Here is a 144179-nt window from a genome sequence, read left to right on the forward strand (position 1 = left end):
ACAAAGTTCATTATGTCTTGTTTCTTCTGTGGAGTGATTTCACAGAGTTCACACATAATGTGACTTTTATGGGTAGATGAAAGTATCAAGCCATTGTTATATTGGGTCTTTGTTATTACTCACAGTCAGGGGTTATCTACCAGAAATAGATTTACAGCAGGTCATTTGAAGACATATTGAAATTTTGTAATTGGTTGAAGTAAAAAAATCGCTAAGTATCTATGGTGTGTTGATTCACCAACCTAAGAGTTCAATTTTCTTTTTTTTTTTTTGAAAATGAGCAGAGATTCTATTTCAATTCAATATGTTCTATTTCATAAACTTACAAGTTATATTTGCTAGAACATCATTATCAGTTAATCACGATTTAATTTAATCACGATTAATTTGAAATAAATATATATAATATATAAGACGAGAATTAAGTACAAATGATTTCTGTTCAGTTTTCTTTAAACTTCATATGCCCCATTATAAATAAATTTGTACACGAGACTTATGTCTCCATAGTTACGAGAGTTACGAAATTATACATAGGTGCTATCCCTGGGTTTAATGATTTCTGATAGCACTGACTCCAGAGTTCAGCAATACACAAACAAACAAACGCGAGACACGTGTTTCTAGTCACATATCCCCACCACACACACACGCACGCACATCCACCATCACACACCATTCATATCACTAATTCACGCGCACACATACCCTTACTTTACTATACAACAAAACATGGCACATACGTGTCACCTGTTAAATTGCTATCGAATGTTTCTGAAATAATTAGTCATCGAGTTTACATAAGGCTTACCTCTCTTTGCAGTAGCTTTTTACTGTACGATCAATATTAAAATGCACAGCCTGGTCATGTGCCGCTACTTATCGATATAAAATAAAATTAAAAAGACAAATTTTAACGTTGTTATGTATAACGGTTTTAACCGGTACAAAATGCATTTAAACACTTCTTTGTCATTTATGAAATGCCAATTTATGATAAAGTTGAGTTCGAAAGTTCAAATTGTGAAACGAATCTATAGAATTGTATTTTTGCTAAGTATCTGATTTATCATGATCATTACGTTTAAGTTTGTTTGACAATATATCCTAAGACTGCCATTCTTTCGGCAATAGACGACCTCTTTCCAATATCATTAGCAATAAAGACCATATTAAAAGTGAATAGTTGGGCAAAGTAATTCTGAAGTCGGTAAAAACGTAGTCAAGATATCAAATATATTATGAAATAGAAAAATAATTTTTTCTTTAAAATTCTATCGCTCTTCATGTGAAGAAATTAATGTCTATTGTAGGAATCATCCCACCTGGCTATGTTCATGTTCCACGCAGCCTCGCTTTCAAAACGTTGGGCAATTTGTTTCTACAACTGTGCTGAATTTACACAGGACTTTTCCATAGTCAAACTAGACAACTTAAGTAGAATTGACTTACGAAAGGTCAATTAACACAATTTCATGGACAATGTATACTGTGTTTTTTTTTGCCCGACTATTCACTTTTTATGTTAATCAATCATTGACTACATCTAAAATGATACGAGTTTCTGGATTTTCTAGAATTACTTATGTGAAGAAACGATTCCGAAAATGCCTGCATGCAGATATTGACGACTGGTTTTTCTACGGGAACTCTGGTTTTCCTCCACCACATGAACTGGGTTCGTCCTACATTTGCAAATAACCCCGGCTGTTAGCAGACCGTAAAAATAAAAATGTCGTTTATAAAATGGACAAAACCACTGATTGACCCTTAGCATCATATGCAAGAGGTTAATGTAAAGATAACATGATGTGAAAAGATCAAATTACATTATTGGGCTACTGTTAAGAAGGAAATGTTTCCATTCGAGACGTTCTGCTACCACTCAGCATGATCGATCATATCCGAGGTGTATATTTAGGGTCTTACACTAATTTAGTAGATACCTTATTATAGAATTTGGGAGTTTTGTAGGTTACTTAGAAGTATAAACGGACGTGTTACAGGTCATATGTGAAAACAAAAATCCGGATTGTAAAGATTGAGTATTATGCACATATCGATATTTTGCAAGCCTACTGTTATTTTGATTATCAGTGTAATTGAATTGGTGTTGATATATAATGAAATAAGTTGAGCCCGTTATAAGTTAGCCATAATGATTAGGTATTGACACCATTTTCATGTATTAATTTACTTCATTATATTATATAAGAACGTATTCTAAAAAAAATCGTCTCAGTTAAGCACCTTCAAGGTTCGAATACTTACAATCTCCTCATTAAAAATCCCCCTTCGTCAAGTTAAAAACATGATTGGGTCACCCTAAACCCTACGGTAGGTCTATAAGCCATTGATCTGGTATACAAGGATACGAGAAATGTATATCAGAATTTTATTATTGACAATTTCTCAATATTAACCCGTACATTTACGATAACACCTAGTGATATTGAATTATATATACGTGACAAGCAGTGTCAAGCTGTCTGTCTTATCGGTAACTCATGTAAACAATAGGGGACGTTCTGGGTCTTTGTTATTTGCTCACAGTCAGGGGTTATCTACCAGAAATAGATTTATAGCAGGTCTTTTGAGGTCATATTTGCAACTGGTCAAAGTCCAATATCCATGAAGTGTCTGTGGCGAATCGATGCACGTGAAAGGAAGCCAATATGTGTTTTCTCGTTATCTTGTTAACTATATTGTTAACATTAGATATATATCGTGGTATAACAAAATAAATTACCTCATATTGCCTGTTATGATCCCGTTGTAAAACCTTCTTCAGTAAGTCTTGACTGTATTGTGCAACCTCCTTTCGATAAGTATTTGCCCCAGGGTGAATTGAGAACTAAACATATTTGATAATATCAGACGGCCTTAATTTTCAAACAACATGATGTACTGCTTTCTAACTCAGTGATATTGGTAAGTACTAACATTATCATTTTTCCAAGTCTCCAAAAAATATGTCAATGTCGACTGCTCACGAGGGAGTAAGAAAAGGTCAAAAATAAAAAACTTTAAATTTAATATCGTTTGATGCGCCAGAAATTGTATGTTTTATAAAATCGTAAGGAACATGTTCGTTTTCCTGCTAAAAACTAATTAAAATGTTCCATCTACAACTATCTCAACATTCCAATGCCGGTCACTGATGCGTAACACTTTTTCACGTGAATTTAAAAAAATATATTTGGGAGATGAAAATCGTCCCAAACGTGGTGTTACTGACGTCTTCACCGAAGTGATAACCGCTGAAAATACGATGCCTAAAAAAAGCCATACAATCATATTTAAATCAAACATGAAGTCAACGCGAATGTGCGTTTCTTATCGGGATGTAGATACGAAGGCTGAGAGAAGGGCACACGAATACTGACCCAAAGCGACACGATGGCTTTGCGACGTCGTATTGTAAACCTCACGATCTCGTCTCGCAACCTCGCTGCCTCGCAGCCTGTCGGCCTCAGGTATTTTTACTTCCTCGAGTTAATAAATTACCGTATCCACCTTAAAACAGGTCGATATTTGCATATTCAATACACAACAGCCAATGATAAAGATGTCATTATCCTTTTATTTATTTGGAAAACATCATATTATTTACATGAAACAACGTTTGTAGATCGTTTGTTTTGGTCAGAATTACATTTTAATCTATTGACTGTCATTGGTTTTCAACATGGTAATATTAAACGATATCGAAGAATATCAGCGAGAGTAACCAATTCAAGATTTACAGGAAATGTGATTCAACAATTAATTTTCTTCAAATAAGATAATCGTCATGTCTTTTATATCAATTATGTAGTTTTCAAACTAACGAATGAACTGTCAGCTTCGTGGTAAGTCGATTCTGCCTTGCATATTTCATTTCTAGCCGATTGTGAAAGAATTGCCTTTGTAAATAATACTGTTCAAATAAAAGTACAACGTTTTCAAATTTTCCTTTAATTACAATTCATATTCATTATTTAAACGGCCATTCCTACTACGTTTCTCTCCGACCTACCAAAGCATGTGAATCGTCTTGTTACCTCACAACAGTTTAACATTAACTTTTAAGATGTAGAGATAATTTGTTTGAGGTGCAAATTGTAGTGTTTACAACTAAATTATTAACGTTGGCATGAAACAAGAACTTTATTTCATTAAAAAACAAATTACAGATTACTTATTGTCGTTCAGAAGCTTTAAAAAGCTATGTCTTTCAAACGCTTACCAGACTAATTATATGATATGGTGGATCGAAGTAGAAGAGAGGAATTTAAATAAAGGCTAATTTTCCAAGATGCTTGCGTTGAACAAGAAGTACACAAGGTTCTATCCTCTTGTTTAATCATCATCTTTTATAATACATGTACATAGTCGTTAAGTGGTTACTGTTATCGACAAAAATATGATAATCATGATTATATAAACTGTTATTTCTATTTATATCTTATTTTTTATAACAGTGTCTGTGATTAGATGAAACTTATTTCAGTTCTGGTATAATAAGGTAAGTCAATATTGACGAATTACTTCCCGTTTTTATATATCATTTTAACCGTTCGGTAGCTTCAAGTGATATTTATTTCTTCATACAGGTCTTGTCAAGATAAAATATTATAGTGATAACAAGACCCTACATTAAAATTGACCAGGTGACAGGGAATATTAGAATTTATTCGTAATGATTCAATCAATACGTTACCCGAATTCAAGAAATGCGGCTTCTTACGGTATAACTGATGTAAACAACGGAGGACGATCTTACACAGGCGAGTATTTATATTTACGTCTATTATACGGCATTACGGCACTTATTAGTTATAATTTTTTATACTCTTAGAAACTTTCTTCGATAGACAACTCAAACTCGTTTATAAATTTCAATTTTATAATATTTAATGGTACAACACATTCAACAACATCAACATTCACATCTATATCCTAAATCATATGACTAAACAAAATCCCTTCAAATTAACCTTCGCTACAACAACAAATTCCATCCGGAAGCTTTTGGAGATTATTGGCGATTGTTAGTGATTTAGCCCTATCACTTATAGTAATAAAGAATTGTGTTTAAAACTTATTTAAGACTATACGATTGCACCAATAATTATGATTATTGTATAGTTATCACTCGACAATATAAACTTCCTCAGAATGTAAACTTGTAAAAGTTGGAGATCATCCGTCTCGTGAGATGAGTAACATCACTTTTCTTGATTATTCTCGGGTTCCAACTCTAGATTGTACAGGCGATTGGCTTACACTTATTTAATACAAATAAAGTCAGAGAGTTCCGAAAGTAAAACATAATGGCGATCTCCTATAGACTGAAAATGTACAACAATAAATTACTAATGTATGGAATCTCATAGGCGCAAATACATTCAGTATTTATGGTAGAAAACAATGACATGACATCCAATCTTAGTGAAATCATCATTATACGTAAAGGATAATACATTTATGACTACAGCAATAAATCTAGCTTTCTGAACATCTTTCTTTCTATTATAGTTATATCGCATCACATCTTAACATCCTGAATGTACATAATTTTGCATGACTATTTGACTTAATTGTAATTTTCTGAATACTTAGAGTAACTTCAGAAGGCATTTATATTATACAAATACATGTACTATAACAAAATCCTACAGGTTAAACAATTAAACTGAACTTGATTATTTAGAAAAGGATCGTCGTTAGAATGAACTTTTTGCGAAATTCTAGTTCACCATATAATGCCTATCCAAACTATTATTATTTTTTTTATGTACTTTTATATTACATAACATGCTTAACTTCAAACCTGATCAATGGAATATTTTATACACGGCAATTTACTAAGCTTGTGAACGTTCTGTAGTTTCGTTTCCAAAAAAAAACAACCTTATAAGCGGTTGAATCTTTTGCCAGTCGCTATCACATTCATGCCAAAAAACCTAAACAACTTACAATCTAAAATGTAACATGTTTCTTAGACCACGGTCTGTCAAAGTAGCACGAATAGAAGTATCTTTGTTTCATGACAACGGGATACCCCGAGGGCAACAGTACAAAGATATGCGAAATTTACAAAAAAGGTTGTACCATGAGCAAACACTGGACAAAAGATCATTCAAAGGACATGTTTTATGTTTTCGTGGTTGTATTGTAGTAGCTTAATATCATTGTCATCCGATACTGTCCACAATGTACCCTTCGTCGTCCAATCCCATAGCGACCTGAGTGTAATGAACGGTTTCCGGTCCTGCGAGCAGGATGGGATTTCTTCGTTCTTACCAGGTGGAAATGGTGCCGCTTTTGTGGAATTGTAAGACCCTAGGAAATTCCCATCTCCACTAAAACAGCTTAATCCTCGCGTGGTTCTATTCTTTCCTCCTATGACGATTATTCCCAACGCTATCATACATCAAACAAATGACTTTTACAACTTGGTAAGTTATATTGCATTGATCAATGTTTCTTTTTTTTTCCCTTTTTTTTCTTTACCCCTAATTGCGTTAAACCTGCTTCCATCAATGTTTTCACACCTTCGTACAAACAATTCATTGAAATCAGAATCCATGACGAGAACATTGCCTTTGTTTGTAATCATTGCGACATTGCTAGTGATAGGACATTCTGTGATCCTTAATACATGTACTTCGGGAATGCCAAACCTGGATGTTGTTTTGTCTGAAAACGATACAGTATTTACCACCTTCTGCCCTCTGTGGTAAATTTGGAGGCTTTGTCAGACATGCCCACAATAATATGGTCACTGGCAGTCACGCATAAGCACTGAGGTTTGTTCTTGGTTCTAAATCTTTGAACTAGTCGTCCAGATACCATTTCCATGACTTTGTAGTTATTGTCGCAGACCCACAATCTATGTGTTGTGGGAGAAAGACTGATGTCATTGATCATTGCTTTGTGTTTTATCTCATGTATCAATGTGCCCCCCTGTGCCCTTTTTGTCCATGAAAGTTAATATATTTCCGGAGCTGGTCCAGGCCTGGCTACCAGTAATGGGGCATATAGAATCAATGTTACATGGAGATGTCCACATACCCAGTATTTTTCTTCTTTAGAGTTATTCCTTTGTCCATAACCTACGGCGATAGAATAAGGCTTCGGTGTCAATATCATCTATCGGCCCTTATTTGTTAAGGTTTGAACTTGAGTTACGATGTCAATGTCATCTGGTTGACACTTGTTTGTTAAGGTTTGAACTTGAGTTTCAGTGTCAATGTCATCTGGTTGACACTTGTTTGTTAAGGTTTTAACTTGAGTTTCAGTGTCAATGTCATCTGGTTGACCCTTGTCTGGTAAGGTTTGAAGCTGAGTTAAGATGTCAATGTCATCTGGTTGACCCTTGTCTGGTAAGGTTTGAAGCTGAGTTAAGATGTCAATGCCATCTGGTTGATACTTGTCTGTTAAGGTTGTAAAGGTATGATATCCAGTTTTTCGATGTCAACGACTCCAAGAGCCAGTTCTAGATAATGTTTAGGATATTTGTTTGGGCAAAAATGTGACATATTCCAAGTTATAATATACTGGAAGACATTTTTTCTCACATTCATTGTGACAGTCGTAGATTTCTATGTAAGAACCTTTCTGAAGTAGTGTCTTGCATCGCCGTAATTGAGTTTGGAGTTTCTTCTCGAATATCATGAGGTCCTCTTTATATGTCTCTAGGAGCTTGTCATTTTCCTCTTTAATCCGCTGATATAGCGATAGCGTATCTGATGTTATTCGGTCAAGTTCACGCTTAAGTGTTTCAGTTTGCTCTTTCAGCTCCTGAGAATGTTTCGCAAATGTACAGTCGTTGTCTTGCAGTTGTGCATCGGTATTAAGTATCGATTTTCTAATTTTTACCAGTTCATTTTTCTCTGTTTTCTCGATATAGTTTTTAATGTCTAGTTTCCTTTGAGGGATAATTTCACAAAGTTCACACATACTATGACCTTTATGAACTGATGAAAGACATTTTAAACATGCCAATTCATGACATTGTTCACAAAACAGTTGAAGTTGTCTCCCTTTGTGGTGATGACAGGTTGTGTCACCCTTTTTACGGGAAGGTTGTGTAGCCTTTGTTTTAAATCTGCTTTGCTTCTATGAATCTCAAGGAAACGTCTTGTTTGAATATTCGAAAATGGATTATTATCCATATTTCTATTTAATATAGAATCGAGTCACACTTAAGTTTTATGTCTTTGAGCTACAGCCATTCTTATTCACATTGTCCTCACTACAATTAGTAAAATACCAACCTTAATTGTATTACTGGACATCAGTTGTCTGGAATGACTCTTATTCGACATATCCCAGCTTCAAGAATAATAATGTCTTAGCAAACACTCCGTTATAGTGTCCTCACTAAATTTTAACCCGAATACACGTACCACTGCTACAAGTATCAAGCTGTCTTTCTTATCGGTAACTAATGTAAACAATCGAGGACGTTCCGGGTCTTTGTTATTACTCATAGTCAGGGGTTATCTGCCAGAAATAAATTTATAGCAGGTCATTTGAGGACTTATTGGAATTTTGTAATTGTTGGAAGTAAAAAAAATTGCTAAAGTATATGTGGTGCTCTGATTCACCAACCTAGAAGTTAAAATTTCTTTTGCAAATGAGCATATATTCTATTTATATATTCTATCTCATAAACTTAAAAGTTAATTTTGCTAATTTGCAAACCTGTCATTGAAAAATATATACGACGGGAATGAAGTACAAAGGATTCCTGTTGAGTTTGTCAGAGTCCAATATCGATAAAGTGTCTGTGGTGCACTGATGATGTATAGCGTACTAAAGCAGATGATTTCAACAACCTACCTTTCTTTTTTACAAACGAGCATATTTTCTTTTTCATAAACCTACAAGTTATGTCTGCTATTTTGCAAAGCCATCATTTATAATTTGCGTATTATCATTTTAACTTAATCACGTTATATCATTGTTTAGATAAAATTTTGCATGAGACATAGGTCCCCATAAAGTTACGAAATATTACATTGGTGTATCACATGGTTTAATTCCTCTGTTCATGGGTTATCCAAAGGGATATGCCCGCTAAGCATTTGGCCAGGGGTGAAAGTACTGATCCCACCATCTGCTTCGCCCAGTAATCTCAGCGATATACAGCAAACAAACGTGACGCATTAGTTTCTACCCACACATTCCCGACCACACACACACTCCCTATCACACACACATATCCTTACTTCGCTATGGCACATACGTATCTACCTGTTAAGTTGCTATCGAATATTTCTAATAATAAATCATCGAGTTTACATAAGACGTACCCCTCTTTCCATTACCTTTTTACTGTACGATCGATTTTATTATACACAACCTTGTTTTGCCCGATATCAAATAAAATGAAAAAGACATATTGTAACATATGAGGTTTTGAACGGTACACAATGCTTTTACAACGCGACTTGTCAGTTTCATGTGGATGGCCTTTCGCTTCTCTGTGAATCGTGAAATGTGAATAATTGTTTACGTTTGGTTAGAATTTTTTACTCTTGTGGAAAGAATCTGCAGAAATTTATTTTGCTCAGTATCTTTTTTTACTATGAGCATTGAGTTTGGGGTATTGAACAATATCTCATCAATTTACCATTCCGTCGACGACGCAAGATCCCTTTCCGATAGCATTAGCGTCAAGTTGAAACCACTCTCTGTTTAATGTATACACTGGTCTTAATTATACTTCATATGTTATATATTTTAAAACTTGATTCGTTACATTATTCCTTTTGTTAATCAATTATTGACTATATCTAAAATGATACAATTTTCTGGGTTCTCTTTAAGTTAGCGTAAATTACATTTGTTTGGACTTCCTTATGTTAGAAAATATTCCGACAATGCCTGCATGCATCTACTGACAACTGATTTTTTTTTCTACGAAAAATCCGGTTTCCCTACACCATCGGAACAGGGCACGTTCTACATTTGTAAATGACCCAGTCTGTTAACAGGGCGTAGCAATAAAAATGACGTTTACAAAATGGACAAAACCACTGATTGACCCTTAGCATCATATACATAATGATAAGTTTATGTCAAGATAACATGATGTGGGGAGATCAAATTCCATACGTGGGCATCTGTTAAAAAGGAGAGGTTTCCATTCGATACATTCTGCAGCCTCTTAGTGTTAGGGATAGTATTAAATGTATCAGATTTCTTCAGGGTTAGCTGCATATTGGGTTATATTCAAAACATTTGTACTAGCGCATTATGAGATGATTGTCTGCAAAGCTCTGACATCCATATAGACCATAGATGCCACGGGACGATAGTTTAATACTTTATATTTACATTATTAACTCATTTTGGGGGTTTTACATAACCCTTTTTTTTTAAGATAGACAAGAAAAACTGTTCATCAACGACGATTTAATCCACAAGATGGAACAGCCATTTTGACGGTGACCATGTCAACATTAGTGACGTCATAATGGTCACGTTTTGGGTGTCAGTTATGCCACCATAGATTTCACTCTGCATTGGTTAGATTATATAGTAAAAGTTGCAAGAGAATGTAAATATTGATTTATAAATTACATATAATTTTTTGTTACAAGAATAGCACTACAGTACTAATTTCCTCGGATATGCGACTTAAAAAAAATTCTTGAATTTTGAATAGTGAATCTTTTTGAAAAGCACACGTTCATACCTCAGATGTTAGTGGGGAAAGTCAAGCGTTAGACTCGTTCGACCAAACACATCATTACTTATCCATCTTTTGCTATTTCATTTATTTATTATTTTTCTTTGGTATAAACAATTGAGCAATGCTTACGATACATGGCTGGTGTTTTTTTTTCTTTCTTATCTTTGGTACTTTCACTAGCATTTATTTCCATCATACCTCTATATTATCGTCTAAAGCTGGGTTTGCATTGTTAGGAGATATCATACCATATATATATTGCGTTATACGTATAACAACTCATATCAGTATTTAATTTCCGGACTATTGTACAGCTTAGTTCTTGGTTCATGTGTCATATTTAAAGTATAGCAGCTGTCATGTGAAGATGTTGAAGTATATTTCTATATTGATAAATTTGCCTACCAATATCCAAACTAACAAAGATGATGGCATTCGTATCTTCTTTTCCATAGCTTTCATTGAACGCATTCCATAGTTTAAAGTACTACCTGTGCATATCTGGCTGACCAGAAATGTTCACCAATCAAAATAAATCCCTTGAAACACAATGGCTGAAATGTTTTATTATTTAAATTTTCATTTACAAATCCATTCGAAAGATATTTCGTATATAATTTGGTCTGGAAAATGATTGTATATACAAAATTAATTGTTTTTTTTCGGTAACAGTAAATATCTTTCAATAAGTATAATAATAACATTTCGCTATAATGCTATAATACTAAGGTTTTATAAACTTGTGTAACAGTTACGTCATATATATGACTATAAAATAGTTTGTTCTTTATCTTTCAACAGTCTTTTGAAAGCTGTTTTTGTTTCGTATTCACAACTGATTAATTATCGTATATTAGTGTCTATCCATTCACATCTCATCAATTTATACGAGGTGCTGTTATGTTTTTTTCGGAATTTTTCAAAGAAGTCACTTCAGAATTGAAATTTTAAAACAGATTTGTAGATAATTTGTATTTCTGAAAACCGACATATCTTCTAACAAGTTGCAATGTCCACATCCTTAATAGCCAGCGAATGGTGATATAGTCCACTATCATACTGACAGACAATTGATCTACACTAGAGCACAAGTTCTAAGTATATTGACGAAACTTGGCAAGGTTTAATTTGATGTTTCTCGAAGATATGGAATTTAAACAAATAGGCCGACACGTCCTTTAGATGAGACGAACACATCTATTATACATAAATTCTGTCTCTGACCACCTTTGAAAGGGGAGCGATCACGTGGTCTAAGTAGAGCAAATTATTTTGAAGATCTTAAATCTTTGAAGAAATAACACTGATCCTGCATTAAACACTACTTGATATATAGCAAACAAGGTGAGAGATACAAGCTCCCTGTGGCCCTTTGATCACTTGATGCTTCTTGCAGTAATACGATAGCTGGATAAATATCGAGTTCGCCACAATGCAGTAACTATTTTTAGTGCTGATCGGTTCGTAAATACCCGGCAGAAGAACCTGTCAGCAGAGATCCACGCAGCGTTACTTCGCGATGTCTGGGAATCTTACTTAAACAGTCTTCCTTTCATATGTATGCTACAATCACACAGCAGATCCCGTGAACTGCAAATAAGTTAGTTGAATACTTCAGTAGCTTTGGATGTTGGATATTTACTACATCTGAGTTTCTTATACACATAGCGGACAACAGATGGTGATGCGCGAACGGCGTCGAGAACATTTTAAAGCACTATTCAGCTCAACCTGGTTTAAGTCAACAATTTCACCTTAGTTCTTTCGTGCTCACAGTACAGTTTAGTCACATTGTATCATTTTGTTTTGTTGTTATATTGGAGTAACTGTACATTATATCCCCCGAAGACTGTCCACAAGATACTGTCACTACCTATACCTACTGCCTGGCACGCGCGGTCTTTGCCTGTGTGTATGGTCCTAATCACATTGCCACGTCCGTTAAGAAGAAGGATTTTGTGGCTGGATGCATCTCCAATGATGATGTTCCCTTTACTGTCGTAAACTACGCACGTCGGTTCAAATGCTCTGTTTTCCTTTTCTTTTCCTTGTTTATGTGTAGTGCGAATGTCGCCTTTGAATACAAAGAGTTGGCGGAAATTAGTATCCATGACAACTACATGTTGGTTTCCATCACCACCTTCTTTTTTATAATTGCAATCAATCACAGCGACATTGTTGGTGAGAGGACATTCTGCGATCCTGTATGGTGAACACACTAATGGCTTTTCAGTCGTTGCAGCCATTGTAGTGAGTGCCATTTTACCTCCCGTTGTGTATTTGGAGATGCTTTTGGACATACCAACAATGATATGATTATTGAGACTGGCACATATACATTGGATTGATGTCCGGGTTCCAAATCTGTGGACTAAAGATCCGGATACGAGCTCAAGAATATTGTTAGAATTGTCACATACCCACAATCTTTGTGTCGCTGGTGAGAAGCTGATGTATCGTATGTACACCTTGTGTTCTATTTCCTCTGACACTTTACACTTCTTTCCAAATAGTATCAAAGACGTATTGAACTTGGTCCAAGCCAGGCCACCACTGATGGGACATAGATTAGTAATGAACCATGGGGAATCCCAAGATGCCAACATCTTGGTATCTAACGATTGAAGATTGACTTCTGCCTCTTTCATCGTGTCTTCTGCCTCTCCTTTCTGTATTTGTGTGCGGGACTGTTTCTGGTCACTCGACGACGAGGCTGACCCATCCTCTTCTGACATGTGTTGACCCATGTGTTGACCATGTCCAGGAAGAATCAACTTCCCTAAAGCCAGTTCTAAGTAATGACGTGGGTTTGTGTTTGGTGTGAAGCTTATAGCACCCAAAGAAGGTTGTACCGGAAGATAGGAATTAATTTCACATTCCGTGTCGTAGATTTCTATAGGAGTTCCTTGTTGAAGTATTTCCTTACAATCGTATAACTGTAGTCTGAGATGTCTGTAGAACGTCTCCAAGTCCTGTTTATATTTCTGTATGAGCTTGGTATTGTCATCCTTCATTTTCTGATAAAGAGAAAGTGTCTCTGCTGTGAGCGTGTCAAGCTCTTGTTTTAATTTTTCAGTTTGAGTTTTCAGATCGTGAGACAGTTTCTCGAACACACTGTCGTTCTCCTGAAGGAGAGTATCAGTAGAGGCGATGTATGTCTGAAGCTGTACAAGTTCATTCTTTTCTGTTTTCCCAACAAAGTTCGTTATGTCTTGTTTCTTCTGTGGAGTGATTTCACAGAGTTCACACATAGTATGACTTCTATGGGTAGATGAAAGACATCGGAGACAAGCCAATTCCTGACATTGTTCACAAAATAACACGAGTTGTCTCCCTTTGTGGTGACGACAGGTTTTCTGTCCTTTTCTACGGGAAGGTATTTGACTAATTGGAACCGCCATTTCGATGACACGTCCGTTCAGAAATGGTAAACGTTCAATGCCTCATCGTGATCATTATAAAATATTTAGCATTCAGTCATAGACTTCATATCTTCATTAACTTCATGTTTCTCCCTAACAGTACATATAACACTGATTCTGTCGGACTCACTACATTCAGATTCGGAAGGTCTTCATCAAATACACATTTTCCCCTATAATAACATACCAAGATGTCACAATATGCGCCATTGTCCTTCCAGATCAGTAAACAGTTGTCAAATCTTGGTGCACATGCTCGGATTTTAATTTACTTCCTTCTTGTCCAGTTTTACCCACCAAAAACCAAGCACATAAAGTCTAAACTTTGAAGCCTTTTTGTTGTAGATACATTGTACATACGAATCGTGACGGACGCGTGGAATTCATAAGTTGCACACGAGCAGTAGTGTAGAAGAATCGTCCATTTTGATTTCGTCCATTCAATCTTTGAGGTCACTTTCATATGACAGTGTGTTGTTGTAAATGTTCAAATAATATTAACAGTCTACCTGATTGTAACTAATGTAAACAGACGTCACATCTGAGTACGCATGCTCCAATTTTATCGTATTCACTTCCTGCTTGTCGTAGGTTGCCGAGAGAAACTATAAATAGACAAACAGTGATAGAGCCGTCTGTGTATTATGTCATTGTGAATCACACATAAACGTATGTCTATTATTGTATAGGTTTTTAATTACCGTACATATATGGATTTACAATACACCTTTTGTTCGGCTTGTCGCGGACGTCAACTGTCGATATGTAAACGACGAAGTTTAAAAAAAAACGACAAAACAACGAATGTTTGAGAAAGATGAATTTAGCTTAGCTTAAAACATTATTACATAAAATAACCATGCATTCGAATTTTTCAGAAGAACGCAATGACAGACGTTTTACATGAAACACTAGACTTTGATCAATATAATGGCGATCCTTAAGCTTTGTGTCAATAGATTTGTTACCTGAATCGTTCCCTTACTATCGATTATGTATTTTGCAAAGGTTGTATAATACAAGACACGGGACCTAAAATACTCATGATCAGTTAATTAGAATATTTCGTGCAATTATATGTATACCCGGTTTGAACAAATATACGTACCTACATACCTTTCGGCCGCACGACACCATTATCTGTCTTAAAGTCTTTTGAGCTACACTATTGCAGATAATCGTCGGTATATGTAAGTGGTGATCAAAGAGGTTTAGCGTGTAGAGTGGGGCTTCCTATGGAGAGAGAACCGAGAAAAGCAGGGTTGATTTACGTTTGGGCCGAACACATGTGAAGAGGGGAGGGAGGGGGGAGGGGGGGAGGGGGGGGATGCGTGTTTAGAGCACAGCTTTTGATTCTACTGTTGCATTATTGAGAAGTTGAATTTTATTTGGGGAAATCGCTATATTTCATCGCTTTATCTCGTTAGAGAAACGACAACACGTCTTTCTTGTTTCAACTTTACATTTATTCTCCAAAACGTAGAGATGTAAAGTAAAGGGAAATACTCCTTATACAACAAAAAATATATAATTATCTCCCTTAGACCGTTCATGTACAATTGTACGTAACCTACATGCACCCACACAACGTACATTTGTAGATCCATCCTCGATACTCCAGTGGTTATAACGTCAGTGATAGTAACCCCTAGAGTATCGATGATGCCACATATCATATATACAATGTACACAATAGTACATAGTGATACGGTCGCCTTCGAAATTTCAGGGGACACAGTTTGGAAACGAAAGTCATAGGGAAGATCTAAAATTCAGTCATTTTACTCATGCGACAGCAGGTACAATTTTAACACCCAAACCGACAGGGCGGTGGTTAATTTGACGTCCTATTAACAGTCAGTATCACACTTAAATAGCACAGTATTAAACCACCGTGACCTGTATATTGACACCTCGCCTTGATCAACCAAAAAAAAAATCCGTTTTGGTATAAGATGGCATATATCCACGATGGACACATCGAAAAGTGTTTTGTCGTCACATATAAAATTATTCGAAAAGTGCAGTTTTGTCGTCAAGCACCTCGAATAGTCCGGAAAATATTTGATTATTATTAACATAAAAACACCACGAGATCCGAAAGATCTCTTATTAAAGCATTAAAAGTTTTAAATCTTATGAAGGCATTGTAGGAATAAATATGTATATTAAGAAAATGTAATTCTTTAAATTTCAAAAGAATTATCCGATGTATATGCTAATTACAAGAAGAACGATGGTCATAGAATTCACCCTGAAGAACTCGATATTTGGGTAATGAGATCACAGACGGAATATTAACTCGATGCTTCTTACAATAGAACGTCCTATGATCGTCGCTTTAAATTTCCTTGTAATTAATATAATAAAATTCTTTTGAATATTTTGCAAAGAAACTACATTAACTAATTTAAAATTTTAGAACCTGTGATTCGGTTTATATGGTATTATATTACCCTCAGTTCTTATTTAATTCTTTCAGAGCAGTATACCACCATATGGACCTCAGGAAAGGTCCATAATTGGAAATTATGTAAACTATAAAACTATTACGTATTTGTAAGCATTTAATTAATTTGTAGTGGCATTATGTAATACATGTATACTGAGTTAGTATAGCAGCATAACGTCTTGCATTACACAATTTCAGTGGCATTTTTTTTTTAAATGTGTCTTTGAATTAGTTTGGTAAATTCAATACAAAGAAAGAACACCAACTTGTATATCTATTGTCATAAACAGGTATTTTTATTATCATAAACAAAGTGAAAATATACATGCATAAATCGGTCAAACAAGCGCTCTTTGTAGTTACTAATAAAAACATAATGGCGTAGTTAACATAAATATGTACCGAGCCGTATGGACTTGTTTTCCTGAAATGTACAATGTTTTTTTGATATTTTGTCACAATTTACACGTTTACACAAACAATCAGGAGTCAACAGCAATCTATAAGGTTAGGCTCGATGTTTACACATTTTTCAGCAACGTAGCTTTGTTCAAATATATTTCAGAAGTGATTAATAGGCCTATAAAATATCACTGGAACATTACGTTTATTGACATTATATGACCACACTGTTATTGACATGAACATTAAGATTATTATATAAACTCATATTTCTACTAATGATTACCACATTTTAACCATTTCGAGATTTTCTTCGTTTGAGAATCCACAGATAAATAAACTTTTATCACTTATAGAGTAACATAAGTGCAAGTATATTCCAATATGGGTACAATATGATATTAAACCAAATTTACATCTGCACTGTGTTCTCCAGACAGTGTGGGGGTCATCGTAAGAAATGTTCTCATTTATACATTATGTTTACGTGGTGAATTGAAGAAGTTTTACTTTAGTAGAAGACGCAAACCATAAAATCTTCTCGTCATTTATCTTTACATTTATGTTTCCAACGGGTTCCATTGGATTTGGCAGCATATTGTCGTTATATATGACCCTTATGAAATTACCACATGCACTTAGGATTAGGACCCTGTTTCTGAATCCCTCTCCTATGATGATATTTCCTAGACTATCATACACAACACTCGTTGGTACAAATGACGAGTCTAACATACATGTTCCTGCATATGGACTTGGTTTGTCACCGCTATATACAAACAGTTCCTGGAATTATGTATCCAGGATAACGATCTTTTCGTTTATGAAATATTTAGAACTACGAACAATCAAGGCGATATTGTTAGTGCGAGGACACTCCGTGATCCTGTACGGGAAGCGTGCAGTATCGCCATGTTGTTCTACAGTGTCTGCAGCCTTTGCAGTGAGTACCAACCGACCTTCTGCGGAAAATTTGGAGATATCCATGGACATTCCTAACAAGATATGGTTACTTTTAGTAACACATATACATGTAGGCGCATCCTTGGTTCCAAACCTGCGTACAAGTGCCCCTGATATCATCTCAAGGATGTTGTTGTCTTCGTCACATGCCCATAATGTATGAGTTGTAGGTGATAGACAGATATCATTGATCGTAGCCTTATGTGTGATCTCTTGTATAACTGTACCCTTCTCGTCCAGAAGAATTAGCCTTTTGCCTGATTCATAGCTGATCCAAACCTTGCCATCATTAGTAGGACTTATGGAAGCAATGGAACCTGTAGACAACTTTTCCTTGGAAACGGGGCACTCCCACTCCTCCAACACCTCCGTTTCTTCGAGAAATCTGTTCCTGTACAATGTCGTCTTCCTTTGTATTTCTGGCTGGTGCTGGTGAGTAGAACACTGCAGCTGGTCATCTGCTGGCGTTAATGGTCGATCAGACATTGCTTGGACTTGACTTGTGGTGTTGACCTCACCAAAAGCCAGTTGTAGGTAATGGCGTGGATTTTCGCTCGGAGTGAAACCAATAGTACCTAATACGGGTTTGGCGGGGAGACACTTTGAGGAATCTGTTTCACATTCTGCATCGTAGATTTCTAAGTGAGAGCCTTGCTGGAGCAATGTCTTGCATGCTTGCATTTGTAGCTTGAGATGTTCGTCGTACATCTCCAAGTCCTGTTTATATTTTTGTATGAGCTTGACATTGTCTTGTTTCATTTCCTGATAAAGAGAAAGTGTATCTGCTGTGAGCGCGTCAAGCTCTTGTTTTAATTTTTCAGTTTGAGTTTTCAGATCGTGAGACAGTTTCTCGAATACACTGTCGTTCTCCTGAAGGAGAGTATCAGTAGAGGCGATGTATGTCTGAAGCTGTGCAAGTTCATTTTTTTCTGTTTTATCAACAAAGTTTGTTATGTCTTGTTTCTTCTTTGGAGTGAGTTCACAGAGTTCACACATAGTATGACTTCTATGGGTAGATGAAATACATCTGAGACAAGCCAATTCCTGACATTGTTCACAATATAATTCAAGTTGTCTATCTTTGTGGTGACGACAGGTTTTCTGTCCTTTTCTGCGGGAAGGTATTTGACTAATTGGAACCGCCATTTCGATGACACGTCCGTTCAGAAATGGTAAACGTTCAATGTCTCATCATTATAAAATATTTAGCAATCAGTCATATAATTCATATCTCCATTAACGTCATGTCTCTCCTAACGGTACATATAACACTGATTCTGTCGGACTCACTACATTCAGATTCGGAAGGTCTTCATCAAATACACATATTCCCCTATAATAACATACCAAGATGTCACGATATGCGCCATTGTCCTTCAGATCAGTAAACAGTTGTCAAATCTTGGTGCACATGCTCGGATTTTAATTTACTTCCTTCTTGTCCAGTTTTACCACCAAAAACCAAGCACATAAAGTCTAAACTTTGAAGCCTTTTTGTTGTAGATACATTGTACATACGAATCGTGACGGACGCGTGGACTTCATAAGTTGCACACGAGCAGTAGTGTAGAAGAATCGTCCATTTTGATTTCGTCCATTCAATCTAAGAGGTGACTTTCATATGACAGTGTGTTGTTGTAAATGTTCAAATAATATTAATAGTCTTACTCGTCCAGTCTACCTGGTTGTAACTAATGTAAACAGATGTCACATCTGAGTACGCATGCTCCAAGTTATCTTATTCACTTCCTCCTTGTCGTAGGTTGCCGAGATAAACTATAAATAGACTAACAGAGATAGAACTGGCTGTGTATTATGTCATTGTGAGTCACACATAAACGTATGTCTATTATTGTATAGGTTTTTAATTACCGTACTTATATGGATTTGCAATACACCTTTGTTCGGCTTGTCGCGGACGTCAATTAACTGTCGATATGTAAGCGATGAAGTTTTTTTTTTTTTTAAATCGACAAAAACGAATATTTGAAAAAGATGAATTAGCTTAGCTTAATACTTTAAACATTATTACAGAAAATAACCATGCATTCGAATTTTTAGAAGAACTCAATGACAGACGTATTTAATATAAAACACTTGACTTTGATCAAGATAATGTCGATCCCTTGTGTCTACAGACTTGTTACTGAATTTTTCGTTACGGTCGATTAGCATAATTGCATAAATGTATATGCAAAATACAAGACACAAGACACGATCTTTAATGAGAATAATTAGTATTATCGTCGGTATACAGGTGTAAGTGGTGATTCGACAAATCTTACCGACATTGCACAAGGTCCTGAAGGAGGTTTAGTGTGTAGTGAAGGCTTCAATGGAGAGAGAACCAGGATTGCTTTGTGTTCGGGGGACGAACATATTTGAAGGAGGAGTAGTGTTGTGTAGCAGCTTTTGTAATATTGCATGATTGAGAAGTTGAATTATATGGGAAACCGCTATATCTCGTCAGAGAAACGACAGCACGTCTTTCTTGTTCCAACATTTATTCTCCAAAACGTAGAGATTCAGTAAAGGGGAATAACCCTTATACAGCAAAAATATATAATTATCTCCCTTAGATCGTACAATACACATGTACAATTGTACGTTACCTACTTGCACCCATACATTGTACATTTGTATATCCATCCTCGATACTCCAGTGGTTATAACGTCAGTAATAGTAACCCTAGGCCTGGAGTATCGATGATACCATAGATCCATATACAATGTACACAATAGTACATAGTGATACGGTCGCCTTCGAGATTGTCTTTTACTATATAATTATCGTGTGTTATATATCTAGCTGACTATCACTGCGCCATTCTCGATTCTCCATGGGTTACTATCACTGACATTATATCCAACATCCTCGATCCTCCAGGGGTTACTATCACTGATATTATAGCCAACATCCTCGATACTCCAGGGGTTACTATCACTGACATTATATCCAACATCCTCGATCCTCCAGGGGTTACTATCACTGATATTATAGCCAACATCCTCGATACTCCAGGGGTTACTGTCACTGACGTTATATCCAACATCCTCGATACTCCAGGGGTTACTATCACTGACATTATAGCCAACATCCTCGATCCTCCAGGGGTTACTATCACTGACGTTATATCCAACATCCTCGATACTCCAGCGGTTACTATCACTGACGCTTTATCCACCATTGGACTATTTCATAGTAAAATAAACTAAAGGCAACACTGGAGAAAAAATCTGAACCAATCACAGGCATGCAAAGCTTTCTGTTGAAGACTACACGGAGAGCGACGCCCAACTTGGAGTATCGAGGATGAACTGAAGGCAGCTCAGGGAAAAAAAGACTTGGACCAATCACAGACCTACATAGCTTTCCTTTGAAGACTACAGAGAGAAAGAGAGAGAGGGGGGAGGAGGGGAGAGAGAGAGAGAGAGAGAGAGAGAGAGAGAGAGAGAGAGAGAGAGAGAGAGAGAGAGGGGGGGGGGGGAGACAGAGAGAGAGCGACGCCCAACTTCAAAGCCACACAATCAACCACAGTGTACCGTTATACGGCTCTTTTGATGTACATCCAGTTTTACTATGAGATAGTCCAGGGGTGTAGAGATCGTTAGTGATCGAACCCCCTCGAATATCGAGTATGGGGTGGATATAACGTCTGTGATAGTAACCATCGGAGTATCGAGGATGTAACTGCGTAGGCGGCCAAATCGCAAATTGAATGAATATTTGTTTCAGGTTGCATAACTCGATAAATTCCCCTATGCTATTGATGTTGTTTAAAGAAACTTTTTTTTTTGTTTTGTTTCGGAAACCAAGGACGATCATCTACGATCTGACCAAAACGTATAGTGGGCCTAAAAGCAAATAAAAGAAAGAGCGAAATACATTTATATATATAATTACATACAAGTTATGATAATTGATAATTTATTTATCGATACAGTACAGAACATATTGTAATATAAAAACAGAGATTTTCTTCGACAGACTCAAAGACAATCACAATATATCAAATATGGTACTAGTGTACTTTCAAATTAAAGAGACAATTCACTCAGGCAAATTCTTTTGCAAAACCAATAAGCAAAATATAGCATTAATGTATTGTTCTACATTTCTTATGAAACATATAACGTAAAACATTGACAAATTCCACGACATTGTTAAGTATTTTAATTAATATCGTTGAAATATCAAATCGTTGATCAATACGATTAAGCAGGTACAATATGAACTCTGTACCCATACCCGAGCCAAAGTCACGCACGTTAAACAAATGAACTACATAACCACTGAGAAGGTGATAAAATGATTTTTAGGCAAGACAATTCACCTAATGCGGTAAAACACACTACTGTCAGAGCGATTTGAGCAGTTCTAGCCAAAAGTTGCATTACTTTACGAGCAAGGGACAGGGTTCGGCATACAAGAAGTTCGACCACAGTGTGTAATGGCGGACAGCGAGCAAGTTTGAATATTTCACACACATGTCACCACCATAGGCGTTTCAGGCATATCACAGTAAAACTGACTGATCTAATTTCCATTAGAACTTGTTTTATCTGATATATATACAAATTTTAATGTTCTCTTAGACTGAATTGTCCCTTTAAACCTTCAAATTATTTCAGATCAATAATTAGGAAGGGGTTGCCTGCATGATTCTTCCTATGCTTATCTAGTATGTATTTAAGAACGTTTATATTTGCTGCTAAAACGACATTTTCAGACAGCTTGCTCCATACTTTTTCAATTATCAAGGTAAAATATTTCTTACGAATGTCCTACAAACTGTAGTGGAATGTTGCGGAAAAAACTTTTCAATGGATGTCCCCTCATTCCCTGTCTGTGCGATTAATTTCCATACATGTATTTGAATAAAGTTTGTTGCACTGTTATCATATACATGTGTACTATTAGTTGTTTTATCTCGATCATGACTCCTCTTACTCATCTATACACGTACATGTATGCGTGTAGCCAGAAACATATATACATAGAGATTGGCAACTTCGCCAATTTTACGATAGGCAGATGTACCTCTCTATGTCCCTAGGGGCTTTTAGATAAACTCTTAAATAGTTAGATACAGCAGAATAACTTTGATATGTTATAAAAGTTAAGTAATTTTCAGATGGTTTGAGTACGATTTTGGAAAGAAAAAACAATATTTTAACTAATATGTTAATAAAACAAAATGCACTTCCGGTTTTTAAATGCCTGATTTTCGAAAAACCAGGTAAAATTGCTCATTTTCATACTTTCAAAAATCATATTAAATAACATCAATTGGGAAAACGATTGATCACATCAAACCATGATATAATATTTAAACTTTGTGTTGATGCAAAAGTATCATGTTTAAAAGAATACACTTAAATGTAGTTAGCCAAGGGAAAATGCCTATAAACTGGAGGTCCCTCTGCCTGTCAACATAGACAAAGAAGGAGTTTCCAATCTCCATGTATATATGTTTCTGGTGTAGCTGAAAGTTTCCGTACCCGGATATGATAAATATCGGATCGCTTATGATCAGGTACAGTACTAGTATTACTATATACGTTACATTAATGTACACAATGTAGCTGTTTCGTTGTACTCCAATATTTTTACACGGTGCAGAGTATTGTCCCTCTTATATTTGTTTCTGTCATTTTCAATCCCCCATTTTTTTTTTTTTTTTTTTTGCTTTTCTGCTGAATTATTTTGTACATGTCATGCTTACGGGATATTGTTTATCGTTTTCTTTTAGTTCTCCTTTTTTATTTTTTTTTTCTCAGTCAATTTTTTCCCTTCGTAATATTAATTTGTTTCTCACTTTCTTCTGTTTGATTCAAACATTAATTAAAATTAACATTATCTGAATTATTTCTTTAATTGATAGTCTACATCTACACAAAGTTTTAAATAATAATAATAATAAATGTCATATCCTACATCAATGTATCCGGTTCTAATTATCCGTTTATTGGATTCTGTTATTATAGTAGCCTTACCGGAACATCGACGTCACAGAAACGCTTGGGAAATGGCCGGTGACCGCTGAAAGCTGCACTTTACATGTGTTTACATCGATTTGGAGAATGTATCTCACAAACTGCGGTTCTCAAAGCTTAAAACAATCACTCCTGGTTTTGACGGACTTACTAAGTCATCGGATATGCAGAACACCGTTATGTCGACGCACAACCAAACAGTTCTCAACGTCTTCAACAAACAACTGTCAAGTTTCCAGATTTGGGAACAGGAAAATCTTGACTTTCTGTAGGTTAAGAAATACTTCAGGGCTTCGAATAAGTTCATCAAGACATGAAACTATTTCAGTACACCATCCTGTACGAAACTACAATGAATTTCCTAATCCAGAAGAAAATGACAAGAAAAAACCGGTGGCATTTTCTACCCCAAGGGATCAGATAAAAGGAGGAAAGTACACCGATGATGTGAAGTTAATGCCATCTTTTCCAATTTATGTCTTTCCTAACCTCTCTGGTATTTACGAAAACATTATGGCTGGATCTAGGATTAAAAAAGTCGACAGTGATTTAACAGTACTAGATTTCATCATAGCTGCTAAAAAGGTGATTTTATTTTTTTTAAAAGCATGGTTAGATTCCTTAGCTTCATTTCTGTGCTTCTGTAGCGGGATTGGACTGGGTCGATCATCGGTGACCAGGTAGCTCCGCTGGTAGAGCACTTATATTTATCTAGTGTTCGGAGGGTCCCGGGTTCGAATCCCGGTCTGCCTGGCCGCTACATTTTCCCCTCTCCTGTTACGCTTCATTCTCTTGCTAACATAAATTTCCTTCAATCTGATTGATATACAGATCCTTATTCTTGCATCCTAGGATTAAGAGTCACATTCCGTTAAACCTGCGTATATCATTAGGTTTTTTTTTTTTTGGGGGGGGGGGGGGGGGGGGCAGTGGATATTCATGAGATCCCGATGAAAATGTACATGTATGTGTACGATTTCCTGGCATAGCCGGCACAATGTATTAGGTATGTGCTGCTGAAGTAACGTAGGCCAAATCTATTCTATGATTTCAAGTTTTTAAGAGTTAATAAATTGCGAGCTGACTATATATTATTAGACTTTTTGAAGACAAATATTATATGCAGGTTTAGCAAACTACTGTACACTATATATGTAGGTTCACATGTACCTCTGTTCAAATACATGTATATCCGCCATTTTATCAGCTAAAAGTGACAATTTGTCATATGTCATATGTTTATGCGGGGGGGGGGGGGGGGGGGGGACATGCAAAGTTGAACCACAGGAGTTTGACATTCTGTCAATAATATATAGTATACATATATATAGAAAATACCCCTATATACTATATATAAAATGTTGAGATTTTTTATATATATATTAATGCTGTATATTATTGACAGAATGTCAAACTCCTGTGGTTGAATTGAGTGAGGCTGGTCGGCGGTTTTTCATCTATACCTGGCAATACAACATTAAAACTAATCAACAAATCAACATCATTTTATTATGTAGCATGTATCTCAATCTACATGAAAATACAATTTTTGCAATTTGAGTCTGAATACCTAAGGCTGTGAAGGCACTGCCTGATGTGATTGTAAAGTCCATATATATATACATATATACTGTAAGTACTCTAGAATGTGATGTCTTATGGAATATTGTCAAATTCTCCATGAAACTCAGTGAGAATTAAACAATCTGTTAATTAGATTGAAATTTCTCCATTGTTTGTTTGATACTTTCACCGACCAGTTAGACAGTAAAGGCTTAAATTGATTCCTTTGAAGCAAACCATAGTTAAGATTTTCAACTTTATACTTCAGAGTGTGTTTAGAGTCAGCTGCATGGATGCTCTTCTTCGATCATCATCATCAAGTACTGGCGAATTACCCATAAATGACATATAAGAATTCTTAATTCATCAGACGATATAAATGTAGTTACCGTATTCAACCAGATAAGCACTCGGGTCCCTGTAAGCACCCCTCTCCCTTTTTGAGGCCTCAATTTCAACTGCCCAGGCATAAATAAAGAACAAAACTGTATAGATTTGCAATAATTTAGTCTGATTAGCATCTTTTAATTTTTTTCAATTTATTAATTTCCCTGGGCGCTTATTTGGTCGAATATGGCATCAATTTTAATGAACCAATTTTCTTAATTTATCTTTTTTTTCAGGCTATATTTGTGATTGCTAACCTATTATCCACTGGAAATGTTGATGAGGTCCAAAGTTTGACAACACCTAAGGTAGATACTGGTTGGTGTATTTTCTCCGGGCACTCCGGCTTTCCTCCTCCAACAAAACTGGCACGTCCTTACATAACCCTGGCTGTTTATAGAACGTTAAAACAATAAAACCAAACCATAACGTCATAAACGTGGTTTGTTAAACACATATTAGAAAATGTATCATAAAGGAACCTTGACAGTTATAAGAATTACTAAGTTTTAAGTTACAACCACAAATCTGTTGTAAGCATATTCGTTATCACTGCGTTTTATATATTAATTAATAGATTTAACTAAATGCCAGTTATTGAAGGGGAGATCATTACTCAAATCTTTTCTTTAATCAATGAATATATATATATCTATTTCAAATTTGCCACATCTCATTTTAAAAATTTTCGTGAGCAACAAAGTTTAAAGTGAACAGTCGGGCAAGGATATCTAAAGTCGGTAAAAATGGTGTGAATGTATCCAGTATAATTTCTTATAAAATGGAAAAATAAAATCTCTCGTCAAAATCTGTCTGCGTACGAAGAAATTAATTTAAAGTATGGGAATTCTAAAACGTCCTCCCGGCTCACTATGTCCGTGGTTACATTTCCACGCAGCCTCTGTTTCAATGCTTTCAACTTTTCTTAACTTTAATGGTCAGAACTGGGAAACTAAGCAGAACTTGACTGTTGTATTAATATGTGAGAACTTTTGGAAGGCCAATGAACGCATTTAGACTGATTTTCTTTGCCCGACTATTCACTTTAAGATATTTGTTTATATATGTTAATAAGTTTTTCTGTCTAGAATATACATGTAGATATAGATATAATATATTATATACATGTACATGTGTCTAGGTAGTAAGCAAGCCAGTATTAACTATTAATAGATATTAAATCATTCAGTCGATCACAACCGACGTCAGTCATGACTTTATTAAAGATGCTCCACCGCCGACAGAGCAAAAATGACATTCATCATTAGAACAATATTTGGTGTTTAATCTTGTAAATATATGTCTAATTAACACAAAAAATAATATAAGATAATTTATTTTGCCTTTGGTGCATGCACAATCAGTACTTCATTCCATATAGGATATAGTGCCACAGATTTTTTTCGGGATGCAATTAATTATTTTTTACATTTTCAACTTAAAGTAAAATTAGAAGCTCAAACTTTTCAATGGTGGCAATAGTGTAAAGTAAGTAACTTTTGTAACTGAAGAAAAAATATGAAATCGTCTGCTCCTGTTTTTGATAGTGAAAAAATACCATTTGTCAGCGGTGGAGCATCTTTAAGAGTTGCCTGGCACTGTAACAGATTAAAAAAAATTGGGCAAATAATGACAATGCAGTCACCAGTTCTGTTAATTTAATTCCGTCATTGATATTGTAGGCCTTCCAGCAAATCAAGGAGAACTATCCGAAAATCCCCCCAACCAATCTCCAAGCCCTGGGACAGGACGAGGAGATGATATTTATACCTCTTCGTCACATTCACCGTACACGACTTAGGCACAAAGGTAATGTTGGAAGATAATTATAAGTGAACTGTCGGGTTTGTCACAAAAATAGAGATGCATGGTGATCCTGGGAGTTTGACGAATATGGGCCTCATTTCAATGGCAAAGCCTCATTTCTGTTTCCAAGAATCCTAAATATGCAAAATACTTAATTTGTGATTATAATGTATTGCATTCCAAGGAATTTCTGTAGTGTAATATTATTTAGAAACTTAGAAACATTTGTTATTCGTAGTTGTTACTTTTCCTCTCTAAAACACGATTTGTCTTTTCCTTGTAGGAAAGAATCATCCAGAAATAGAAGAAAACGAGGCTACACTGGAACTTGTTGTTTTGTTTGATGGTTACAAGAAGAAAAGTACAGACGAAGTGCCAAAAGTATTCATTAATATGAAGGACAGAATTAGATTCTGCTGTACTGCAAGGTGACTTAATATCTCCTCATTTGTTTATGTTAAGATAGTTCTGTTGTACTTAAGGTGAATTTTCTCCACTTTTAATTATGCTTTGCTGGGTTATTTTGATTTATTTGGAACAACCGGTTTGACAGTTTGTCAAAGTAATTATTTCAAAATCCTGATGACCTGCAGCTTTTCGTGCAAGCCTATGAAGGCTTTGTAAATTAAGGCTTGTCTCATCATCGCTAGCCAAGGGCACAGTAGTCTACGATACTGAACCCTTAGCATATATCATGTAAAAAGTAAAGTTTCTACTTTCAAATTCTGATTGGATGCGGCTAGGTTCAGGCGACCAATGAAAACGCAGCTTTTATATCAACAAAACTGAATCGCAGTGATAGTAGTGACCTACATTTATAAATGGGGCGTACCATGGCTGTCAACAACAGCTCCTAGCGGAGTCATATTTACTATTTAGTCAATTATGAATTTTAAACCAGCGCTAAATGAAGTATATGGATACATTGCACTTCAAACAGATTGGGAAAGTAAATATGTGTGTGGTTTCTGTTTCTCAAAGTTAAACAAATTATGCAAAGATAAACTGCAACCTCCTGACAAAATTGGACAATGATTTTGAATCTGTCCCAAACAACATGTGCAGTTCAAAGGGCACTGCCATTCTTCAATCCATACATCAATGATACAAGCTTTTTCATTCGTTGCTTTTTATGTAAATGGAAGGGGAGCAACTGCGTGGTCCAGCAGGTGGCTCTGTGCGGAAAGACATATGCCAAGGGTTAGGTATTGTAGGCTACTGTACCCTTGGCTAACGAATATGGGCTTGTCTGAAAATTACATAAAATCATTGATCCTAAGCTTCTTTAATTCATAAATCAATAACTTGTTAGGTCCAACCAGTCAAACTATAAATCGAAAACAGCATTAGATTTAGCTGTACTTCAAGGTGAATTATCCCTTTTGTTTATGTTTAGATAGATTCAGCTGCATTAAAAGGTGAATTATCTCCCCTTTTGTTTATATTTAGTCAGATTCTGCTGAATTTCAGGGTGAATTATCTCCCCTTTTGTTTATGTTTAGTTAGATTCTGCTGAATTTCAGGGTGAATTATCTCCCCTCTTGTTTATGTTTAGTTAGATTCTGCTGAATTTCAGGGTGAATTATCTCCCCTCTTGTTTATGTTTAGTTAGATTCTGCTGAATTTCAGGGTGAATTATCTCCCCTCTTGTTTATGTTTAGTTAGATTCTGCTGAATTTCAGGGTGAATTATCTCCCCTCTTGTTTATGTTTAGTTAGATTCTGCTGAATTTCAGGGTGAATTATCTCCCCTTTTGTTTATGTTTAGTTAGATTCTGCTGAATTTCAGGGTGAATTATCTCCCCTCTTGTTTATGTTTAGTTAGATTCTGCTGAATTTCAGGGTGAATTATCTCCCCTTTTGTTTATGTTTAGTTAGATTCTGCTGAATTTCAGGGTGAATTATCTCCACTCTTGTTTATGTTTAGTTAGATTCTGCTGAATTTCAGAGTGAATTATCTCCCCTCTTGTTTATGTTTAGTTAGATTCTGCTGAATTTCAGGGTGAATTATCTCCCCTCTTGTTTATGTTTAGTTAGATTCTGCTGAATTTCAGTGTGAATTATCTCCCCTTTTGTGTATGTTTAGTTAGATTCTGCTGTACTTCAAGGTTAATTATCTCCCCTCTTGTTTATGTTTAGTTAGATTCTGCTGTACTTCAAGGTGAATTATCTCCCCTCTTGTTTATGTTTAGTTAGATTCTGCTGTACTTCAAGGTGAATTATCTCCCCTCTTGTTTATGTTAAGCCATATTCTGATGTACTGCAAGGTAATCTCCACTTTTGTTGATGTTTTGCAAAGGCCAGGATTAGATTCTGCTCTACTGCTTTTCATTATGCAACATTTTAAATGATTTTCCTAATTCTATATTCTACAGGTTTGAGCGAGTATACAACCTTATAGATGAAACAACTTGGGAAAGTTCTGCTCCCTGGAAAGTGTCTGGCATTTCCTACATAATCCGGGAAGATCTAGGAGAAGAAATAAAGGAATACATCATATAGGGAAAGTTATGGTTTACCAATTCGCAGTTATCTTTCTTCTGAAGTTGGTTTCAGTTAATGTATAATTGGTTATTTACTGCAGTCAAAATATTTGTAATTTTACTAAAAGAAGAGAAAATTAAAGATGCTTCACTGCTAACAAATGGTATTTTTCTCTACCAAAAAAAACCATGAACAGACAAATTAGTATTTTTCTTCAGTTAAAAAAGTTACTTACTTCACAACAATACAACCGTTGAAAAGTTTAAGCTTCCCATTTTACTTCAAGATAAGAATATTGAAATAATTATTTGCTTCCCGGAATAATTCTGTGGCTCTACATTTTGTATTTCCTATTTTGTGTCAGACATATGTTTACACAATTAAAGCCCAGTTATTGTTCAAAAGATGAGTATCATTTATGCTCTTTTGGCAGTAGAGCGTCTCTAAATATTAGCAAATTAAAAAAAAATGAGATCTTTCTTTAGGAACGTTATATGATTCAATCATTTCTTAATGTTTTATGGATAATTTTTTCCTGGTCAAAAAAACGTCCCAAGAAATAGCAAAATTAAAGTCGTTATGAAATAACTGGCAACACGTTATTATTATAAGTAGGTTCTGTGGTAGTTGTCTGCCCTTGAATGTTGTTTTGAGTACCAGGTAATCAAATATTCTGTTTCTGAGAGAAAAACTTTTGTGAATCCTACAAAGAGGAGATATTTTATCACAATGACAGATGATGGTGTGCAGGATAATACTAGACCTAGTACAGAACAGTCTACATTTTATCAAATTGTGTCAGGATCAGTTGTGATTGTATATCAGAAAGTGCTATTATTAAACACGTGTATAAATTTTAAAAGGTTTCATGTTTTCACTTTTGAAGTTGTTTACCTTAAGTCACAAGAGACAATATATAATTAATTTTTCTTCGTTTTCATACCAAAACTGACTTTCTGATTGGACAAATTTTTTTTGCATACCACTATGAAAAAAAATCCGAGAATGGCGCAAACCCCGACGTTATCGTGACGTCACAATAGAGACATTGACGTTGCGTATTGATTCGGAAAACAGAATCCCTGGAAAAACCACTATAATGTTACATTTAAACATACTTCATTTTATCAAATAGAGTATCAAATTAATTATAAGTATTGATGTCACTATTTTTTAATTTTATCGGGTTATTTATAAAAAAATTGTTTGCAAACTGTGTGAATCTGCATAGCGGATTCACACAGTTTGCAAACAATTTTTTTTTCATACCCCAATAAAATAAAAAAAATAGTGACATCAATGCTTAAATGAATAAATGTATAAACACATGTTACATTTTTGATTTCTTTACAAATAACATTGTACTTGTAAGTCATAGATACCAGATATATGGGCTTTCTATATACTAATGACATTCTGTCCTGCCAGGGTTACCTCCCTTCAGTCTGCCAGTAATGAGAAAATCCAATTGGAACTCCTCGGATGTAACTGTTGTACATTAACCAAGGAAGTAACACAAGAGCATTTATTTTGAAACTAATCTAAGGACTATTTTCAAAACAACTGCCTCAGAGGACACATTGTCAGTTCAATGATGCGACTATAGAAGTTCAACATTTCAATAACTATTTATTTTCTTATGCACAGTTAGGGTATATTTATGTTTACTGGCGAATCAAATGTTTTATTTTTCTTGCATATTCTAACACTAATATCACATCCACTGTTCTATTTTACATCTTAAAAGTTCCGATTAACTGAGAATCAAATGAAGGGAAGTAACTCTTGATAAATCAGAATGGTTCCATGCGATTTGATGCTAAAATTTGTTCAAACTAATTAATAATTTTGACAATTAGTGTCTTCCAACCCATGCATATTGAAGGTCGTAGCATGGGGTCAAATAGATTAAAATTCTTTAATGACTTCTTGTGAATAAGAGCTACCAAACTTGTTCAAATGAAAGCCTAGATACCCGATATTGGGCATGTGGCATGTACATGTAGGGATGAAGGGCTATCATATTTGGTCAAATGAATGACCTTGACCTTCATTCAAGGTCAAATAGGCTAAAATCTTTAAACATCTTGTGAATAACTAAGAGGCCTAGGGACCTGATATTTGGCCTGTTATATTCATGGAATAAAGGGCTACCAAGTTTGTTCAAATGAATAAACTTGACCTTCATTCAAGGTCACAGTGATCAAATAGGCTAAAATCTTAAAATTACTTTTTGTTAATAGCTAAAAGCCTAGAGACTGGATACTTGACTTGTAGCATGGTGGGGATCAAGGGACCTTCATTCATGGTCTAATTCATCAAATATGTTAGAACTTGAAGTTCTTCTATTAAAGGAGTTCTTTTTGTTTATTGTGGTGTATTGTGCCAATATCCATTAACCGTTATAGTCAATGGGCCTCTTGTTTCTATATTAAAACAGGAGCAGACGATTTAGTATTTTTCTTCAGTTACAAAAGTTTCTTAATTTACATCATTACCTCCATTGAATAGATTGAGCTTCTTATTTTACTTCAATATAAAATATTGATGATAATTAACTGCATCCCAAAAATGGCCTATGGCACTATACCCTATATGGAATACAATAATGATTGCACATGTACCAAAAGCAATACTAGTTACTGTATCTTATTTTTTGTATTTATTAGACATATATTTATGGGTAAACACAAGTTTTTGTACAAATGATGGGTATACTTTATGCTCTGTCGGCGTTGGAGCATCTATAAACAACTATAAAAGGTAATGATTTAGGAGAGAACCTTCAGGCAACCCATGGTTATCTGTATATTCTATATTAACCAAATTTGAGATCACATTCTGATATTCGCCTTTTAGATAAGACATGCGAGCCATCAGCATCATATGAATTAATGCACAATAAGTCAATAACATATTTTTAGTGTTTTCGCTAGTCTATTAAAATGCTGCATGAAAATATTATTTCATTAACTGATAATCAATATAAATGCGCTTACCTGATACCGATCAAGATATTTTCTGTCGCCAAAATGGTTTATATATGCCTCCGGTCTTTAGTACAATGAAGCAGTACAGGTATGTATTTTTTTTTCAAAATTCCTTGTAAAATAAAATATTTAAACCAAATCGGCTCGTGATTTTACTAGATCGCGATAAAGTTTCTTTAAAATATTTCTTTTAGTAGGTTTTCTGATGTTTGAGTGGTACATGTATGTCAGGATAATTGTCTCTGTTAGTACACACAGTGTAACTTCCCACATGGGATTCGAACTCCTGACCAAAAATTACAGGCTAGCGGGAGTAGGTAGTGGCATGTATTTCAGTGACCGTGGCCCCAAAAATGATGTTAAGAATTCCAATTTTGTTTTAAGATCTTAGAAAAGCACTTTACCTATTGACACATTGAACGAGTTGATGAAATAGATTAACATTCATGTACATTGAATTTCAATTCAAATTAAAACTAGGCTTGTAATTCCGGATCCGCTCTACTACGATGCTGTTTACGTTACGCTCCAATATAATTATCGCAGTGGAGCAAAATTGTAAGGCTTATTTTGATTAGATTGTTTGTATTTGAAATTTAAATCTGACCTGTTTTTATAGTGTTTTCATCTATTTGAATAACTTTCATAGTCTAATCAGCGAAAACTCTGTAGTCTCCGGTTATCTAGATTTCTGAGCTAATTGATCAATGCATTAATTCGCGAAAAAGAGAAAACGTGTTGAAAGGATGCACAATTATTGTTTATTAATACAAAAAAGAACAGTATGCATGCATGTCAACACAAAACGCATAATAAAATCTGTTAAACTATGACAAAATATACACAAAAAGCTTGTAAAGGGATTTCCGTTACTAAGCTATATTTCATTACAGGCAGTGACATTAATTTGGTGAGTTATAATATTCAATCCGGATCTTGGAGGATTTCCGACTTCATTTCTTCGTTGGGACAGTCCACTGCTGGTGGGAAGTTGTGGGTTTTAATGGTATCGTCCAAGAGGGTTCCAGGATAGCAATAACAGAATCTCACATCGAGGCCAGTGGAAGAACATTGGTAATAACAACTGTTTACGCAGGGATCGGGTACAAATGTAAATGGTGGGCAGACTTTAGGTCCTGAAAAATAATTGGGAGATGTTTGTAAATAAAAATGGTAATGAAAATGGTTGAAATTAATTAAGCATGGCCTCACCTAATATTGCCGACTGAACTAGTTGGAAGTTCATTATAATTTTATGTAAGCAGGTATTAAGTTTCAGCTTAGAGGTCCTATGCTCCACTTCCTCATGCCTTTCAGATCGGTTGTGTATAAATATGCATTAAATCTCGTTAATTTGAGAAATAAAAGATAAACTACCACTCTTAGTGACTATGGTGTGTTTCGGTCAGGGGACGGAACCCAAAACCTTCCTCACAGGGGCGAGCACTCAACAGAAGGCAAAAAGTGAGATGGTGCCATGGGAGACGTTAGGAAGAAGAAAGTAAGGTAGGCAGAAAGAAACAATAATATCTTAAAGATGCTCCACCGCTGACAAATGTACAATATTTTTTCACTATCGAAAACAGCAGCAGACGATTTAGTATTTTTCTTCAGTTATAAAAGTTACTTACTTTACACCATTAACACAATTGAAAAGCTTGAGCTTCTAATTTTACTTCAAGTTAAAAGTTAAGAATGAAGTACAGATTGTGCATGCACCATGTCGATACATGTAAACATGCCTCATTTTAAACTGGTCGCTATAGAAGTTACGATTATTGCCGAACGGAAGTCGGAAAGTTCATGACCCGTTTTCGGAAGAGTTCGTAAGGATGTTACGTAGTTACGGTGGTCACATGACCTTCTTGGCAACGACGTTACAATGTCGGCTAACTTCGGCTTGTGGGACCCATCTAGCGATGTTGAAGATTTATTTGATTTTATTCCGAGTCATAATCGCTCATCTTGACTTCGATTTAGTCCTGTCTCTGCCTGATTTACAACAGGATTTCTTTTCAACATTCTTCTTAATAATGAAAAAAAATAAGAAAGATACGGATATTGGGCCTTTACGTTTAGTCGTATATTGGGCCTTTACGTTTAGTCGTTTTTTACGATCATGCAATAAGGGCAGCGGGTACAATTCTAGTGCCCTATAGGGCCAGAATAAGGGGAGTGGGACGACTGGTTTGCTCGTTGTCAATATGATGTGACTGGATGTGGGTGTTGCTTGGTATCTTTAGAGACATGCTTCAGTAATAAAAATGGTAAACGATCCACTATACAAGAAGACACAACACAGATATACGATATTACGCAGTCTCCAAAACACAAAGCCGCCCTTCATACACACAACGTGCCGCATACATTGGAGACCATCCTTACATGACCTGTTGAATTGAATCAAACAAACAAACCTGTGTTATACATATATCAAATAAAAAGAAATAAAAGTTGACTTATGACAATTGAGGTCATTCTGTATAAGTTTTGGTAAGTTACAAACTTTGGCGAGGAATGAAAGATGACCTACGACAATTGACGTCATTTTGTTTAATTTTTGGGTAGTAATAAACTTTGACGGGGAATTAAAGATGAATAACGGTTATCGACGTCATTCTGTATTTTTTTGGTAGTTACAAACTTTAACGGGGACTGAAAGATGACCTACGACAATCGACGTCATTCTGTATAAATTTTGGGAAGTTACAAACTTTGACGGGATGAAAGATGACTTACGACAAGTGACGTCATTCTGTATAAGATTTGGTAGATACACGTGATAAAAAAGTGACTACTTCACTTGATGTCATTTGATTTTTTCGAGGTAGGGACAATATTTGAAGGCCATTAAAGTTGACTTACGACAATTGAGATCCTCTTGTATAAGTTCCGTGTAGTTACAATATATGATAAAGCTATTAAGTTGTGTTTTTTGTAGAGGGTACCGAAGGCTGTGTTATTGGATCCACGGTATGGTATTCCAGTGCGTTCTTTAAGACCCCCATGAGTGGATTGACACCATCTCCGCAGACATTTTTAAAATCATCCAGATCAAGAGCCCAAACCATAGAACCTGCTAGTTCCATCTCCTTAATGAATTTAGCCTAACAAGAAAAAAAAGGAAAAAAACAACTAACAAATGAATAGTGAAAAAATAACATACAGTTAAAATAAAATAAAAATCAACATGTCGAGGTTTTTTTTTTTATTTATCTTCATAATGATTATAGTACATGTAAGTATTGAATTGATAAAACCCAAACTTAAATTTATCCATTGCCGATACAACATTAACGATACTCATTATTTGACCAATAATGTGGTGTTCAAATGTATGTGTAAAATATTATATCAAATAATTTGCTTTCATTTTGGTGCATGCGCAATGAGTACTTCATTCCATATAGGGCATAGTGTCATAGACTTTTGTTCGGGACACAATTAATAAATTAATAATAAATAAAATCGAGTGTCACTTTCAATTTCAAAACCAACACAGTGTGCCGTTCCTTTAGATTCTTTCGAATTTATTAACCCATAAAAACAGCGATAGTAACTTCATGGAATAAGAAGCTAGGGTTGTCCAGGGGTGGACATACATACAGTGATAGTAACCCCTGGTATATCGAGGACTCTTTACCTTGCCAGTGAAGCTCTGAATGTCATCGTACCCTACCCATTGGTCCCCAGAGTAGGCGTACGGTACCTGATGTTCGTCATCCCAAACTCGCGTCCATCCCTGTTCCATATATTTGCATATCTATAAATAGACAAACAGATAAATGTAAATGAATAATAGATAAAATAAATAAATGATAATATATGGTAGTAAAAATGATAAATCAAAATAAATGAAAAAAATAAGTACATACTATTATATTATTTAATAAGCAAATTGATATATAGATAGGTAGATAAATACAGTATATAAATAAATAAATAAATAAATAAATAAATACACTGTATGTCATATCATGGTATCTAAATTCACTCATAGAATTGTTTTACATGACACATGTTCTGTTTTTTTTTCTCGAATTTTCAAACATAACTACATGTACGAAGCAAATTATCACCTAAACCTATTGGTCTACATCGTGAAAAAAAGGTAAAAACAATTGATAAAATTCATGTAATTGTCGCGAATCGTAATTGTTAACATTGATATAGCTGTATGATTAAGTAGTCCGGATGTGTTAGCTACAGTATACTTATCACCATGCCAGATATCTACGGTTTAAAAAATGCAACAAACAGCTACATGTGGATTACTTTTTTGGAATAGGTTTATTTAAGTTTGAAACGACAAATCTAATGCATTAGAATATACACAAAAATATAGATTGTTGAGATAGAAACCCATGACTTATTTATTTGACTTATATATCCAAGTTTACAGTCATCATTTAAATTGTTGGTCATAAATAATGAATGTAAATAAAAAATAGTATGTACCGCTTACCGCAAAAAGATTAAAAAAAATTCTTCAGCGATAAAACCAATATGGTTATTTCTTCAAATTATCGTCAGCAAAATATATAGCAAATATCGTGTAAATGATAAAATATATTTTGTCAAACAAACTTCATAGTAGGCGAGATATCCAGTGGCATTTGTATATGGTCCTTCAATTCCTGGTCCTATGGTAGGAGCGCCCAGACCAAAGTCCCAGCTGTTAGCTAGTGTAAATGTCCTCCCGTATAATGCTAGTCCCAGCACGAGCTTGTGAGGTGGAGCTCCCAGTGATATCCAGTACCGTACCGCAGCAGCCTAAACATGATTAAAAATTGATAAAGGGACAATTCAGTCTAAGTGTACATTAAAATTTGCACATATCTCGGAAACAAACCAGAAAAGAGATTAGTTGGTTTTACTGTGATATGCCAGAAAAGCCCACTGTAGTGAAATGTATGTGAAATGTTCAAACTCGCTGACTGTCCGCCATTACACATTATGGTCGGATGTTTTGTATGCCGAATCCGGGCCCTTGTCGGTGTAGTAAAGAAATTTGTGCCTAGAACTACTCAAATCGCTTTACAGTAGTGTGTTTACCTTATTAGATGCATGTTCTTGTCTAAAAATAATTTCATCGAGTCCTCAGTGGTTATGTATTGCATTTGTTTAACGTGCGTGACTTTGACTTGGGGTATGGGTTCAGCGTACATGATGTACCTGCTTAATCGTATTGATCAACGATTTGGAATTTAAACGGTATCAATCAAAACACTTAACAATGTCATTAAATTTGTCAATATTTTTTGTGATATGTTTCATAAGGAACGTAGAAAAATACATTTATGTCAAATTTTACTTCGTGGTTATGTAACAGAAATAGCCTCACTGCATTGTCCCTTTAAGTAAATCACTTTTAAAACATTACTTTTACAAAGTAAATGATCTTCTTGGTCGCCACACTAGTTACATATAAAACATTATTTCAGTTAATTAAATTAGACTTTTACTTGTGATCGTTGTAGATTTAGTAGTTAGAATCGTTAGTTTAAACTTACTCTATACATGTATTGCTATATTGTTATGTTTTATGATAATGTGACGTTCCAATGTGTTTGTTAGGTTGGTAAAAGGGCTAGCGTCTTTCGATTTAGGATTGATTTCTAAATTTCTCCATGTTGTTGGTCACGGTTACCTGGTGATCAACCGGGACGTACAGATTCACGTAATATTTTATCATATCACTATAAAATGCATTATCAAACTCATTTTACATTAACATTTTAAAGCTAAAAGCCATATCGGTCAAAGTATGTACATTGTACATTTAAAACGTCGGTAAACTGGAGGTGTGAAACAAGCCTCTAATTTATAATAGGCCCCTTCATAAAGTGATGAATACTTGTACTTTTTTTTAAATAATTTATTTTTGAAGTGAATGATTGAATGTGTTAAGTAGAAATGTTGCACATGTTAGTAAGATTTATTAAAAATGATCAGTATGCATTCAAAATTAAAGCACATAAGATATGTATAAAAAATACTATAACCCTTCTGCCGAAATCTTACTTAGTTAATTAAATTTATGTTTTATCGGTAAACTGTGATTCCCAAATAATAAAACAAACGTCTTATAGGTCTAAACAATTTAATGAATATTCATAAACGATACAGCGAGGCTTGAGTGGGGTGGTATCGATGGAGTATTTACAAACCTGATTCAGGAACCGGTGAAACCCTTGCTCATCACTTCTCGCGTAGAGTGGACTGCTGTGTCCTGTAGTGCTCTCCCACGACCCATGAAAGTCGTATGACATCAGATTTATGAAGTCAAGATCCCTGAAAAATTTGTCCCAAACCATTTGGATGATTTAATTTGTAATTATGTTAGTTGTGTGGCCTTTGTTAAATATATTATCTAAAGATACGATCAATGCGATGTAGTTTATAATGAGTTACATTATGTATGGGTATCGGTACCTTGAGCTAGAGAAATCCCAATGTGGCTATGGATCCGTGCTTCAAAGTCAATAGTCTGGATAACTCACAATCCGGAAGGAAATAACTTTGAACGAATTTATTTATTGACTTAGTACCGGAATTTATCAGTCCTGATCCATATGGTTTGGGTTGGAAACGCAAGTGTTCGGATTGTGTTGAGGATCGCTTTCATCGAACGCACCCATTTAAACAAAAAAATTTAATCTTGGTCGTGTCAATTTTAAAGCAAAGATATAGCAATATTTTCAAAGTAAAGAAACAAAAAGCATCTTTATCATTCATAGACTAACTCGTCCGGATTACGAATTTTCCAGACTGCTGAATCTTAGTCAATCTGTAACACTATGATAATCCGATTCATGTCATTTCCGTCTGGACTGAAATTTCCAGACTTTTCGCGTCCGGAGTATCGTGGATCCTCGGTATTAGAATTATACTAAAAAATTGAACTCCAATAAACGTTCCGTTTACTTACTTGGATATGAGATCTACTTGATAAGAATCATCAATAGTCCACTTTCCGGCCGACACTGCTGCCGAGAGAAGCAGAGGCCTTCGTGTTGTCCGGGTGCCTTCTTCCTGGAATCTGTGATGTAAAATCTTCAACAAACAACCCAAATAAAATCAGCAAAATTAGTAATTACAAAGACAATATTCTGTATTTGCATATTAAAGAGTAATTTGCCTTTACGGTAGGTACTGATTATGACGTCATGTGTTTGCGATCGTAACGTCATACATTCAGAATACGACGTGAATTGTGCTCATAAAATAATGACGTAACAATCGATACGTTACCACAAAGGAGATAACTCTTTGATAATTCGACACGATTAAAACATTCATTTGTGATATTGCATTTAAAGGCATTGGTTTATATCGAAATTAAACCCCGCTAATAGGTTCCGTTTATGAATCGCAAGATATGAACCTGTGAATTTAAAGCGTTATAGCATGATAGATTCCAATGACAGAGGACAGGGCGAAAAAATACGGTACTCTTCGGCACATTAATGATACATATGTTTATGTAACGCTCCATACAGAAAGCTAAAACATGGGTCAAATTCACATTTTTTTTCGGAATCAAGTTGTCCGTGAATGATTCGAAAAATAGTCTTCCTTGAATAAAGAAAACTGACCAATCGCCAGGCAGTACGTAGTCACGTCTCGTGCCCACAAGTGCATATGTACCTAATTATTCATTGATAGTAACAATACAAAATACAAAGTCACGTGCGGTATATATACAAATGTACCCGGACGGTTTGATTGACAGCTGTCGCCCGTCAAATACACAGTAACTTTCAATAAAATATTATTTTTAATTAATATTTAAACCAAATTTAGATTAGATATTTGTAGACAGACAACAAACTCGATAGCGTATTCTTCGATCGATATACCTGAACAAGTCTTGTAAATCTATATTTATCTCTCCAGCTATTGGCTCCAGATGAAGGGTATTCCCAGTCAAGGTCAAGACCATCCAGTCTGTATCTCCTGAGGAAGGAGATCGCGTTATCAGCGAACTCTTCAGTGTTCTGGTCTGTTGCTGCCATGGCTGAAAATCTTTCAACGCCATGGGACCAGCCCCCCACTGCTAAGATCACTTTCAGACTGGGGTTTATTGTCTTAAGATCTATAATTCTGCTGTATAAATCTGTAAATGAAACAGTATCAGACTTGAGTTTATTTATTAAAGTCTATAATGCTGCTGTATGGGTATGCAATATTTTGTATTTAAATGCTTTTGCTGTCAATCAGTACCGCATTTCATATAGGGTCTTGTGCTGTGGGTTTTATTCGAGGCGCAGTCTATTATTTCTACTACTTTTATGCTAAAGTGGCGTAGCACCTTTAACAATTCCGTCTTTGCATATTAAAGATTTACTTCCCTAAAGTTGCGGGTAGGTATCCCATTTAGACCGAATGAAACCCAAAATGTTGGCGATGCATGCAAAACAAATGTGAAAACCCACCGCGACCAGGATGGTTGCATTTCTACCACAATTATGAAGGAGTACTCCGTTCTGTCTATAAAATGAGTGCATAAACAAACGATTACAAAATGAAAAGGAGCTCATTTTAAAAGACAGATGATTCATTCTAGTAACACACTGTGACGTCATTATTTTGTGAGTGACAGTCAAGCCGTTTTCTCTGAAAAGTATGACAATCAATACCTACCCGCAAGGGCAGATAACTCTTTAATATGCAAATACGGAATTGATACAGCACTAAACCCTTTCACATACACAGTAATACATACCTATGTCATTGTATCCCTCTGTTGTCATGTTGTTACCGTCCAGTTGAGAGAAGGCGAATATGATGTGAGTACAGAGAAAAGGATCAATATCGCCTGCTGAGAACGCCATAGGGCTTATTCTATACTGGGCCCAGTTTGTGAAGTAACACACTCTCTTGTATTCTGACATCCCTGTAATTCAATTTTATCATGTATTAAATAATAAAAAATACATAGTATATGCTACACTTACATTCTTTTTATAGCATAGTTTTCTTTTAATTTTTTTTGTAAATTAAGCATTTGACTTATTTTCTTCAAATTTATTTCAAATTTTGACAAAGGATGGACTTGAATAGTTTATTTTTATTATGGAGATAAAACACTAAAATCGTGTGTATGATTAGAATACACTCTGACTTTTGAATTATAAGTCATTAACATAAAATATATATCATTCAATCTAAACCTATTAAATTCAAACTTTCCTAACGGGCTCTTTTAACTATAAAATCATTAAGCCATTGTTGCAGCCAATCAGAGACGGTGTTACTAAAACATAGACATAATTTATTAAACCAATAAAAATGCTTGTTACACACAACAATATTTAAACAATTGTCTCACATCCTGGCTAATCATATTTAGTCCTATATATCGAGACAATCATCCGGGGCGGTTGTAAAATAATGAACGTACACCAAAGTTATTTTTAATATATCTAGCATGTATTTCTACTAATATCATGTTCAAATGACGTAGCATGCCCGCATGTAGCTCACAAACAAAATCCAGAGAGACGCCCAAAAGCTTAACAACTGTTCACCACGGTACACCCTCAGACAATTCTCTTTTGAGTAGGTTGACCTTGTGACCTCTAGTAGTGACGTCAGTGTGATTCTAAATAACCTTGAACCACATTACGTAGACGACATTAAAATTGCATTGCTACCTTAGGTAGGTATAAGCACTATAAACATCAGCTACAATGTATGTCGTCTGCATCTTTTTACAATAGAGGTATTACTGTATCTTCAAACATAGCTGCGGTGTCACCCATTGTGATTCAAGTGCAATATCCAGCAGAAAACAATCACAGACTTCACTTGTCGCTGTCTAATATGTTACCTTACGGTACGGTATTAATGTATTATCAGCCTCTTTCGTGTGTGGATAGGAAAGGTATATATTCTACTCGATTGTCACATTTTGTGTTTTCAAGGAAGGAATATCTCCTTCTTCATATCCACATAAGAAATGGTATTTTTCTCTCATACGTTTTATTACAATTTTACAATGTTATGAAATGCTGTTATTTTGAAATAATTTCAACGGAAACCGCGACTACAAATCAATTCTCCATATATAAAAAAAAATGTTTGATATTTTGATGCAATTCCATTGTTTGTGTTCTTAATAGTAAAGCCAGCGTAGTTTCTGGTAATTATTGGTTCACATTTTACCAATATTTGTAATTTTGTTGACGCAGTGACATAACAGAATTGTATTGTATGGGCAGAAATACAACCTCAGACAACATGAGTGTATCTCATTTGATAAACCAGTTTTACACCCGTAGGTATGAGAGAAATATATTTCTGTCGGTATCAACCACGCAATATTAAAACTTTTGACGATTGAATCTACAAGCGACTGACGGTCATTCGGACAATACGTAATAGCATATTGTCTGTAGGGACATGTAAATATGTATTTATATCAGGTGGGTATACGTATGCCTTGTAGATGTTGTCAAATATGTCCGTTAAATGCAACGGCCGGGGCGTATCGTTCAACGTTAACGTTAGACATTGTGATACAAAATATGATATTTATATAAATATTAAGTAATATTAAGAAAAATATACCTTTAAAGGCAGCTCGCAAAGATTTAGAACCGCTTAAATTAAATGTTCTCGATTTAAGGTCAACGCGCGAGATTTTTGACCCGCGAAAATTGTGTATTGCCTATTCACGTAAACGGTTTTGTATCATCATTTTCAGGCTGAACCAGCCATATTTTATGGGAATTCCCTCTCCCTGTTAAAATATGCAATGTAAACAAAGCATTAAATCAAGAAAACAGCACCTGTGTCGCAATGTATTTCTGAAATACAATGCTAATATTTCAGTAGTAGGTTGCATATGTGTTTTTTGATATAATTCAATAGAGCATTTTCGGAGCATTTAGATTTATCAATGTAAACAAATATTCACTGCGCTCGATCGTTCTTACGTCGACATAGTTTAGCCCGCAGAACAGTACATTAGCCTCCAGGATTTTAGAACCAAACAGTGGATTAATCTGATAACAGATTTTGTCTAATTCCTTTAAACTTTGATTATCCGACTGAATACTACCATTCATAAGGACGAAAACTACGACATCGGAATCCACCGGCCACGATGAAAAGGTCATTGGGTGACTAAAAATATTGCGAATCATCAGAGATGTGTTTTAGTAGATATTGCTCTCCTCTCGTTGTTATTAATACATTTTCACATTTTCCTTCTCCAACTCCACACTTTGTTTTCAGGAAACAAACTTAAATCCAATATCATATGCTATTCACACAATTACAAAAATGTACCTCCATGATATCGTTGTGCTCTTGAAATAACTGTAACATGCTATGTCGGGTGATCCGGCTGGTCAGATCAACACACCGAGGAGAAATGTTTATAGATACATACCTATTATATACGTCGACACGATGTTAAATAAGGCCAGAAGAACGACTAAACGAACTGTAAATTCCATCTGAAATGATTAAATAAATTTATGGATATATAACATAAATAAATATAAAATAAATATATGAATAAATATACAATAAATATATGAATAAATTTATAAAATGAATAGATACACTGTACATATATTAAATAAATAGTATATTTATATAATATAATATATATTTATTAAATAAATAAATATATTTATAAAATAAATACATTTTTAAAATAAAATACATTTATACAATAAATAGATTGATAAAAAATAAATAGATTTATAAAATAAATAAATAATTAAAAAAAATGGATAAATGTTCACTATAAATGTAATTCCACCAGTAACGTGCTTGTTCGGAACCGTGTATACTTTACTGCTATTGTTAAAATGTAATAAAATGCTATGTAAAAACATTTGATTGTAAAAAAAAATTAGTTGTACATGTTTCTTCTTTAAAACATATACAGTTACTAATTGTTACGATACGCGCAAATGCTTTGTCAGAAAGATTGATTGCTTGAAGTTTTGTTTAAAATTTTGTTTGCTAATGATTATTATTTTCTTTAAATAATAAACTATTTGTATAAGAGTGAACAAGGTTCCCTTGTTTGGATAAAGTAAGATATGAACCACTACTTTGCTATGATAAATGTAGATTGTGATTTTATGTGGTCTAGAACAAATGTACTTATCCGGCCTATTTTGCTTGTAAGCCAGTCTAAAGACAACATCATTATTTGTCTAGAAGGCTTTATTGCAATTAAATTAGGTCGATCACATTTCACTAAGAAAATTGGTTAAAATCATTTTAATTTCGATATTTTTTCATATGATATTTGCATAGTAGTTTACATTGATTAGTTCGTCTAATATTTGAACTATAACATTAGAATAAAGTTTTCAAAGAGCTTGATTTTTAAATGTTCCCAGACAAGACAAAGAGAATAAGGTGACTAACACTGCCAAACAAAGATATCGTTTTCTTGTGATTATTGATATTTTAGCTTGTCAACCCAAGGCTTGCCTTGTTTGATTCTCTTTCTCCAATACTGATTAGAAAAAAAAAACCATTTCAGTTGCTTTCCAGTTTTTTAGCTCGCCTATTCGAAGAATAGCGGGAGCTAATGTTGTCACCCCGGCGTCGGCGTCGGCGGCGGCGTCAGCGTTGGCGTCCCATATCACGTTTAAGTTTTTGAGCAAGTTTCTGTTTCGTCAATTGTTTAAGCTTAAGTCATCATAAATGTTTATGACTTTATTTTCCTAATGTGTATGGATGCTGAAAGTGATAATACAACCAATTTGGGGCCCTTTAGGTTTTTTTTGAGTCTGTTAATTTGTCATATTTCCATGTTAAAGTTTTTGAGCAAGTTTCTATTTTGTCAATTGTTTAAGCATAAGTCATCATAAATGTTTATGATTTTATTTTCCTAATGTGTATGGATGCTGAACGTGATAATACAACCAATTTGGGGCCCTTTAGGGGTTTTTGAGTATGTTAATTTTTCATATTTCCATGTTAAAGTTTTTGAGCAAGTTTATATTTTGTCAATTGTTTAAGCATAAGTCATAATAAATGTTTATGATTTTATTTTCCTTATGTGTATGGATGCTGAACGTGATAATACAACCAATTCGGGGCCCTTTAGGGTGTTTTTGAGTCTGTTAATTTGTCATATTTCCATATCTAAATAGTAAATACTTGAACATCATCTTCTTCTGAATAGGCGAGCTTTGCTGTTCTCCAATAGCTCTTGTTAATCATGCCATTATCAAAGGAAAGTCGTATATATGTGTCAAAATTGATGACATGTTTGATTATATACCAAAGTGTCGTTTGACATTAGAAGATAACAATGTTTATGATTTTACTATTCAGTTTTTAAATATCACAAATTTATCTGCCCGTATGAGTAGGTATTGATTGTGGCGCCATGTATTTACGAGCACAACATCTTATTTTAAAGACAAATACACATGAATTCATGAATCCACAATCGATATCTTCGTAAAAGGGCAGATAACTCTGTAGTATCTGTAATATGTAAAGGTGTAATAACACCAAGGCAGACAATATAGGTTTATATGAATGAAAAAAAACCAAAAAAAAACAAAAACTGCCAATCACACCTCAAGAACAAATCGGGTTTAAAATATTATCAAATGGACCATATTGATATTAGATATGATAACAGCAAAACCCACTCAAATAAACATTTACGTATTTTAAACATTTACGTATTTACGTATCATAAGATAAGTTAAATTTAAAAAAAAACATATTTATAAATATTTTTTGAAAAAGAAATTTAACAAATGTATTTGAAAACTGAATATTTACAAATAATTTTGAAAATAAAATATTAACAGATATTTTTGAAAATCAAATATTTATAAGAGTTTTTGAAAATTAAACATTTACAAATGTATTTGAAAACTAAATATTTACAAATAATTTTGAAAATCAAATATTTACAGATATTTTTGAAAATGAAATTCTTCGCAAATGTTATCTACTACATATATTTTAATGATAATGATACATTACCTTTATTCTTGTGGGACCGTTGTATCTTTAGAACTCTACTATCCATGGAATACACGACATATATACAGACGTACCTGTGGAACTAAAGGGTGTACCTGGTACATGTCCTGTACCTACATAGGTGTAGTACGAGATACCTGCGTCATAACTAAAGGTAGCGGATACTATAAATAACGCAGATGTTGTTTTGATTTTATCATCCACATTTTTGCTCTGGTGGGTTATATATATATATATATAGCAGGTTTTAATTGTACACAGTGATACGGTCGCCTTCTACCTTCGCGCTTGGGGGAATTTCCCTTTAGCTCAGTCGGTAAAACGGCAGACCAGTAAGTCCGGGGTCGCGGGTTCAAGCCCGGCTGGCGGCACACTACTCTCGCCCTGTCACATATATATGACGATTTCCAAAATATGTTTTAGTAGTTACGACGAATCAGAGTCATTCAATTTGAACTTAGTAATTACAAAGAATTTTTATTGTAGAAAAATGAACAGTTGTTAAAGTAGAGAATGGTATAAATATTACAGATCTTGTTTTAAATTGTACTGTTAAAAGTGAACAACCCTAAAGGTCAAGCAGTAAATCTGTTTATGTTGTGAAGTTATCTTTCGGCTTTATAGCTGTCCAGACACGGAGCTTTGTGACCGGCAGTGTATGTCAGATAAGGTTAAAACATTAATTTTAGATTAGGAGATTCACGTTCATGTTAGTTTTATAATTGTTTAGGGATTGCTCTGTGCTTTGTTTTGTAAATATATAGTGAGTTGATTATAATTCAGCTCCAGTTTTAGCCTCCGATCTAGCCAAACGTTTATTTGTAACCCTTAGATTTAATACTGAATAGAACAAGAAGACTGGACTTTGTCCTTTTGTATTTGTAACTGGAATTTAGAGGGCAACATGTATATACGTACCCGGCCTACTATACCTTTCGGTCGTAGTGGAGCACTGCCTCCGAAAATCACTCGGGCACAGTTTTCTATACTGTTTTGTAGGTTTACAATTATTTTATGCATATAAATGCATTTACATATTATATTTGTCCAAAACAAACATAACTACCATTCTTAATATCTACCGTACCGCTCACACGACGTCATATTCACAATTTCCGGACTTGCCGTAAAAATCCCCTTCAGAAAGATCTTCATGTGTATTACGTAAAAAATAATGCCTCGGTGGGAATTTAATAATCTATGTGGTTCAGTTTTATTGCCTAGTAAGCAAGCGATATCGAACAAGTAAGATGAAATGCAAATAAACGTTTTATAATGGTTTGCATAATCATTACTTTGCTCCATTAGCAGTGATAGGCACCAATTGTAGCTCTAAAGACGACATCATTTTCTGTCTAAAAGTCTTTTGAGCTACAATATTGCAGCCACGTTTACACCACCGTGGAAAATATTTTGTAAAAGTAAAATGAAAGAAACTGTTATTTCTTTGCAACTCAATTTTTAATTTTTGTATCATCCATTTGAATTATGAGTGTTTTCCAACAGAAAGCAATTACATAGAGTGATGTTGAAGAAAAATGAATGTGGTTATCGATTTAATTAAGTATTTAGTTTTGTGTTATATATAAGGACAAAATTTTCGCAAACTTCCTTTGATTGATATATTTTGGTTAACGCATATCAATGAATATTAAAATATATAAAAAATGAATATTAAAGGGACAATTCACCCAGGCTAATTCTTTTATATAACCAAGAAGCAAAATATGGCATAAATGTATTGTTCTACATTTCTTATGAAACATATAACACAAAATATTGACAAATTCCACGTCATTGTTTAGTATTTTAATTGATACCTTTGTAATTCCAAATCGTTGATCAATATGATTAAGCAGATACAATATGTACGCTGTACCTATATCCGAGCCCAAGTCACGCACGTTAAACAAATGAACTATATATACCACTGGGGAGGTGATAAAATGACTTTTAGGCAAGACAATTCACCGAAAAGGGTAAACACACTACTGTCAGAGCGATTTGAGCAGTTCTAAAAGTTGCTTTACTCTACGAGCAAGGGACAAGATGTTTGACCTCAATGTGTAATGGCGGACAGCAAGTGAGTTTGAACATTTCACACGTATTTCACTACCATAGGCTTTTCTGGCATATCACAGTAAAACCGACTGACCTAATTCCCATTAAAGCTGGGTTTTTCCGATTTATGTACAAATTTTAATGTTCTCTTAGACTGAATTGTCCCTTTAATGAATAATCGTGTATTTTAATGAATAACTATTAATATTAATTGATCGGGTATTTATGATAAAATTTTGTGTTATATTTGATGACTAAGGAAAGCCCCTTCAGAAAGATCTTCATGTGTATTACGTAAAAATAATGCCTCGGTGGGAATTTGATAATCTATGTGGTTCAGTTTTATTGCCTAGTAAGCAAGCGATATCGAACAAGTAAGATGAAATGCAAATAAACGTTTTATAATGGTTTGCATAATCATTACTTTGCTCCATTTAGCAGTAATAGGCACCAATTGTAGCTCTAAAGACGACATCATTTTCTGTCTAAAAGTCTTTTGAGCTACAATATATTGCAGCCACGTTTACACCACCGTGGAAAATATTTTGTAAAAGTAAAATGAAAGAAACTGTTATTTCTTTGCAACTCAATTTTTAATTTTTGTATCATCCATTTGAAATTATCCATTTGAGTGTTTTCCCAACAGAAAGCAATTAATATAGAGTGATGTTGAAGAAAAATGAATGTGGTTATCGATTTAATTAATATTTAGTTTTGTGTTATATATAAGGACAAAATTTTCGCAAACTTCCTTTGATTGATATATTTTGGTTAACGCATATCAATGAATATTAAAATATATAAAAAATGAATATTTAAGGGACAATTCACCCAGGATAATTCTTTTATATAACCAAGAAGCAAAATATGGCATAAATGTATTGTTCTACATTTCTTATGAAACATATAACATAAAATATTGACAAATTCCACGTCATTGTTTAGTATTTTAATTGATACCTTTGTAATTCCAAATCGTTGATCAATATGATTAAGCAGATACAATATGTACGCTGTACCTATATCCGAGCCCAAGTCACGCACGTTAAACAAATGAACTATATATACCACTGGGGAGGTGATAAAATGACTTTTAGACAAGACAATTCACCGAAAAGGGTAAACACACTACTGTCAGAGCGATTTGAGCAGTTCTAGACAAAAGTTGCTTTACTCGACGAGCAAGGGACAGGATTCGGCATACAAGATGTTTGACCACAATGTGTAATGGCGGACAGCAAGTGAGTTTGAACATTTCACACGTATTTCACTACCATAGGCTTTTCTGGCATATCACAGTAAAACCAACTGACCTAATTCCCATTAAAGCTGGGTTTTTCCGATTTATGTACAAATTTTAATGTTCTCTTAGACTGAATTGTCCCTTTAATGAATAATCGTGTATGTTAATGAATAACTATTATTAATATTAATTGATCGGGTATTTATAATAAAATTTTGTGTTATATTTGATGACTAAGGAAAGCCTAGGTTCATTTAAAGCATATATTGTAGTCAATCGATGATAATGAATGTTAATACATATTTATTGATTTTTTTAATGAATATTTTATTAAATAATCATGGATACTAATTTTAGTCAATATTAACGGATATAGATTAATATATTATTTGAATGTTAACTAATTTAAATTGATATTAATGAATACGAATAATTAAAAAAAGGATTTGTTTCTAGACGGTTTTGTATTGCCGAAGCTATCATAACATTCAGTTTAAGTAAAAATGATCCAAAGACCTCACTCAATGTTATTGAACTGCAGTTCAAAACCAAATTTCACTATCACAACTAGCTTTGAAGCAGATACAATTTTAACCTTACCTACGTTGACCACTAAAATAGCCAATGGTATTTACACCAGACTAGACCTACCTATTTTGATCTCCATCTCTCTGACCTTATCACGACTGCCTGAGGTGGAGGTCTAAAGGGTCATTGTTAAGTGGACTCTTTGTTAAAGTTGTTTACTGATTAACACGCTTGAACAAATATTTTTGTTTTCACTTTTTAAATAAAATCGTCTGTGTAACAACACTGTTCTCATTTATTACGTACATTTACCCGTAAGTGAGACATTATTGTATGTAGTATTCGAAAATTCTAGTTACACGAGTTGCTATGACATGGGTTTCATTGTTGATGGTGTATAATTTTTTTTGTTAAATTACCAAAATGGCTATATAGCACGAATTTACAAATTACTATATCTATTCGATGGTATTTATAGACAGCTTTGGCTACATTTCTATCTTATCAATGTACATTGAAAAACCAATTTTAAATGTAGGGAATCAAATTTGACAGCTGTTTGTTTGCGTATTCCGTTTTGGCATATTACAGAATTATCTGCCCTTGCGTGTAGGTATTGATTGTGACGTCATGTATTTCAGAGGGCAACATCATATTTTTTAGAGAAAACGACGCGAGTTGCGCTCACAAAATAATGAAGTCACAATGGATACCTACCCGAAATGGAGATATAGAGAATACATGGTTAGTATCTTACAATACAAGGTTTATTTTGGTGCGATACTTAGGAAAACCGAGATGAAGAGGCTCTGCCGAGTCATCTCGGCTCTCTGTGTCGAGCACCAAAATAAACCTACCTTGTATTGTAAGATACCAACCGTGTATTCTGTTTATCCTGGAACCATTATTAAGACATTTCAAAACGAAACCAAATTGCCAGTTATTTACTTGGTTTTGTTCCATGCGAGACGCTTCTTTGATGCGGAGGAAAAGATTCATTCACTAAACAGAATGAGAGAGTACTCCTTTTTACTTACTTCACAAAGAATTTTGTGATAAATTTTAAAGTGCTTTGAACTTTGCGTTAATAGTTTGCTAAATGATTAACTTCACTTAACAGTTAGATACCACTTATTGTGGGTGTTATTGGACAGGCCTAAGGGTTATAATCTATGATCAAATTTAAACTGTTTTGTGACCTTTGAGAATAAAATTCACCAAATGAGTGGAATAACTGTGGTAATCCTCTGGGCAAATTGACTATGATACCTTTTCTGAATGAATTTAAGTTCCATTACTAAAACGTTATCGGATTAAATATTACAACTGCCATCCTAAAAGAGACCTAAAGGACACAGACGACGGGCTTGAATAAGACATGACCAAATTGAGGGCGTTAGTCTGGGCAATAAAAAATCTGTAATTTGATTGTATATACAATATTAAAAGATCAAGAAAATTTTTTATTTGTAAAGGTCAGTTAGGTTCTCCGACTTTTGTTCGAAACACTATCATCTATTATTCAGGGACTCGCACTGATGTGCCAAGGCCGACTATGTCAATATGTTATCATCATGTAATTCCAAAGTTTACAAACTTCAAAACTTTTTCTTTTCGGCTTCTTTTACATCGTGATAAACGTGTTGACGGAAGTTTTACCGGTTGTATAATTGGTGGTGGATAATCCACGGGTTGTACCCACTGTCGACGGGCTGGGGGTACGCTTTTCCTCCCGATATACCCTCAGACTCTTCTGCCAAGCTAGTATTTTCCCGCGACCTGTTCGATGGGACTCATACGAAGAGTCCACAACTCTATTTCGGAATCCATCACGGTCTAACAGTGATAAAACAAAACCTTATTTTAAAAGGTTATCTAAAAAAGGATTTTTAATGCCTGCATTATAATTGATTTTAGATTGACAGCATTTGATCTAATTGATAGAAGTATTTGTTTGGGACTTTACTTATAAATCAGGGGAATCCGATGGGAATACATTGCTAAAAAAATGCATTCAATGCATACTTTTATACCATTTAAGTGATTTCGGGGTTTCAATTTAGTAAATGCGATGTTAGGGCTGTACTATTTACTGAGAAAGACACGAACGGTGCTATTCCACAGAGGCGTCGTAATTTGTGACCACCGATTGGGGTACAGTTGTATTATTGTCATTGAGTGAGAAAATGTGTTATAAGAGGAGATAACTGTCCATCAGTTAGAAATAGGTTTGATTTAACTTGTTTTTGAGGTAATGTACAAGCGTTGATATCAGGTTCAACAAAACGCGGAGGACGCGCCTAATCCTCTGCATTGTAATTGCAGTTGATACGTGTATATTATTATTAAAATTAACTGTAGGTATGTTGACTTTCTTAATATATGAAAAGGGTCCACACAAATATAAGAATTTCCAGAAACGGGGTGGGAGAGACCGAGGGAAAATGAATAGTGTGGTAGCTTTACAATAATGTATAACAATGTATGTAGGAGACCGATAATAGACGAAATTCAATAATCTTGGTATGTTTATTTATTAATGACAAAGGGAATAATTGTATTAGATAACGCATATGCATTGTAGCAACATCTAAGGAAGAAAAATAGCTTTATTATTTTCCAATAAGTTGAGTGTAAGTTGAAAAAGTCAATCCAAGAATTGTAAATATCTACTCAGTAGTACGAATTTATAGATACATAAAAATAGAATAGTTATAACTGGGAGGATATGCTAAGAGAAATTTGGGTGACAAATCATTAGAAGCTCCTTAGGTATAAAAGTTGTTGCCACACAAACTTATTTGTCAACCAAAACACTATATAAGGTTCCATGGAGCTAAATAAAACACAACTTTTAAAGGATTATGACGGTATCGTTAGAATCTTGGGTACAGTTATGGTTGCTGTGTTTATATAACCAGAGACAAATATTAAAACTGTATTGAATTAATAGGAATAGAAACTAAAAGGTACATTATCCAACTGTATATTAAAAAAGTTGTTTAGGATATCAAGAAAAGAACACAAATGATTGAAAATGGTTCAATTAAACATTTAAAATGGAAACCTAGCATATAATATTTGGATGTGACCAATACACTCACTGGGATTGATATGTCATCCGTAGATCTGTTAAACATGTTACAATTATAGATAAATAGCATTCTTGAATGAGGTCATATAGACAAGGAGGTTGAACTATACAAATAAACGTATAATACAGTTCACGATGGATATACAGTAAATATTCATATATTATGATTAATTTATATGTTTTACAATATTTATTTAGTATAAGCTCCTATTGACACTGTATATAAAAAATGTTTAACCAAAATAAGAATTTCGGCACACAATCTTGAATATTGAAAAAGGGTAGAAAACAAAAATATCCCACGAGAGAATAGATTGTGTACATGTTGTGGATTTAAATGAACTTGAAGATGAATATCACTTTCTATTACAATGTCCATTTTATGTTGATTTACGCCAAAAGTATATTAAGAAATATTATTACAGAAGACCAAGTGTTTTTTAAATTAGTTAAATTATTAAGCGTTAACAACGTTAAAGAATTACAAAATACTGGTAAATTTATTCATTTTGCTATTAAGAAAAGGTCAGAAAAGTTAAAAAGTTGAGACATTTGGCTGGAAATTTATTATCTATTATATGAATCACTCTCCATCTCATTTGTTATATCAATTGTATATTTTTACATGATGTAATTTGTACTTATGGACCGTAAGGTCCACGGAATAAAATGAATTGAAAATGAATTGAATTGACTGGATTTTAACCAAGACTGTGTTCGCCATACTTTGGAGTTAACCAGGGTAACGTTTTGACTGTAACCATTCAGGATGGCATTATGCTATAGATGCGGAGGCCACTTCGCCCCAAACCATCCGATGTGGTGTCCAGCAAACGTATGTTACTGTTTCCGATGTGGAAACATTGGCCACTTTTCGAGAATGTGTTTTAATCGAACCGGACATTGTACTACAAATGTTGGTACAACAGGATATTATCCCTGGACCAGTCAGCGACAACTGCCTATCCATCCTGTTCCTGTCCCCGAAAAACTCTTCGGACAGTAAGTCCGTTATTCGCACTGCACCAAAGAAAAAGGCCAAGTCAACATCTAAACGGCGGCGAGATTCTGAACGTCTCAGGAAATTCCGAGAAACCAAAAAGGTATTGTGTATTTTTCCATTCAGTAACATTGAAAATAGTGAACTTCAAAACGATTTCCAGAAAGACTCTAACTACAGCAACCAGATAATTTCATTACAGTCAAAACTTGTTCGTACCAAAATTACCATCTCCAAAATATCAGAAAAGTGTGCAAAATTACAAAGATCAAACGAAATTCTAGAAGAGGAATGTGCGCGCGTCAAAAATGTGAATATAACCAATTATGTGTCTCAAATTAAGGAACTAGAAAAAGCATTGAACAACAGAAAGAAAATTAATTTGAAAAGACTACAAAGACGAAACAATCAGTACTTACAAACAGTTTATTTGCGATTATGTAAAAGAACAGTATTGTAGTTTTTTCAACGCGAGTGATTAAAGTTCGAAATTTCGGAACGGACGAGGAATTAAAAAACAGGAAACAAAAACAATAACAACAACAAATCCTTCCAAAAACAACTTAGTTACTACAAGCGCTCCAAAATACTACCAGCCCCGAATACTTTTCCCGGACCACGAAACCAACCACAAAATAATTCCACGTACCGCCAGCGACCACACATATCCCTATGAAAAACCGAGCGAATAGACTACCACCAAAAACAGAGGAAAGTTTAATTAAGACGCGTGGACGCGTCCTTTCCCCCGGAGCGGAAGGACGTTATCACAAAGAATTTTGTGATAAATTTTAAAGTGCTTTGAACTTTGCGTTAATAGTTGCTAAATTTTAACATCAATTATCAGTTGATACTATTGTGTGAAATTTGACATTCCTAAGGTTATATTCTTGATCAAATTTACGTTTTGTGACATTTGAGATAAAAATCCATATGTGTGATAACTGTGTATATCCTCTGGCAATTTACTTTGATACCTTTTCTGAAAGATTTTTAAGTTCCATTCTATTACGTAATCGGATTAATGTCACGGCCATCCTAATTGCCTAAAGGACACTGACCACGGCTGATTAATCTGCCCAATGAGCGATATCTGTCAATCATAATTCTGTAATTTTATTGTATGTACATTATTTAAGCATGAAATATTTTATTTGTAAAGCAGTTAGGTCTCCGACTTTGTATGGAACACATCAGCTATATTCTGGACACTCCAGAATAGCCATCCGTCAAGTCAAAGTTATCATCATTAAATTCCAAAGTTCAACAGTTCGCCATATCATTTATAAAACATTTTCTTTCGTCATCTTTACATCGTGACAAAACGTGCGGAAGTTTCCGTATGAAAATATTCAGGGTTACGAATCAAGCACCTGGGGTTACAGCAGGTATAATTCTATACGCCCGAACTCTATGCACACAAGCTTCAAATAGTTTTTTTGACACAAAGCAGTCACATGCGTTCCGTGATTATAGAATACATACTGCTATTGATTTAGAAAAAGTTGTTAAATTGGGTTGCGTACATTGTCAATATCAGATATCAGCAATTTCATTCGGCTAATGGCGTTACCGTCATTTGGCTTATGGGTTAAGAAGTGAAAATGAAGATTTCTCTTCAGAAAATTTCGATTAAATAAAACAAATGAATTCCTATCAGATATTGTCTGAATAGTCAGCAGCGTCTATTATTTTGTGTATCAGTTTACTTACTGTTCAATCATTAACCTACAGGTAGTTAAGCAATTGGTCAATTTTCTCATCGATACTTGGAACAACAATGCAGAGAATGTTACCATTTCCCATCACACGATAATCTTGGAGTCAATGTTGGTGAAGGTGTTGTAATGTAAGCACATTGACATAATAGAGAATAGCCGTTCTTATGACAAGCGTTTTGATCTTACATACCATTGTCCTATTTAAAGGACGTTTAGGCCTAACAAAAATGTAAATTATATTAGTTAGTAGAGACAATTCATGTATCTGACAAAAAGCCAAACCAAAACACTTCTTAAGAATTCGTCAAAGTGCTTACAGTAAATCTCCCACACCACAATATGCGCGTTGCATACATTGCGTCACACATTGTTAAACAGACCTGTTTTATTCGTAATTTGAAGTATATGTCCCATGGAACTTCTACTCATAGAAAGCTTTTGAAGTGTATATTTTACACACATCCCTGTGTTTACACATTTTGCATAAATCACTACCAAATATAGTCTAAAAGTCTACTTGAACCAAGATGCATTTTTATAAAATGACGTGCGCTGTGTTGTAATCGCATAACATGCACATTTCTAGCAACTGCGTACACACTGTGATAATATTCACATCAGTCTCAATCCTAGTAGCTATCTTTTCTCGTACGTTAGTAATAATTAAAGATTTGAAGTAGGTTCCCGTTCTCTTCAAAATATCAGACCTCAATATAAGTCGGTCAGTTACATTTAATAAGCCTTTCCTGTCAGGTACTATAAGACGAAAACTGGGTTACTGGCATAAAATGATGTTGTAAACGATATATTTGCATGATCGCTCTTTCGTTCAGTCGGATTTAGGAGTTTACTGACTTCGAGAGCACAGTGTTACACAATGACGCCCCCAAGTTATTATAGCCATTTCATTGGTTCGTGAATATATAAACTATTACCAGTGTCAGAACAGTCTGTACCTTCGAAGGAATCGGCGGGGTTGACCTTGAGCTGTGTGACGAGTAACTTCGATGGAAGCTGATTTCACTCAGTCGCCACTAATGCAATGTTTTGGGTCAGTATACACCCTAACTGTGGACATTGTCCATTCTGTCCCCCGGCCGAGACACACCAAAGACTATAAAACAAAGTGGTTTGTTTCTGTTCTGCTTTAGCGCATCAGTATACAGGCACTATAAAAAGGGCAACAGTTCCCCACTATACAAGGTAAAGACCACAAGCTGAACTCTCATGATATATACCGCAGTCTCCCAAAACCATGATCGCAACAACAACATACACGCAATACAGCGCATACATGGGAGGCCGTACTTCCTTACTATTGACATGACATAGATGCTGCTAATAGGACGGTTAATTAAACACAAACAAACATTTCTGTTAGTTATTTTCCGGGGGATATTGTTTTGGGCACCGTCCGTTCCGAGTAAACTTTACTGGGCTATTACTCACAAACCGTTCAGCGCAGCTCCTTGAAACTATCTGTAATACATCCAATCAAATGATGCTACCAGTTTAGCCCATTGCAGCTTTGTGACCTCACCTTTTGGTAAAATTTTTTCGTTACCATGGAAATACCAAATTACAATTTTCAATTTGTTTCCGCGGACTAATAACTCCAAAACCGTTCACCTGTTTTTTCTCTCACCTTACTTCAGTTTTTGACTACTATGATTTTTCCACTAGTCTATAGCGTCAAAATTTCATTTTTTACACACTTCTACAAAGTAGACAAAGTAGCTAGAAGCTAATTAATATAGCTGTACTCTATAGTATTCCAAAAGTAATGGTATGCGATATGAGCCTAATAGATATTCACCCCTAAATAATATTTGTACAATTTCTTGTTCCTCAATTATCGATAAATCATGAATATTATATCTTATTTACAGCAAAGCCAGATCTAATCTCTGTTAGCGAGACTACTACCGTGTGGATTTAATTGATCTTAGCAGTACAAAACTTCATTTATTGCAACAGTAAATATGAAACACTTAAACTATCCACGTATACGTCAAACTCGTCTTCCCACGAGACGACCTTTTAATGTAGTGCCCTGCTCCTGTCTCATTCCGTCTCGGCTAACGATGTACAAACATTGGATAGGGTAGACTCAGACGTAGACTTCCTGAGTTTCTTAGTTTGATATATTTAAATTGTTACACAAGGTTGATGGTGAATATTTTCTAACACGCCAGATGGTTCTAGCACGAAGCCAGTGGATTTTGGGGGGGGGGGAATTTTATTCTTCTTTAGTTCTTCTTCTATTTTTGTTGGGAATTAAAAAACGGGGGGGGGGGAATATGGCTCTACACGTTGACATATGATGTACATAACACACAATTAATGGTTACTAGGCAAGGCATTGGGCGCTATCGAGAGGTTGATGACATCAGTTATTATTGCTTATTTATGCTATCATTGTATGACATTTGATGAAATTCTGTTGATAAAATAGTGTTCTCAAAGTATCGTGCGGAAACGAAAATTTGCGAAACAAATATTTTGAATAACAGTGACCTTTGTAGTTCACCTTTTGACCCAAAATTCAATCCCACGCTGTATTTTCTCGGGAAAATCAAACTTCATTTGAATTTTGTTGTGTAAATGATACTTGATTCTAAATCATTGAAATGTAAGTTAACCTTTCTTTGAAGCTGTATCCCTCGATGTAAATATTCTAATGGTAAATAAATATATGCAGTTTGAATAAAACTTTGGAGTTTGACTGAAATTTGATTTTGCATTTAGTTCTTTCAGCAATAAACCCTCAACTTTAAGAAAGCTTCCACTTACAGTACACTCTTACGCACCTTTAATATCAGATAAGGAGGTGCATCGTCCAATATCAATGTTACAACATGTGACACCAATTTTAAATCGGCTATCTACAAATTAATCCGACATTTAAACGGATGACCTTGGCTCATATCTGTCCGTGCCTGCATAATATCGCTAGATATACACTCGTCATGAACCGTAGATGATATAGATATATAATTAAAAAAGTGTATATAAATGTAATACTATATTACATTATAAGAATATATTATATTATTATATAATTATATTATTATATTATTATTATATTACAAGCTAACCGATACTTACATTATATATATATATCATTGGCTTCTTAGGTAAAATATGTGTTTTCGTTTAAATATCACATACAGTGTCTATAACAATAATGACAATAAAAAAAGCTAACCGAGTTTTATAACATATAGGTATAATTCTTTTTCACAAAAAATAATACGGGCAGCCACTTGAAACGTCATGATATACATGTGCATATCAAAAGGTCTCCAATACTTTTAAATGACATACATGTATGTATCAAATTACTAGTAAACGTTTCTGTCATAATTTGCGTGCCCCTATGTTTTGGCTGAGATGACCAAGATTGCATTTTACGGTCTCGGAATAGCAGTTGAGACTGCTTGTTTTACACGTGTTCATAGATATTTAACTGTCGAAAACAGATATATCTAGATTTAATATCCCATGGAAAGTTACACAATATAAGACCACGATCGAGAGCATCGTGGGTAGCGATAGGCCAAGGACATCTCCTTGCAGGCGGTGTATGGGATTTGCAAATTATTTAGTCTAGATGAAATAAATGATTATTCTAATTACTGGTTTATGTAAATAATGAATGTACTTGCAATATTTCCAACGTGGACATTTTTATTTTGCTATAATTAATATCGATGTTGCTATCGTTTGTGCGATGAGGAGGTTTTGCCGAGTCATCTCGGTTTTCCCTGTCGACACCAAAATAAAACTTGTATTGTAAGATAGTGACCGTGTATTCTGTTTATCCTGCAACTTTTTCATTATACATACAGAAGATGGTATTCAAAACGAAAACAAATTGCCTGTTATTTACACGATTTCGCTTAAAGCGAAATGCTTCTTTGATGATCAAGAAAAGATGCTTTTACTAAATCGAATGAGTGTGTACTCCTTTTTACTAACGTGGGAAATATGTAAGCGACGTCATTCCGGTGATTGTGACGTAACTGTTTGGCGGGACTGACTGCCGTTTCATTCACTCCTATTAAAAGTGACGTCACTGGAATGTTCGGGATCAAGTCATCAAATTTAGAAATTGAATCAAACGAAAGAAATTAAACATCTATTTACTGACATCGTAATATTTTTCTATTTCAACTATTACAGGAAATTCTTATTATCTGGTATCTAGTTCTGTGCCCGACTAATGTCGATATAAGAGCTGAAAATGCACTGTTTCTTTATATTGTTCCGCTTCTTTTGTTGACTTTAAATTCGTAAAATGAACTTAACCCGCGAAGGGCGTCAGAACGTTTGTTTTCAACGGGAATAAAACACCGTAGTGATAAAGACCTTCCAAGTATGGCAACAGTGAATATTTGCATCAGGAAAATTGGGACACAAAAAGTCGATTTTCTCCAAATGTAAGTAAGTTACACTACATTAATTTTGCTGGAACACTTAAAAAATCGTTCTGATTTCAGAACAATTGGAATTATGAAGATACCTCTTACAGTATTTTTATTATTATTATTATATAATTAATTTTTCTTTGTTTTCATACCAAATCTGGCTTTCTGATTGGCCAAAATTTTTTTTGCATACCACTATAATTAATTTTTCTTTGTTTTCATACCAAATCTGGCTTTCTGATTGGCCAATATTTTTTTTGCATACCACTATGAAAAAAAAAATCCGAGAATGGCGCGAAACCTCCGACATTTTCGTGACGTCACAATAGAGACATTGACGTTGCGTATTGATTCGGAAAAAAGAATCCCTTGAAAAACCACTATAATGTTACATTTAAACATACTTCATTTTATCAAATAGAGTATAAAATTAATTATAAGTATTGATGTCACTATTTTTTAATTTTATCGGGTTATGAAAAAAAAATTGTTTGCAAACTTTTGTGAGAATCCGCTACGCGGATTCACACAGTTTGCAAACAAATTTTTTTTTTCATACCCCGATAAAATTAAAAAATAGTGACATCAATGCTTAAATGAAAAAAAAGATCCGAGAATGGCGCGAAACCCCGACGTTAACGTGACGTCACAATAGAGACATTGACGTTGCGTATTGATTCGGAAAAAAGAATCCCTTGAAAAACCACTATAATGTTACATTTAAACATACTTCATTTTATCAAATAGATTATAAAATTAATTATAAGTATTGATGTCACTATTTTTTAATTTTATCGGGTTATGAAAAAAAAATTGTTTGCAAACTTTTGTGAGAATCCGCTACGCGGATTCACACAGTTTGCAAACAATTTTTTTTTCATACCCCGATAAAATTAAAAAATAGTGACATCAATGCTTAAAGATGCTCCACCGCCGACAGAGCATAAATGATTTTCATTATTTGAACAGTAATTGGTGTTTAATCGTGTATATATATGTCTAATTAACACACAAATGATATAAAATATCTTATTTTGCCTTTGGTGCAAGCGCAATCAGTACTTCATTCCATATAGGATATAGAGGCACGGATTTTTTTCGGGATGCAATTAATTATTTTTCATATTTTAAACTTGAAGTAAAATTAGAAGCTCAAAACTGTTGAATGGTGGTAATGGTGTAAAGTAAGAAACTTTTGTAACTGAAGAAAAAATACTAAAATCGTCTGCTCTTGTTTTTAATAGTGAAAAAAAATACTATTTGTCAGCGGTGGAGCATCTTTAAATATAATGTAAGTTAATTATATTATATTATATTATTATATTTGAAGACCGGCATGAGCCGAGAAAGCGCTAGGGAGGAAAAAACTGTTTTATAGTTGTGTTTTCTTTTTATGTATATGGAAACCATCACATGGACATTGTTCTTTTTTATTTACATTATAAGTATATATATATATACTGTACAGACTGTGTGGGTATATTAATAGTAATAATAATATTCTTTTGTTTAATTAAGATGTTGATTAATCAACTTAATACATGTATATATTTAAATTTGATTATAGTTTCTGGCTATGAAAGGGCTTACATAGGCATGACCTGTTGCCCAATCCTTTTGATTGATTCAATAAAATTGGTTGAAATGAAATAAATAAATGCACGACAGAAACACCCCCACAGTATAGAGCTGTACAAAGGTCACAGGACAGGTACACAATACACATTGGGAAACCAGCTTAACTTCTTAGCTTGCCTGGTCCATATAAATACATCTTGTACATGTACATCAATATTTACATCCCCGCTACATTTATATAAAGGCATAACGGGTTTTATAAGGTTTTATGTGCAATGTACAGTTATTATTGATTCAACCTTTGGGATAAAAATTCCCGCGTGGTTTTACACTGTACCTCCAAAGTCGAGAACCACGTGGAATTTCATGAATATACATTTGTAGTAAACGTAGTAAAACAAGTCACGTGCTTATTCCTCATTCATGCCATTGGCCTAAATATAGAATTGCATTGTGGGTAACTAGTGATCACGTGAGGGTGTGTTTACCTCCAAATATAGTGATAGTTTGCTTACCATTTTGTCGCGAAAATGGATTTACTTGACAATATTTAGACTCCAAAATGTTATCAATATTGCATGCAAACATTTTGACATGCACATACATGTACTGTTTTACTTAAACACTGGTCTGAAATGAGTTATAAAGCTGTCATCTCCACTTATTATCTAGCAATTCTATAATGCGAATTGATCAATTCAATCGGTCTAGCCGTCTAATCTAGGATCAGCGAAGATCGGCTACCCCCGGCTAAATTCGTAGAATTCTGAATTTATATTTACCTACTTTTGGTATCAGAATAGATAAATATAACACAAAGAAAATAAGATCTCATTCAAAAGAACAAATTATATATACTAAATAACAGTTCAGAGACAAATCACTATACACCTTTTTGTATTTAGAGGTAAACACACAATCATGTGATCACTCCTTACCCACGATACAAAGCCATATTTCGGCCAATGGCATGAATGAGGCATAAGCACGTGACTTGTTTACTACTTTTTTTACTACAAAAGACCGCGTGTTTTGTACTATGATAGTAAAAATCCCCCACGGATCGTGGTTTCATTTCAAAAGATGGCCAACAGATGAGATTAGTTTAAACAATATTTATTCAAATATATTCATACAAATACACCAATACATACAGACAGCTACAATGTAGGATGGGAAAACAAGCTAAGAGCTTATATTAATTCCTCTCCTGAAATAAAAGCACGGCGTTTTGACATGGACATATACACAATAACAGGACAACCAGTGAGACAATACATTTATACTTAAATAGAGATATTTCTCTCTCTCTCTTTTTTTTCCCGTAGTACAGATTGAATTTCATAAATATATGCTTGCATCTATTTTACGCCGAATCGTTTGTTATGTAACACTTACAGGATCATGTTGATCCCAGTTTGAAATGACGTCAAACTACTCACGACTCACCCCTGTGTATAAAAGCAACTTATCAATACCCGAGACTAGACAGCCAATCACGACAGAGGAAACATAGGCACAGATATAGGACAAAAGTCACGATAAGTAAATGCATGACAGAAACACTACCACAGTACAGAGCATACAAAGGTCACAGGTCAGGTACACAATACACATTGGGAAACCAGCTTAACTTCTTAGCTTGCCTTGTCCATATATATAAATACATCTTGTACATGTACATCAATATTTACATCCCCGCTACATTTATATAATGTCATAACGGATTTTTATTAGATTTTATTTGCCATGTACAGTTATTATTGATTCAACCTTTGGGATAAAAATTCCACCGTGGTTTTACCTCTAAAGTCGAGAACCACGTGGAATTTCATAAATATACATTGGTAGTAAACGTAGTAAAACAAGTCACGTGCTTATTCTTCATTCATGCCATTGGCCTAAATATAGAATTGCATTGTGGGTAACTAGTGATCAGGTGATTGTGTGTCACTTCCAAATATGGTGATAGTTTGCTTACCATTTTGTCGCTAAAATTGATTTACATGAAAATATGTAGACTCCAAAATGTTAACAATATTGCATCCATACATTTTGAGATGCACACGTGTACTGTTTTACTTTGAGACAATGGTCTGAAATGAGTTAAATAACACTGTCATTTCCACTTTTTATCTATCAAATCAATAATGCGAATTGACCAATTCAATCGGTCTAGTCGTCTAATCTAGGATCAGCGAAGATCGGCTACCTCCGGCTTTATTCGTATAATTCTAAATTTATATTTTCCGACTTTTGGTTTCAGAATAGATAAAAATAACACATGAAAAATAATATTTCCGTCAAAAGGAAAAATATATATACTAAATAACAGGTCAGAGACAAATCACTATTTTTGGAAGTAAACACACAATCACATGATCACTTCTTACCCATAATAAAAAGCCATATTTCGGCCAATGGCATGAATGAGGTATAAACACGTGACTTGATTACTACGTTTTTTACTACAAAAGACCGCGTGTTTTGTACCATGACGGGGAAAATCCCCCACGTACGGATCATGGTTTCATTTCAAAAGTTGGTCTACAGATTGAATTTCATAAATATGTGTTTGCCTCTATTATACGCCGAGGCGTTTGTTATGTAACAGGAGCGTGCACGTGTTGGGCCTAGTTTGAAATGACGTCAAACTCACCCCAGTGTATAAAAGCAACCCAGGTTCGGTACGTGTAGGTGTTATACACTGTAGCTTGTATGTCTGCTGCGAGGAAGAACAAACAACTCCTTTTAACAATTAACTATTTATTACAAATACAACATGAAATACATGTATCTACAACACAAAGAAAACAGCAAAGGCCTAGTCGACAAAAAGAAATAATCCTACCATACAAATATATTACGGCCCCGGCCCCCATTCCGATATCTAATTGTCTAAGAAATACTAGCTACCCGGTATACAGTCCCTTCCCTGAGTGTATCCAATACCCGAGACTAGACAGCCAATCACGACAGAGGAAACACAAACACACATATAGGACAAAAGTCACGATAAATAAATGCACGACAGAAACACTCCCACAGTATAGAGCCATACGAATCTGACCAAAATACATATCCTTATTATCACTAAATCTGATCAAGGATCTAACATCACACTAGGGCACAGGGACTTGTAACGTAGGTTGTGAGAAAGTCTGCTGTGTATATAGTATACATGTATACACAGCAGACTTTCTCACAATCTACGTTACAAGTCCCTGTGCACTAGGGTCACGTTCTGGTTACCTTTTGAATTGGCCAATCAAATCCTGCTTTCAGAAACTTTGAAGTGAATTTCAGGGGACAAAGTTGTTTGAAAGAGCTGTAAGAATCATTTACGTGTACAAAGACGTCTCACCGAAAAAAAAGCTAAATGTAAACGTATACTGTGACGAAAGGTCGTCTTCTATTGATGTAACTATTCCGTCTTTGCATTTTACAGAGTTAGCTCCCTTGCGGGTAGGTATCGATTGTTACGTCATTATTTTGTGAGCGCAATTCACGTCGTTTTCACCGAAATGTATGACGTTACGCTCGCAAACACGTGACGTCACAATCGATACCTACCTGCAAGGGGAGATAACTCTGTAATATGCAAATACAGAATACATATATAAAATGCATTTGATCTGAAGGACAGGGGGTGTTAAGGCCACCACATCGTGATCTTTTACGGGATGTAGTAATATCCTCTATTACATGGAGTGATTATATGGGTCTGTATTTTAATTAGATTGCATGTCGTTCTTCACAATTCTTATCTGTAGATAGACAAATAGCTGCGCATGCGACGCGACATACATACCTGATTTGTGTGTTCTAGTTACTGTCATATGATGAGACAGAAACGCGATAAAGATATTCTAAAATTAGAGCCATCATCGTCCTGTATATTCATTAGAAAATCACGTGAAGAAGTTTTCCGAAATATTTGAAGCAGAAATGGTGATGTTTGTCGGCATATATTACATAATGTACAGATGTACACATTGTTCATAATTACGTTGTTTTCAGTAAGGTATGAAATGAAGTATGTGTGAAGAAATAAACAATTCACTATGGCAATATCTTACTGTTAACTGGCATTACCATATTACAGAAGACACCAAGCAACACACCCCATCCTAAAACATTAAACTAAAAACGGACGAACCAGTCGTCCTACTGCCTGTCATCCTCGATATTCCAGTGGTTCCGTTCACTTACGATCTCTACACCCCTGGACTATCTCATAGTAAAACTGGAGGCAACAGAACAGAACAGGTAATTAAGTCATTTGATGTACATCAAAAGAGCCGTATAACGGTATACTGTGGTTGACTGTGTGGCTTTGATGTTAGGCGTCGCTCTCTCTGTAGTCTTCAAAGAAAATCTTTGCTGGCCTGTGATTGGTCAAATGTTTTTCGCTGAGCTGCCTTCAATTTCACTATGATATAGTCCAGGGGTGTAGAGATTGTAAGTGATCGGAACCCCTGGAGTATCGAGGATGACTGCCTGTATGCTCAGCGGGAACACAGTGGCCATAATTAACGTAAGTGTGATGTCATTGGATGGGCTGTGCATCTAATGCACGTATGTTTTCGGTGAACTTGTTAGATATCATCGTTTACTATACTTTCAAAAAAAAAAAAAAAAAAAAAAAGAGAGAGAAAAAATGCAGTGGAAATTTTCATTACCATGATAGACTTTGACAAACTCAATATCGTATTAAATTTAGTTTGCTACGTCAAGAAGATAACCTAATCACGCGACCACATGAACATTCTTACGTCTGACATTTATATGTTACAGATACTGGACGATAGTGACCTACAATGTATCTCGTGGGTTAACCTCGCATTTCATTATACTAAGTATAGAACGTCAGATAAGATAAAATATAAATATGTAGGTGCTCAAATCCGGATCAGACACAGTCCTAGCCACAGATAAAACAAAGTCTATGATGGAAACAAGTATGAAATTCACGAATGTTTGTGCTTTAAACAGAACTTTGACTATTACGCAATATACTGGTACTAAACAAAGGTGGAATTGCTATGAAAAGAAGATGACGCGACTTCAGTTATGTGGCTGGATGTAAATGTGGACGTCATAAATTAACAATCTGCTTTTAAGGCGTTTTATCATCAAGGTATGGTTACACAATTATTGTTTCGTTAGAAACGTTAAACAAACTGATATTCAACGGATGTGTGTTTTTTTAGTTTGTTTTTCTTCTGAATATTCACACTGAAAATATTTATCGTTTGAACAGGCAGGGGACGTAAGAAAAGAAGACTCGTTGCTTCATAACTGCATCACACCGGATATTTAATGAAGTTTTTTTTTCTTAATGAACAGGCAGGGACTAAGAAAAAAAGACTTCAGTTGCTCCATAGCTTCATAGCTTCATCACAACAGAAAAAAAATGACATAACTTGATATGTGATACTTTTGAACGGACTAATCAAAATGGCAGAAGGCATAAGTCACGTACATGTACCATCCCATAGTAAAGGGCAGACAACTTGCCATCACCACAGAGAGAGACAGCTAGAGTTGTATTGTGAAACGTGTCAGGAGTTGGCTTGTCTAAGATGTCTTTCATCAGTGCACAAAGGTCATATTTTCTATGAACTAAGTGAAATCACCCCTACTAAAAAGCAAGATATAACGTCTTTTGTTGATAGAACGGAACAGAATGAACTTGTACAAATTCAGACTTACATCGCCTCTACTGATTCGCTACTGCAGGATAACTACAGTGCCTTCGACAAACTGTCACAGGAGGTGAAAGCCCAAAATGAGAAGTTGAAACAGGAGCTGGACATGCTTACAGCAGAGACAATATCTATTTATCAGAAAATGAAGGAGGATAACGACAAGGTTATAGCGAACTACAAGCAGGAGCTGACGATGTACAAGAAACAACTAGAAGAACAATTGCAGGGATTTAAGACAGTACTTCAGCGGGGTTCTCACATAGAAATCTATGACATTGAATGCAAATTAGACCCCGAAATCCATCTCCCTGACACACCGGTATTGGGGGATTTTGGCTTCACCACAAACAAAACTCCTCGCAATGACCTGAAGCTTGCTCTAGGGAATGTTGAAACCTCATGTCAAGGTCATTCCATCACAGACCCACCAGCAGACGGTAACACTTCAGGTCAAGGTCAAATAACAACAAAACCAGATGACCAGCAACAGGCTGCTGCAAATCATGCAGGACTAAAGAAAAAAAAGCGCAGAACGTACGTAGTGAAATCCAAAAATGGGGGCTTTGGCCTCACCACAAACAAAACTCCTCGCAATAACCTGAAGGTTGCTCTAGGGAATCTTGAAACCTCATGTCAAGGTGATTCCTTCACAGACCCACCAACGCATGTTTACACGTCAGATCAAGGTCATTCCAACACTTCAGGTCAAGGTCATTCCATCACAGATCCACTAGCTGACGGTGACACTTCAGGTCAAGGTCAAATAATAACAGGACCAGATAAACAGCAACAGGCCACTACACATCAGCAGCTGTTAGATGTAGAGACGAAAATTGCAGAGAGCAGGTCGGTACTTCTACCAAAAACCAAGGACTTAGGTCATTTGCATTATACGTGCAGCATTACTTCTTTATGTTGCGTTGGAATTAACCAGGCCTGGACAACCTTCAGAAATACACTATCTTTTCTTCACATCGACGACTGTGCTGAGGCAATTGTAAAGCAGAAGGTAGTGCACACCTCCAGAATCAATGATATCAGTGTATCTCCTAGAACACACACATTGTGGGCCTGTGACGACAACAAAGGCATACTGGAGCTGGTGTCCGAAACACTAGTACACAGGTTTTCAACCACAGATACACCCTCGAGTATATGTGCTACATCCACCAACCATATCATAATTGGCATGTCCAAACACATCTCCAAATTTACCACAGAAGGGCACATGGTTGTCTCCACATCGACTTCAGGGATTAAACCCAAGGAAACATGTTCCCAACACTGGATCGCAGAGTGTCCAGTTACTGGCAATGTCGCGGTGATTAGTTACACAACCGATGGTCATTATAAAATTGTCATCATGAATTCTGATTTCAAGGAATTGTTTGTATGTCATGAAGACACTCACCTTTATTACAGGCGTGACAGGGATGAATTCAGCCCCATGTATGTGGCATACGACAGTGTAGGCAATGTCCTCATTGGTGAGTGGAGACATAGTCGCATTACGGTCCGCAATGGAAGAGGTGATGTTCTATGCACCTTCAAATGTCACAATAATTGGGATGGAAAGTTTTATCTTGGAAAGCATCCAAGTGTACTGGACATGGACAGAATAAATGACGGTCTGAATGCTTTTTGTTTAGACAGTGACGATATCGTGTGGGCAGTATGCCATAACTGCGAAGAAAGAATAATAGGCCTACAATACAAAAAGATACCACCGGCAGGACAAGGGAAAGCTTACAATATTTGGTTTGTTTAGTTTTACGTCCTATTAACAGCCAGGGTCATGTAAGGACGTGCCAGGTTTGTTGGTGGAGGAAAGCCGGAGTACCCGGAGAAAAACCACCGGCCAGCGGTCAGTACCTGGCAACTGCCCCACATGGGATTCGAACCCGCATCCCAGAGGTGGAGGGCTTACAATATTTAGGTTGGTCTGATTTAACTAAATATTGTGGGACATCATATGGAATTATATATCAGTTGTTAGTACATAATGTAACTTTTTTTTCGCGTTTTCATTGGTTCAGTCCCCAGGCACTATTTAGCCATAGTCCCGGGACTATGGTTTGGCGCGCTTTTTGTTACGTACGTCATATTGACAAAAAAGACGTCACAGTCGCTATTTGTGCTGTTCACTGGCAAACAAGCTGTACATGCGGACGACGTTTTGGAAAGAAAAATACAAATATCACGGTTTGGAAAAACGAATTTACATGATAAAAAATACATCAAAAAAAAAAAAAAAAAAAAGACTTGGCTGCACTCGTTTTTTTAAAGACATTGCTATTGTTGATAGTACAAAATTGTTTGTCCTATCATTTAATTATTTTCTTCTATCTGTTATGTACCAAACATATGATTGCCTTATTTTGAGGGCACTATAGTCTTCTAGTAATGTCTTCGGATGGCAAAGTACCAGAACCGGAGTCTGCAGTATTATGCCATCCCAAGACAACACTATAAGACCATAGTGCCCTCAAAATAAGGCAATATATTTATGTAATTCATTGTGATGTCCATCAAGATTGAATACAATTAAATATATGGTTGTCTCACTCATTCTTTTTAAAATTACTTAAAAATTGGAATCCTGTAAATACCAGTATTAAAATTTACTTTTAACTTTCATTTCTGAAGTATTGAGGCAAATATACAAGAAATGTTTCAATTCATCTCATCAAATTTAATGTTTTTTATCAATGTAATTAGACAATATAAATTCTAACCATGTCACCATGTCCTTTATTACTTCTATCAATTCTACACTGGTTTTTGACCATATCTTGCTGGGTACCGATTCTCACCATCGCATGTATACCATATATTTTATCATTAAATGCAATTTTTTGTGAAAAAAAAAGAGAAAGCAGACTTCCAGTTTTTTTTTAGATTTGTGTGGATTCATACAAATATACATGAGATGGCGAAGTTTGATACTTGATGCACATCCAACTGTTCACCATTTGGCATCCTAGAGACTCCAGGGGTTACTATCACTGACGTTATATCCACTACCCTAGATCTCCAGGGGTTACTATCACTGTCATTATATCCTCCATCCTCGATACTCCAGGGGTTACTATCACTGTCATTATGTCCACCACTTCCACCACTCCCAATACTCTGGGGTAACTATCACTGACGTTATATCCTCCATCCTTGATACTCCAAGGGTTACTATCACTGTTGTTATATCCACCACTGGACTATCTAAAACCGGAGACAGCACTGAAAAAACGCTAAACCAACCAAAAAGATTTCCTTTGAAGACTACAGAGAGAGCGATGCCCATCTTCAAAGCCACACAGTCAACTACAGTGTAACATTATACAGCTCTTTTGATGTATATCAAAGGATTGAATTACCTCCAGTTTCAGTATGAGATAGTCCCGGGGTAGATATGATGTCATTGATAGTAACCCCTGGAGTATCGAGGATGACCATTTGGATGCTTGGTTGGTTAGTCATGGATTTACAACCTGTTGGATTGACAGACAATGTCATTTTAGGACGGCCTGTCGTGTGTGTGGCGTGTTACATCAGTCTAGTGTGTGATGTTTGGGAAGATGGTGATCTATTCATGTTGTGTCATCTTGCCATTGTTTTAGTGCTGTTTTACTGAAGCATACCACCAAACAAGTACTTAGATATGCGGTCTCATATAAGCTGACCCTGGTCATTTGGACTAGGTGAGCTACATATGGTAACCAATCCCTGAATCATAGGCAAATACAGTTGTAGAACCAACTTACCGTATTCGACCCAATAAGCCCCCCTCCTCCTTTTTGAGGCCTCAATTTCAATCGCTCAGGCATAAATAAGGACCAAAACTACATAAAACGGTATAAATTTGCAATAATTTTGACTAATTAGCACTTTTTCATTTTTATATTTTTTTAAGCACCCTGGGCGCTTATTGGGTCGAATACGGTAATTTGAAATAAGATATATTGAAATATTGCTTAATTTGAAATTATTATCCCTGTTCAAATAAAGTATTTGATTTTTTAACTTGTTTAAATTGAAATCTGGATAATTTTGACAAGATTTCCTGTTCCCCAAGGACTTCAATTTAACCAAGTTCCACTGTATTACAAATTTAAAAGTTCCACTGTATTACAAATTTAAAATTGTTCATCGACAGTGAAGTTCATAACTCAAAACTGCAATGAGACTTGAAATCATGTTTTTTATTTCATAACAAAGATATGCAGTACATGTAAAATGTTTATGAAAGACGTATCAACCCAACATAGTTTTCCACTTGTGAGAATACCGTGGACAGTTTTCATTAATATATATTGATTACAATGTTCTACCAGATCTGTGGTTTTATTGGTGAAGGATAAAATTTTGCTATATTCAGGATCAATTTAATTACCACGATCTTAAAAACCAGTTAAGAAATGAAAATGATGACAAGTAAGACAACCTATCTATGCTGGAGCAAGCATTAAATCGCTTGATGAGCGGGACCGGCGCGGGAGCGATCTCGCTTGCACGGATCACCGAATCACCCTTCGGGTACTGTAGCTAATTAATATTAAAAATTGACAAATGTGCGAACATTTCACAATACAAAAAGAACATTTTTAAAGTGGTTTTTGATAGGAATACCAAATTAAAAAAAATATATATATATACATATAATACATAAAAATAAGGGTTTGAAAATTTCTCAAGGGCTGAACACCTGTTCAATGAAAACATGTTTTAATAGATGTATTTGATGAAACAGGATATATATATATAGGATGTATAGGAAATAAATAGAGGATATCCTTATTTCTTGATGAATACCTGTCCAGTATTATTTCATCAAATGAGGTGGAAACTTTGATATTTTTCATGAGCGTGAAGCCCGCGTGAAAAATATCAAAGTTTCCACCTCACAAGTTGAAATAATACTGGACAGGTATTCATCAAGAAACAAGGAATATTCTATTTATTACATTTGCTTTCTCGCTAACATTTACAGAAGACCATCACTACTAGTTCTGCCAAAGTTTATCCCGCCATTGTATTGTACAGAGTTGTTTCCACTTGCATTATTACGTAATATTTTTGTGAGCATTACATCGTTTTTCTACACATAAAATATTACATCATTTTTGCGCACAAACTATTGACGTAAAATCAAAATGATATTTTCATTGTAAATGCTGCATTTCGATTGGTCAAAAGCAAGTGAAAATATCAAAATTCATATCTGAATTGTTATACAGATGTATAAAAAAATATCTTAACTCAGGTTTTAAGTAATTAAAAAAAAATCTAAGTAAGTCCAAATAATTGGAGTAGCCTTAGAATGTTTAGGTTAAATAAATGAACACAAAAAAAAACCTGCATGTTTTCGGACATTTCTAAATATCTTCTGGGGGAGAGACTAATGACTCCATCCAGGACCGAAACCGGAAAGAATACAAAGTACAGAAATAGTTAGATATAAATAAACACATGATTCACAGTAAGTAGTAAAGCAGGAATTGAAAGTATCAATTTTGCACTGGTCAAAAATGAATAAATAGTGGAGCATGTTTGGAAGGATGAATACAAAGTTGCACAACAATAAAAGCATTAATTTTGCACTGCTCCAAGAATATATAACAAAAAACAAAAAAAAACCCAAAAAATTTGTTAACTCATACATCATATATCTCATTGTTGCTATATTTATCCCCAAGCAAGTTTTTGGTCTCTAAGCTTGTAGACCTTCGACCAATCCCAAATAACGGTGCCTCCCCTGGTCTTTGAAGAACAGAGCCCTCCCCCCTCCTGTCCCCACCTAGTCAATGGAGCAGTTCATCCGTACTGGAGGTACTAGATATACTGATCCGTACACTGTCTGTATCGGCGGTGTTTGATTGTGCTCCAGTAGGGGGGATCACTCTATCTGTTGCATCGTCACGTAGATCATCGTCCTTTTTAGGGCACTGAATAAGAAAAAAAAAAAAGATTTATAATAATCTTGATTTATAATAATAACATATTTTTGATGATATTAATTCTTTACAACATACAAATGTACAATTCCTAACTAGAACCTTCAATTTTTGTTTTTACAAAACTGCATCATTTTTTTCAGATGAAAAATTTCAAATGAATATATTCATGCTTATTCTGTGTTTGCATATTAAAGAGTTATCTGCCCTTGCAATTAGGTATTGATTGTGACGTCAGGTGTTTAAAATGGTAATATCATACTTTTCAGAGAGAAAGATGTGAATTTTGCAAAAAAATAATGATATCACAATAGATACCTACAAGCAAGGGAGGTAACCCTGTAATATGCAAAGATGGAATACATGTACATGATTTTACAGAATTTTTTCTAACATTGCTTTTATTTTTTCTTTCTGTCTAATTCCCTTTTTTTGACAAAATATCAAAATATCAATACAGGCCCCTTTGAGGTATGACTCCGGTACCTCTTCTAAAATTGAAATTCCTTTGATCAAGCAAATAATTGTCAATGACCTATTATTCATTTTTTACTATATTGGTACAGTATAAAATTCTCTTTCTTTTTTTTTGAAATGATCTAAAATTATCTAAATTTCACGCAAACCTAAAGTACCAAATGCTACCAAGTACCTTTATTTCTCAAATCAATAGCTGATTACGAAACACAGCAGAATATTGTACAATGACCTATCAATGACCCCAATGACCTATGACCTATCCATGACCCTATTAAAATGACCCATGACCCCAATGACCAATGGTCTATCAATGACCCCAATGATCCTGATCAAAAAGCGAAGGCATTCATTTGTACCTCAAACCTCAAAAGAGCTATTCCCCTCCATAGAAGCTACATGCAGACAATACCAAAATAAATATGTTTATCATAATAACTCATTTGAATTTTCAAACATATTTTTGATCTCTCTGATCCTAAATGAAGGTCAGGGTCATTCATTTGAACATTATTTTTTTTTATATCTCTTCAACCCAGCATGCTAAAGGTTCTCTGGACTCGTTTTGTTAATGTGAATGTGTTTGTTATCATATATAAGCTTAGTTTGTTTGACTAGACCAGGTCCCAAGATCATGAAACAGACTTAAGTCTAAAACTGTCTCAAGTTTAGAAATAAACCAATATCACAGATGATGTTACAAAATGTTAAATCATTCTTGATTGGCTTCGCAAGAACTTAAGTCTAAGACTGTTTCATGATCCTGGGTCCAGAAAGAAATTATCTCTCACCTTCTTATCACCATTCCACATGAGTTTGAATTCTCCACGGCAACAACCAATCAACATTGTCGGCACAAGTGTACAAGGCACCAGATACAAGAGTGCTGGTTGGCCAGTTGCCATGAAGTAGAGAGCTGCAAAGGTGAATAGCAGACCGACACCATATCCTGTCAATATAAATATATAGACGATATTACACAGGTTTGTCAAGTCAGATAACACTGGTCTGTGAGTCAGATTACAGAGGTCTGTGAGTCAGATTACACAGGTCTGTCAGTCAGATTACACAGGTGTGTGAGTCAGATAACACTGGTCTGTGAGTCATCTTACAGAGGTCTGTGAGTCAGATTACACAGGTGTTTGAGTCAGATTACACAGGTCTGTCAGTCAGATAACACAGGTCTGTGAGTCAGATTACTGAGGTCTGTCAGTCAGATTACACAGGTCTGTCAGTCAGATTACACAGGTCTGTCAGTCAGATTACACAGGTCTGTCAGTCAGATTACACAGGTCTGTCAGTCAGATTACACAGGTCTGTGAGTCAGATTACACAGGTCTGTCCAATCGAGGCTTAAGCTTGCTGAAAATTGCATGGCGGCCAAATTCTTTCACAAGGGTTGAGATATCCATATCCACCTGCGTCAAGTTTCATACACATTTCTTGAATTAAAGAAATTCCTTAACTTAAAATTCTCTAAACGAAAGTATTACAGATTTTAAGGAAAGATCCTTCACTGAAATTGTGTTCCCTTTTAAGATAAGAATTCCATAAATTTACAGTAATAAGGAATGTCCGTGAAACTGGGCCCTGAAAAAAATGTTTGATTATTTTTCTCTGACACTTTAGAGGCAAAATGGTGAAAATGCAGTTACCATCTTTAGAGGCAAAATGGTGAAAATGCAGTTACCATCTTTAGAGGCAAAATGGTGAAAATGCTTTAGAGGCAAAATGGTGAAAATGCAGTTACCATCTTTAGAGGCAAAATGGTGAAAATGCAGTTACCATCTTTAGAGGCAAAATGGTGAAAATGCAGTTACCATCTTTAGAGGCAAAATGGTGAAAATGCAGTTACCATCTTTAGAGGCAAAATGGTGAAAATGCAGTTACCATCTTTAGAGGCCAAATGGTAAATGCAGTTACCAATAGGCAAATGGTGAAAATGCAGTTACCATCTTTAAAATGCAGTTACCATCTTTAGAGCAAAATGGTGAAAATGCAGTTACCATCTTTAGAGGCAAAATTAAGGACACCATTGATGATGTGCACTATATATATTGATAAGGTATCATAATTGTCTAACATTTGTGAACTGTCTTATTTCCCTTTATATCAAAGGATCACTACTGTCGTTAAGGCTAAATACATGAAGAGAAAATTCTAGCCAACTCCATTTAATACTTCAGGACCAGCTGCACTATTCATTATTTTGTCAAATCCAGTCTGTAAATAATTTTACCTACCTATAACAGATGCAGTAAAGTAGATTTTTTTACTTTGAACTTTCAGGTCAATGCCATGATTAAATCCAATCAGAAGCCCTGTAACAAATCAACAAAATGATTACATCCAATCAAAAGCCCTGTAACAAATCAAAAAATGATTACATCCAATCAGAATCCCTGTAACAAATAAACTCAATGATTAAATCCAATCAGAAGCCCTGTAACATATCAAGACAATGATTAAATCCAATCAAAAGCCCTGTAACAAATCAAAAAATGATTAAATCCAATCAGAAGCCCTGTAACAAATTAATGCAATGATTAAATCCAATCAGATGCCCTGTAACATATCAAGACAATGATTATATCCAATCAGATGCCCTGTAACAAATCAACACAATTTTCATTATATCTACCTTAATGTATATTGATAAAGCATGATTATACCGTGTGCTAAAATAAAGCATATTGCAACTGGTTTGCCATATCACAGACACACACCCCATCTAACCATTGACAGAGACAAATCAATATTTCCAGGACTGAAGAAATCTACTCTTTCACTTGCTCAGACGAGTGGATTTGGCTGTCGGACAAGTGAATGTTTACAGCACACCTGTCTGTCAGACAAGTAAAAAAATTCCAATGCTGAATATGACCTTAGAGACCTAAAATAATATACAATGTAGGTCTCATTTATTGCAGAATTTAAGAAGTTCACTATTTCTTTTCAAAAGTGAATTTTTGAGTTTAACTTTTAAAAGTGATATATGGCAACAATTACCTCAAGCTTAAGTATCTGTATTTGCAAATTATCAGAGTTATCTGCCCTTGTAGGTATTGATTGTGACGTCATGTGTTTGCGAGCATAACGTCATAATTTTTTTGAGAAAACGACGTGAATTGTGCTCACAAAATAATGACGTAACAATCAATACCTACCCACAAGGGAGCTAATTCTGTAATATGCAAAGATGGAATTTCTGGGTTATTAACATATTTTACCTGGAATGATGACATCACCAAAACCTAGGAGAGACATGGGAAGATCACAGACATTTAGAGGTGACGAGGTGAGTCGTGGGACTTGAAACACCATAGGTAGCTACAAGAAGAAAATAGTTTATATCAATATATTATTTTGATATTACAGAATTATCTGCCCTTTGCAAGTTGATAACACCTTAAAGAGACAATTCACTCAGGCTAATTCTTTGACATAACCAAGAAGCAAAATATGGCATAAATGTATTGTTCTACATTTCTTATGAAGCATATATAACATAAAGTATTGAAAAATTCCACTTCATTGTTTAGTATGTTAATTGATACGGTTGTAATTACAAATCGTTGATCAATACGATTACGCAGGTACAATATGTACGTTGTACCCATATCTGAACCAAAGTCACGCACATTAAACAAATGAACTACGTAACCACTGTGGAGGTGATAAAAGGATTTTTTAGTCAAGACATTTCACCTAATAAGGTAAACACACTACTGTCAGGGCGATTTGAGCAGTTTTAAACTAAAGTAGCATTACTCTAAGAGCAAGGGACAGGGTTCGGCATACAAGATGTTCAACCACAATGTGAAAAGCAGCCAGCGAGCGAGTTTGAACATTTCATACGCATTTCACCACCATGGGCTTTTCTGGCATATCACAGTAAAACCGACTGATCTAATTTCCATCAGAACTGGTTTTTTCCGATATATGTACAAATTTTATTGTTCTCTTAGACTGAATTGTCCCATTAATATATATGAATAGGTAATAATAATAATGTAGATACCACAAATAATAATGTAAATAACACAAATACCAAGTTAGCCGTATAAACGAACAATACTGATCTGCTTCCCTGATAACATAACAGTTTATTAACCTTATAACCAAACAATACTGACCTGTTCCCCTGTTTTACTAGAACCACCTGTGGCTACGTCAACCATGATGCTTTTCCCTGACTGAAAGATAAAAATTTTGTTATTCTGAAATGACAGAATGGACGCTATAGACAACATGATGTAATGTATGTAATAATTGTAATCTAAGAATTCTACAATTCTACTCCAATTGTAATGTCCTAAGTGTTGTTATTATGAGTTTATAGTTTACATAATCACTGGTATTTTGCAGTAAATTGAAAAAAATCTATTACAACAGATTACTACTTGTTTAAGCACTAATTTGAAAGAATGATCTGGAAACTTTCAATATGTACAGATAGTTATGATGAGTATATAATTTACATAATTACTACAATGCCATGTACTATATGTAACCTTAACAAACACAGTTGGCATTCACCAGTGCATGAAATGCCATCCGCTGCATTCAGTTGTCAATTATGGGAGAATGAATGCCAACTGGACTGCAGCAAATTCAACATGAAATGCTAGAGTGCTTCATTAAATTTGCCGTTGTCCAGTTGGCATTCATACTCCCATAACTCCCACAAATACAGTTCAATACCTAATAAATGATTTTAATGACTGTTTTCGATTTTTGACCAACCTACCGAAGTGATGAGAGGCGTGATGAAGACGAAGAAAATATCATACACAAACAAGGCTATGAGAAGAGCACCACAGATCTAAAAATAAATGGAAAATACAAAATATATACTTTAGAACATGGTACAGTGGAATCCTTTTAATGTCATGTTCCATTTGTCAGGTAAAAATGTGATATCAAGAGGAATGAGACATTTAACAGTTGAAAATGTTTTCAGTTATTTTAATGCATCAAAACAGTTGATGTGACTATTTTTGTAAATGTACTCAAATCTACACATATCTCCATAGCTAGTTGATGTTACTAAGGGCTGTTCCAGCAAAACATATATGGCACCCAGGGAAGGCACTTTAAAAAATAGTATGTGCTATGGTGGGTTCAAAATAAAATCACTTCTGTGCCAGGGTGGCGTTTCAATAAAATCAATCTGTGGGTGGGTCTATCCGAAGCATTTGTAACCTTTTCAAAATAAAATGCAAAATTTGTGTTTTATAATGTTGCTCAGTCATCCTGACTACAAAAATACAAAAATAAATATTGAAAAAATGTTAATTTCTGACAATATCTAATGTGTTGTTCATTTTAAATAAAAAACAATTATTTTATTTTCTGGGTGTTTTGATATAATAATGATAGACTATTTATCTAAAACATATTATATTCATTCAAACTTGACAATGATACAGAGAAACAATAGATTAGTTTTGGCAAAATAACAGATCTTTATTTAAATTCACTGGTATTAAGTCGTGGAAAAAGTGGTAGTTCACAAGCTTAAGTGTGAATGTTCAGATGTCTACTTTTGCATTATGCTTGTGAAACACTTCAGTATGTTTAGTAGATTTTACGCTGGTTCTATGAGGATTGTACCCTTATACAAATTTAGTAGTAGATGCAGCATATCAAACAATAGTTCACTGCACCATATACAGTGCAATTTTGTCCTAGGACTCTTCGGTGATGCTAGAAATCATAATGTGTAAATCCAAAAAAAAATCGGAGTGAAATTAGAAATTAAATCGCTTCTATGCCATGGTCTCGTTCACAAAAAAATAGATATGTGTGTGGGTAAACAAAATTGAAAATCACTTCTATTGGTGGGTCTCCCAATTTCAAAGTGCCTTCCCCTCCTACCATATATGTTTTACTGGAACAGCCCTTTTGATAATGAAAATATGAAAATGTTACGTATAATTCAGAACACTGAGATTTGCCAATTAATCCTTTAAATGGCATTTGGCACATGGAATTTTACAATCTAATAATATTAGATTAAGTATGAACAAATTATTGCATTTTAAATAGAAATCATAATGGTGATTTAATCTTGATAATCACTGAATATTTAACATTGAATTATACAAAGATTGATCAAAACTTAAAGAGGTTTTCTTTGCAAAAATTTAACAAACATATTCAACATTCGAATTCGAATCAATATTTTACACTGTACCTTGAGATTCGGCATCTGAATGATCCTCAGGATATTGATACAGAACGTTACTCCAAGAAAATCCTGAATCACCCATGCATAACTGTAAAAGTAAAAAAAATTGTATTGTACGTGACCCAATAAACCCCCCCCCCCCCACCCCCGTCCCCCAGACTGAAATATGAAAACCAATGATTTCTTAATTTGATTTCTTTTGTAAATTACTATGATACAGTAGATAATCCACACACAGGGGATGAACAACTTTCAACAAAACAATAATTTATCGTTGTTCAAAGTCGCACATTGTTTCATTTCTGTATTTGTTGTACAAATGTTAACCCACTTAGTACGAAACCCGCTTAATAAGAAAGGATTTGAAGGGTCCCCAGGAATCCGTGATAACCTGGTTGGATTGAATACCTTTCGTGTCGCTGAATTCCCCAGAAAGTAGACACTCCCAGACACATCAGAGCTAAAACAAGATTCTTTAGTTGTGGTCGATCAGAAAAACAGGGGACTTTGTTTGCTGGGAGTCTGAAAGTACAACATCAACGGAATCGAAACATTTAATAAAATTCATAGGCTTGAATCACATGTATTTAAGCACTGATGCCACCATTTTCTAATCTCCGCAGGATATAAAAAACTTTGTTTGCACACTGTGTGACTGTTTGGGTAAGGTGACATGAAGATTAATTATATGTGACATGAAAACTAATTATAATTAATTAATTATTAAATTGGTTCACTAAACACTCTCCTTATTTCATTGCTAGAATATCAAATATAGCTAACAGAATTTGCAGATCACATGTCTATGACTGCATCTTCATTGAATACTGCATGTACACATATTTATTTTAATGTAATAAAATTTTAGCGAAAAACTGTAAATTATGAATAATTACTGCAGATATATATAAGCGTAATTTGGTGCTTCGATACCAAAATACCCTTTTACATAATTTAGCGCTGTAAATATACATGAATTGGCACTTTAAAGAAAGCTTGAAAAGCACTTACCGGTCAGTAACATAGAAATATGTTTACAGAAACCGGATTTAGAAATTAACTCCACATTTGTAAGATCTTAGTACCTTGTATTTAAAGGAATGAAGTTCCATAGAGGTTGTATACATCCGTACAGTCCCGCCGCACCCGCAAGGCAGAATAACACGATCACGATGTATACTGTAACAAAAAGTCAACGATAATTAATACAGAATTACTAAACATCTGTATATTACTACCACACCCACCAGGCAGAGCAACACGATTACAATGTAAACTATAAAATAAAGTTAACTATTATTAATACAGAATTACTGAACATCCGTATATTCCTGCCGCGCCCGCCAAGCAGAGCAACATGATCACAATGTAAACTATAAAATAAAGTTAACTATTATTAATACAGAATTACTGAACTTTCCGTATATTCCTGCCGCGCCCGCCAGGCAGAACAATACGATCACAATGTAAACTATAAAATAAAGTTAACTATTATTAATACAGAATTACTGAACATCTGTATATTACTACCGCACCCACCAGGCAGAGCAACACGATTACAATGTAAACTATAAAATAAAGTTAACTATTATTAATACAGAATTACTGAACATCCGTATATTCCTGCCGCGCCCGCCAAGCAGAGCAACACGATCACAATGTAAACTATAAAATAAAGTTAACTATTATTAATACAGAATTACTGAACATCCGTATATTCCTGCCGCGCCCGCCAAGCAGAACAATACGATCACAATGTACACTGTAACATATAAAGTCATTGATAATTAATACAGAATTACTGAACTTCCGTATATTCCTGCCGCGCCCGCCACCCGCCAAGCAGAGCAACACGATCACAATGTAAACTATAAAATAAAGTTAACTATTATTAATACAGAATTACTGAACATCCGTATATTCCTGCCGCGCCCGCCAAGCAGAACAACACGATCACAATGTAAACTATAAAATAAAGTTAACTATTATTAATACAGAATTACTGAACATCCGTATATTACTACCGCACCCACCAGGCCAAGCAGAACAACACGATCACAATGTACACTATAAAATAAAGTTAACTATTATTAATACAGAATTACTGAACTTCTGTATATTACTACCGCACCCACCAGGCAGAGCAACACGACCACAATGTAAACTATAAAATAAAGTTAACTATTATTAATACAGAATTACTGAACATCCGTATATTCCTGCCACGCCCGCCAAGCAGAACAATACGACCACAATGTAAACTATAAAATAAAGTTAACTATTATTAATACAGAATTACTGAACTTCTGTATATTACTACCGCACCCACCAGGCAGAGCAACACGACCACAATGTAAACTATAAAATAAAGTTAACTATTATTAATACAGAATTACTGAACATCCGTATATTCCTGCCGCGCCCGCCAGGCAGAGCAACACATCACAATGAACACGATCACAATGTAAACTATAAAATAAAGTTAACTATTATTAATACAGAATTACTGAACTTCCGTATATTCCTGCCACGCCCGCCAGGCAGAGCAACACGATCACAATGTAAACTATAAAATAAAGTTAACTATTATTAATACAGAATTACTGAACTTCCGTATATTCCTGCCACGCGCCCGCCAAGCAGAACAACACGATCACAATGTAAACTAAAAAATAAAGTTAACTATTAATACAGACATAATTACACTAACACTGTATACTGTAACATTAAAAACTTGTGTATTACCATAATAATGGTGGGTGGTATATAGAATTACTATATATTATCATATAGCTCACAATTTTAAAAATTTTAAAATATTTTCCCGATTTTGTGGAACACTCTACCATGAACATGAATAATTAATTTGAAAGAAGATTGAGAAATGTATAAATATACATACTATTATAGCAGCATCACAAAATTTAACTATGCCAGAATTCAATATTATTTTTCTTTTTGATAAAAATTGTGAAAATTTTCACCCCTGAAAATAACGCTGTGTCAATAAACCAAACCAAGCATTTATTATAGGAATTTCAAACAAAGTTGGTTTGTTTAGTTTAACGTCCTATTAACAGCCAGGGTCATGTAAAGATATGACAGGTTTGATGGTGGAGGAAAGCAGGAATACACGGAGAAAAAACCACAGACAAGCAGTCAGTACCTGGCAACTGCCCCACTTGGGATTAAACCTTGCAACCCAGAGGTGCAGGGCATGTGGTGATACATGGGACATCTTTGCCACTCAGCCCCAAAAGAAAAGCAAAGAAAATTAAGGGGTATAATAATTACAGAAGTTTACCTAAATAATCATAAAAGAAAAACAGCAGAATGAGGAAGGTGGACGACATGATGACGAAGAATATAATAGAAGGAAGCGTCAAATCAACAGTGTCGTTTTCTTCATCGCTGTCTTCATCATCACCATCTTTCTTTCCTTTTTTAGACTTTCTTTTCCTCCTCTTTGATTTCTGTGATTTCTCAGATCTGAATTAATAAATAACAGAACAACATTCATACAACATGGAATATGGAGATTAAAATTAAGTCTCTATAGCAAAATTACTTTTAAAGTTTACTATAAAAGAAGATTTGCATGGAATGACAAAATATATCTTATTAGAATCATATTTTCTCAAACATAGAGATCTCATATATATATAACTTCCCATAAACTGCAATATCCTGATGAACTTTTAAATCAAGCAATTAAAATACTATTGAAATACAGAGAGCTGTTAAAATGGCATCATTGATACCTCAGGGGTTATTACCACTGTCATTACCTCAACCCCTGAAATTTGTCTGATAGTAAAACTGATGGATATTCAGGACTCAAGAGTGAAACTGCTGGCTAACCACAGAAACATCCTTTAAAGAATACAGAGAGCGACAACCCAATTTTATATCCAAACTGTGAACTCTCCTTCTGAATTCTTAAATATCAAAGGACAAAACTACCTGGTTCATCAGAACCTTTAGATTTATTATGACATCGGACCCTCGATAATCCGGAAGCCGATAATCCGGAAGCCGATAATCCGGAAGCCGATAATCCGGAAAATTCTCAGTCCGGACAGTAACGATATGGAACGACTTACCATAACGTTATATATTGATTAAGAACACAAAATTGGCAGTGCAGGAAATTCGTAATTCGGACGGTTTAGGCTGGGATCAAAGATATCCGGCTTATTGAGGGTTCATCATATTTCAGGGACAGAAATGATGAGTGATAGTAACACGCCCGATATCTCGTAACAAACTTAAGTCAAACTGTTTTACATAAGGGGAAAAACTTAAGTTCTGACTTAAGTCTGCACTTTTGTTTCGATCGAGGAATCGGGACCAGGTGGAATAGAAAGGATATAAAGACCAGTGCCAGCATGATCAGAAAATGCTGTCTAGCTCCTTTGAGCACATAATTTTGTCTAGGGACACATCTAATATTCTACAAAACCAGAATAGATATGTTTTTTTCTCGCTTTGTACCGTTCGTTACGACGGAGACCGGACCAGTATCCTCCTATGGTGACACATCCGACAGCCAATAGAAACAGGACAACCATACAGGGATCAAACTCATCCCTTAGTCCGGGGCTAAACAGCATAACTTCAATCGCTGACCCTAAATTCTGGGGAAAAAACAACAAGATCAAAAGTATTATACAGAAAAAATATTGAAAATAAAAATTTCATTAATATATATTGAGTATATTTATTATTAGATTGAAGTAAAATATATGCATGCATTTAATGAATGATCGTCAATTTTGTTGCTTGTATATATATTGACTGATGAAGAAAGTTAATCTCGTGCAAATGAAGTGAACTGGGAAGCAGATCATGTATCATTGACACAAGATTAACTTTCTTCGTCAGTCAATGCAAGTAACAAAATTAATACAGATGAAATTTGAGAAAGATCTCTTCAATACTTTTAGAGAAATTGCAATTACAAGTATTATTATGGATGAAGGGAAGGACCATGGAAGACTCTCGATTGAAAAGCCCACCATCATCAAATGGTGAGCTAAAAATCTTGCATTTTGAGAATTGAAAGTTACTCTTTTGGACACCGCTTGTACCTGTATTTGTTTGAAGTCCTTGGTCTGTATACTGGCAACTGTAATGTTTATAAAGTTATACTCTGTCCTGTTGCCTATAGGAACCAGCTACAAAGAAACAAAAAAATCAAAGTACTGAAAGTACTGAAACAGAAAAACAACAATGCTGGTTTAGTTGCTATAAACGAGGAAATTTACGCGAGGGGGAAAATTTATGCCAGTTAAGCCAATTGAGCAAATTATGTTTTAGCACAAATATTTCTATGTTATTCGCTAATCACAGTAAATTATAGTAACGACTTTGAAAATGAATATGATTTCCATTTTGACTCGTTAATTACTGCAAATACAGTATTGATTTTGAAAATGAACCTAATTTTCATCACTGTTATTTGCTAATTACAGCAAATATTGTATTGATTTTTGAAAATGAACCTGATTTCAGTCACTGTTTCTCACTAATTAAGACATTATTGCTTTTGAAATTGAAAATGTTTTCCATCGCTCTAACTTACCACATCTTCAGAGACAATCAAAATGGATGACGATTTGTGTTTCTGTGCCATGACAGCTTTTTCGGAAAAGGTACAATTTCCACGAGCGATCGCCACAACACGGTTGTCAGCCTGAACGTTGTCGTAAGCGTGGCTTTCTAAACATCCCAGATCAGAACTAAGGTCTAACAGGCTGTGTATGGTCTGTAACAATCATCACAACAAATTATCAAAGTACTGAAAGCACTCAAGTGATAAAAGCTTTAATTGATGTGATAAATTTAAGTTCAAAGAGGTGGATTATTGAATGCTGACAAATGGTATTTTTTGCACTATCAAAAACAGGATAAGAGAATTTGGTATTTCTCTTCAATCACAAAAGTTACTTACTTTACACCATTACCATCATTGGAAAGTTTTAGCTTCTAATTTTACTTCAAGATAAAAATATTACAAATAATTAATTGCATCCCGAAAAAATTCCATGGCATTATGTTCTATATAAAATGAAGCTCTGACTGTGCATGCACCAAAAGCAAAATCAATTATTTCATATCATTGTTGTGTTAATTAGACATATATATACACGATTAAACATCAATTGTTGTTCAAATGATGAGCATGCATCATTTATGGTCTGTCGGCGGTGGAACATCTTTAACCTAAATATTAGTTTGATTGCTACGGGGAGCTTACCCAAAGGAGAAGGTACGTTAAGACTTGTATATGGCCTCAAAATTAATTAGCCAGTAAAAAACAACATATTTTGCCATATAACAGCTGAATACATTTGCTAACACATTACATCTCGAAAATATCCCGCATGTGCCAATTATGTTCACCTTATGACGTCACAACATGCAGTTTCTGCCATTTTCACAAAAATCCTTGAAAAATCATATTTTTTGAGTGGTTTTCTCTAAAAATGAAACGCCTTCGTGAGCAGAAAGAGATTTTCACATGTTGTGTATCGTGTATTTACGCATATCCATGCAAAATATAAAGTTGCTCCAAGGTGGCGGCCAAATCCATTTCAAGCCATTTCTAGCCTAAGAGATGATGAATTTCTAGCAGGCGAGAAGAGGAAAATCATCAATTTGATGACGTCATAGGTGGGACACATCGTGTACATGGTTATAAAAAATTATGTTTTGATGAATGGCAAGTATGAGAGTATTTATTGATATGAAATTGATGGGGATCAGAGTTAATATTTTTCGGCCTGAAAAATTAAGGCCAAATACTGGTCCTATCATATCTACTGAACTCGTTAATTACTGCAAATACAGTATTGATTTTGAAAATGAACCTAATTTTCATCACTGTTATTTGCTAATTACAGCAAATATTGTATTGTTTTTTGAAAATGAACCTGATTTCAGTCACTGTTTCTCACTAATTAAGACATTATTGCTTTTGAAATTGAAAATGTTTTCCATCGCTCTAACTTACCACATCTTCAGAGACAATCAAAATGGATGACGATTTGTGTTTCTGTGCCATGACAGCTTTTTCGGAAAAGGTACAATTTCCACGAGCGATCGCCACAACACGGTTGTCAGCCTGAACGTTGTCGTAAGCGTGGCTTTCTAAACATCCCAGATCAGAACTAAGGTCTAACAGGCTGTGTATGGTCTGTAACAATCATCACAACAAATTATCAAAGTACTGAAAGCACTCAAGTGAAAAGCTTTAATTGATGTGATAAATTTAAGTTCAAAGAGGTGGATTATTGAATGCTGACAAATGGTATTTTTTGCACTATCAAAAACAGGATCAGAGAATTTGGTATTTCTCTTCAATCACAAAAGTTACTTACTTTACACCATTACCATCATTGGAAAGTTTGAGCTTCTAATTTTACTTCAAGATAAAAATATTACAAATAATTAATTGCATCCCGAAAAAATTCCGTGGCATTATGTTCTATATAAAATGAAGCTCTGACTGTGCATGCACCAAAAGCAAAATCAATTATTTCATATCATTGTTGTGTTAATTAGACATATATATACACGATTAAACATCAATTGCTGTTCAAATGATGAGCATCATTTATGGTCTGTCGGCGGTGGAGCATCTTTAACCTAAATATTAGTTTGATTGCTACGGGGAGCTTACCCAAAGGAGAAGGTACGTTAAGACTCGAATATGGCCTCAAAATTAATTCTCCAGTAAAGAACAACATATTTTGCCATATAACAGCTGAATACATTTGCTAACACATTACATCTCGAAAATATCCCGCATGTGCCAATTATGTTCACTATGACGTCATCAACATGCAGTTTCCTGCCATTTTTCACAAAAATCCTTGAAAAATCATATTTTTTGAGTGGTTTTCTCTAAAAATGAATGTGGCTGCCTTCGTGGAGCAGAAAGAGATTTTCACATGTTGTGTATCGTGTATTTACGCATATCCATGCAAAATATAAAGTTGCTCCAAGGTGGCGGCCAAATCCATTTCAAGCCATTTCTAGCCTAAAGATGATGAATTTCTAGCAGGCGAGAAGAGGAAAATCATCAATTTGATGACGTCATAGGTGGGACACATCGTGTACATGGTTATAAAAAATTATGTTTTGATGAATGGCAAGTATGAGAGTATTTATTGATATGAAATTGATGGGGATCAGAGTTAATATTTTTCGGCCTGAAAAATTAAGGCCAAATACTGGTCCTATCATATCTACTCCTTTGGTAACCAATGTAATTTTTGAAAACCTAAAATTTTAAAAACAATTAGATTTTGAAATTATATTGTCAACTTAAAAATTAGTTTGGATGCTAAGGGGAGCTAACCCAAACTTAACAAACATTCAGACTATTTACCGCTTGTTCCCTGTCGTGAGGTAACTTGTGGAACTGTGGGTTGTAGTTGATACAGTAATGGTCCTGCCATTCCTCTCCTGAACCGGTTGGCCTCACATACACAACTCCAAGGTCAGCTGAACACTGTACAAATCAAATCAATATGAAACACTCACAAATCAAAATCACAAATTACAATTTATTTTCTATGGCTGGTTAGAACAATACATGTATTAGTGTCAGCCTCACAAGGATTGAGTGCAGTCTGCGATCTACCATCCTCGATACCCAAGGAGTTCTGTACTTACGATCTCTACACCCCTGGACTATCACATAATAAAACTGAAGGCAACAGAACAGAACAGGTAATGTAGTTCTTTAATGAACATCAAAAGAGCTGTATAACTGTACACTGTTGTTGACTGTGTGGCTTTGAAGTTGGGCTTTGCTTTTTCTGTAGTCACCAAAGTAAATTTTTGCTAGACTATATGATTGGTTCAGATTTTTTTATCTTAGCTGCCTTCAGTTTTACTATGAGATAGTCCAGGGGTGTAGAGATTGTAAGTGATTGGAACCTCTAAAGTAACCGGGATGGCAATCCACACATATGTGTATGTATAGCTACTGTTGAAGCAGAAAGCAATACAGTGCAAGCTTTCTATTAAATATCCACAATAATGTGTAACGTCATAACGAACTAAATGCAAAGTATTTGTTGAGAAAAATGGTTTTTATTCGTGGTTCATAGACATCTTGAGTTTAATTGTGTAAAGAGAAAGTAACAAATCCTTCTTTTTTATGAATCCTTGATGGCACCATCACTGATAAAAATCTCAATTGGTGTAAAATGACTATTACTCTAGATCTTGGACCTAATGCTGGGCTCATTACTACAGATGATATGCGGGAGTGTACCCAACATCTTGAATTCAATATAAGTTAACAAACACAAACAAATCACCGAGCATGATTAACTACCATGTATAACTGCTGCATTCTCAAATAGATTTACCTAATATTCCATTTTATCGCACCTCGAACAGAAGTGTCCCCAAATGATTGGCGGAAAGCCGTCACGTAGTGACCCTCTAACACTTTATAGGGGGTCAGTAAATTTTATTATGGTGCAATATGGCGGCTGTTGCCCTCGCTTCAAAATTTAAACACATTCTCTACAACTAAACATACCACTTCATTACCGTAAAGCTATATATTACTTGTTATTTTTTGTGTAAAATTTTTTTTAATAATTTTAATACTCCAAATTAATGAAATGCATTTTTTTAAATACAAGTTGCTTCCCCTACGCCAGTTAATTGAATGTTGATGATGCGGCAAAAGTCAAATGTAACAATTTAATTGTTTTCTAGACTGCGATTATAAACAAATGGAGGTGTTCGTACCTGTAGATCATATCAATCCTCACTCTACAATCAATTTATCGGCATAACTTTTCAGAGATTATATCAGAGAGAATGCACCGATGATGGAGATAGCGCATGCTTAAAATGTTAGATGGATGTTTGTGTCTACAGACGGTCTGGTGTCGTATTGAGGTAGGCCTTCTGTGTACATAGAAATGTCGAAATTATTGTTGATTTATGAATTATTCAGTATTATTCTGCAGGTTCCTTATGCAGTATATTTGAAAATTCTTGAAATAAATAAATGAATAAATAAATGTATAGCCTACTGAAGTAGGCCAAGTGTTTTAAAAGTGTCGATTGTTTGTTATCATTCCCCAGAATGATTTAAGTTTGATTTCATATTCTGGACCAAACAAATAGGAAACAAAGAATTAATCAAACAAATTAATTGTCCTCGATGCGATAAATTCGTTATATAGTCGTTGTTACTGACCCCCTATCAAGGCATAGAGGGTCAGTAAGAAGTATACATGTACATTGTAGGAAGCTCGGGCTACGCCCTCGCCCCCTAAAAATCTTACTGACCCTCTATGCCTTTATAGGGGATCAATAACTGACTATATAACAAATAATATCTAAATTCAAGCGGCATGAAAATCACTGAACGTCTAAAAGTGAAAGTAAACATTTCTGTGACAACTGTCAAGGTTTTTGTTGTCACGTCAATCGAAAGAACCAATGAAAAATGTACGATATCGGGTATAAAAGAGTCACTTCAACGGCAAATGTAAAACAATAAAAAGTAACTTAAACCATTTCAGTATCTTACCAAGCAAATAGCGGACAGCAGAATAAAGTAAAACATCTTGTTCGAGGCCATTTCGGCCCTAGTCATTTTTAAAACGTTTCAGTGATCACGATTCGGCCGCTTGAATTTGTAGTACTGGAAACGAAAGCCGGAAAATATAATCCGGACTATCAGCTAATATATAATATATTTGATCAGAGGAACCTGGCGCGAATTTCTAATTTCTAACAAACAGTAATTTTATATATTTATATCTTATAAACTATAATATATATAAGAATCTCTGTTCATTGTATATACAAATACTAATGAAGAAATTGTTAGGCAACAGAATTTGTATCATGTAGTTTATAATCTAGTTCAATACAGATAGGACATTACTTCACCATAATATTACCACAGAATATTTTCTAATTTGTTCTTCATACGGACCTGAGTTTGTTTTATTCAAGCATTGGTTGTCATGTTTTTACATGAATTGGTGTAACATACATTTGGTGTTCTAACATAGCCAAAGGTGCGCGTTAGTCGTACTAGTCGAGCCTATAATGATTATAAATGGTAGTTTCTCCTCCTGCTCAACATTTACCATAACGGAAAAAGGAAGTACTGCTTTATGTTTTGGACAGCGTGTTTCAGTGAGATAGCAATATACGAAGGACAAATGTTACCAAACGTACCGCAGTCTCCCAAAACACGCATCATTATCACACATAGCACAATGCTTCCAGCAGGACTTGTCAAGGATACATCGATTGGTGTGTTCTGTTCATCACCCAGGATCACACCCATCCTCAGTAAACCCAGGATCACCCCCACCCTCTGTAAACCCAGGGTCACCCCCACCCCCAGTAAACCCAGGGTCACCCCTACCCCTAGTAAACCCAGGATCACCCCTACCCCTAGTAAACCCAGGATCACCCCTACCCCCAGTAAACCCAGGATCACCCCTACCACCAGTAAACCCAGGATCACCCCTACCCCCAGTAAACCCAGGATCATCCCTACCACCAGTAAACCCAGGATCACCCCTACCCCCAGTAAACTCAGTGTCACCCCTACCCCCAGTAAACCCAGGATCATCCCCACCCTCAACAAAGCCAGGGTCACCCCCACCCTCAGTAAAGCCAAGACGAAGTCATATAAGGCCACACCCTACCCGGAACCTTTTGCATGCTACATTTATATATATATATACATACTTGTATGTATATCACTCTTTTGTTCATTTCATATAGGACAGCATTAATAGTGCCATACTTCGTTGACGGATAACGCATGCTTTTAAATTTCATAAAGCGCATCATTAAGATACTGCGACTATTTGATAATGCAATAGAAACGAATTTTATATTTTAAAGATGCTCCACCGCTGACAAATGGTATTTTTTTCTCTATAAAAAACAGGAGCAAACGAAAGTTACTTTCTATGCACCATTACCACATTTTAAAAGTTTGAGGTCCTAATTTTACTTCGAGATAAAAATATTGAAAATAATTTAAAAAAAATCCGTGGCACTATGTCCTATATGGAATGAACTACTGATTGCGCATGCACTAAAGGCAAAATAAATTATTTTGTATTACTATTTGTGCTAATTTGACATATATATACACGATTAAACAGAAATTATTGCTCAAATGATGAACATCGTTTATGCTCTGTCGGCGGTGAAGCATCTGTTAGTAATTTGCCGAAAACATAGATATTTTTAAGTATGTTAGTACTTATTACAAGACATACTCTAAATATAGATAATCTATGAAAAATATATTTTTAATTCATATAATTGAAATAGATTATTGATAATTTTCATATGTACATGTATGTGTATATCTTTTACAGTATATAGTATTCGGATAAAATGTTAAGTCTATGTTTATATCTACCGTCTCTTAGTAATTTATGTATTGAATGGCTCTTATGAAAATTATGCGATCTAGGACCATTTTCGTTTATTTGGAACAACCGGTTCGACCTTTTGTTACGTCATCATTTCATGCATTAATCCTGACAGACCTGCAGTTTTTTTATACAGGCCTCGTCTGAAAACCATATATAAAATCTCCAGGCCCGTTTTTGATTCATAAACGAACAACTACGTCCAACCAGTCAAACCGTATAATCGAAAACGACCAAGCTCTATGGTTAATGTTACAAAATAATAACGATGTAATATGTATTGTCCAGTGGCGTAGAAAGATGAAACGTAATTGGGGGGAGGGGGGATTACGTATAATCCTTGTACACTTCTAAAGACAGTGGCGTCACACACAGGAAATCAATGTAATGTAATGAATACGCAATTTTTTTTTACGATGTATTTTGATGATTTTGCAAGCGCCTAAGGCGCGAGATTTTGGTGTATGGGGGATCCGAGGGTCTCCCGGGGAAAAAAAATTGTACGATTAATAATAGCGAGATGAGTTTACAATGCATTTTGTTGAATTTGCGAGCTACAAAGGCGCGAGATTTTGGTCTTTGGAGGATACGAGGGTCTCCCCGGGGAAAAATACGATTTAGAATTGGGGTCCGGGGGGTCTCCCCAGAAAAATATATAATACGATTTGGAATGGCTGAGATGAGTTTTACAATGTATTTTGATGATTTTAAAGCGTTCTTAACACGGTAATTTCTTGATTTAAAGTTATCTGCATTTAGAAATGATAATTGTGAGAGTCGTCATACCAGCTCGATCTGATCATACCGGATTCATACATGTATGTACACCATTGGCACATTGTTATATAACTCAAAATAATAAAGAATTTATTGTCTTGCTAAGACATATAAGCAAATCAATCTTTTAAGAAGCATTTGTTGAAATAGTATAATCCCTTAATGGACATATTTAGTCTAGTTCGTGTGTATCGACTTTCCATTATTAAAGGTTTCAACATAGCGTGCTTAAACGTTTTAGGAAATGCGCCGCGCAGTGGAAAATTTTTCAAAATGTGCATGATGGTCCTTTTTTCTTTCAAATGTGCATTTTTAGGACATTTCACCCGGCGGGGGGGGGGGGGGGCAAAAGGACATGTTTGCCTCCCCCCAGTCCTGGCGAACGGGGGGGGGGGGGGGGCAATTGCCCCCCGCTTCCTACGCTCCTGTTGTCTGTAATGTATTTCATGTTGTAAATATTGTATATTTTTATGTCGACCACTTTGAAGGCGAGTCTCTGATTCAATTAGTGTTATCGACTTGAAAATGAAGACTAGTGTTATTGTTTTAATATCATGCACATGGTATTTTCATGTAATAGTGTTTGAGAGGTTTTCATGCCGCGATGAAGGGTAAGGTCGCACGAGTTATCTCCCCCTGTCTCACGGTGTCTCATACAATTACAAGCAATAGTTCATTGATCATTATCAATATTCCTGGGGTTACTATCACTGACGTTATATCCACCCCTGGACAGCCTCATAGTAAAACTGGAGGCAAAATAACAGAACAGGTAAATTATTCCTTTGATGTACATCAAATGAGCAGTAAAACGGTACACTGTTGTTGACTGCGTGGCTTTGAAGTTGGGCGTCTTTCTCTCTGTAGGCTTCAAAGGAAATCTTTGCAGACATGTGATTGGTTCAGATTTGTTCCCCTGAGATGCCTTCAGTTTTGCCTTGAGATAGTCCAGTGGTGTAGAGAAAGTAAGTGATCAGAACCCCTGGAGTATTGAGGATGGATTATTAAAAATAGGAAATATCCATTCTCCTATTATAGTTTCAGTCGAGGCGAATATGTACATCACAGTCCCCTGTGATTGGTATGGGGTATATAGGAGACAAACATGCTACAGTCCCCTGTGATTGGTATGGGTTATAAAGGAGACAAGTTTACATGCTACAGTCCCCTGTGATGGGTATAAGTTATACATGATACAAACATGTTTCAGTCCCCTGTGATTGGTATGGGTTACAGCACGTCACTTGTTTTTTTTATCACGATTTTACTACAAAAAATAGATGTAAATATTTATTTATGAAATTCCATGTGGTTCCAGACTTTTGGAGGTAAAACCACGTTCCGGGAGGATTTTTATCCCAAACGATTGAACCAATAATTAATTGTACATGGCCATTAAGACCGTAAGAAAAAATGTTATGCCTTTATATAACAAACGCGAAAAGATAGATGTAAACATATATTTTTGAAATTCATGATCAATTTGTTTCCCACCTTTGGAAATGGAAAAAAACATGGAAATGAAAATGATTTTGATTTTACTTTGAATTTATTTTGGCCTTTTATTTCGGATTATTAATATACTAGCTTTATACCGTTTTTCCTCATTATGACATGGATTTTTGTTTGTAGTAAAAACATTGTAATACATACCACGTGGTTATACCTCATTCATGCCATTGGCCGAAAAATGGCTGTGGCTCATGGGTAAGTAATGATCACGTGATTGTGTTTTTACTTCCAAATATAGTGATTTTTCTGATCTGTTACATGTATTTAGCATATATACTGTAATTTGGCCTTTTGGTGGAGATCTGATATTCTTTGTGTAATTTTTATCTATCTGAAAGCAAAAGAGGATGGAAATAAAAAAAAAATAAAAAATCAGAATTTTACGAATTTAGCCGGAGGTAGCCGATCTTCGCTGATTCTAGATTAGGCGGTTAGACCGATTGAGTTAGTCAATTCCCATAATATCATTTATAGATAAAAGTGCAAATAGTAGTTTTATAACTCATTTTGGACCATTATTTATAGTAAAACAGTACATATGTGCAAGTCAAAATGATATGCATACAATATTAATAACATTTGGAGTCTATAAATATTTTCAAATAAATCATTTTTTCCGCAAAATGGCAAGCAAAATATCACTATATTTGGAAGTAAACACACAATCACGTGATTACGATTTACCCATAATTCATTTCTATATTTCGGCCAATGGCAAGAATGAGGAATATAAGCACGTGACTTGTTTTACTACAAAAAAATCAAAGAGGTTTCCGACTTTGGAGGTACATATGTAAAACAACGTTAACGTCCCAGGAGGGTTATTATCCTAAAGATTGAACCAATCTTATATTGTGGACAAGAGCATTAAGACCGTAATAAAAATTCGTTATGTCTTTATGTAAGTGTAGCAGGGGATGTAAATATTGATGTACATGTATACATGATATGGACAGGGCAAGCTAACAAGTTACTTAAGATAGTTTCCCAATGCGTATTGCATACTGGTCCTATGACATTTTGTACGTGTATGACATTTATTCCTAATGAGTTTTGTCATACAGTAAATGTATGTGTATCTGTGTTTCCTCTGTCGTGATTGGCTGTCTAGTCTCGGGTATTAGATAAATTCATGGGAGGGATTGTATACTTGGATATCTGACGGATTAAACTGTGTGCTACTATATCACTTCTATTATGTAAAAATTGGTAGATTAAATAATTTAGGAAGGGGTATAGATGGGACTAGTCTAGCACTAAACCCATCCTAGTCCGCTAAACCTGCCTATATTATAAGTATATATTAGGCAAAAAAAAAAAAAAAAATAAAAAAATAAAAAAAATAAAATAAAAATAAAAATAAAAAAAATAAAATAAAAAAGACCAATGATATAGGCAAGTTAAGCGGACTTGCCAATACCATTAGGCTTTATTTATTTATTTATTTATTTATATTTTGCCTTATACATTATATATATGTTAGGCAAATAATAAAAAAAAGAAATAAAAAAACCACCTTATAATATAGTCAGGTTTAGCAGACTAGGATGGGACATTTCTTAATCAATTAGATATGGGAATGGGGGCTGGTCATAGTATTTGTACGGTAGGATTGTCGGCTAGGCCTATGCTGTTGTCTGTGTTCTTTGTGTTGTATAATGGTACAAAACACGTGTTTTTTATTGTAAAAACGTATGAAAACACGTCACGAGCTTATTCCATATTCATACCATTGGCCGAAATACGTATCATGGGCGTGTAGTGATTACGTATACATGATTATGTTATAGTGATTTGTCTCTGACCTGTAACCGGGTGGAGAACGTATGTTGCTTGGTGTCTTCGGCTGCATGCTTCAGTGTCAACATAGCGCTATAAAAACTGCACGAATTTCACTTTACAAGAAGACACAACACGAGCATGCACGGAATACACAGCGTACACGAGAGGCCGTGCATAATATACTGTCTGTTGATAAGGCGTAAATGTCATAAACCATTCCAAACCTGTTCGTAAAACTTTACAATTTATTTTTCATTTTTTTTAATAAATCGATGTTTTTGTTTTTATTTAACATGCCTAGATACCTATAAACATAAGGTCCCGTCATGATATATTAAACTAATATTTAATTTCAATTTTCAATAATTAATTTTTCTTTGTTTTCATACCAAATCTGGCTTTCTGATTGGCCAATATTTTTTTTGCATACCACAATGAAAAAAAAAAAAAAAATCCGAGAATGGCGCGAAACCCCGACGTTAACGTGACGTCACAATAGAGACATTGACGTTGCGTATTGATTCGGAAAAAAGAATCCCTTGAAAAACCGCTATAATGTTACATTTAAACATACTTCATTTTATCAAATAGAGTATAAAATTAATTATAAGTATTGATGTCACTATTTTTTAATTTTATCGGGTTATGAAAAAAAAATTGTTTGCAAACTTTTGTGAGAATCCGCTACGCGGATTCACACAGTTTGCAAACATTTTTTTTTTCATACCCCGATAAAATAAAAAAATAGTGACACCAATGCTTAAATATTTCTAATATTTAAGCAATAAACTGTTACCCAATTGTAGTACATAGTCGATATGGATACAATTTTAATTGAGTGACAGATAAACAGAATGTCACTCGTAAAGGATATAAAGGGAAGTAACTCAAAATCTGGTACATTAGGAAAGTAATTATAATATGGGAACCAGATTTTCTGTCCTTGGTGAAAGTTTGTAAGTGCCCTCCGACATTTTTTTTCTCAGTCATTGCAAGGGCGAATTCGATAGATAAAAAAGTCAAGAAAACAATACAATAAAAATGTATTTATTGGAGAATTTAGCAAGTTCAATAAAACATGAATGAATGATTTGATAATGTAAGTGTATAATGTATACATGATCTGCTAATTCGAGGTTCATGATAGATCTCTATGTTACAACTGAGGAGGGAGATCTTCAGGGGTTCGGAAGCTGTTTTGTGTGTCACAAAATGCAATAGCACGCGGGTATACCCAAGAGAAACCTACAAAAGATTACGAAATTTGAGAAAACAATTCGGTTCTTCTTAAGATTTATATGGTAAATATACGGTAGCTGTAAATGGCCCGTTAGTGTAATGGGACTAATGCATGTACAACGTGATACCCGATAACATTTGTGCGGGACTAGTATCTCCAGTGGTGATGGAACGGAACTATTTGTAATCTTCCCGCTGAAACGACGTTATCCCGCGATAACGTCATTGGACGTCATTCCATCACCAATAGAAACAATAGTTCCGCACAAACGTTATCGGTTATCACGTGGTACGTGAATGAGTCCCATTGACATGCTTTTATGCCGTGCTAGTAATAATAACTATTAAAAAATATGTATTTATATATGTATTGTAAAAATGATCTTGAAATTCCGTTTACTTGGTAAGTAAAAAAGCTCCGTTTCTATAGCTCGTCTTGAAACCACGTACTGTCCCTATTTAGAGTCTGTATTCAGGAGTAGAGTACTTGCAAAATAAATGAAATCATTAGAATATCATATTCCACACTCCATACACCAGGGGTTACTATCACTGACGTGATATCCAACCCTAGAACATGGCATAGTAAAACTGAAACAACAGAACATATAGGTTATATGGTCCTTTGATGTACAAATTATGTATAACTGATGTTGATTGTGTGGCTTTGAAATTGGTCGTCGCTCCTCTGTTATCATTAAAGGAAGCTTTTTTCTTCATGCCTCCATTTTTACTATTAGATTGTCCAGAAATGGATATATAATAACGTCGGTGATAGTAACCCCTGGAGTATCGCGGAATAGAGTACATGCAAAATAAATAGTTGTAGGTATATATTACACATTTGTCGATTTAGTAAAAAAAGTATCATATCATTATCTAAAACCGTTATTTTTTAATTCATTTAGTACATCACGTGATAATTACGAGGAATGCGATTGGATAACAGCTATGGTGTGTTTTGCGACAGTTCCCTGTCCTTAGTGACTACGGAAGACTATAATTATATATACCTGGCTACGGGAACTATACCAAAGTATATTCCCACGGGGATGAGCATGCGACCAAATATATGACGTCATAATGAATGTCATGTGGCGTAATATATCTATTATGGCCCTTTCCCTCGGGAACATTTCTCCTATAGTGTTGACTGGCGAGGTATAGTCCCCGAGTCGAAGACGTATAGGAGAACAGTTCCTCTGGAAAGGGCCATAATAGAATAGTAGTCATAAAAACAAAGGATTTGCTATTTTATAAGTATGTAAATGCATGCGTACATTTTTTCACAAATGAAATAACAATTTCCACCACAGTTTCCATCATTCCAATGGAAATAAGCATATCCTGATAACGCTAAGCAGTCCTCATTGTTGAGATAACTGTCAGGCGCACCGGGAGACCAGGGCCTGTAGGATATTGGTGTATTGGAAGTAGCCCATTTCTATTGTCCCTCGTCGTGCATATCAGTCCCATCCAACCAGTAACAGGCGTTGGGTATGGTTGCTGTCAACAACGTAATGGTATTTCATTTTACTTCAAACACAATTATGTTTTAACATAACAGATATATATCAATTATGGACCTTTTGTTGAGGTCAATATGGTGTTATATTAACTGGATACGTCAATGCAACAATGAAACATTTACAATTTGAGAATCAATTTAAAACAATACATAGCCTAGTATCAGCAAAATTGTGATGGCGGTGACTGTTCCATATGAGAATTTTCACCTGGAATTCACATGAAGATTTTTCAGGTCAATTTAAGAACAAATTCTTCATGTAAAATTCAGGTCAATTTCAGGTCTTTTATGTGAATTTCATGTCAATTTCAGGTTAAAATTTGACCCTGAATTGACTTTTTAATATTTTTCTTGCTATTTTAAGTTTCTAAAAGTATTGTATGTAAACATAGCTTAATTACATATTCTTTATTAAAAACTGAACGTCTTTAAAAGATCATGCAGAATTAAATCCACTTCAAACTATATGTCGTCCTCCACTAATTGGTGGCTAGTCTACCTACAAGTACCCAATTCAGCTTGTTTTGATTCTTAATTACCGGTACACACAATAAGTTTATGATCCCAACCCCGCAAGTTATCTTGACCGTATATTGCGTCATGGTCCAATAATTATAACTTGTCAAACATACAGGTAAGCCACAGTATCCAGCTATACAGGTGCCTCAAGGTGACCATCGATAGATGGCCAGAGGGCAGAATCGTTGCCTTCTGTGTTTACACGGCTTTATGAGAATGGGGGCAGTATCTTTATAAAATATGTGATTTTAGAATTGTTTCTATGGAAGTTTGTTAAGACAAACAAATATACTTTAACCGTTTAAAAAATGATATAGGTTCATGAGTTTTGAAAACGCATAAAGTACCATTCTTATTAGTTAACATGTACAATCAAGTTGATAGAGCCATTGTGTAAACATTGTACACCAGTTTCCCGGGGGGGGTGGGGGGGGGGGTAGATTGGTATGAGGTAAAAACTAAGCTGGCAAAAACATTTAGTAAAGTGATGCAGAATACACCTCAAATATTGTCATGAAGGGCAGCCCGTAAAAAGTGGCGCTCGCGCGCGCTACCTTTACAATGCTTTAATATGTAATAGCACCATCAGTGTTGTGATACAAACTCTCTCTCCACACTAACAAATGAGAGAGATCCACTTCTCTTCTCTCTAGAGTCCAATCTACATGTGTGTAGAGATACGTATTCATCTTCAGAGGATTTGTCTCGTGTGTGTGTATAATTGGGTTTGTTTATGATCATTAGTCTTGTCTTATTTAAGGTTTTATGAAATATGTTATAAATTCAGGTGTAAAAAATTAAATTAATGTTTAGATAGGATTGATAAATATGATATTCCAATAATCTTTGAAATAAATGTTTTAGTTTATTTATACTTTTGGTATTTAGCTTTATTTTTAATTTTAATATATAAAGTTTCACTTAACAAATAAATTAAAATGCACTACCAGTTAAAACACTTATCCCTATTGACTAAGCATTGTTGTATAAATGTACGTAATTTGTGTGATGAGTATAATGGTATGTTTGTAGAGAGGCATACCACCTAAGTACAGCATGCTAAAAATGGACCTCCTCGTGGTTCGGGACAAGGTAATACCTGTATTACAGTTGTTGTTAGTCTGTGATACACTGAACTGAACATACATGTATTGAAGGGTGCCACAAAGAAGGCCCCAGGCCCCTGGCCCCACTCTGACCAATGTTAGGTAATTTTAGGTTAACAGTATGAAGTCCAAGTGACCATGGCAACTGACAGTCATTGCCTATAGCTAGGGGTCTACCTTTCGAGCAGGCAAATTTAATTGTACAATATACTACATGTATGGATCATACATTGTTATCATGTAATGCCTAGGTTTACACTATGTTCCCGGCGACCACGGTAGCCCCGTTTGCCCGAAACGTGGTGCACCGTGGAATTTTGGCCATTTTTGTCTCTGTATTCAAGTTGATCTAGGTCTTGTGAAGTTTTGCCACGGTCTTTTACGGATTACGTGGTGGACCGTGGATACAGGGGAAAGTGCTGTTCCCGGAGGTTAAAGGTATACTACGGCTTTAGCACGGTCTATCAAGGATACCACTACGTTCTCTCTAGGCCTGTTACGATCTGATGAGGTCTGCTACGTTTTACACGTTTTGATCAAGCTCCGATACGTTTTTTCATGGTCCGCCAAGGCTTACTAAGGATGAAAGTCTGATTCCGGGTTTTTTGGAGCAAATGAAACAATATTTATTGCCGAAAATGTCATTTCAAATACGTTTTAATTACAAAATGTGTTAACAGAAAAGAAAATCTTAACTATATTTGGTATGTTTCTATGCAATTTTGTTTCTGTAATAATCTGCCTTTTACATTAATAGGTTTCGTATAATTTGATGGTCTAAATGTTTTTGATAATTACTATTTCCTATCTATTAAGAACAAATAATTCCAAAAAGTAGCAAAATGCACAGGCAAGGCAATGATATACTCTATCATATATTGCTTGTCAACGTAAGACCGTAATAGGACGTAACACGTCGTATTACGTCGGGCTATTCAACCGCTACAAGCCGTGATGTGTGCCTTTACAGAACGCATCAAAACGGCTATCATCCACCTTGGCTTGCCGTCAAAAGCTTGACAAACAAAAAAAAAAAAAAATGGACAAACCGGCACAAAACGTGCAGTCAATCTGCATCAACCTTGGCAAAACGTGGAGAAAAAACGCAACAGAACGTCACAAAACTTGAAATCACCGTGAGATTCCCAGGAACGTGCTTGCTGCCCGTTCCACCACGGACCGTCTGGAAGTTTTGTTACGTCCTCGTACGCGCTGTTGCGTTTTGTTACGTCAATGCCGTTTTATTACGTCCTGTGGCGTTCACCATCTGTACCGTGACTGCCGTGGCAAATTTTTTTTGACAGTTTTAAAAATCTGGCACGGCATCCACGGTAATCACGACCGCTCACGTTTGTCTATCACGTCCTTCTGCGTTGTCTCACGTTGCCTCGCGGTCACCACGTTTTGTCCACGGTGGCCTAAAACGGGGCTGCCGTGGCCGCCTCGGGAAACATTAGTGTAAACCTAGCATAACTCACGCGGTTTGTAAAAGAAGGTCAGAATAGGATATTGTCAAATTATCAAGGTTTCTAGAATTGAAATACTTATGACAAATTCAGAATCTAATCAACAACTATGAATCTACTGTTTAAATGGGTAGAAGTTGGATTTATTTTGATTCTGTCTGTTTGATTTGTTATCAGGCATGTGACCTACATTTTAGCGATCGGTCCTTTGAACAGTGTTGATGCTCACGAGCAGCCACGTGCCCGATAATATTTTTTTTGCTTTCTTAAGCCAGTGCTTACAGGTTCCTCAATCGGTTGACACAATAAAGTGTAATTTCTAATGCCGATTTTTAACGTCTATGGACGATTTCTCATTTTTCCAATGCTTTGCAACGCGCCAGGTTCCATGTAGCAAATGTATACGTATTATACATTTGACAGGATTAAAACTATTTCGCGCACCTTGCCGTTTAGAAAACTATATTCCATACATACATAGTTAAACATTTTATGAGGAATTTAATTTGTTTATGTTTATGTGTCCCTGCTTTTATTATGCCCATCAATATATTCTTTTTAATCAAAATAATTTGCCGATCAAGATATCTCTTTGGCGACGATTGGCTTACACTAAAAATCTTACTCCACGCAAGGTTCATCACTTTATGCGTACGAAAAAGAATTTCATTTTTAAACTACACATCACTAGCTAAGGGAAATAGTTTTTACTGGGAACTATCCATTGATGAGACATAACCAGTATGTGGTTTACCGTACGCAGTTAATTTGCAACGCAGTTAATTTGCTTTTATAAAATTCTAATTAACGTCCTTATTTGTAAATTAAATTGTATGATAATATATATTGATACATTTTACTTTATATGTATCTATTCAAATAAACATTACAGTACGAATGATTTCCAGTAATTAACGGCAATTTTTATGTTGCAATAAAATATTATGTTTCTGATCGCAATAAATATTTCTATCTGTCAAAAAATCCATATGGACTGCAGAATAAATACATATTTTTTCATATCTCTGTGACACATCATCTATTCTGTCTGTGGTCTGGATGTAGTGGACATTACCTGGACACGATGTCCACCTGTAGTGGACACCGTGTTCACACGTAGTGCACTCCGTGTCTACCTGTAGTCTAAATCTTGTGCACTCCGTGTCTACCTGTAGTCTAAACCTCGTGCACTCCGTGTCTACCTGTAGTCTAAACCTCGTGCACTCCGTGTCTACCTGTAGTCTAAACCTCGTGCACTCCGTGTCCACTCGTAGTTCACACCGTGTGCACAATGTGTAACCTTTAGTCTACTACCAACTGTAGTTGTATAGTAATGTTGGCGATGTTTGATAGTTGTATAGTAATGTTGGCGATGTTTAATAGTTGTATAGTAATGTTGGCGATGTTTAATAGTTGTAAAGTAATGTTGGCGATGTTTAATAGTTGTATGGTAATGTTGGCGATGTTTAATAGTTGTATAGTAATGTTGGCGATGTTTAATAGTTGTAAAGTAATGTTGGCGATGTTTAATAGTTGTATAGTAATGTTGGCGATGTTTAATAGTTGTAAAGTAATGTTGGCGATGTTTAATAGTTGTATAGTAATGTTGGCGATGTTTAATAGTTGTATGGTAATGTTGGGCGATGTTTAATAGTTGTATAGTAATGTTGGCGATGTTTAATAGTTGTATAGTAATGTTGGCGATGTTTAATAGTTGTAAAGTAATGTTGCGCGATGTTTAATAGTTGTATAGTAATGTTGGCGATGTTTAATAGTTGTAAAGTAATGTTGGCGATGTTTAATAGTTGTATAGTAATGTTGGCGATGTTCGTTAGGTTGCATCATTACAGACTATAAATTTTTGCTCTTCACGGCCGTCTTCCTTCGTTCATGTAGTCAATAGCCGACTCTCTAAATAAAATTTAAGTAAAATATTTCAGAATGTTTTCACACGAAGTTCTTTAAAAAACCGTTATAAATATACCAATCCTCAGAGTCTATCGACCGGTTAATAGAGAGCACAGCGAACTCTTGTGATAGAGGTGCCTCAGTAACGTTATTCTATGTAAATCATCCATATATGTAGAGTTGGAAAACTTTCTGATAAACCGGAAACAGGAAGTCAACACAAGATCCAGCATCGCGCAGGACAGTATCCAAAGTCACACTCTCGCGTGATTACAAAATCACACTCTCGCGTATTTTCTCACGCTTGCAAAAATTCAAAATAAAAACATTAGTGAAAGGTAAACCTTCCAATTTATTCTTACCTGAATCTAACAATACATTTTGTCCTGAATCTTAACTTAAAAGCCGTTTTACGTAAGCAGTTGCTTCGGAATTTTCCGTCTGGCAACGGAGAATGACGTTGAGATATAATTTGTAGCCGCAGTCACGTTTTTTTTTTTTTTTTTTTTTTTTTGCAGAAAGTGAAAGTAGAAGTATCCTATGTTCAATATTGTTTTTCTTGTCATAAAACTCAATGCCAGTAATTCAGCAAAGCTAATGAGTAATGATTGATAATTCTTTATATGGTTTCTAGAAGTACAGTTAGTCAACGCACACAATAAGCAATAAAAACAAAACACATGTCAACATCGATAAGACTGATGGGTCTGGGAAGATTGCTCTTTCGCCGTTGGAAATCCTTCATTTACCTGGCATATTTCTATTTAGTAACACAGTTAATAAACGAAAGAATGGATTAAACTGCTGCCTCTCAGATAGGCTTTGCCTAAAAATTATATTAGTTTGACTGTTGGCCGGTGAGGTAGACTATTTTTACACTCTTAAGATAGGTCCATACTTTTGAAAATCGCGCCAGTTCCTATGACGCGAAATCGGAAGCATCCGAAGTTGATTTGAATTCCAGAATAGTTTCCGATACGCAACCACATTCCACTTGAATTCAATAGATGACAAATTGTCTACATATATTATTAAATGTTTAAAATCATTAAAATAAATCAAATAAAAGCACTGAAATGAATATTAAATACTGTCTGTGAGGTTCGTGCGGTTCTTGTCGTAAATAGGAATGAATTTTCAAACACCGGATGTAACGTTCATCGCTATAAATGATAAGAGGGGACTCGTCCGGACCGAAATTCCGGAATTCTAAAAAAATCGCCTACGGATTTCATGAAAACAAAAAATATGGAGAAAATCATTAGACACAAACAGCCATAGCCACATACGATATCAACGTATGAACTGATGTGGAATGTTTTTTTTGTGTTATGATTTTCAAATAATAGTCAAATATGTCCCATCTTAGCCCTCAAACTTCAAGTGTACAAAATTGTGAAAATGTGATTGAGGCGACACCATGTTTTTGTATGATATTTGAAAAATATATAACCTTGGGGCATATCATATACAAATATTGTGAAACTGACATGGATTTTCATATCCTTTTTTGTCTATTTTTTCGATGTTTTAGCGGCGAAAATATGGCAAAACATGACATTTACGTATAGAAACGTCCTCGGAAATAACGAAAATTACTCAGCATTTGTAAAAATACAATAGATTTGTATATTGTTCTATCGTTAGAAAAACGGACAAAACTTCACAGGACGGAGACAACATTCACTATAATATTACAGAAAACATAATTGTATGATTTTTTTTCTATTTTCCACCAACAGATGTGTACGTATGACATTTCAAGCTAAAATATCTCCAAAAAGTAGTTCTAGAACACTAATTTTTCGATACAGATTTGAAATCTACATGGAAAATACAAGAAAATAAGACCCGTTAGGAAAAAAATGACATGGGTTTTCCCAAAAGTATGGAGCTACCTTATTTGTTGACGAAAAGTTTAAGATTGAATGATACGTATAGTAGAAGCGCTATATATACGTAAAACATCATTCCTGGGAAGTACAACTTCGCACGGTGTTGTTTGTCAAAAATCTACCGAATTTTCAAGTTCATGGTTTGCATTATTGATCAACAATTTAATTTGTTCCTCGGACTATTCCGGCCTCGGTAAACAGATCCTATTGTTTGTCGCAAGACCTTGAAAAAGAAACTGGACTGTTGTCTGATAAGGCATCAAAGAATAGTTCTACTGTTGTAGTATGATGAATTATTCGTCCTACAATATCACTCATAACATAATGTTAAAAACCTTAGAATAAGTTCGTACGAATCCCCGTTCGGTACGTAAATATATCATACATACCTTACCGTCCATCCAGCTATCCTCGAAGTTAGAAAACCAGTAGCAACTGGCATCACGGGCTCCCCATTCTGTGGGACATTCCAATGCTATTCAATACAATGTGAAGACAAAATCCACACAATTTCCATTGACTGCTAAAACTAGTTTGTATTATCATATTAGCACGCTTTTACGTGGTCTAAAAGTTGAAAAAAACCAGTCAGGAGAGTGGATGCTGTTAGGGAGGAAATACGTGAGTCTGGAAGAAAGAATGGATTAATGAGGGAAGATGCGAGTAAGGAGGGAAGAATGCGAGTCAGGAGCGAAGAAGCGAAAGTGCGAAGAAAAGAAAGAACCAAGTCAGGAAGAAAGAAGCTAGTCAGGAGGGAAGAAGCTAGTCAGAAGGGAAGATGCGAGTGAGGAAGAAAGAAGCGAGTCAGAAAGAAAGAATCTAGTCAGGAGGGAAAATGCTATTGCGGAAGAAAGAAGCGAGTCAGGAGGGAGGATGAGAGTGCGGAATAAACAAGCGAGTCAGGGAGGGAGAATGTGACAGCGGAAGAAAGAAGCGAGTCATACTGACTCGAGAAAATGAGTAGATTATCCAGTGGTGTACACTTTTTCGTGGCCGAGGTAAAAGACTATGGCCAAACTACCATCTATCGTCTGACTGTATGCAGCACATTCCAACAAGGATTAAGTAAATATAGACGGAAGGTTGGATGACAGCAGATGATTTCTAAGAGATGGTATCTCACTCAAATACTTGCTGTTGCATAACGTGTATCGGATCAGAAGACAGAAGACGCCTGGAAGACGAAAGAGAAACAAGAGATTCACTGAATTCCATGAAAAAAAAATCATATTTCATGATAATGTTTATGACGTCACAATCACTGAGGATATGGCAAACGCAAATAACCAGCGTCATTTGGATATCCAAAAGGCGCAGCGAATGTATCATGGACGACAAATATTACCTATCACAGTATCAAACCTCCACTACCCTGCTTTGTTTACCAGGCCTCAGCTCAAAATAGGTAGAGTGAGGATGTAACCGATAATGGAATTTTTTTTAGGTTAATGATCAAAATCTAAAACAAAAAGCCCAAATAACCGCAAATCAGTTGATCATGCGAGTATTAAACTCAGAATTGTGTTAAAACTTCGTAACCTAAAACACATTCTCGAATTATTCCAATAATTCAATTTAATCACGTGCAATTCGACATTTCTTGAGAAACTCTTTTTTTTTCTATACAATCATTTTGCCGGTGTAACATCCAATCAGAAGCGATCTTACAAATGTACTACACACATACCAATATGGCTGCTAGAGACGATTTTTTTTTTCAATTGGAAATTTGGAAGTGCTGTATTGATCAAATGGATGGTATAAAGATATAAATTAAACATAAAACATAAATTTAACATAGCAGGCAGTAGTTCGCTCTAAAATCACTTAGATATTAATCATTTTAAGGTGTTTAAAACGAATTTAAACAGAACATTTTAAATTTATTTTTCTTGTACAATGACTCGTATAGTCCTTACATAAGTGCTCAATTAATACGCTGAACATTTACAAAAAAAAATCTATAGTTATTTAAACAATTACAGAACAATGTACTCAAATGCCATATATTGATACATTGTACATGTTATGTACATAGGCAATATTTCTTCACATGAATTTCACGTGAATTTTCAAGTGAATTTCACGTTTACCGGGACAAAAAATCGAATTTTATGTTAATTTTTTCACGCGAATTTCACATTAAGAAAATATTGCCTTTGTTCTCACAACAACGAAACCTATTAGCATGTTAATGGTATTTCTGAACCATCTTTTCTCGACCATTGTTAGTGTAATGTGACCGGATGTGTTTGTTCAGTTTCTTCAGCGACATGCTTCTGTGAAAGAGCACTATTGAGTGGAGAAGAGTCCCACTCTTGACTTCTGTGAAAGAGCACTATTGAGTGTACAAGAGTCCCACTCTTGGCTTCTGTGAAAGAGCACTATTGAGTGGACAGGAGTCCCACTCTTGGCTTCTGTGAAAGAGCACTATTGAGTCTACAAGAGTCCCACTCTTGGCTTCTGTGAAAGAGCACTATTGAGTGTACAAGAGTCCCACTCTTGGATTCTGTGAAAGAGCACTATTGAGTGGACAGGAGTCCCACTCTTGGCTTCTGTGAAAGAGCACTATTGAGTCTACAAGAGTCCCACTCTTGGCTTCTGTGAAAGAGCACTATTGAGTGGACAAGAGTCCCACTCTTTCAAAGTCACAAATCACGAATATACCGCAGCTTCCCAAAACATACAGACATACATTCACCCAACACATTACATACAGGGGAGGCCTTTCGTCAATATACCTTGTAAATTTAACACAGGTTATTATTAATCAGGTCTGTAGATATATCAATTTAAATCCGAAGTGCAATCTGCATAACCCGTGAAGCGATTTATGATAAAGTGTGCACAAAATTGTTCGTTATATAAATATATAAAAAATGCGTATTGTCTAAAAACTTTCTTCCTTTCCGAAACAAAATGAGAAGTTTCTAAAAAAACAATAATAATTTCAGCAAATATATATCGATGGCCTCGGTGAGATTATAGCACAAAAATAAACGCAAAATTTACTGCGAACATTAATATTGCAGTCAACTTAAACGTGGTAATTTGCTTTATATAAAACGACAACTGGAAATATACGACGACCTGCGTTATGAAAATTAACATTTGATAAATTTCAAATAAATTGTTCAGGGTATGATGATATATGTAGTATTACAGTAAGCTATTAACTTTTTGCGACTCTACAAAATTATCAATCCCGTTTGACATTCCCATTTTGGAGATGGAAACCATTTCGGAAAGGTAGTTGGGCTGTAACGCCATCCTCCATCCACCAAGCACATTCATGAGCCGAATAACAATTAACATCATATTTACAAACCGGATATAAAATTATTTACACATATAGTTAAGTTATTTATATTCAATTGCATCACATTATTAAAAAAATATTAATAAAAAAACTGATTCTATATAGTCTTATCGCAACGATGGAAAGGTCAGCACATTTTCGTCGCACAGTTTGGGTGCCAGCCATGATGATGACGCTTCGAACGAGTCACATACGATTGTGACTCTTATAGATCAATATCTATTGTCTTCTGTATCCAATCGATTTATGATTGTATTAGTATTTCACAACTTAGCTCGCTACACCATTGTTTAAAGACCTATTAATAATACATCTGCTACAAAACTTGTTTTGTCAAAATCACTACGGTAATTGTAAAACATACAATTAACTACATTCACAGTCTGGTTGACGGAATAGTGGCGTGTTGGCTAGGAATACTGGGTTGCTGAGAAAAAAGTGAAAAAATTATGGCATGCTAACGTCATATTATTGCGCGTGAACTCAATAATTTATTAAATTCACCGACGCAATAGTATTGTGTTCACACGCAAATATATTGCGTTCACCAACGCGTTACAACACGACACAAATTGAAGTTTTCGTGAATTCATCTGCAACATGATGTAGTGGTCCCGATAACCCGGACGTTGAAAAGTTCGGAACTCTCGGTCCGGACGGAAATGTTTGGGAACGCATTACTGTAACGTTACATTATTGGACTAAGAACCACAATATTAGGCAGTCCGGAAAATTCGTAATCCGGACGGTTTAGGCTGGGATCCGAGGTAGTCCGGATTATACCGATGGGTTCATTGTATACATCTATGTCACCTCTGAATTTGATGGAAAAACATCGTAAAATGACCGCTTAAGGCCTATTCTAAATTCGACACTGACGTAAAACATTACCCCCCCCCCCTAATAATTCAGAAATTTCAGCACGCGCTTCGATTCGACTAATCTTCTTTCACATCGTTAAGACAACTATATTGAATGCATGTTAATTGCTGCCTCTTCAAACACCATCAGGGTTAAAATTTTCTCTCTCAACTCCTTACTAAAATACTGCTTGAATTTTAAACTTAATTAGGTACAGTGTAAATAGGACTAGAGGTTTTTTAACAGTGGGTTGATTTCTATTATAACTGACACGCGTCTCTATACACCATTTCATTTTTAAATTGCCATTTTCATCCATAACGTCAAAATGTAACGAATACGTACTTATAATAATGAAAATGACGTAAGAAATCAAATTAATGACGTCATACCCCGTTAAGAACGACGCTATATTAATTGATAGTCTGATATCGGAAGATGAGAACTAAAAAAATTGAATTTTGTAACAACAAACGTGTTTTTGTAAACTGCATACCGACTTATACATATATAATTAACTACTTTGAATTTTTCGCGCTCTCTTGCACCCAATATATGGTATCAAACTCATTCCGGGTCAAGATAAACAGAATGTCACTCGTAAAGGATATAAAGGGAAGTAACTCAAAATCTGGTACATTAGAAAGTAATTATAATATGGGAACCAGATTTTCTGTCCTTGGTGAAAGTTTGTAAGTGCCCTCCGACGTTTTCTTTCTCAGTCATTGCAAGAGCGAATTCGATAGATAAAAAAGTCAAGAAAACAATACAATAAAAATGTATTTATTGGAGAATTTAGCAAGTTCAATAAAACATGTATGAATGATTTGATAATGTAAGTGTATAATGTATACATGATCTGCTAATCCGAGGTTCATGATAGATCTCTATGTTACAACTGAGGAGGGAGATCTTCAGGGGTTCGAAAGCTGTTTTGTGTGTCACAAAATGCAATAGCACGCGGGTATACCCAAGAGAAACCTACAAAAGATTACGAAATTTGAGAAAACAATTCGGTTCTTCTTAAGATTTATATGGTAAATATACGGTAGCTGTAAATGGCCCGTTAGTGTAATGGGACTAATGCATGTACAACGTGATACCCGATAACATTTGTGCGGGACTAGTATCTCCAGCGGTGATGGAACGGAACTATTTGTAATCTTCCCGCTGAAACGACGTTATCCCGCGATAACGTCATTGGACGTCATTCCATCACCAATAGAAACAATAGTCCCGCACAAACGTTATCGGTTATCACGTGGTACGTGAATGAGTCCCATTGACATGCTTTTATGCCGTGCTAGTAATAATAACTATAAAAGATATGTATATATATATGTATTGTAAAAATGATCTTGAAATTCCGTTTACTTGGTAAGTAAAAAAGCTCCGTTTCTATAGCTCGTCTTGAAACCACGTACTGTCCCTATTTAGAGTCTGTATTCAGGAGTAGAGTACTTGCAAAATAAATGAAATCATTAGAATATATCATATTCCACACTCCATACACCAGGGGTTACTATCACTGACGTGATATCCAACCCTAGAACATGGCATAGTAAAACTGAAACAACAGAACATAAAGGTTATATGGTCCTTTGATGTACAAATTACGGTATAACTGATGTTGATTGTGTGGCTTTGAAATTGGTCGTCGCTCCTCTGTTATCATTAAAGGAAGCTTTTTTCTTCATGCCTCCATTTTTACTATTAGATTGTCCAGAAATGGATATATAATAACGTCGGTGATAGTAACCCCTGGAGTATCGCGGAATAGAGTACATGCAAAATAAATAGTTGTAGGTATATATTACACATTTGTCGATTTAGTAAAAAAAGTATCATATCATTATCTAAAACCGTTATTTTTTAATTCATTTAGTACATCACGTGATAATTACGAGGAATGCGATTGGATAACAGCTATGGTGTGTTTTGCGACAGTTCCCTGTCCTTAGTGACTACGGAAGACTATAATTATATATACCTGGCTACGGGAACTATACCAAAGTATATTCCCACGGGGATGAGCATGCGACCAAATATATGACGTCATAATGAATGTCATGTGGCGTAATATATCTATTATGGCCCTTTCCCTCGGGAACATTTCTCCTATAGTGTTGACTGGCGAGGTATAGTCCCCGAGTCGAAGACGTATAGGAGAACAGTTCCTCTGGAAAGGGCCATAATAGAATAGTAGTCATAAAAACAAAGGATTTGCTATTTTATAAGTATGTAAATGCATGCGTACATTTTTTCACAAATGAAATAACAATTTCCACCACAGTTTCCATCATTCCAACGAAAATAAGCATATCCTGATACCGCTAAGCAGTCCTCATTGTTGAGATAACTGTCAGGCGCACCGGGAGACCAGGGCCTATAGGATATTGGTGTATTGGAAGTAGCCCATATCCATTGTCCCTCGTCGTGCATATCAGTCCCATCCAACCAGTAACAGGCGTTGGGTATGGTTGCTGTCAACAACGTAATGGTATTTCATTTTACTTCAAACACAATTATGTTTTAACATAACAGATATATATCAATTATGACCTTTGTTGAGGTAAATATGGTGTTATATTAACTGGATACGTCAATGCAATAATGGAACATTTACAAGTTGAGAACCAATTTAAAACAATACATAGCCTAGTATCAGCAAAATTGTGATGGCGGTGACTGTTCCATATGAGAATTTTCACCTGAATTCACATGAAGATTTTTTCAGGTCAATTTAAGAACAAATTCTTCATGTAAAATTCAGGTCAATTTCAGGTCTTTTATGTGAATTTCATGTCAATTTCAGGTTAAAATTTTGACCCTGAATTGACTATTTTGCTCTTTTCAGGAAAATTTGACCTGAAAAATTTCACCTGAAATTGACCTGAATTTACCTGAAGACATTATGCCTGTGTATGATTAATGTATGTTTAGGATGGTTACCAAAACAATTACCACAAAAAAAAAAAAAAAAAAAAAAAAAAATGCGGTTTTAATTATACACAACTATTACAACAAATGTTTCAGATATGTACTCGATATATGAAATTGAACAATTTAATCACCGAATACAAATTTGAAAACATTACATATCTGGGAGCAATAAGAAGCTCAGACCACACATGTACTGTCGTTATTACCGTTTATTGATAGGTAATTCCGTAGGAAGGTATTTTCTCTTTCCGTTTCCACAACAGCAAAGTTGGAGCTATTGCCTTCACAGAACACATACAAAAACTAATATGTTATTAAATGACAATATTTTGCAATTGTGTAAAACTTTTCAGCATAAAGATATATTATTATTTGCTTGGTGCTTAAATCACGACCTCGTAGGGTGTTTCACCAATGTTGAAATATACTTACCTGGCCTTCCATCCAGCTATCGTCGAAGTTAGAAACCCAGTAACAACTGGCACCATAGGCTATCCACCCTGTGGGGCATTTCATTTCTATTCAAAACAAATTGAAGAGAAAATCACACATTTTACTGGCTACCATAACCGAGTCAGGAAGGAAGAATCGAGTCAGGAGGGCATCGAGTCAGGAGGGAAGAACCGGGTCAGGAAGGAAGAATCGAGTCAGGAGGGCATCGCGACAGGAGGGAAGAACCGAGTCAGGAAGGAAGAATCGAGTCAGGAGGGCATCGAGTCAGGAGGTAAGAACCGAGTCAGGAACGAAGAATCGAGTCAGGAGGACATCGAGTCAGGAGGTAAGAACCAAGTCAGGAACGAAGAATCGAGTCAGGAGGGCATCGAGTCAGAAGGTAAGAACCGAGTCAGGAAGGAAGAACCGAGTCAGGAAGGAATAAACGAGTCAGGAAGGAACAAGCGAGTAAGGAGGGCAACGAGTCAGAAGGGCAACGAGTCAGGAGGGAAGAACCGAGTCAGGAAGGAAGGAGCGAGTCAGGAGGGCATCGAGTCAGGAGGGAAGAACCGAGTCAGGAGGGAAGAACCGAGTCAGGAAGGAAGAACCGATTCAGGAAGGAATAAGCGAGTCAGGAAGGAAGAGGCGAGTCAGGAGGGCATCGAGTCAGGAGGGAAGAACCGAGTCAGGAAGGAAGAACCGAGTCAGGAAGGCATCGGGTCAGGAGGGAAGAAGCGAGTCAGGAAGGAAGAAGCGAGTCAGGAGTGAGGAACATTGTCAGGAACGAATAACCGAGTAAGGAAAGAAGTGAGTCAGGACGGGAAAAGCGACTGAAGAGGAAAGAATTGTGTCATGAAGGAAGAAAAATCCTAGTCAGGAGAGAAGATCCGTGTCGGGAGGGATCGAGAAAGGAGTCCAGAATTTGAATTCCACTTGGAAGGTTTTTCCCAGCAGTACGTTGCTTGGGATTATTAGGTCGCTGATCAAACGTGAAAATCATTCACAGCAACTATAGTGTGGCCGTGGCCGGTGTGACCTTTCATGTAAACAATAAATTAACAAATGAGAAAGTAGATTGCATTCATGAGTATAGTTACGTACCCTGATAACAGACTGTTGACTCCACATACTGACTCGGGCCTAGATTACCCAGTGGTTTACACATATTCGTGGCAGATGTAAAAGCTATGGCCAAACTACCGTCTATCGCCTGGCTGTAAGTAGCACATTCAAATAAAGACGGGAGGTTGGACGACGGCAGATAATTTCTAAGAGATGGTAGCTCACTCAAATACTTGCTGCTGCATAATGTGTATCAGATCAGAAGACAAAAGATGCCTGAAAGACGAAAGAGAGAAAAGAAAATCACTGAATCCCGTAAAAATGTCATATTTTGTGTGAATGTAGCCACCGTGTAAGGGCTGACAGATACTTGTATGAACTACAAATTGTACCATGGGGAACCACCGTATCAAACCTCTACTACGCTTCGTTTACGAGGCCTCAACTCAAAGGAGTGATGACGTAACCGATAATGCAAATATTTTATGTTAAGGATCGTTGTTTGAATCTTTAAAGGTAAACCCAGCCTAGTTTCTAAATAATATGTTAAAACTGTACCGAGAAAATAGTAATTGTGTTGATGATGTGACGTCACGAAGCTGTATTGTACGGGTAGCCATTTGTACTACACATGGTGTGTTTGTGACTTTGGGACTTCATTATCATGGGTATTTATAATAGCTCTGAGGTTATTTGAAAAAATTAGAAATGTGTGTGTTCCAATGGATTTATTGTTATTATTCTACATGGATGTTTATGTGAATAAGTTGTGTGAATCTAAAAGTAATGTCTTCTAGTGTTTCCTGGCGTAATCACATTTTGTCCAGGAATTATGATATAACAACGTCTGATTTTGAATGTGTGCTAGCAGAACACTACAGAGTTCGCATTAAGCATGGATCCGAATCCGTATACGTATCCGTATCAGATAGGGAGAAATCATTTACATCAGATTATATTTTATCAAAGTAAATTATCCTTTCAAAGTAGAATTGCTGAGTGAATTTGCGACCCTATTCTTTCTGAAAGTGTACTGAATATCTTCTCATAATGCATAATAAAATATTTAAGAATAATGCTCGCCCCCTTCCAGTTAAAATTTATTTCCGGCTGGTGCAAGCAAAGCCTCTCTCCGATTAAACTAATGTGTATTGTAACTATTTCCATATTTTGTCTACACAGTCACGTCTTTGCCCTAACTACAACTACTATTGGTATCCTACAGACATATTGATAAGGAGCCATTAATATCTGGAATACAGCCGTTGGTATTACTTTTTTGAACCATGTTTTTATTGTAAGATATACTATCCAGTTATTATTCCGATGAAACCGGAGGGGATGATTGTGTTTGTATCCGTCTATTAGTCTGTCCGGATCCGGATATGGTTTCCAGATAACAACTTAGAACAAATGGTTAGATTTTGATCAATCTTCATACAATGCTAGCATATGAAAAAAAATACTATTTGGTATTGAATTTGGGGTCGAAAGGTCGATTACAAAGGTCACGATTACTGAAAATAGACTTTTTCACAAATTTTAGATTCCGGATTATAACTTGAGAACACATCAACAGACTTTGTTCAAACTCAAAATGCAGTTTGGGATTGACTTTGCGGTCAAAAGTTCAACTACAAAGGTCACTGTTATAAACACATTGTTTCACAAATTTTGGTTTCCGGACGATAACTTGAGATTACATAAACATAATCTGTATAAATGTCATACACTGATAGCATGAATAAACAACAATAAATATTTGCCATAGATTTGAAAATGTAATTAACGGCAGGGGACGTGTGTTGCTTGCAGCACTTACTGTAAGCTTATTATTTCTTTATGTGTCGATTACAATCCTTATAACCATTTATTATGCAATATTAATGCCGATTGATTCCTATGGGTTTTCATCACATGATTGCCATTTTGACGTTTAGGCCGATATCTTTAACCATGGTTCGGTCGATAAGATTTTATTCTAAAATATCACATACATAATTCAGCTGAATCGTACAAAGAAGGGAATTCCGCTAATGTTTTATAAGCTTTAAATTAGGATATTTAGTCCACACTATTATAATTATTTCTTTGCCCCATGTTTAAATCATTTAATTCGCATCCTACATACATGTTTATAAGGATCCAGTGGTATCTGAATACAACCGTTGATATTACTTCTTTGACCCAGATTTCTATTGTCTGATATACTATCCACTTGTTCTTTATGTATTTATAACCCTAATAACCCTTTTTCATACAATGTTAATGACGATTCCTAAAATAATTGCTATTTTGACGTTTAGGTCAACATCTTTTACCATGGTTCGGTGGATAAGATGTATTCTTCAAACATCATATACATAATTTGGCGGTATAGTAACAGGTGGGAATTCACTTAATGTTCCCATATGCTTCAAATGACGTACCGGATATTTCGTTGTGTAAATATGTAAATAGTACTGTAAAGCAACTCGTTTTTTTGTGTGTAGTTTAATTTTGCGTAGTTCGTGAGCGATCGGAATTCGCAAAAAAAAAATCTAAAAACCTAAAAACGCGAATTTTCGACACCAAGAAAAGTAGTAACTTTACAATAGCTATTGGATCCAAAAAGGACATGCATATTACAGTTATCTGCTCTTGTGGGTAGTTATTTATTATGACGTCATTTGTTTGCGAGCATATTGTCATACATTTCAGAGGGAGAAATATGAGTTCGCAAGGGAGGTAACTCTGTAAGATCCAAAGAAGGAATTAAGGTAATGTTGTGTCCCATAATCATTAAGAAAATAATCATTAGCTTATCTGGAGTATAGTTCCATACACCCTTTAAACTAACATCAATGATGATAAATTAAAAAAACCCAATGACAATAGCAAAAATACAAAAAAAACCCAAAAAAACCAACGAATTTAATGTGAAAAGTCGAGTAAAGAAATCCTGTCTAAATGTGTTCACTGGCCTTTCTTGAATATCAAAACCACTGTCAATATCTGTTTACATTGTCCAGTTCAGATCATTGAAATTATGAAAAACACACAGTGCCAAAAATAAATTCGTCTAACTCTTTGAAAGCTAGTGTGCGTAAAAGTGTGAACAAGGACATAGCCAGGCGGGAGGATGTTTTAGGATTCCTATAATATAGGTAAATTTCTTCGCATGCAAAGCACTTTGAGAGGAGATATTATTTTTTCTATTTTTGATATAAATTATACTGGATATATATTAACACCATTTTTACCGACTTTGGCTTTCCCGTGCCCTACTATTCACGTGTAAATGTTTGGTGACGTAGTGCTATATCTATGAAGCCTGCCCCAGAAGGCACCAAACGTTACCACTATTTCGTGTGTTACAATATTTACAGTCCTTAGGTTTTAATTCTACAACGTCAAGTAAGAGTTCAAAATGATTATTGATGATCATGTTGTTGGTTTTTTTTCGCAGTAAAACTAGAACATACGGTCAAACCTAGAAGCTAAATTGTAGTCTACCATTTTAATGCACATGTTCAAAGTGATATCAGTAATTATAAAGTGACTTCTTTAGACGGTTTCATTTAAGCATACATAAAGATAGAACAGCCTATTGCGTGCATACATTTTGTGCTGTAACCAATGTTTTTAAAACATCACACATTTTTGTCTGTGCTTTTGAATTATTTTCACAGCTTAATTCACTAGAACGTACGGTTTTCAATAGATTACTGAATGAAAAATAAAATATCAAAATGTTCGCCCAGTTTCGGCACATATAACATCAAAATTAAGTCATAAGAATAGACTCGACGCCAATTTGGTGTGTAGATGTATAGATCCGAAATGCACTTTGCATTACCTAATGAAGCGATTTATAAAACAAGAGTGCCTCTCTATACACACTATCGAACCATTATTGGCTTCAAACCTTTGGTCGATAATTTAATACCGGGTACTCTGACTTTCCTTCACCAACAAACCTGGTACGTCCTTAAATGACCCTACCTGTTAATATGACTTTAAACAATTAAAACCAGACTTTAAAGCTATCGACTAACGAGCTTCCTCATCATCGTATTTACAAACTAAATCTAAACTTTATTGATACATAACTTATAACCATGTGTATCAAATTAACACAAATCTTTAAATAAAAACAATTAAATTATAGATAGACTTACTTGCCACGATGGAAAGGTCCACCATTTTCGTCACAGTGCGGGTGCCGAATGAACGCTTCGCAGGCGTATATTTCATTTTATTTCTAGTAGATGAATATTCATTAATTTTATACGATCTATCCAATATGATCTATTGTACTACAAAGTTGAACGTTCTATTAATAATACATCTGGTACAAAGTTGTTTTTCTGAACCAATTAAGTAACCCTAAAATGATATTTTAAAATAAAGGGAAATAAATGACAGGTCGTCTGTCTCTGCTATCATATAGGTTATTTATACATGGGGTACCCTACACAAAATATTTTACATTTACAGAACAGATCACTCTCCAGTATTTATAAACAGAGATCTGTTTATACCTTATATCAATTAAAGCAATACTCATTTAAATTAGTCCATCTCATGTATGTTTTAAAAATGTTTTTAATTGTGACTGCAAATAAAACGTAATTTATTCATTTATATTGGTCATTATGAATTCTTTGTTGTCAATGTTGAAGATCCTAACAGGTCTGTACAGTCCATTCTTGTGCAGAACATATTTCACCTACATCAGAAATCTGTGTTTGTGAAGTTATAAAAAAACAAGAACAAAGTTCCATGTATACAGTTTTATTTCGATATCTATCGCTAGATGACATTATCATACAGGATTATACAAATAAATAATGTACAAAATAAAAATCATAGAAGTTAATGGAAGGATTTTTTTGTGATTACATACAATTACCCAAATAATCACCCAAGTTACAGATAAATATAAAATAAACTATGGAGATAAGTGAGATACCCGTAATGAAATTACTCAACAAAATATCAAAAGTATGTTTAGGAAGTAAAGTTATTGGTAAAACCCAATACACTTGTACTGGTAATCCCTCTACTAGGTGTGATCTGAAGGGTTTAAACGTCTCAATAACACCCAAGGTCATTTCATTTCAGGAGATGCCGCGTTTACTATATGGAGGAAAGCTAGAGTATCCGGAGAAAAACATCTTTGCTACTTTCATAGCCATGTAGACTGACTAGGGCTATATTCAGAATACGCCAAACAATACATTCAGAAACTTCGTACCTCATCATATAATACAACTGCATTTTATTGTATCCTCCAAGTTCAAATGAAGTTGTCGGGCTACATTTTGTGTACAACATAGAGTGAACCTCCGATAATCCGGACGCCGATAATCCGAAAATTTCGTAGTCTGGATAGAAATATTAGAGAACGTATTACCGTTAAATTACATATTGAATAAAAACACAGAATTTGGCAGTCCGGAAAGTTCGTAGTCCGGATAGTTTAGGTTAGGATCGAATGTGTCCGGACTATCGAGAGTTCACTACTGTATGCCGTCGACTCATCAACCCAATTTAAAAATTGATAACGATCGCATGATCAGTCATACGAACGTTTTACAATATCAAATGGATATTAAATCAAATCGCTTTTCATAAAATCATATCTTAATAGTCTCAGTCGAATGGTGTGATGGCGATCACAAATTAGCAATTAATTAAATTGTCTGTATTCAGAAAGCTGTTAACATATTAATGTGCATCATTGTATACATAATGCGCAATGGAAAGTGGTAGTGTAACACAGTAATGAAAAAATATCGTATAATAAAATAAGTGTCGAGAACTGGTAATTGTCAATGCCTGACTCAATCATGTAATCAACATATTACCATCAACAGGACTATTTTCCACGACAATATATTGTCATAACTTGTCTATAAATTTATTTAGATAACCTGAGACGAAGTCTAAATTGACCTTTTTTAATCGTCTTTTGTCTGTGGTCATATATTAAAAGAATATTTTGGATAGAAGAACATTGTAGATAATAATAAGCAATGAAGATTAAATAGACTCCTTTTCATCCCCACGGCCATCATTTGGTGAACTAATAGTTAAGGAATTAAGATGTTGTATTTGAAATAATATTTTCTGATTTTATTTCAGTTTTTTCAATTATCATGGTAATTATCCAAAATATATACAAATCTGAGCATTTTATGCCTATTTTGTATAACTTTTATTTAGGACACTGTAGAGCGTTATCATAAACAAACTGAAAAAAGAACACAAATGTCGAGAAAAGTCATTTTCTTTACTTTGTAAGTGAATTTTGAAAAATTAATTATCACGATTTCATTTAAAAACGAACATTCCTTAAAATCATTTGTGTCGTAACTGAGGAAAAATTTGGATAAGGACTTCGGTTAATATATCTTTTTCCAGTTTATATAATATCATATTAACCAGCATAAAAGTCCATAATTGTATAGAAAACACTCATCTCAAAACCGTTTCTCCCTTTTGTAGATATTTGTTTTATCCGAGAATGCAGGCAATTAAGATACATAACAAGACATGTAGTTAACTTGTTCAGTCAACCGCTCTAGTTTCTAGTTGAACATCTTAGCACAGATTGATAATGTATCATTTTGTATGTTTAGGATGGTATCAACAGCAGCAACTGCAGTTTCAATCACACACAACAGATATACCATTTAATCAGGTATGTACTAAATATTTGAGCAATTAATAATCACTAAATTACATACATTGTATATGAAAACTTAACATATCTGGGGGCTAGAAGGAACGCAAACCATGTATATAATCGTTGTTTATAGATTATGGACCTTTGGTAAGCTTCATATGACGCCCTGGTAGAATAGCATCATGGCCGAGGACATACAATGTATGGACCAAATTAAAGTTCATTACTTTTTAAATTAGATATGAAAGTTAAACGTATTTTAAAATGTTTGCTTCATGCTTAATATTATGAAAATGCCTTGAGATTGGCTTGGTTATATCTTTCCACAGAACTCAACGTCGAGGTATTGTGACATAACAATCGCAACATGGACTTGGTAATAACGTCGCATTAGAAATATCAACTTGTGTTTGAAGTTAAAATAGAAAAATTGACTCGATCCTTCTACAAATGGAAAAAAAACTGAGTTGATGTGCTTAATATCGCCTTCCAAGCGACAGTGTATTAGCCAATGAAGATAGTGGAGAATCAAACCATATTACCGTTCATTGACAGGTAATTTCCGTAGAAAGGTATTTTCTATTTCCGTTTCCACAACAGCAAGGTTGGAGTCATTGCCTTCACAGAACATCTAAACATAATATGATAAGATACATAAACTTTTATGTAAAACTTTTCAGCATAAATTATACCAGTTTAAGAAAATGGAAAATTATATTTTTCCAGTATGGCCAAAAAAACATCTGTCTGTTTAGGGTTACACTAGCAAAAAGAGACACCGAAATCACGACTTTTAATTTTTTTATCGTAGAAAAGTGGACAAAAAATTAGAGTCGGGGGTAAAATTTAGGGTCGGTAGGGTAACCCTAAACAGACATATTATTTTTTTTACCACAGCAATTCACGTAGTTAATTAATACTTTAATGCACCTGGTTACTAATAGGACGTAGATATATTTTAGTACAATTAGATAAATCAAATCTAACTTTCATGATACGGTATAATTTTATTGTCAATACATAGCGTAAATATCAATGACGCTATTTTCGTTGTATGTTTGTCACAGTCGGATCACAGGGGCACGGAAATGCTGTTAATATAATATAATTGATCTTGTATCACTTTGTCACGGAGATGTTCTGACGTTCTTCCACACATACTACACTGGGATAAAAACAAATTGTATGCTTGTTCGGTAGCGCAGTATTTCTCAACATCAACGATAAGCATGGTAAACTTTTTATCTGATGGACCCATACAAAGAATAGCCTGGAGCCGCGATGACCTTATGGTTTACAAATACCCCGCTAGCCATTGAGTCGCAATTATCAATCCCAGTTGCCAGGTTCGACCGCTGGTAGATTGTTTTTATCCTGGTATTTCGTTCTTCCTCCACCATTAAGCCTTGCGCGTCCTTATATGGCCCTGGTTGTTAATATGACGCAACGCTAAATTAATCTGTACAGTGTATAGAGTACCCTAGTGATTATGACGCATGTATGACAGCTTAATAATAGTTTCCCGAGGGTTGGGATATCCTGTCACATCACGAAAGGGTAATGGATTCTTTTTCTTGTACCCTGTGTGACATTTTATGTCTCTAATAATGCCCTGTATTATATAATGCAATAATGACGAGACCTAAATACAATGCCGTCGACGTCGTCATCGCAATGTCATTACATTGTTTTCGTGACGTCATGCTAATGTTACTACGACGTCATGATATTGTTGTCATGACGTCATATAATTGTTTTAAAAGAACGTGCAAAGACCACATGTGACGTTTCTTAGCCTAGGGTGAGATTTTTGAGGGTTCCAAGCTTTTAAATTGGGTTCAGGATTGCTGTGACACAACAGCTAACAGTTGTACTGTAGTGTTGGAGATGCTCGTTATTTATGTGAGGTTGTAGTACCATTACAGACTATATAGTTTGCTCTTCAGGGCCGTCTTCCTTCGTTCATGTAACCAATAGCCGACTCGCTATATAAATCTAAGTAAACTATTTCAGAATGTTTTCACACGGAGGTGTTTAAAAACCGTTATAAATATACAAATCCTCAGAATCTATCGACCGGTTAATAGTTTGACTGTTGGCCGGTGAGGAATTGTTACACTCTAAATTGTTGACGACAAGTTTAAAATGAAGTTAAAGTGATTTAATGAAGGACCAATGACAATTTGGTATTTATAGAATGATACGGATAGTAGAAGCGCTATATATACGTAAAACATAATTCCTGGGAAGTACAACTTCGCACGGTGTTGAATGTCAAAAATCTACCGAATTTTCAAGTTCATGATTTGCATTATTGATCAACGATTTCATTTGTTCCTGGACTATTCCGGCCTCGGGAAATAGTTCCTATTGTTGTCGCAAGACTCTGAAAAAAGAAACTGGACTGTTGTCTGATAAGGCATCAAAGAATAGTCTACTGTTGTAGTATGATGAATTATTCGCTACCATATCATTCATAAAATATTGTTAAAGACCTTAGTATAATTTCGTACGAATCCCCGTCCGGTACGTTAATGTATTATACATACCTTACTGTCCATCCAGCTATCCTCGAAGTTAGAAAACCAGTAGTAACTGGCATCGCGGGCTACCCATTCTGTGGGACATTCCAATGCTATTCAAAACAATGTGAAGACAAAATCACACAATTTGCATTGACTGCTATAACTAGTTTGTATTATCATATTAGCACACATTTACGTGGTCTGAAAGTTGAAAAAAAACCAGTCAGGAGATTGAATGCTGTTAGGGAGGAAATACGTGAGTTTGGAAGAAAGAATGGATTCATGAGGGAAGATGGAAGTAAGGAGGGATGATGCGAGTCAAGAGGGAAGGTGCGAGTGCTGAAGAAAGACGCGAGTCAGGAAGAAAGAAGCTAGTCAGGAGGGAAGATGCGAGTGCGCAAGAAAGAAGCGAGTCATGAGGGAGGATGCGAGTGCGGAAGAAAGAAGCGAGTCAGGGCGGAAGAAGCGATTTAAGAGGGGATAATTCAATAAGGAAGAAATAATGGATTTGGGAGAGAAAATGCGAGTCAAGAGGGAATAAGCGAGTCAGAAAGAAGGAAACGAGTCAGGAAGAAAGAAGCGAGTGAGGAAGAAAGAAACAAGTCAGGAAGAAAGAAGCGAGTACGGAGGGAAGCAGCGAGTCAGGATGGATGAAACGGTTAAAGAAGGAAGTATATGGTCTGAAAGGAAGAAACGAGTCAGGAAGGAAGAAGCGATTGAAAGGGAAGTAGAGACCTGGAGGAAAGATCCGAGTCAGGAAAGAAAAAGTGAGTCGGGTCGAAAGTTTGACTTTCACTTTTTTGTAAAGACGTAAACATCATTGACAGCACGTAAAGTGTGATCGTGGTCGCTGTGACCTTTCATGTAAACAATAAATTAGCAAATGAGGAAGCTTCCATGTGTGTAGTTACGTACCTTCATAACAGACTGTCGACTCCACATACTGACTCGATCCTAGATTATCCAGTGGTGTACACTTTTTCGTGGCCGAGGTAAAAGCTATGGCCAAACTACCATCTATCGTCTGACTGTATGCAGCACATTCCAACAAGGATTAAGTAAATATAGACGGAAGGTTGGATGACAGCAGATGATTTCTAAGAGATGGTATCTCACTCAAATACTTGCTGTTGCATAATGTGTATCGGATCAGAAGACAGAAGACGCCTGGAAGACGAAAGAGAAACAAGAGATTCACTGAATTCCATGAAAAAAAAATCATATTTCATGATAATGTTTATGACGTCACAATCACTGAGGATATGGCAAACGCAAATAACCAGCGTCATTTGGATATCCAAAAGGCGCAGCGAATGTATCATGGACGACAAATATTACCTATCACAGTATCAAACCTCCACTACCCTGCTTTGTTTACCAGGCCTCAGCTCAAAATAGGTAGAGTGAGGATGTAACCGATAATGGAATTTTTTAGGTTAATGATCAAAATCTAAAACAAAAAGCCCAAATAACCGCAAATCAGTTGATCATGCGAGTACTAAACTCAGAATTTTGTTAAAACTTCGTAACCTAAAACACATTCTCGAATTATTCCAATAATTCAATTTAATCACGTGCAATTCGACATTTCTTGAGAAACTCTTTTTTTTTCTATACAATCATTTTGCCGGTGTAACATCCAATCAGAAGCGATCTTACAAATGACAACGTCTTTTAAAGCTCGTTACAAACAAGCCTTAATTACTTTACCAGAATTTGACCTATGAGAGTGAGTTCGAAGGGGAAATTATTTATCAATTATCGACTTTTGTTGATGTCCATATCGTGTTATAATGCTACGGTAGGATTTTCCTCTTTTCTCATGGGTTAATACATGTTCATGTGAGGTTCGAATATATAGCATATCGATGCGGTGTTTCCATTTTTAGAAACATCGTGTTAACCTACCATCCTTGACGTTATACATTTGTGTTTTTTTTATTGGCGTTAATTGGCTCTCGAAAGTTCATTGACCAATCAACGCCGAGAAAACAAATGTACTACACACATACCAATATGGCTGCTAGAGACGATTTTTTTTTTCAATTGGAAATTTGGAAGTGCTGTATTGATCAAATGGATGGTATAAAGATATAAATTAAAACCTACAAGTTTTTTTTATACCTAACTTTCATTCTTATGAAGGTGAAGTGTTGCCATGCAGTGGTTTCAGAGCTACCCATTAGAGCCCTGGCGTGTTAATCGGAGAAGGATATCACATTGTCCGACCAGTTGAAATCTGTCTGTTTTACAATGTTTCTGGATACCTTGTGACATTTACACGGCATTTTATATATTGTATCATATACCAAATTAAATATACATTATTTGGCTGTGGCTTGAGAGCATTCCCATTGTCACATCTTCCACAGTTTGTTAATAATCATACTTTTTTTTCTGAAATTTGGTAGTGCGATATGGCCGGCCGAGTTATAGACCTTGACAAAGTATTGCATATAATGTATATATAGAGAAAAATGTCTATAGAGCCTATGCCTGTGGATCAAGCAAACGAGCATCTGCGTATCTGCTCTCATGCAAATCTTATCCCGAAAGGCTGAGAACCCTAGGTATACCAACCAAGGAATACCGTCATGAAAGGGCCGACATGCGACAAATATACAAGATCCTGAACAACACTGAAAGCATAGACAAAGGAAAGATTATTTATCCTTTGTGAATATAGAGCAACAAGAGGGCACCCAGAGAAACAGTTAAAAAAACATGCAACAAAACATCTGATTTCTAGTTACTTTGAAACTATTTTTCAAACGTGCAATGCATTGCCAGACCATATAGTTTCCGCCCCAAGTGAAAACAGTTTTGATGGCAGATTAAAACGTGCACAAGGAAGTTTGTAAGGACCATCCAAGTAAAATTCAAGTTTTGTACCTACTGCAGTTTTTGAAAATCGTCTCCTGAACATCTTTAACTTTTTCCCGAGTGAGAACTGTGACCCGATAATTACAGAAATTCAGCAGACTTTTTTCACGTGTTTACTATCTAAAAATCAAGCATGGTTTCGATAAAAAACCACTGAACCGATAGGACGATATTTTCACATTGAGCCAGTGAGTACTTTATTTCTCTTAAATCTATCATAGTGGTTTAACAACTCTTAGTGAGCATTCGTTGATTATCTTTAAACAGATTTCGAAACTGTGATGGCGAAGCAGGAACTTTTTAGAAAATGACAAAGATTGGAAATAAACGGGTAAGTATTTCAAAAATATTATATTACTAGATGAACGATAATAATTAAATCCTAGTGTGAAAATGTCAATACCGATAACACATCTGACTTTATTCTATTTCCTTTTGCCAAGTACGTCAACCATAAACGTCAAAACCTCGAAAACCTCCATTTTTGGTTTTTCTAAGTTTTTCTCAATGATAAGGATGATAAATCATGTAAATTAAAGGTGATACTTCACACCCGAAGCTATACTTGAATTATTGTCGGTGTGTTTCTAATGATATGGAGGATTTTTTATGCATGTATCTAAATTTGATACTTCTCTCCAAGATCTTAATTAGATTATAACCAGGTGAAAAGATTACTTAGCCGATCACGTGGGTTTTCTTCGGGCATTCCGTTTTCCTTCCACTCTAAGACTCCTGCCTTGCACTACGAAGAGATCACCTCCATCACAATTCAAGTGGTGAAACTTGAAATGAAGTTTAAAATGTGAAGATGTGAAAGATGATACCCGCCGGACGACAACAGAACAATCATGATGTTATTAAATCTAATTAAAGCTAATGTGTTATGATCAAACAACAATCTAGCGACTGGCTGAATGCAGCCCCTTCCAACAAGAGTTCTGTGACTGAAGACTGGCGGTTGGACAGAATATTTTTAGGAGTCTCCATCTCTGCTTACTGGATCAAAAGAAAGAAGAAACGTGGAAGACAAACGACAACAAGAGGTTTATTAGTGTATCTACAGCCCTTTACAGTAGGAGTTGTACAGATATATTACTACACAAGTCCTCTAACTCTGGGTCGCGAGTTCGAATCGCATATGGGACAGTTGCCATGAACTGGCGCGACCTTAAATAACCCTGTCTGTTGATGGGATGTTAACCAATAAACGCAAACACATTTAACCATGAATTACCCAATATGATAAAATTGGGAGTTTTTGCCTAAGACGGAGGTACAAATTACACATGCATTCGGGAGATATTTTATTGTTTACTACACTTTTTCCATTTCAAGAAATGTCCCGATCATCTTAAGAGCGCTTTCCGACAGACATCCTATCTCCGACACGTGTACATGAAATCCGAGTAAGAATCTGTTAGAAAATAATGGACAAAAACAAAATCATATATGTCATCGACTTATCAACCCAATGTGAAAATTGGATGATAAATCACATGAAAATTTTCAATACCAAAAATATATCAAATTATAGAATTATCTAAGCAGTAAACTGCCTTCTTAGAGCATTTATAGTCCTATAATTTTCCGAAGATTGCAGATAAATTTAATAACGCGCGTTACCACATTTGCATTTGTAAAGTCTCTACTGATTGGCTGCAATAACGGCGTAATGATTTTATACGAAAAAGAGTCCCAAAAAGAACTTGAAGAATTTTGAAGTGAGACATTTAAGTAAATTAGATTATAAGGATTGGTTTAAATAAGTGTTCCATGTTATGGAGCGGTTTATGATGAGATACACTTCGAATTTTGTGATATATCAACATAACGTAAAAGATTTATTCAAATTAATCCCCTTAACCAAGTTGAGTTAAGTAGTTACTTAGAATTTTATCCACATAATCTCGTTATAATATTGATATTACGAAACATATCACGTATAGCAGGTCAGGCAGGTTATAAAGACTTTTTACTATTGTTAACATATATTAAGCAACGTGTATTTCTTTTTTTTCATTTTTAACTTTATTTGCAAATTATATTAAAAGTGCTGCACCGCTGGCGAATGATAACTTTCATATATCGAAACAGGAGCAGACGAATTAGTATTTTACTTAATAATGGACAATGGTTGAGGAAGATGTCAGTATTACTATATTACTACAAAAGATATATTTTCTATAGGTGATTGTTTATGTTTTGCAGATGAAAGAACACGAGAATGTACAGTCGCCGTCCTTCCAGCCATTAGCTGCTGTTAAAACCATACAGTTCGTATATATGCTATCCAAATGATGACTATCAGTCCAGGGTTTAAAGTTTATTTCTAGATTGGTTGAAGACCAAACCCACTGCCCCTCCACATCGACGTCAGTACCATCGAACCAGTAACACAAACTGTTATCAGGGTTGGGAAGTACGGCTGTAACAGACAGAATGGATCAGATGGTTAATGTTATTATCTTTTCTAACGAGATAATAATCCTGTTAAAGCTAGATAATAATCTCGTTAAATCTAGATAATAATCTCTTTAAAACTAGATAATCACCTCATTAAAGACTAGATAATAATCTTGTTAAATCTAGATAATAATGTCGTTAAATCTAGACAATCACCTCGTTAAATCTAGATAATCACCTCGTTAAAATAAGATAATCACCTCGTTAAAACTAGATATTCACCTCGTTAAAATAAGATAATCACCTCGTTAAAACTAGATATTCACCTCGTTAAAATAAGATAATCACCTCGTTAAAACTAGATATTCACCTCGTTAAAATAAGATAATCACCTCGTTAAAACTAGATATTCACCTCGTTAAAATAAGATAATCACCTCATTAAAATAAAATAATAATCTTGTTAAAACTAGGTAATCACCTCGTTATAACTAGATAATCACCTCGTTAAAACTAGATAATCACCTCGTTAAAACTAGATAATCACCTCGTTAAAACTAGATAATCACCTCGTTATAACTAGATAATCACCTCGTTAAAACTAGATAATCACCTCGTTAAAACTAGATAATCACCTCGTTAAAACTAGATAATCACCTCGTTAAAACTAGATAATCACCTCGTTATAACTAGATAATCACCTCGTTAAAACTAGATAATCACCTCGTTAAAACTAGATAATCACCTCGTTTAAAACTAGATAATCACCTCGTTAAAACTAGATAATCACCTCGTTAAAACTAGATAATCACCTCGTTAAAACTAGATAATCACCTCGTTATAACTAGATAATCACCTCGTTAAAACTAGATAATCACCTCGTTAAAACTAGATAATCACCTCGTTAAAACTAGATAATCACCTCGTTAAAACTAGATAATCACCTCGTTAAAACTAGATAATCACCTCGTTAAAACTAGATAATCACCTCGTTAAAACTAGATAATCACCTCGTTAAAACTAGATAATCACCTCGTTAAAACTAGATAATCACCTCGTTAAAACTAGATAATCACCTCGTTAAAACTAGATAATCACCTCGTTAAAACTAGATAATCACCTCGTTATAACTAGATAATCACCTCGTTAAAACTAGATAATCACCTCGTTAAAACTAGATAATCACCTCGTTAAAACTAGATAATCACCTCGTTATAACTAGATAATCACCTCGTTTAAAACTAGATAATCACCTCGTTATTAACTAGATATTCACCTCGTTTAAAACTAGATAATCACCTCGTTAAAACTAGATAATCACCTCGTTAAAACTAGATAATCACCTCGTTAAAACTAGATAATCACCTCGTTAAAACTAGATAATCACCTCGTTAAAACTAGATAATCACCTCGTTAAAAACTAGATAAATCACCTCGTTAAAACTTAGATAATCACTCTCGTTATAACTAGATAATCTCCTCGAGTTAAAACTAGATAAATCACATCGTTAATAACTAGATAATCACCTCTGTTAAAACTAGATAATAACCTCGTTAAAACTAGATAATCACCTTGTTATAAAACTAGGATTTACTCGTTTACACACTACGTAAAACATTTAGATAATCACCTCGTTAAAACTAGATAATCACCTCGTTAAAACTAGATATTCACCTCGTTATAAACTAGATAATCACCTATTTAAAACTAGATAATAATCTCGTTAAAACTAGATAATCACCTCGTTAAAACTAGATAATCACCTCGTTAAAAATAGATAATCACCTCGTTAAAACTAGATTAATCACCTCGTTAAAACTAGATAATCACCTCGTTAAAACTAGATAATTCACCTCGTTATAAACTAGATAATCACCTCGTTAAAACTTGATAATCACCTCGTTAAAACTAGATATCAACTCGTTAAAACTTAGGATAATCACCTCGTTAAAACTAGATAATAACCGCGTTAAAACTAGATATAATCACCTCGTTAAAACTAGATAATACATAACGCGTTAAAAACTAAGATAAACACCACGTTTAAAACTGTTAATCAACCTCGTTAAAACTAGATAATCACCTCGTTAAACACTAGATATTCACATCGTTAAAACTAGATTTATTTTTGGTTAAATAGATAATCCCTCGTTTAAAACTAGATAATCACCTCGTTTAAAAACTAGATATTCATAACTCGTTAAACTAAATTATCACCTTCGCTTAAAAAACTAGATTAGTAATCACACTCGTTTAAAAACTAGATAATCACCTCGTTAAAACTAGATAATCTCCTCGTTAAAACTAGATAATCAACTCGTTAAAACTAGATAATCACCTCGTTAAAAACTAGATAATCACTCGCGTTAAAACTAGATAAAACCTCGTTAAATCTAGATATCACCTCGCGTTAAAACTACCTCGTTATATTATATAATCACCTCGTTAAAAATAGATATTAGTAACTCGTTTAAAACTAGATAATCATCGCTCGTTAAAACTAATATATCACGCATAGTTAAAACTAGATATTCTAGACTGACTTGTTAAAACTAGATAATTACCTCGCTTTAAAAACTTAGATAATACCTCATATAAAACTTGTTAAAATCCAAATAATGTATCGCGTTAAAACTAGATAATCACTCACGCGTTAAAATAGATATTACTGACGCGTTAAAAACTAGATATTTCTAACGCTCGTTAAAACTAATAATAGAAAACTCGCTTAAAACAAAGATAATAATCGCGTTAAAACTAGATAATCTCACTCGTTATAATTAGATAATTAACCTGACGTGTTTTAAAAACTAGATATTCTAACGCGTTAAAACTAGATAATCACCTCGTTAGAAACGCAGATATTCAACCAAATAATGTATCGCGTTTAAAACTAGATATAACTCACTCATTAAAACTAGATATTACCTACGCGTTAAAACTAGATAATTCTACGCGTTAAAACTAGATATGTCACTCGCTAGGATAATCACCTCGTTAAAACTAGATAATCAACGCTAGTTAAAACTAGATATTACCTCGTTATAACTAGATAATTCACCTCGTTAAAACTAGGATATTACCTCTTTAAAACTAGATAATAATCTAACGCGTTAAAACTGAAAATCAGTATCGCTTAAAACTATATAATCACCGCGTTAAAACTAGATAATTACCACGCGTTAAAACTAGATATCACCTAACGCGTTAAAACTAGATATTTCACGCTCGTTTAAAATACCCAAATTATCGTAACGCGTTAAAACTAGATATTACTCACGCGTTAAAACTAGATAATACTGAACGCGTTAAAACTAGATATTACTCACGCGTTCAAACTAGATATTACTGACGCGTTTAAAACTAGATAACTAACGCGTTAAAATAGATATTACTATCGAATCAAAACTAGATAATCATCTTGTTTTAAACTTTATATTACTAACGTGTGATAACACCTCGTTAAATACTCTCTTCAAAACTAGATAATCACCTCGTTAAGGTCTAGATAATCACCTCCTTAAGTCTAGATAATCACCTCGTTTAAAACTAGATAATCACCTCGTTAAAACTAGATAATCACCTCGTTAAAACTAGATAATCACCTCGTTAAAACTAGATAATCACCTCGTTAAAACTAGATAATCACCTCGTTAAGTGTAGATAATCACCTCGTTAAAAGTAGATATTACTTATGCGTTAAAACCTATCAGTACATCACGTGACAGAATACTGGATTCTGATTGGCTACACACATGGATGCTATTTGCAATAGTGCCCGGGCAAGCGGGCACTATTGAAGTGGCGCGAAATTGAACATGAATGTATTGTGACGTCACCATTACATGACGTCATTATAACGTTGCGCTTCGACCAAGACGTCAAGATGGCGGACAGACTGTTTTGTGCGGGGATGGAGGCAAATGTAGCTTTTCTACAGAAGACAGTTCACTAATGTTCTATATTGATCTACTTTTAATTTTCATTAAGCTGAATCCCGTTTTTATAGTATCCCATATCTCTGCCACAATTTATATGTTGTACTTTTAATGTAACAACGTGGTGTGGAAATGAAGATAGCGTTGCGAGGTAGGCCTATCGCTTAACGTGCTTCTATTGCGATGACATGGAAAACGGTCTCATGTCAGAGTGATGTACTAAACCCATTATGGCCTGGTTGAGAGGCACTATTGCCTCATAGTATTGTCGAGGGATGGAATAGTGCCCGAGCCGAAGGCTAGGGCACTATCTCATCATGAGACACTACTATAAGGCAATAGTGCCGTCTCAACCAGGCCATAATAGATAAATAATGTATCGCGTTAAAACGAGAAATTTCTTCAAGAGCTTGAGTCATAATATTGGTTAGTTCATATCAAGGTTAACAGTTTTCTAGATTTAACAGCTTATATCATATTACGTTTCAGTTGATATGCAGATGAACAGTTGTCATTCATAGGTCTGTAGACTGCAAGAAGAGCTTCGGATAGCCATTACCGTTCAACTAATTCTATAATGATAAATAAGTAAATTACATACATTTTGTTAATGTTACTTATAATTTCGAAAACATCATTTTCAAATAACAACGGAAGAAAATTACGTATTTAATTATCTCCGCACGCAATTTCATATTAGCATATGCGAGCGAGATATGTGTAAGTTCAAGGAAAAATTACCTTCCTTCTCCGATATTATTTTCAGTAAAAACGTGTTTTCCTCTTCTGTTTCAACAGTAGCAAGGTTTGAGTCTTTGTCTTTGCAAAGTGCCTAAACAATAGAGAAAGTAAAAATCGATTACAGCAATGTTGTGTACGCTATCAAAAATCCTATACATGATAGAACGGTCTGCAAACGCTGCAGATAACGGAGCTATAGAAAACCCGTTTAGGTAAACAAAAAAGAACTCTTCACGTTTATACTGTTGCCGAATTGACTAATGTATTACATATTTATGGGACGAGTTGTCTTCTTAACGTTATACAGGGATATGCCATTTTACTAGATAATTATAGCGTTATACAGAAAGATTCTATTTCACTACATAAATATAGCGTTGTACAAAAAGATCCCATTTCACTGCAGCAATATAAACTAGATTGTATGTGTTTCAGTGTCAATTTGTTTTTTGGCTTGAAGAAAGATAGGCATACATACATCATTTGAACCTTAATCAACATGAAACTGTCGTCAATTAAGGGTACACTATATGGTATATCGACAAGGAATATCACATATATATATATGGATGTTCATTTCATATGAGATTTTATGAACTTCACAAAGGCTCGCAAAGTAAAACAAATCTTAAAATCGTTTCATAAAATCTCATATGAAAAGAATATTCAATAAAGATCATATATGTATTATTCATTTTCATTTGTTTTCATACTAAATCCGGTTTTCTGATTCGCAAATTCTGATTCTTCATACTACATATATACTATGACGAAAAAATCTGAGAATTGAGCGAAAATCGAACGTTATCATGACGTCACAATAGAGACGTCGACGTTGCGTATTGATTTGTGAAATATTCATTTGAAAATCAATGGAATCGTTCGTTTATACGTATTTTGTTTTGAATAATAAATTTTAAGCATGACATCAATGCTTGAATATATATACATGTATGTATGATATGACTTGTATAGACCATCCAGTGTACATACTTGTGTGTTATATCTTGAGCATATTGTAGATACCATACACCGCAATATCTATGCGTGTATGTGCTAATTCTTTTACTTATTGTAGATACACTACAGACTCTTCATTCATATGTATTGTTCAGACTGAAGATACATTTCAGTATCTACATATCTACTATACTTAATTATGCATTAATGTCAATATTTGTTTAGTATCATTGGTTATAAAAACAAACTTTGCTTGCAAATATACGAAACGAATTATCATAAAGGGTTGCAAACAAATATTTTCTCCATATTGAAAAAGTGATATCAATGGCAGCTTGTATCATTAGACTATTTAATAAATTTATACAAGTTTTAATGGAAAATTACATTGTTTTTTTTCCCAATAGCTTTGTTTCCAAATCAATACGCAACGTCAATTTTTCTATAGCAACGTCACGACAATGTTACGTTTTTGCCTTGCCATTCTCAGGCATTTATTTTTGTCATAGTGGTATGAAAAATTAATAACCAATTAGCAAGCCAAATTTCGTATAAAAAGTTAAGAAAAATATATTGGTCTTCTTAACGTTATACAGGGATAGGCCATTTTACTAGATAATTATAGCGTTATACAGAAAGATTCTATTTCACTACATAAATATAGCGTTGTACAAAAAGATCCCATTTCACTGCAGCAATATAAACTAGATTGTATGTGTTTCAGTGTCAATTTGTTTTTTGGCTTGAAGAAAGATAGGCATACATACATCATTTGAACCTTAATCCACATGAAACTGTCGTCAATTAAGGGTACACTATATGGTATATCGACAAGGAATATCACATATATATATATGGATGTTCATTTCATATGAGATTTTATGAACTTCACAAAGGCTCGCAAAGTAAAACAAATCGCTTAAAATCGTTTCATAAAATCTCATATGAAAAGAATATTCAATAAAGATTATATATGTATAATTCATTTTCATTTGTTTTCATACTAAATCCGGTTTTCTGATTCGCAAATTCTGATTCTTCATACTACATATATACTATGACGAAAAAATCTGAGAATTGAGCGAAAATCGAACGTTATCATGACGTCACAATAGAGACGTCGACGTTGCGTATTGATTTGTGAAATATTCATTTGAAAATCAATGGAATCGTTCGTTTATACGTATTTTGTTTTGAATAATAAATTTTAAGCATGACATCAATGCTTGAATATATATACATGTATGTATGATATGACTTGTATAGATCATCCAGTGTACATACTTGTGTGTTATATCTTGAGCATATTGTAGATACCATACACCGCAATATCTATGCGTGTATGTGCTAATTCTTTTACTTATTGTAGATACACTACAGACTCTTCATTCATATGTATTGTTCAGACTGAAGATACATTTCAGTATCTACATATCTACTATACTTAATTATGCATTAATGTCAATATTTGTTTAGTATCATTGGTTATAAAAACAAACTTTGCTTGCAAATATACGAAACGAATTATCATAAAGGGTTGCAAACAAATATTTTCTCCATATTGAAAAAGTGATATCAATGGCAGCTCGTATCATTAGACTATTTGATAAATTTATACAAGTTTTAATGGAAAATTACATTGTTTTTTTTTTTCAATAGTTTTGTTTCCAAATCAATACGCAACGTCAATTTTTCTATAGCAACGTCACGACAATGTTACGTTTTTGCCTTGCCATTCTCAGGCATTTATTTTTGTCATAGTGGTATGAAAAATTAATAACCAATTAGCAAGCCAAATTTCGTATAAAAAGTTAAGAAAAATAAATTGTATAACTGTGACACGAAACATATTTTAAGATAAAAGAAATGATATTTATACCTTTGCGTTCATCCAACTTTCCTCAGCATCAGAAAAGATGTAGCAATATACTCCGTGAGCTAGCCATCCTGCTGGACATCTCACTGAATATGAAAAGAATAACATGATAAGGTTACATTGAGTCACTTTGCGATCAATGTAAAATTGCGAAATTTTAACTCAAATTGAGATTTTTTTTAAGTTCTTATCTGCGAAAACCAATTCCTTTTTTACACATTACAGAGTTATCTGCCTTTGTGGGTAGGTATAGATTGTGACGTCATATGTTCGTAATCGTAACGTCTTACGACGTGAATTGCGCTCACAAACTAATGACGTAACAATACATAAATATATACCGCAAGGAAGCTAACTCAGTAATACGCAAATATGGAATAAATGCAAGTATGTGGAATATTTGCTATGATTCGAAACTGAAATCGTATATAGTGACAGAGAAATTGGCTTCCTATATATAATTGATAATTACTGGAGTCTAACAAGTGTCCATAATTAACACTATAAATATACTATCAATGTATGGATCAAGGAAGTAATTTTAACGGTTGTTTTCCTTATAACACTAAATCCTAATAAACATATGTTTGCAGGATATGATTTACTTAAAGTAGTAAATATAGGACAAAGAAGTAATTCTTTCAGTGTGGACAAAAACATTGTCGAATATTCGAGGTGATCTGCCCCTTATCAAGACAGAAAGAGAACAAATGGAAATACATATTTAGGACGGTAACGGATGTTCACAAAAACATAAACAATGAACACATAGAACATACATATTAACGTACTTATTTTTAGCACAAATGAAAAATCCTGTAAATTATGACTTACAAGTGCGGATATGAATTATGCGATGGTTTAATACTTGAAATACGGAAATATTGTAATAATTGCGCGTTACTTAAATTACGCTCCAAAGACAGAGTGAAAAGCGATAAGATAAAACTACCGCTAAAATAAGTCCGTTTACAGTGTTTTCATCAGAAATTTTGTCTAGCGTTTCTGAATGTTATACAGTTAGTAATTCACCTCGATAGAAGACTGTAGACTCAACATACGCGGTCATGCTGGGTGCAACAAGGTTTATCGGGGAACACATATTTGTTACCGAGGTGTAAGTTACAGCAACACTCCTCAAAGTCTGGCTATATGCCATACACTGCAGCAGTGATCTGGTGGTGGTAGATGGTAGGGTGGTCGGTTGTATATAATTTCGGAGAGATTTAACTTCATTCCAGTACTCATGGTTGCATAATATGAACTTGATCAGAAGGAACAAGATACCTGAAAGACGAATGGACATACACTGGAATATTTCTTCATGTGAAATTCACGTGAAGGCCCTTTCACATGAATTTCACGTGATGTTTTCATGTGATATTCTCATTGAAAAACACGTGAAATTCACATTTTTTGCCACGTTTCTGGTAAAATTGATGTGAAGAAATATTGCCTTTGCGTATTATGATGAATTAGCGGAATGTGGCTGTCGTTACTTGTAGACGTCAATTACTGTAATGCTGGAATTATTTGCGCCATTGAAACGTTAACTTTTTTATTTCATTTTCATTAAATAAAAGCTTCAAGAATACCTCAAAGCCCGAACTAATTGACACCAAGCTCAAATTGTGACATATGAGTAATTACACCATCTATGGGGTTACATGTATATACCCATGAAATAATACTTTTTTTCATTCTTCCTGTATTTTATTTGTTAATATTACTGTGAGATCATTTATTTTCGTTGGGCTCAATTTTCAAGGATTATAAAATCTTACAATTTCGTTAGCACTTAAGGTACAAGACCCTGTTTAAACTAGTGAGTTTTATATGCTTCTGATCACTTCTTAGGTGTACTTGAATATAACTTAGTTGATATAAAGTGTCTATGTATCCGTCTTAATCTTAGATATAACTGTCGACTCGTAAATTGTTGTGTTGTTTGTTAATTTTCGCAAAAATATGCAAAATATTGAGGTTTTTTTTGCAAGTCCACAGGGTTAAATGTACAAAAAATGTATATTTCTGCCACCAATTAACCATGTCATTATATTAACTAGTGACTATGATATATAGTAGGAACGCTGGTTTGGCCGAATTTGATTTTACAAAGGCATACATATCGAGTCCTTTTTGACCTTGTCATACAAAAATCACAAGTTTAAACGGGGTCTTAAACCTTAAATTCATGAATATGGCTCAGTTAATTATTCGTTTGTACCGAATTTTGAAAACTATTTTTGTTTGAACAAAACCTTTCGACTGGTGATTTGAACGTATTGTCATACTCCCTGAAACAGACTTTCTACAGATACTAATCATCATATAAGCACTTATACTTACCTGACATTTGTACACTTTCATTAAAAATATCAGTTTTCGTGGGGACTAAAATTCGTTGATTTTGTTCAAAAAACGAAATCCACGAAAATGAAACACACACGAAAATTAATAATTCCACAGTATAGATAATTATCATACAGAGAAAAAAATTGAAAGTTGAATAACCTAATATTTCAAGTAGTCAAGAATATCTAGTCAATTATAATAATTTTACATTCCTGTTTTAAAAATCAAAAGGTCTTTCGGTAAAGGCATGCACTAGGCCGAGTGATTTCGGTCATGTCGCACTGTCGCATTGTCGCATTTACGACCCGACATACGACAGTGCGCATTACGAAAGTGCAACAATGCGGCATGCGATAGTTCAATAATGCATATTGCGACAAGGTCGACATTAGCCAACATAATGTACCATTAAGCTAAGGTAGCCAGTATACCCTAGTCTACAGTAAATTGTCCTGGATCAACTTACCTGTGTTAGAAAAATGATGCGCCATCACAATCCGTGAATATAGGTGAATAATATGACTTTTATTATAACGCATTCAATATAAATGATTTTTGATAAGGCAGCAGATGTTTATCTTTGTCCTAAATCATTTATTATCATCATTTTGTTTAGTTTTCTATCGTTGATCGTCGAACAAAGCTTTGTATAATGAGGACAGCATGTGATAAATTTATAAATAATAAATCTCGTGATCAATCGTAAATACTTTTTGACATTTGATTAGTTCAGCTGCTTAATTAATTGTGCTGAAATATGTGACTAATTAACTGCAGATTTCCTGAAACGTGCATTTTGTCAGTCACGTATTTCATTTCTTAAATACTATGTGCGAAGCTGCAATGAATCAGAATTTTAATTGTATTTCTGATAGTTTAGTACCACTAATTTATACCTCTCTCTCACGTTTAAATGATCACTGCTGTAATATATATATATATATATTAAGTGATGTGAACATGTATTATCCAAAACCATGCAGTATTATTTAATGCAGAGACATCAAAGACCTTACAACGAATATACGTGCCCGGCCTACTATATACACGCATTCACATTATTTTCGTCTAAAACAAACATAACTACCATTCTTAATATCTGCCGTGACGCTTGCAAGACGTCAACTTCACAATTTGTGGACTTGCCGTGTAAATTCCCTTCAGAAAGACCTTCATATGTATTATGTAAAAAAAAATAATGCCTTGATGAGAATTTGATATTTTATGTGGTTCAGGTTTATTGCCTTATATATATAAGTGAGCTATATCAAACAAGTACGGTAAAGTGCAAACAAACGTTTTATAATGGTTTGCATAATCATTACTTTGCTCCATTTAGCAGTAGGAGGCACCAATTGTAGCACTAAAGAAGACACTATTTTCTTTCTAAAGGTCTTTTTGAGCTACAATATTGCAGTTACGCAGACTTAACATTCTTTTTAACAAGCATTTATAACAGTTTTAAAATGCATGATTTCGTCATCATGACAGCGCCATTTTCATGGAAGTCTCTGATTGGTTGGTGAAATGGAGTACAGTTTATCTTACTTTTCACAGTTTTTATAGTACACCCTGGTTATCATTTATAAAATTTATATTATATATATCATTTATAACATTTATATAATATATATGTTATCTCCATGATATAAGATAAAGCCTAAAAGCTTTTTACATCTACACTACAAATATCGGTTTGGCTCACTTCGAATTACCTTTAGCAAATTTGTGTGATCCCAAACCACTTGACAGATTCATGAGAGATTATAGTAATCTATATCTTCATTATCTTTTCCGTCTTTTCATATAACAGAGTTGCGTCCCTTGCTGGTAGGTATTCATTGTGACGTCATTATTTTGTGAGTAGTTAACGTCGTTTTCTCTAAAAAGTATGACGTTACGCTCGCAAACACATGGCGTCACAATCAATACCTATCCACAAGGGCAGATAACTCTGTAATATATGCAAATACAGAATTGACTACGAGGACTCCCCTTCCTTAATCTGATCTCAATATCCACCAGAAATTTTCAAAACCGATAATTTATTCACAATAAAATATCTCTGATTAATCAGTCCATTCGCTTTTGAAAACAATACGACAAAAATAAAACCCGAAGGTTCCTGGATAACTAGGCAAAATCAAAATACACATGCATTGGCTGCTTAATTTTTGTCTGGATATTTTGTATTTGTATGGTGCTTCAGATTTTAGCCATCGTTATCTATGTTAGGATGCTTTAATGTTCATTTATATTTGTAGACTTCTATAATTCAGAAACGTAATTTGCTGTGAGTGAAATGTAATTTTTACACTTACGACTCCATACCACTGATAAGAGAAGCATTTATTTGGATTGTTACGTAACTATTCCAATAAAGCTTCCCATTTGTTGCACGTTTAAACAGTTTCCTTGAACTCTAGTGTTAATCAACTATACATTGTATGCCAATATCCTTTTCCTGTCAGTAAATATGATTTCAGTTCCGAATGATATTTGAAAAAAAGAGATATTCAGAAGGACACTACCAACATTATTTTCCAACTACCATTTTTTAGTTACACGTTCAATATTATTTTTCGTTTTTTAGAAACATTTTTTAGTTTCACTATCAATATTGTTTTTGTTTCACTAGGAATAGTATTTTCCAACACAAAACTGAAATTGTTTTCATCATGCGATCGTCATTATTTCTTTATGACACAATCAATCTATTGACATTACACGACCTTATTTCACTGATTTTTATCAATTATGTATACAACGACAGATATTACACGTACGAAAGTATCGATCAATCTGAAAATAGACAGTTTCATTAATGATGCAGTGATCACCGGCAGATTATTCGACAACGATAAAGGACATGGGCATTTAAGATAAGATTCCATTAGAAGCAATATGATTCAATATTCATTTGATATAGAAAACGTTCATATCACTGATCATCCGATCGTTATCGATTTTAATCGGTTGATGAGTCAACTGCATACAGTGAATTCTCGATAATCCGGACACCGATCCTAGCCTATCCAGATAACGATTTTTCCAGACTGCCGAATTTTGTGTTCGAAGTCAATATCGTAACATTAATCCATTAAAACATTTCAGTCCGGAATGTGAGTTTTCCTGACTATCGGATTCCGGATTATCGGGATCCACTGTATATGATTTTTGTTTATTTGTCTATTATTTCATAACGTCACAATTTTACTAAGATTACATATACACTTGTCTGAGATCAGCCGTCTGTTGTAAAGGGGATTCAAGAGGTTCGGGACACATCAGGAATCTGTTAATAAAATTATCAAACAAGACCTCTCAAATTCCTGTGCAGTTTGAACCTTAATCTGACGCAAACAATCCAATTTGGAACCTATCAGTTAAAAGTTAATGTGATTGTGTTTGATTTGACAGGTTAAACGTCCCACCAACAACCATGGACACATATATGGAAAGACATGCAAGGTTAATTGGTGGAGAAACGCCGGAGTAACCGGAGTAAATCTGCCGCCTAGCGGTCATTACATCTGCGTCACATGCGAATCGAAATATTAATTTTCTTGACCACAGCAGCTCCTTGTGTAATTGGTTAGCGTTAAGCTAACATAAACGTGAACATTAAATTATCGTTTTTTTTCGTATTCTATGCCTCTTCTTTCTTCTGATATAATATACATAATGTAAATGCAAGTATTTGAGTGACATCATATCACCTAGAAATTCAAATATCCCGTCTACAAAAACAGATTTCTTGTTCAAATGTGCTGCATACAACTAGTCGTTAGAGTAGAAGAGTCGGGATGAACTAGATCCATCATGCTTCTTACTTCGTCATCCGCTGTGCATAGCGTTTCACATTTCAAACTTCATTTCAAGTTTCATTACTG

The 144179-nt window shown here is 34.9% G+C and overlaps 7 protein-coding genes and 1 long non-coding RNA gene across 11 annotated transcripts; 3 read left to right on the forward strand and 5 right to left on the reverse strand.

Moving 5' to 3' along the window:
- Positions 1 to 12486: 12486 nt before the first annotated feature.
- On the reverse strand, positions 12487 to 14091 carry LOC138305810 (E3 ubiquitin-protein ligase TRIM71-like). Its single transcript, XM_069246075.1, has one exon. The coding sequence runs from the start codon at positions 14089 to 14091 to the stop codon at positions 12487 to 12489; it is 1605 nt and encodes a 534-aa protein (XP_069102176.1).
- Positions 14092 to 16877: 2786 nt separating this feature from the next.
- On the reverse strand, positions 16878 to 19649 carry LOC138306286 (uncharacterized). The gene has a single exon (XM_069246702.1). It carries the CDS (start codon positions 19073 to 19075, stop codon positions 17759 to 17761), a length of 1317 nt encoding a protein of 438 aa, XP_069102803.1. The 5' UTR covers positions 19076 to 19649; the 3' UTR covers positions 16878 to 17758.
- A 3782-nt stretch (positions 19650 to 23431) lies between these two features.
- LOC138306060 (uncharacterized) lies at positions 23432 to 31027 on the forward strand. The gene is made up of 5 exons (XM_069246407.1): positions 23432 to 24511; positions 26113 to 26184; positions 27559 to 27685; positions 27966 to 28110; positions 30057 to 31027. Exons 1-5 carry the CDS (start codon positions 24014 to 24016, stop codon positions 30181 to 30183), a joined length of 969 nt encoding a protein of 322 aa, XP_069102508.1. The 5' UTR covers positions 23432 to 24013; the 3' UTR covers positions 30184 to 31027.
- A 2866-nt stretch (positions 31028 to 33893) lies between these two features.
- On the reverse strand, positions 33894 to 47280 carry LOC138306324 (chitinase-3-like protein 1). Of its 2 annotated transcripts, none has more exons than XM_069246757.1 (10): positions 47142 to 47280; positions 44557 to 44623; positions 41884 to 42054; positions 41018 to 41274; positions 40087 to 40211; positions 39326 to 39449; positions 37743 to 37928; positions 36799 to 36918; positions 36021 to 36262; positions 33894 to 34291 (listed from the first exon to the last, which is right to left on the reverse strand). In XM_069246757.1, the coding sequence occupies exons 2-9, from the start codon at positions 44621 to 44623 to the stop codon at positions 36077 to 36079; spliced, it is 1236 nt and encodes a 411-aa protein (XP_069102858.1). In that variant the 5' UTR covers positions 47142 to 47280; the 3' UTR covers positions 33894 to 34291; positions 36021 to 36076. The 2 variants fall into 2 exon arrangements, with proteins under 2 accessions (XP_069102858.1, XP_069102859.1); XM_069246758.1 differs by lacking the exon at positions 33894 to 34291 and adding an exon at positions 35242 to 35545.
- Positions 47281 to 66981: 19701 nt separating this feature from the next.
- On the forward strand, positions 66982 to 70720 carry LOC138306140 (tripartite motif-containing protein 2-like). Of its 3 annotated transcripts, none has more exons than XM_069246526.1 (2): positions 66982 to 69139; positions 69212 to 70720. In XM_069246526.1, exons 1-2 carry the CDS (start codon positions 68257 to 68259, stop codon positions 70273 to 70275), a joined length of 1947 nt encoding a protein of 648 aa, XP_069102627.1. In that variant the 5' UTR covers positions 66982 to 68256; the 3' UTR covers positions 70276 to 70720. The 3 variants fall into 3 exon arrangements, with proteins under 3 accessions (XP_069102627.1, XP_069102625.1, XP_069102626.1); XM_069246524.1 differs by having other exon boundaries at positions 66982 to 67936; positions 68060 to 70720; XM_069246525.1 differs by having other exon boundaries at positions 66982 to 67936; positions 68146 to 70720.
- Positions 70721 to 72685: 1965 nt separating this feature from the next.
- On the reverse strand, positions 72686 to 91809 carry LOC138305811 (signal peptide peptidase-like 2B). The gene is made up of 16 exons (XM_069246076.1): positions 91699 to 91809; positions 89524 to 89646; positions 88144 to 88326; positions 86713 to 86895; positions 86219 to 86305; positions 85623 to 85765; positions 84433 to 84617; positions 82214 to 82307; positions 81537 to 81650; positions 81135 to 81216; positions 79686 to 79760; positions 79072 to 79131; positions 78166 to 78265; positions 77179 to 77256; positions 75727 to 75884; positions 72686 to 74449 (listed from the first exon to the last, which is right to left on the reverse strand). The coding sequence occupies exons 1-16, from the start codon at positions 91762 to 91764 to the stop codon at positions 74306 to 74308; spliced, it is 1875 nt and encodes a 624-aa protein (XP_069102177.1). The 5' UTR covers positions 91765 to 91809; the 3' UTR covers positions 72686 to 74305.
- Positions 91810 to 92398: 589 nt separating this feature from the next.
- On the forward strand, positions 92399 to 95727 carry LOC138305812 (platelet glycoprotein Ib alpha chain-like). Its single transcript, XM_069246077.1, has 2 exons — positions 92399 to 92814; positions 95676 to 95727. Exons 1-2 carry the CDS (start codon positions 92399 to 92401, stop codon positions 95725 to 95727), a joined length of 468 nt encoding a protein of 155 aa, XP_069102178.1.
- A 34182-nt stretch (positions 95728 to 129909) lies between these two features.
- On the reverse strand, positions 129910 to 138021 carry LOC138305561 (uncharacterized). Its single transcript, XR_011205720.1, has 3 exons — positions 137935 to 138021; positions 135096 to 135186; positions 129910 to 130438 (listed from the first exon to the last, which is right to left on the reverse strand). It is a non-coding gene; the product is annotated as an uncharacterized lncRNA (long non-coding RNA).
- Between the last annotated feature and the right edge of the window lie 6158 nt (positions 138022 to 144179).

Source organism: Argopecten irradians, chromosome 13 (assembly GCF_041381155.1).
Source record: "Argopecten irradians isolate NY chromosome 13, Ai_NY, whole genome shotgun sequence".
In the NCBI taxonomy this organism is placed as follows: domain Eukaryota; kingdom Metazoa; phylum Mollusca; class Bivalvia; order Pectinida; family Pectinidae; genus Argopecten; species Argopecten irradians.

Bases quoted from the DNA above. Each gene is read 5' to 3' on its own strand.
- LOC138306324 (XM_069246757.1), bottom strand. From the start codon at position 44,623: ATGGAATTTACAGTTCGTTTAGTCGTTCTTCTGGCCTTATTTAACATC. The intron at 40,212-41,017 runs GTATATCGATCG...TGTTTGTTGAAG, and splicing joins GATTTACAAGACTTGTTCAG to ATTTTACATCACAGATTCCA. The intron at 39,450-40,086 runs GTAAGTAAACGG...CAAATTTTTCAG, and splicing joins CAAGTAGATCTCATATCCAA to GGATCTTGACTTCATAAATC.
- LOC138305811 (XM_069246076.1), bottom strand. From the start codon at position 91,764: ATGACTAGGGCCGAAATGGCCTCGAACAAGATGTTTTACTTTATTCTG. The intron at 85,766-86,218 runs GTACAAGCGGTG...TTTTTTCCCCAG, and splicing joins AGGACTTCAAACAAATACAG to AATTTAGGGTCAGCGATTGA. The intron at 81,217-81,536 runs GTATTCAATCCA...TTACTTTTACAG, and splicing joins GGAATTCAGCGACACGAAAG to TTATGCATGGGTGATTCAGG.
- LOC138305812 (XM_069246077.1), top strand. From the start codon at position 92,399: ATGCTTCCAGCAGGACTTGTCAAGGATACATCGATTGGTGTGTTCTGT. The intron at 92,815-95,675 runs GTCATATAAGGC...ATGTGGTTCCAG, and splicing joins CTCAGTAAAGCCAAGACGAA to ACTTTTGGAGGTAAAACCAC.
- LOC138305810 (XM_069246075.1), bottom strand. From the start codon at position 14,091: ATGGCGGTTCCAATTAGTCAAATACCTTCCCGTAGAAAAGGACAGAAA.
- LOC138306060 (XM_069246407.1), top strand. From the start codon at position 24,014: ATGTATCTCACAAACTGCGGTTCTCAAAGCTTAAAACAATCACTCCTG. The intron at 27,686-27,965 runs GTAATGTTGGAA...TTTTCCTTGTAG, and splicing joins TACACGACTTAGGCACAAAG to GAAAGAATCATCCAGAAATA. The intron at 28,111-30,056 runs GTGACTTAATAT...TATATTCTACAG, and splicing joins AGATTCTGCTGTACTGCAAG to GTTTGAGCGAGTATACAACC.
- LOC138306140 (XM_069246524.1), top strand. From the start codon at position 68,257: ATGGCAGAAGGCATAAGTCACGTACATGTACCATCCCATAGTAAAGGG.
- LOC138306286 (XM_069246702.1), bottom strand. From the start codon at position 19,075: ATGGCGGTTCCAATTAGTCAAATACCTTCCCGCAGAAAAGGACAGAAA.